This window comes from Rosa rugosa, chromosome 5, assembly GCF_958449725.1.
Source record: "Rosa rugosa chromosome 5, drRosRugo1.1, whole genome shotgun sequence".
NCBI lineage: Eukaryota > Viridiplantae > Streptophyta > Magnoliopsida > Rosales > Rosaceae > Rosa > Rosa rugosa.
Window position 1 is genome coordinate 41892784 of NC_084824.1, and position 142099 is coordinate 42034882.

Consider the following 142099-nt stretch of genomic DNA (forward strand, 5'->3'; position numbering starts at 1 on the left):
TATGTTATGTGAATTATGGAGGGACGGATTTCCGTTACAATAACTATTTGATACAGATTTCTGTGTGAAATGAGTAATACACACGGATTTCCGTGTGAAAATGTTGACACAGTATTCCGTGTGAAAAAGGAGACTACACACAGAAATCCGTGTGAATAAACAAGAGTAACTGATGTCTGTGTAAAAACTAAAACTTTTTCACACGGATATCTGTGTGAAAATAACGATTAGCTACAAAATTCCGTGTGAAAATGTATAGGTGTATATAAGGTTGACCATTTATTTGATATCGAAATAACGGCGGATTGAGTTAATTTTTTTTTACACAATACCTATTAATACACTATAAATAGATGGGTAATGTCAAATTTATTGATTTTCAATTTTGATTTTTTGGATCGCACAAAAATTCTTATATGTCTACTAATGTGGTATAACTAGTTTATTAGTTGTAATGAAAAGTATACATTCCATGAGCAACAATGTTGAGGAAATTGAATTTATCAAAATCGACCGTTGGATGTTGTCATGATTAGAATAAATAGTTATGGACAAAATTTCAGCTATTTTTGTTATCGTTTAGGTCTCGATCTACTAGATCAACCATGAACCCTAAATACCACATAAAACTAATATGCTCATAACCGCTCATTCGCAACTTATTTTTTTCGATCTGTCAGCTCTCATACTCTCATGAATATGAGGTATACCAAATAATGTAAAAATTTTGCATTATTTATCTCCTCGTGGTTTAACTCCCCTTAGGGAAGTATAGATGTATATAAGGTTAACCACTTTATTTGATATTGAAATAATGGCTTTAATTTGAGTTAATTTTTTTACACCATACCTATTAATACGCTATAAATAGATGGGTAGTGTCAAATTTATCAATTTTCAATTTTAATTTTTTGGATTGCACAAAATTCTTATATGTCTACTAATGTGGTATAACTAGTTTATTAGTTATAAAGAAAAGTATACCTTCCATAAGCAACAATGCGTAGGAAAACACCTTTATCAAAATCGACCGTAGGATGTTATCATGATAAGAATAAATGGTTATTTTCAAAATTTCAGCTATTTTTGTCGTCGTTTGGGTTTCGATCTAGTAGCTCAACCCTAAACCTTAAATACTACATAAAACTAATATGCTCATAACCGCTCACTCGTAACTTATTTTTTTGATCTGTAAACTCTCATGCTCTCATGGGTAGAAGCTATATCAACTAATGTAAAAATGTCTGAAATTTTATCTCCTCAAGGGTCGGCTCCCCTTAGGGAAGTAGAAGCGTTTAAAGGGTTGACCGGTTTATTTCATGTCAAAATAACGGCGGATCGGGTTAATTTTTTCACACAATACCTATTAATACGCTATAAATAGACAGGTAATGCCAAATTTATTGATTTCCAATTTCGAGTGTTTAGATCGAACAAAATCCTTATGTGCCTACCAATGTTGTTTAACTAGTTTATTAGTTATAATGAAAAGTATACATTCCATAAGCAACAATGTGTAGGAAATAGACTTTATCAAAATCGACCGTAGGATGTTATCATGATAAGAATAAATGGTTGTGTTCAAAATTTCAGCTATTTTCGTCGTCGTTTGGGTTTCGATCTAGTAGGTCAACCCTAAACATTAAATACTACATAAAACTAATATGCTCATAACCGCTCACTCGTAACTTATTTTTTTGATCTGTAAACTCTCATGCTCTCATGGGTAGAAGCTATATCAACTAATGTAAAAATTTCTGAAATTTTATCTCCTCAAGGGTCGGCTCCCCTTAGGGAAGTAGAAGCGTTTAAAGGGTTGACCGGTTTTTGGTACAGACATCTGTGTGTAATGAGTAACACATGAATATCTGTGTGAAATGTTAACACGGAAATCCGTGTGAAAAACTCTATTAGCTACAGAGTTCCGTTACAATAAGTTTTTAGTACAGAATTCTGTGTGAAATGAGCAACACACGAATATCTGTGTAAAATGCAGACACAGATATCTGTGTGAAAAGAAAAATTAGCTACTAAATTCCGTGTGAAAAAAATAGAATAGAGACAGAATTCCGTGTAAACAATAATAAACATGACAGTTATATATTACCGAGATAAATACACACGGATATCAGTGGTAAATATATGTATCTCACACGGATTTTCGTGGTAAATTTTTTCCCGCTCACTTTTTTGGAACAAATTCAATTTCCCTCCCTTAGTAGTACTACACACGGATTTCGGTGGATTACTGAGGTACATACACACGGATATCAGTAGCAAATTAAAGGTAAATGTATTTCACACGGATTTCCGTGGAAATTCCCCTTATAACCAGCAAATTGATCCAAATCTGAAGCATATCCATCCATGTCCAAATCTGAAGCGTATCGATGTCCTTCTCCCCCAAATCGATTCAGCCTTATCAGAGGTCTGGAAGCGGTCGTAGGCAACAACAATTTGATATCTCCCCCAATTTTTACATTCTCAGACTTAGACTCAGGAATAGTGGAGGCCACTTGAAAAAGAAAATGGAGTTTGATGCGCCTGACTGTAATAAGTCAACTCTTACTTCCTGCACTGGTTTCCTGAAATGAGAGAGCTGCGAAAGATGATGCTTCTCGAATCTGTTCTTCTTCTGCTTCCGCTTCTTCTATGCCTCCACTTCCGTCTCGCCGTCTCCGAAATCTTCTTCGAAGAGCGATTTGAAGGTAAGCGAGTTTCGCAAGTCAAAATAGTAAACGCCTTTCTCCGTCTACAATCTTGTGCCATTTCAGATCGCTCTTGATAGTTATAGATTGCTTAGATTTGGTTCTTGCTTTGCTTAGTTTAGTTGTTAAAGTAGTGATTTAGAGTTTGTGATTGTTCTTTAACTGTGTTGCTTCGTGTGATCGTTCGGATTTAACAAGCTCTGTGATACACCTTCGTTTGATTTCCGGAAAATGGAATGTTAGTAAACATCATATGTTGTATGCATGTATGAACCTACAATATGCGCTTGTATAGTAAGAAATTGTTAACTTTGAGTAGGTAACTAAGTTAAGCGAGAAACTTAATTTTATGTGTGTAAGTATGGATTATCTTTTTTGCGGAGTTTGTGATGAGTTGTAATTGGTAATTGTTTGTTGTGGAAAAAGATGGGTGGAAGAGCCGGTGGGTGTTGTCGGACTGGAAAAGGGCCGAAGGAAAAGCAGGAACGTTTAAGTACACTGCAGGGAAATGGTCTGGAGATCCTGATGATAAAGGTATGCTAAGGACATGCGTGCTTGTCAGCTTTTTTTTTTCAAATATGTATAACTGATTTTTTGCTTTTGATGATTGACGATACTGTGTAAATGATTATTTATGTGTTTATGTATGATTTGTTGATTGATTTCGTTACTCAATTAAACTTGATTTGTTGTTTGAGTTGATCTATTGATTAGTATGACTTGCAATACTGTCTAATGTCCCAAGGATCATCTTTGTATAATTGATTTGTTGTTGAACTTACATTGGCGATTGTCAATACCATCTTAGTGATTATCTATATGATATGTTGATATGTTGATATATTGATCGATTTAAAGTTGTTACTCTAAGTTTTAGTACTTATCTCATCAGTTGATTTGGTTTAATCTGTTGATCTGATGTGCATGTTATTGACATGAGAACGGTTGCAAAAACTAAGGCATGAGGAAAGCATCCAATGAGATCTGACAGCTTACTCTGGCTCTGAGTCCTTGAGTTGAACCTTGGGTCTTATTTGGCTATTGTTACATTCTCAGACTCAGACACAGGAAAAGTTTCAAAGGTTAGATGATCTACTAGATCTGTCATTCTTTTGAAGAAGAGTTGCTGCATGTGATGGAGAAGGTCAAACAATATAGAGCAAAACGTATGTAACTTTTATTGCTTGTTAATGATCATATAAGGTACTCAAAACAACATTGAAGAGCAGAAGGATGAAGACCTGGAGCTACCATTGTTCGACTTGTCAACAATAGAGACTGCTACCAATAAATTTTCAATTAATAATAAACTTGGAGAAGGTGGTTTTGAATCTGTGTACGAGGTAATATGTACTCTGCTAACAGAAGAATCATACAAGTTAAGCATCTATGTTGAGAAAACAACAACTAATCTTAATGCAAATGTGAATAATCTTCAGGGTACACTACTAGATGGAAAAGAAATTGCAGTGAAGCGGCTCTCAAGAAGTTCTGGACAAGGAATGAAAGAGTTCAAAAATGAAGTGATACTGATTGCAAAACTTCAGCACCGCAATCTTGTAAAGCTTCTTCACAAGGTATGTTTTGTTTCTTTCTGGTTTCCATTTACATAATTTTGACAGGTATATTATTTTTGTCACTTGTAGTTACTCGTTATATAGATTGGAATAACTTTTTAACTTCAAATACGGTTCCAAGAAAATGATCTCAAAGTTTATATACATGATGTTTTAATGGTAGTTGACTTTAAACTTTTATTTGGTTCCCAAGTTCACACGTTAATTGTCTTCGATGCAGTTTCATTTGCTCTTACTCTCTTAATGTTGTGAACTATTCTTGGACAAGGGGGAAAATCTTAGTGATATTGCACCTTCAACAACAATGTATTTTGGAAGGCAGCCTTGTTTTTTGTAATCCAAGAATTTACTTTGGTTTGAAATGTATTTTGCTTGGAATGTAAAGAACATCTTGCTATGAATGTAAAGTTTTAATATTTTTGATTGAGTTGTGGATTTGTTCACTTTATTGTAAATATCTGAAGTATATTTATTATAGAGAAATAAAAGTATTATTATGTCACTTTTAGCAGAATTAGCATAATTATTTTTTTTTAACATGATGATACTTTTACACACAGAAATCAGTGAGAGTTAGGGTATAGGAATCTCACACGGATATCCGTGTCAATAAGGTTATAGGTTTTGATACAGAAATCAGTGTGAGTTGTATCCCGCACAGTAATCCGTGTGAAATAGAGTTTATACATTTGATACAGAAATCCGTGTGAAATAGAGTTGTTCACACGGATTCCGATCCATTCCGGTAATTTATATTTATGGAATTATAGCGGGGCCCACATAAGTATTTCACACGGACAACATAATCCGTGTGAGATGAGCATTACCCCCCCTCCAAACCGCACGGTAACACCAATCTGTGCGTGTACTGTGTGTAAAAGCTATCACACACTGAAATCCGTGTGTGAAAGTCTTATTACCCACAGATTAAAATCCGTGGGTAATTGTTGTTTTGCTAGTAGTGTAATGAACTAATGACCAATATGAAGAAATGTATATATTTTTTGTTTTATTTTATTCAACCATTGGTCATTATTGAGTCAAACTTGTAACTTCTCAAAATAAAAATATTTATGTTACTAGACCAAATAATCGTGGACTGTCGAAACAAAAAGTGATTTGATTAAAAAAATAGTTGGGTGAGAAAATACCTCTATTATCAGTTGAAGAAATTGCTATCTTCTCAAAAAGCTCCCAGCTTTCGTTCTCGTTTAATGGCGTGAGTGGGTGCAGGATCCCATCAATGTCAGCGGCACGCTTAGCGACCGTCTCTTTGCGTGTGGTGAGTAAGATTCGGGTCTTTGTTTCCTCATATGGAAATGCCACTTTCAAAGTTTCAATGAGTCCCATGCCTCAATACTCCAAATGTCATCAACGACCACCAAACATCTCCTTTCTTGTTGCACGAGATGAAGCCCTTCTAACTATTTCATCGTCGCTCATTTTTTCAATTACATTTCTGCTCTGTGAACTGAGTCTAGCCAAAATCGCTTCCCAAACATTTCTTACTTCACATCGTTGAGATATGCACACAGCACACCCAAGCAAATGCATCAAAATGACGCCTGACTTTTTCATGATGATAAATCTGTTTTGCCCAAGTGGTCTCGCCCAAACCACCCATCCCCCAAATGGAAACAACTTGCAGAAAATTTTCACCTTCCACCAAATGCACAGCTAGATCCTTTGTGGTATTTTCTAGCCTAACAACACCACGCTGATTAATTGCAGAAAACGTTCGCCACAGTTGTTGTTGTTGCCTCTCATACAAAGACGTAACACCTTCACTCTCCATTGTTATTAACTAGAGAAACTCAAACTCAACTGACTGACCCGTTTGGGATTGCTTCACTTTTAAAAAAATCAGTTTTTATTCAAAATTTTAAATTTTATTGTGTTTGGTAAATAAATAAAAAGCAGCTTTAATTGAAAATTTTAGGTTAGTGGCAGCAGATTTTAGAAGCAGCCCAGATGTTACTTTTAAAAGCTGTTGTGGATCAAAACATGCTCTGCAGTTATTTTATGTATTGACAACACTTTTAAAAATATTATTCACCAAACACGAAACTGTTTTAATTCACAGCTGATTATTCTCACAACACAACAGTAGCAGTTTGTTTTTAAAGTCACAGCAATTTCAAACTAGGGCCCAGTTTGGTATTGCTTTTGGAACATACTTTTGGTCCAAAAGTGCTTCTGGAGGAAGTGAGGTTTTTTGGTAAACTTCAAAATTGTTGCTTTTGGGCGGAGCACTACTGTGGGCAGCAGGAAATCAGAAAGCTACTTTCACTAGCTTTTGAAATTGGCTTTTGCGGAAGTCGGCTGAAAACAAAGAACTATTAATGAAATTAAGTGAACTACTTATTTTGTCCTCGTCCTTTTCTAAAATTTACACTGAACCCAGTGTCTTTTCTTTATCTGTGTGAGGCAATGCGATGGTTTTTTCCTCCTCCTCTCTTTGCCGCCAAATACTTGAGCATCATTCATACTCATCGGAAGAAATCTAGAGAGGCCCTCTACTTTCCTCCTTCTTTTTCTGCTGTCACTGAAAATCTGAGGAGCATCATTCTTCTCATCAGAAACTCGAGAGAGGACTTCTATTTCTGATTGTCTTCTCCTCAATCCTTCCCTCTCTACGGTCATTGAACTCGATAGAGCAGCGCCGTCTCCAGATTCTAAAAGGTAAAATCTCTTACCAACTCTTTTACATAATTATTTGGTCTGATTTTAGATTTGATTTTTTATCAAACATCAAATCTGTTTGGTTTGGGATTGTTGTTCTGTTTTTTTTTTTTGGATTAAATACTTGTTACTCCTCGTACTTTTCCCTGAAAAACAGTTTGGTCCCTCGCCTTTTAAATTAAACTGAATAGTCCTTATTCTATCAAATTCTCATATAACAAGTCCAAAATGATCCGAAATGACTATTATGCCCCTCATTTCCTATTTTTATTTTTATTTTAATTTTTTTCTCTATTTTTTTAATTTTTCTCCCTTTTTTTTTATATTTTCTCTCTCCCTCCTTCTCTCTCTCCCCTGACCTCTCTCTCCCTCGACCTCTCTTCTTCTTCTCTTCCTCTGCAACCACCGGAGAACACCAGCGCCGCCCTCACTCTCCAGCTCTCCAAAACACGGTGCTCCAACACAGAGCAGAGTAAAGAAATTGTACACTGGAATCATCGAAAGATTAAACTTTAAACACAGTGGCATTCCAACAAGAAAGACCAGCTGGGTTAGTCTGATCACAGTAAAAAAAAAAAAAAAAAAAACCAACCTTGCACAAATCAGTAAATTGAGCTTTAACAGGGTCCAAATCTCCAGTTCCCGAATTCGAATGGTTGGATGCAGAGACCTCCGGCTTCGTATCTTCCATGTTCAGCACAGCAAGTGGACTCATCTCAACCAAAAAACCAAAAACTCAATCTCAAATCCTTAATTTCTACAATTCGCCCCAAAAAGAAGCGAAATTTTCGAAGCCCAGAAACAAATCACTCAATTTCTTCACCGAAATTCAAGTTCAAAAAAAAAAAAAAAAAATCAATTTCCGTGGGAATGAAACCTAAACACCCACCCACCCACCCACGAAAAAGCACAAAATGCGTGATAGCGAAAACCAGAGCCAACAATTGAAGCTTTCAAAAAACGAAGAGAAATTTTTTTAAAAAAAGCTTACGAATTTTCGTCGGCACAGATCTGCGTGATATTTCAGTGTGAGAAGGGGGGGGAGTAGATCCGGCGAGGCCCAATAACGAAAACGACGGCGTTTTGGGGGGATCGGAATAGAAACAGAGGGAAGCAGAGAGCTCTTTTTTCAGTCTTTGGGAAACCCTATCTTCGGCGGCGGAGTCACTAGACCCGCACAGCAGCAATCCCAAGGCTCCGACTTTAATTTGGATTCCATGTTTTCGGGTTCGGGTGCCAATACGTCGTCGTTTGACGACGGCTTTGATGTGTTTGGGAGCTCCGGTTTTGGAGAGCTGGAGAGTGAGGGCGGTGATGGAGCGGAGGGGATCGGAGAGCTCAGATCGGGTGTGGACGGAGGATCGGACGGTGGAGAGGGCGTGGTCGGCGTGCTGGAGGGAGGAGAGCTGGGAGAGGAGGTCGGAGTGGCGGGAGAGGACCTCGGAGCGGAGCTGGGACTCGAGGAGGCGGATGGCGTTCTGGAGCTTCTCGGCGGTGGAGGCGGGGGAGCCCGAGGAGAGGGCGGCGCTGGTGTTCTCCGGTGGTTGCAGAGGAAGAGAAGAAGAAGAGAGGTCGAGGGAGAGAGAGGTCAGGGGAGAGAGAGAAAATATAAAAAAAAAGGGGAGAAAAATTAAAATAATAATAAAAATAGGAAATGAGGGGCATAATAGTCATTTCGGATCATTTTGGACTTGTTATATGAGAATTTGATAGAATAAGGACTATTCAGTTTAATTTAAAAGGCGAGGGACCAAACTGTTTTTCAGGGAAAAGTACGAGGAGTAACAAGTATTTAATCCTTTTTTTTTTTCAATACCAATTCTGATTCTCAAAAGGATTGGGTGGGGAATTTCTGATAGATTTTTAATGGGGCTGTGACCACTTACTCCACTAAGAGTTTTTTAACCCCATTTACCCAATCTAACAGCTATTGACAGTTTCGCCCTTATTTTAATTCATAAATTACACTCCCCCTCTCTCTCTCTCTCTCGCTCTCTCATCCCCTCCTCACCCAGACCACCGTCAACGATATCTCTCTCTCTCTCTCTCATCCGCCTCCTCACCCAGACCACCGTCGTCGATCTGCCTCCTTTGCGGCTTCTCGACCATCACCGCTGGCTACTCCATCATCGAGCCCAGGCAACCATTCATGTCCCCATCAGAAGCAGCACCAGACACCGTGCCAATCACTAAGTCAAATCATCGAGCCCAGGCAACCATTCCTGTCCCCATCAGAAGCAGCACCGGACCACCGTGTCAATCACTAAGTCAAACCACAAATCTGGAGATCAACGTCGACCTCAAACACGAAAGCCCGACCTTGACCCGATTCCAAATCCGATTAGACAGCCCGAGACGCCGAGACCACCTTGAAAGGGAGCCAACCCAAGGTCCTCAATCCCAGGTTTGCGATTTTGCTGTTGGTGTTTGATTCCGAGGATGAACTTGTGCTTCTTCTTGGCGCGCTCGTCGTCGTCGTCCGGCGAAGGAGGAGGAGGGGCCGGCTTCACACTCTTGGGTGCCCATAGCACTTTTTTTTTTTTTTTTATACACTGTGAACCCCGAGAATGAGGAAGGAATTGCAATGTAACTGTGAGGTTTGTTTGATGGTCTACTGGGGGCAGTAGACACATTATTGGCCCCCAGTAGACTTTGATATGAGGGACATGGATCACTATAGTGTGGTGTTTTGATAAGTTACATGTTGTTTTCTGTGTATTAAAGTCAAATTATCTGTGAATCATACAAAATGGTGCATTATTGGCCCCCAGTAGACTTTGAAATGAGGGACAGGGATCACTATAGTGTGGTGTATTGATAAGTTACCTGTTGTTTTCTGTGTATTAAAGACAAATTATCTGTGAATCATACAAAATGGTGCATTTTTGGTGGTCTATTGGGAGGCAGTAGAGACATTGGACTTTGTATTGGGGGGCAATAATATGATTATTGAGAGCCAATAATATGATTATAAATTGATCAATTGTTCCTGTAGTGTATTCATTTTGGTTTTGAGAGTTCATACAATTCACTGGACGGCAATAATATGATTTTTGGGAGGTAATAATATGATTACTGGGGGGCAATAATAGCCGGATTCCGGATTCCAGTCATCGGTCGCCGGATTTCGGTTCCCGGAATCCGGTCATTGGTCGCCGGAATCCGGTCACCGTTCGCCGGAGTCTGGTCACCGGTCGCCGGAGACCGCGCCGGCCACTGGTCACCGGAGCACAACAAGGTGGAAGGTAACTTCTCTCTCTAAGTGAGAAAGAAGGAGAGGGCAAAAAAGTCTCAAAAAAAAAGAAAAAAGAATTAATTGGGTAAAGGGGAAATAATCCCTTAGAGTGTTTTGGGTAAATGGGGTTAAAAAACAGTTGGTGGAGCAAGTGGGCAATTTTTAGCCTAAAATCGGGTAAATGATCATTTTCCCATTTTTAATTATGTAGTTGTGGGCTTGTGGCTTCAATGTTTATATCAGTTTCTTGAGCTTAAAAAAAAAAAATAATCCCTTTCTTGCATTAAGTTGCGGCCTGCGGGAAAGCTATTAAGTTTCTGGGTCCAGCTTCAAAGTTTTAGATAGGAATCAAGTTTCATTCTAGTAGCTTAGCTGGTTTAGTTTTTCTCTTGCTTTCACACTTAATTACCAGTATGCTCTCGAAATGCACCTGGAAGTGTTCTTCTACTTGTTCTTGGCATAATTACTATGCAATTGATTGTAGCTATTGAATACATAGTATTGAGGTTGTTGCTGCATTATGAAATCTATTTCCTTCCTATCAAGCTTTAGCATAGAATTTTACAAGAGTTTATTAGAAACGATCCTCTCATCGTGCTCTACGTCTTGCATTGATTGGTTTTCAAATTTGGTTAAAGTTTGGAAGAATTGGTATTTGGAGTGGTTTCAGCCACCGCCGAAACACCTTTTCACAGTGGCTCCTTTCTTCGCTGTCATAAGATACTTTGACCATCGTCATGAATTTTGACTCACCATCTTGATTAGGAAAAATTGGTAATTGGCTTCTATACATCTTGATCATATCAGGCAGATTAAGAATGACAAGAAATTGTTAATCAAATGGGAAGAAACCGGTTCAATGGAAATACAGTATTGGAATTCGAAACTTGGCAGTAACATCTATAGCTATAGTAAAGAAAGTTGATGCTTTCCAAGGTAATGAGGTCGATGTTATCCATAGAGAGCGAGGAAAGTATTACCGTAATGAAGATTTTTTACTAATAACAGTCGTTATTTGGGGAATTACATCACTGCCCTTCTCCTTGAAAACTTGTGGATAGGAACGACCCACGCATTTGGGCCTCACTTCGGTGTAGCATACGCCGGCGTACTCCAAATGCACCCTAGTTAAGAGCATCAGCAGTGGGGACTCATTTTTTGGACTCAAATTTGGGTCCAAATAAGCTGGAATAGTGATTTGAGTCCATCTGAATAGTGTACAAAAAGACTTACTTTTATTGGGTGCTACAGTGGTGCAGGACTTATTTTTGGACCTATATTTTGGACTCATATTTTTAGACTCAAATTTGGGTCCAAAACACAAATCCTTCCACTGTGGAACACATTCATATTTGAGTCTTCTATTTTATGTTTGTTTTAATATATGTGTGTGTATATATATATACATATCTTAAATTAAGATAAAAAAATGTCACACAAATTAGTATAAATAAAAGTTAATCATCAAACATTAAACATAAAATTCATTAAAATTCAAAATAAAAAAATTTCATGACAAAGCCGTTGAAAAACAGCAATTTTATCAATTTTGACAAAAATTTTACGTTTCTAAAAAAAAAAAAAGTATTAAAACAAATTTTTAATCAATTAATTTCTGACCGTCAGATTGAATTAATAATTCAATCATGACCATCAGTTTCAAAACCAAAGAGCCGTTGGTTTTTTAAACAAGCGGGACCCACTCCATTTCTGATTTATTCCCACTTTGCACGCCCACTTGCATGCATCAGCACCCACGTGGTGGGTCCCACCAAATTTGGGTCCAAATTTTTTTGGGTCCTTCCTTGGATCAAATTAGCTCCACAATTTGGGTCTCCGATGGATTTGGGTCTAAATTATTCCGACCCATTGCAGCATGATTTCTTTGGTTTTGGACTCAAATTTTGGTTTTGGACCCAAATTTGGGTCCCCACTGCTGATGCTCTTAACTGATGTTTAGTAATTAGTATATAGTAAATACGAGACTTGCTATTACAATTGTGTTATCCTTCTTCGCTTTCCAAATGATGACCGAATTTCTTATATCATCAGCAAAGTCTTCTGTTACATTTGACAATATAAAGCTTCATAAAATATATATTACAATATTGGTTATAAGTAATGCTAGGAATACCATAAGTATATACAATGTAGTCATGTACTGCAGTGTGATTTGAAATTGGCACAGCAAATATATTGCATTCTATTGGTTTTCCATACAATCCAGTAAAAATATATAATGTAATATACTTACCGGTTCATGATTCTGTTCAGATTGCTTTTATTTCTTTGAAATGATGCTCATCTCCCACTTGGGTTGTTAATCTCAGAGAAGATTGTCGCAGATATACATTTGACGGAATCGTTGGTGGCACAACTGTGGTCACTACTGCTTGTTTCAGTTTCAACATTCCTATCAGTGCATTTGGTATTCCCTTCTGCACTCTGCTGAAGCAGCAATGCAAGCTCAAGCTCCTTTACAACATCATTCATGGATGGTCGTTCGGTCCCATCATCATGCATGCAACTGATAGCTACCTCAGTGAACTTATTCAGGCAGTCAGCTGAAATCTTACCTCTCAAACTTGGATCAATGATTTGATCAAGGTCCCCATTCTGATGACAGATCTTGGCCCACTCAGCCAGGCTCACTTGCTTCAGCTCTTCTGTCTGAATCACTGCTGGCCTTGCACACAATACCTCAAACAACACTACACCAAGTGAGTACACGTCTGACTTCTCAGTCAGACGTTGTCGGCGGTAGTATTCCGGGTCCAGATACCCAAAACTGCCTTTCACCATTGTGCTGATGTGGGTTTCGGACATGTTAGTCGTGCCCTTAGACAGCCCAAAATCTGAAACTTTGGCCACCCATTTGTCATCCAATAATATGTTTGTGCTCTTCACATCTCGGTTAATGATGGTGCCCTTTGCACCATTATGAAGGTATTGCAACCCTCGAGCGGTGCCTACGCAAATCTGAAGTCGCTTCTCCCAGGGAAGAGGCGGGTTGTCGGTGTGGTAGAGATGGTCACGGAGGGTTCCGTGTGCCATGTAATCATACACTAAGATCATCTCGCCCTTATCAACACAATATCCAATTAATGAAACCAAATGGCGATGACGGAGTTGGGAGAGCATCTCAATTTCGGTCTTAAACTCGTGGGCACCCTGCGATGACCCTGGTTTCAGTCGTTTTATGGCAACTGGAGTGGCTCCACCATCAGTGCATCCTTTGTATACGTTGCCAAATCCTCCAGCTCCAATAATGAATGTATCATTGAAGTTTTTGGTGGCGGCTGTGATCTCTTCCAGCGGAAAGTAACGACACAAATTAGTAGGCATAAATTGCCCCGGGTTCATTGTTTGCCTAGAGCCAGACCCAGAGTCCTTTAATTTCCATCGTCGCCTCGAAACCAAGAATATGAGAACAGAGAGCGTAATGAAGACGGCAACTACACCGGCAACGATAGCAACCATGGGACTCGACTTCTTATTTTCAGTATCATCTAGTTTTTGTGACGTGGGCTGCAGTTGTGGTGGATTGGGGTTGGGTCCGGCGAAATTCCCACTCGAGTCACTGAGCTTGAAGATTTCCAGCCCGTTCAACATGGCATTGCTGTCAGCATACCCAATCGGGAGCGGTGAAAGCGCGAGAAATAAGTCAACTTTTTTCTGGCTTCCGACCGGAGGCATGAACATGCCCACAACGTAGTCTTTGTAAACTGGAATCCCATCTCCTCCACTCCAACGGATGACATCTGCGGTTTGATTGGCCAAGTAGATTTGAAACCATCGCTCTCTGTTTCGAATCCCACAGAAATGGAGTCTCACCAGGTAATAAAAGTTGGGATCTAAGGGAAATACCCATGTGAGGTTATTGCCGGTGGTTACGTCCCAACCCATTGACCGACCTGTTGTGTAAACTGGTTTTGGAGCAGAGTATTCTGGAACTTCGACGAAGTTGAGCTCGATTGTATCGTTTTGTAGCACGCTGAGTTTTTTACTTACATTATCCAAATAAATATCGTCGGCAGTTTCCCAAGTCAGGTACATGCCAGTGTCTGCGTTCGGCCAGATGGGGCCTCCGCCGACGTTGAGTCGGTACACCATCTCCAGAGCTGTTTTGTTTCCGATCGCAAATGAGCCTGCATTGGCGTCCACCATGTTAGCTGAAGAAGTATTGTAAAGACCGGTGGGCATGGACACGATTTCGATTCCGTTGATGAAAGCGTACGCATCTCTGCTTGGTGTGAAGGTGATCTCGAGTCTCCGTCCTGTCTCGATGTTTACACAGAATTCTCTGACCAGCGGGGACTCGCCGAAAGCGTCGGCGGTGAAGGAGGCGTTGAAGTCTTTGAGAAGAGTGAAGCCGCCGGCGGTGACGGCGAAGAGGGAGTTGGGGCGTTGGAAGTGCGGGGTGTATGTATCCGGATTGAAATGCAAGCAGATGAATTTTTGGCCTGGAGAGAGGGGAATTGTGTAAGTGAAGTTGGAGCGAGAGAGCCGAGCTTTGGAGTAAGGGACTCGGCTACCGGTGTGCGACCGCGGTGCATTTATGGATTCGGATGCGTTACCAATTGGGGTGAATTTTGAGTCGATATCTCCACTCCACTTTCTGTTGTCATTGGAGGTTAGTTGGCCGGAATTGCCACAGGCAAGGGTGATATTTTCGACCGGGATGTATGGTGGCGACTGACCGGTGACGAAGAGAGTGAGGATGTGGAGGAACAAGTAGAGGTAGAGAGGACTGATGATTGGTTTCATTGTAGGTAGACAAAGATGAGAGGGTAATTTTCTGATTCAAATTTTGGACTTTGGACAGTTGATGGTTGAAGGAGGATATGTAAGCTACCCATGTGGGAGGATAATTAACCTCACATGAGTATTTCTGATTCAAATTTTGGATTTTGGACTTTGGACAGTTGATGGTTGAAGGAGGATAATTAAGCTACCCATGTGGGAGAGCATCTCAATTTCGGTCTTAAACTCGTGAGCATCTCAATAAGTCAACTTGCATTAATAAAGATAATGCAGCTTGCATCGAACAGATGAAGCTAGGGCATATCAAGGGTGATAATACAAAACACATATCACCAAAGTTTTTCTACAATCAGCAACAACAGGCCCTCCTCAAGATTCAAGTGAATCAAGTAAGGTCTGAGGAGAATGTGGCAGATTTGTTCACCAAATCATTGCCTAAGGCCATATTTGAGAAACATGTGAAAAGCATAGGAATGTGAAGACTTTCCAAGCTCCCTTGATTAATGTAAGGGTCAGGGGGAGGTGTAGACATTAGGGGGAGTCTAACACACACACATGTCATCCTCAAATTAATGTAAAAGGTGCGTTGTGCTCTTTTCCTTCGACCAAGGTGTATTTTTTGTCCCACAGGGTTTTTATTGTTACTTGGCAAGGTTTTTAGTGAGGCAACAACTCATGCACCATTTCATCTTTGACTTGGCACAAGGGGGAGTATTAAAGGAAAAACACATTATGTGCCTTCGTCAAAGTGATTGACGGAGAGGGAATCAAGTAATTAGCAATCACCATCAATCAGCATGGATCAAGGACCAATCAGTAGTTAATGTCATCATTGTAATTGATATTTCCGTTGTAATTCTCTCCCTATATAAAGGGACTATGAAATGAAATGAGGAGACCAATTCCAATCTCAATTACACACTCCTAATGAGAAACCCTAAGGCGAACGCTGCCGCTCTCTAAAAACCCTAAATCATTCTGCTACGATTTCGACCTCGGCCGATCATGTCAACCATTGACGACGTCACCGTCAGCTTTGCTACGTCTCTAGCCATTGCCGGCAGCGACGTGGTAGACCTTTCTCACATGGCAGGAGCTGGGGTGAGAAGAGGATCCCAGGCATATCTGTTAGCGCGTCCCCTGACGGCAAGACCATTCGGTGGTGCTGACCTGCAGCGATATTTCCGACGCGTCTGGGTGTTGGAGAAAGGTTTTAAGATCCAGGACCGACCTCAGAATCGTTTTGTGATCTCCTTCGATCTCAGGAAGGATAAGAACAAGGTGCTCAAGGGTGGCCCGTGGTATTTCAATAAGGCACCGGTGCTTTTGCAGGACTATGACGGATTGTCATCGATCCAGGCCGTCAAGATGGAAACCCTATTCTTCTGGGTGAAGATCACGAACATCCCACCGGCTTTGGAGGTTAAGGAAACGATTATCAATGTAGCGTCCATTGCAGGTCGTTTTCTGGAACTAGATCAGAAACTGTTTGATACTTCGGGCAAAATTCGAGTGCATGTCGCCCATGAGATCACCAAACCATTCATTCTGAAGAAGACCCTCAAGTTGGCACCGGGTGTGGTTGAAGAAATAGCCTTCTTCTTTGAGAACTTAATTGGAAGGTGTCGCAACTGCAATCTGATCTTCCATGCCAATGGGCGTTGCTTGGTGGCTACTTCACCAAAAACTGATCCCTCCACTGCTGCTCCTCCACGCTTGGATCTGGTGAGCCCTTTTACTGGCTTCAAGGAACATTTTTTTACTCATGGGATGTTTAAGTTTCAGGGATCCCAACTGCATATGCCTCCGGTTGCCAGAAACCTATTTGGTAACATGGACAACCCTAGAGGGCGTCGGCCTATTGTCATCAAGCATGCACAACTGCGACAGAATATGACACAAGAGGATGAGGATGCCAATCAGACATTGGCACTGGTACCAGTGGACAGTGAGCGTACTGAGAAGAGGAGCAGACCTGCCTCCCCATTCACATCTCCAAAAAAGCTAAAGTTCTTCTTTGAAGAGCTACAAAGAAACAGGGAACATGAGGCAGCACCCAAGAAAGTCAAGGTCCCTGAGTTTTCGTCCAAGATTATGGCCAAATCTCTGGGACTCATTGAGACTCCGGGAGGCAAGTTGGTTCCAAAAGAGGGGATGCTGCCTCTTGCAATAATATCCTGTGAAGCCGCCCAAATGGAGAACAACAGTAACAAGAAGAAAAGGGGTCGACCCCTTGGAGCAAAAAACAAAAAACCATCTAATAAAAAGGTCCCTGCGGAGGAAGTCTTGAGTTTCTTGTACTCGAAGAAATCTCCTAGCCCGAAGGGCAAGGAGAAAGTTTAGTTTTGTTATGAGCTATGCCTATTACTATGTCCTAATTAGCGTAGTTAATAGGCTTACTTTAATAAGTGAGCACCGAATGTCAAATGAATGGTCTAGCACTATGTACCATGTGTTACCTCCACAACCTCTTGCCTATCTTTGAATGGTAGCGGAGGGGTATGTAATGGCCTTTCTGGCTTGCGTAATACAATCATTGATGGATTGATTCAAAAAAAAATTCCAATCTCAATTTTACTTTTACACAATTTTGTTTTCATCCACCTTTTCGCATGATCCAGATTATGCCTTAAATTTCAATTTGACAAAAAAAAAAATTATTATGATCCGGATTATGATTTAAAGGTAAATATTGTCTTTAACTTTATAATTGAACCCTAATTAAACACACACTCTTGTGTGACCGAATTCTATCTTTGTAAACATATTGAATTCAGTTTATTCAAAAAACATATTGAATTCATTATCTTATCATAATTTGATTTTTCTTGAAAAACTATAAATAAAACAGAAATAATTAAAAATGTTGTATGAGTCATTAAAAATTTACAAAAGTAAAGTTTTTATTCTTTGTAGTGTTTATTGGCGAACCCCGAAATTCAAGATAGGGAATGTGGTTTATTGAGAAGAAATGTTCTTTATTTTGAAGCTGTTAGAAAAAAGAAAATTGGTATGTTTACTTTTTTTATATAATTTTTTTAATTGAGGGTATGTTTACTTCTTTATCGAAAAAAGGAAAGGAAATAATTACACGGACCGCGTGTTGGTTAGATCCGTAGATATGTGGAATCTTAGCCAAAACATTTTGACTGTCAATGGAAAAGTGTTAGGCTGTAAAAAAAAAATTATTGTAAATAACTTTGGTAGTAAAACTGTGACTTTTGAGTCGCTGGGTAAAGAAAATTATCAAGTTAATGTTTTTCACAGATGCAGGTCGTGCAACCCACTTGCAAAACTCTAGTGGGACCCTCGTTTCTTCCTAAAGTTTTAAAAATTCTTTGCAGGTTTCCGGTTTGCTTGAGTAAGTGGCTAGGATTATGCCACAAGTACTGCACAAAAACTGATGGTTAGAAATAGTGCTGACGTGCCGGAGCAACCCATACTCGGAGCATTGCAGAATTTTCGATGCGGGAGTCCTTAATGTGTACGATAATGGGCAATTTCATTATGTTGGAAATGTAAATGGATGCCCACTAGTGTGCTCAATTGTTTCCAGTATTACTACTGCAATAATTAATATCGTGCTACTCATTTGAATAATGAGAACTTTTCATTGTCACTAGAATAGTCTTTGAATTTCTAAGCACTCGAAGATCATGTATGCTATTAGAAGGATTCAAGGGGTGCAAAATGAATAATGACATACCCCAAACAAAAGAAATGGAATAACTGCATGCCTTGTAATAAATTCATAAACTCGTTAGGTTACATAACTTACATTCAATGATAAGGCTTTGACTTGAAATGAAGTGAGTTATGTCTGATTTTTAGCTTTTGAATATAATTCATACACTAGACTGCATTAAAATCGAGTGAACTAATAGCTATGAGCTTGACTATTTTAGCACTCTAAGTCACCAGAGAAAGTTGATGAAGAAAATGCAAAGAAAGCGTCACTATATTTTTGGTATTTCTTGTTTTGATGATCATCATATATACAACTGAGATCCAGTTTACATAGTACAGGAGAGTGTAAATCTACTGAACACAAGAATTTTCACTACCTATATAAGCTAGATCTCAATTGTATGATCATCATCAGAATCAGGTTTACCAAAATACAGTTATGCAGCTACACTTTCTCTACATTTTCTTTGTTTTTCTTCATCAACTTTCGTGGTATTAGACTATCAAAGCCGTCATGGAATTTTGAGCATGTCTAGGACGGAGTTAGAGGCTTGACCCCCCCTAATTCCTAAGCTAGAAACCCTCAATTTCGTATTCGAGGAGTTATAAGCATGGTGATTTACACCCATTGCGTGATTGCGCGGACGAATCGCTTAGTAATCTAATTCCTCGATCTCTAGGCCTCTTGATGTGAGTTAATGACCCTTGAAATGGCTCTAATTCATGTCAAGTGAGTTCCTACAACCATTAAAGGGAATTTCATTCCTTGAGCCTTGAACCGCCTTGGATACGACTACCACCAAAGTATGAAATTTGCATCTACATTAGATTAGCTTCTGATACATGAGATTTGGATGAAGGAGCCTCCCTAGCGCCCGACATTCTCATTCATATTGTTTACACTTTTATTAACTTCTTTGCATTTATATTTACCGCTTTACATTTCATTACTTTTTGTTAAGTTCAAATCAACTCTCAATCATTAAAATCATCGACTCCTTTTTGTATAGTCACCTTGAGGGTAGAAGTTAGTGGCTTTGAATAGATTTGGTGCACGTGAGCTAAGCCGAGCATTGCCAAGGCTTGGTGCCTTGATTGTTTATAGTTTTTATTTTGTTCTATATTTTTATTGCATGCATTCGAGTTGTCCTAGAGCCAATTACCTCAGTTAGGTCTAACACCTAATCCCTGAGGTACGTTAAACTAATGTCCAAATACTTTTCTTACTTGACACGATTTGTACGCTTGAGAGAGTTTATGATTCAAGTCAATAGCACCGTTGCCGAGGACATGAACTTTGACATGCGTTGTGACATGTTAAATTCTGACTTTGAAAACTCTATTTATAGCAAAGCAGGTGTTTTTATTCACTGAATGATTTTGATAGAATGTAAGGTTATGTGTATCTTTTGAAATTCAGAAGTGTTCGTCTCTAGGCATTATCTGTGACATACACAGGGATGCACTGTGACATGTTAAATTCTGAAATTTGAAAACACTATTTATATCAGAACAAGTAATTTTATTCTTTCATCATACATTTGAGGCTAGACTAAAATAAGGCCTTGCAAATATGGGAACAACAAATCCATCAAAAGTTAAGAATAGATATTTATAATTGGGAAAAAATCATGAATAGTACCCGAAGTAAGACCCACTACGAATTTCAGTACACAAATTTCCAAAACATAAACTTTGGTACATCAAATATTAAGCCCGACCCAATATACGTACACGACGTCAATGACTCCGTCAGACGTCGTGCCATTACGCACATAATGAAGGGCAAAATTGGTTTTTCGTTTGTCAACATATTTCCTCTCTCTTCTGTTCCGAACCACTTTGAGGAGAGCAGAGCCGTGAGAATGGTGAAGGGCAAAACAGAGAGGAGAGAGAGAGAGAGAGAGTACCTGAGCTGACGAACAGTGAAGACGAGGCGGGGAGGACCTGATTGGCGTTGGGAGAAGCAAACGAAGGATCAGTGCGATCAGATGTGTCGGCGGAGCAGGAGACGAACAGTGAGGACGAGGCGACGTCGGAGTCGGTGGAGGATCTGGACGGCGAGGGCTCGATGACGAGGTGCTGCTGCTACTGCGGCGTGACTTCGATCACCGAGAAGGCCCAAAAGGGGGATCAAAACTCGTCATCGTCTCTCTCTCTCTGTTGGTTTTCGATTCGTGTTCGCTTTTTCGGTGCGAATTTCAATTTCCGCTACCCGTTTTTGGGATTCAATTGAGTTGGGATTATTAGGTCTGAATTGAATTGGTGCTCTAATTGTTTTGGTGATGCTTAGTTTGGCATGTTTAATGCTTTATCTTTGTTAAATTATTGATTTTTTTTTATGAAATTATGATTCTTCGAGCTGGTTTTCAGTTCATATGACTTTTTTTTTTTTTTTTTTCTTCAGAATATTGGTTTTTTCTTACTAGAAAGTTTGGATTAAGTTTCAGTTATGGTAGTTTATAGATGATAGGTTGGATTCTAGTAGGTAGAAATTAACCATGAAATGGAGTAGGAATTGGTTCTGTTAGTATGAAGGGTCTTTGAATTCATACTGTTTTGCATAACTATTTGACTCTTACAATCCTTGGGTTACTTGCAGTCCTATAGATGTCTGAATCACAAGGGGAGAGTCCAACAGGCGGAGGCCACGGCCATGGCCATGGCGGGTCGGGTCGGGAGAGTCCGAAAGCGAGAGAAGGAGGGGAGAGAGGGAATGAAAGAGCATCAGTTGGAGTTTGGTGGTGGAGTTAGAGTGAAGGAAGCTTCTGGAGAGGAGGAGTTGTAGCCGAGTAGCGGTCCGCTGCCAATGGTAGCATCGGATCCCGGAACCTGCTTCAGATTTCCAATTGAGGGAGAGAGAGAGAGAGAGAGAGCTGGGTGCCCAGAACAAAAGAAGAGAGATAGATGGGTGCTCATAGTAAAAAAAATGTGAAGAGACCGTTTTACCCCTTAAAATACGACAGCTGTCACTAAACTAACGGCGTCATTGACGTCGTGTACGTATATTGGGTCGGGCTTAATATTTGATGTACCAAAGTTTATGTTTTGGAAATTTGTATACTGAAATTCGTAGTGGGCCTTACTTTGGGTACTATTCATGAATTTTTCCCTTTATAATTTGGTTTAGGATTAAAGTGATGAACTTTATAATTTATAAATCTGCTTTAAGACCATGAACTTCAAGATAATCCCTAAATACAAAATACATTCTAAGTCTCTAAATTTCGAGTCAACATTCTAGATCTTCATCACCAAGGTTCTAGAGTTCCAGCTGTGCCAGTGTTGAGACACAAAAAGAATATATAAAACAAAAATTAATTTACCCCAACAAGTTATGTGGGTGAATACAAAAAGAGAAGATATATAAGGAGCACGTGGCTTCTAGGAGAAAAGAGTTTGGATTGCAAATAAAATTTGTGCAATTTAACTATTGTTTGGTTTCTTCATAAAGCCAGTGATAGTTTGCTTTGGTTATGAGAAGACTAAAGGCAAACGAGTATGTAGGAGTGTATGACTATGTGTTCAAAATCCAAACAAAATAGATAATTGAAGGAGAGTATGATGCCATCGAGTTCGTCTGCAAAAACAGTCCTAGACTCTATATAATAGAGAAATTAAATGGGAGATAAAGACAAGCCAGTGTGGTCTTTACAGAGAGGATGATTCCTACTCAAATTAAAATTGGTGCTATCCATTCCATCTCGATAACCAAAGCATGTTGCGAAAGGGTCCTCTGCACTCTGCAGAAAAGGGGGAGGACAACAACGAGAGGAGGCAGCAAGAAGAAGCAAGAGGAATAGTTCGTTCTTTACAAGGTTCAAATGGCGACTTCACTTTCTCTTCGCGCTGCTCTCATACTCAAGGCCTTGCTGCCTTTTTTAATCCCTCGTGGATGGTTACTATGGTTCTCTGGTTACTCGGTCACTTAAGGCCTCGTTTCCTTTTTAATCCCTCGTGGATTATTACTATGGTTCTTTGGTTACTTTGGTTACTCTTTGTTTTTTTTTTTTTTTTTGAGGAAAGGAAATTTCATTGAACTAGCGATGGAAATCGCTTAAGAGGGCATCTCAATAGGGAGCATACAAAGGCCAAGAAAGACTTAACCCTAGAGCTAAAATAGAACAAATTAGAAGGTGTACTACACCAATAACTTGTCCATGTACAATAGAACACTGCTCTGAAACACTTATAGGAAACCTAGCAAAAACTGAAGGTAAATCTTCAGCCTTCTCAAGATAATTACCAACAATATAACTATTGTCACGACCTTGAGATTTGTAGATCAAACCATCAGAATCTGCAATCTGGGCATGCAAGAAATCGGCCAACCAAGCAAATCTAAACTCGTCCCAGCCTAAAACGCACTGCTCGCCAAGGCACGCAATTGTGGTACTCACAGCGTGAATATACTGAGACTCTTTATAGAATGTAAAAAAGAACAGTCTACCGGAAAGTAAAACCAGCATCCCCAGCATAAAGAAAACAAGAGAATATTTGAACATCATCGCATCTCCTGGGTCCCAAATCCACCCCCTGGAGAGGTTAAGCCCATCGAATGGATTCTGATCTGGGCCCAACAGCAGCCCAAAGCCTTAGCCAGATTTGATCTGGACACCCAACTTCTGTTTGGCACCCAATCACGCCATCTCCGCGCAGCCATCAGCACTAACCGCGTTTGCATCTCCGACGTAGCCCCACTTAATGGCGCCGCGGTCAACCACCACTCTAGCAGACCACCAAACCCCATCACGACACAGAGCAGATCCTTCGTCGTCAGCCTCACGTGTGCACAACCTCACACCACTACCATCACCATCAATGACAGAGCTGCAAGGAAGCAGCGAAGCCACCATCTAGGACCCGGATCCTAGAGCCATATTAGATCCCTTGAGCTAACAACCCTACCCAAATAGCGATCAACGCTCGCTTGATTTCGGTGAAAGAAAATAAATCCATCTGATCGTCTGTTGAAATGATGGTATAAGCGCAGGGTGCTACCCTTTATCGCGGTCACGGTGGGCTTCGTTGGAATCAAGCGCCTGAGCGCTCGGTGTTGAGGAAGCCTCGAGTGCTTCCATGGCTGAGATATGCCGCTAGCGGCGTTAGGCAAGCGAGAGAAGGGTTCTCGCTCATAGGGTTTTTTGGCTTTTGTTGCACTCGAGGTTTCAAAAGCATATTGCAACTCCTTTGGTTTGCAAGCAAATTTTGAAAGGGTTACTCTGGTTACTCTTGTTAATACACTGATCCCACAAATGGAAGTTACCAAAACAAACACGAACCTTATACACAATTCCACAACAAAAGGTGTCACGCCCCTGATTTTTAACACAAATAAAAATCGATATATAATCTCATAATTATACATGCATGATGGTTCAGCCATCAATACAAAATACCTGGAAAACCTTTTCTTTTTAACCCAAGTACATATTGATGCCCTGAACCCATTAATCAATACGGACTCGCTCCGCAGAGTCATATATTACAGAAGTTTACAAATTAAATTGCCGCAACAAAATAATAAGTAAACGCTCCTCAGAGCTTAAGATGGTCTTTTTACTCAAGAATTGATTTGGCGAATATGTAATGTGTGTAGATGACATGGCATGATACCTAGGATTGAGGTCACAAATCTTAGGCCTCATTGAGGCCCTATATAAGTTGTTCCATTTCTTTTGTTTGGGGTATGCCATTACTTCATTTCGCACCCCATGAATAATCATTCCAACAACATACATGATCTTCGAGTGTTTAGAAATTCGAAGACTATTCTAGTGACAATGAAAAGTTCTGACAAAGCATATGGTTATTCAAACAAGTAGCACAATATTAATTATTGCAGTAGTAATACTGGAAACAATTGAACACACTGGTGGGCATCAATTTTGAAAGTACTAGAATGGCCTAGAGGGGGGGTGAATAGGCAATTAACAATTATTTGTAATCAATTTTCCTGGACGTTGTTGAGGGATTGGAAAAGCCTATCTATCCCAAACCACAGTATAAAGCATTTACCATATGCAAGCATAAGAATAAATAACAGAAAAGTAAAGAACACAGGAAAAATGTTTACGCAGTAAAACCCTCAAAAATGAGGTAAACAACTGCGGGCCTCAGGCCAAGTGCTTAAGCACACACTATAAAATAGTAAACAAAATACAAGGTACACTTACAACCTCTCGGATAACTCTGGACTCGGTTATCTCTAGCTAAACTCTTTTAGCCAGTTGAACTACCTCTCAGTAATTTGTCTACAGCTTCTAAATGTGCTCCACTTGTCTTGACAACATCGGTCTTGAAAACTCAAACATAGTTGATTTTCTCAACTGAACTCATCGGTATTGAATACAAGAGAATGTTAAGAATAGAATACACTCATGACTCACTTATTCTCTTGAACATTGAACTCAGACACTACACCTCAAAACCGATGCAACTTATGGAACCAAAGCATTCTTTTTATACACCCAGACTGCTTAGAAGAACTTTGTTAAACGCTCAATGTGCAAGTCCACGTGAAGGGACACCAGCCTGTAAAAGAAAAAAAAGAAAAAGAAGGCATATGAGCGCATCATGTAGACACAAAGAATGCACAGTACTATGACTTAATTAAAACAGAGTGCACAGCACTATGACTTAATTAAATCAACCACATGGATGCTTACAGAAAGGTGCATAGCACTTATCACAATATCTCAAATCCTGACCCTATGACATGTAAAGAAGGAAAACACATGGATGCACGAGAAGAGTGCATAGCACTTATCAGAACTTTTCAAGCATGCAGAAATTGATGCAGACCACTAACAAGTGTTTCAAAAGTTGACGACCTCAGGATTGAAGACAGCTAACAATCCTGATAATTAATTCTGCACAATGTGATGACTGAAACTCACCCAACAAACGTATGAGTCAGTGCGTCATTGTCATGTGTTACTGATCCAAATGCTTAGATCAAATCACTCACACACTTTTAGCTAGAACACTCAAGTTTTGTATAAGGGGAATGCCAACATACAATTCTTATACTAACAAATTTACATTACCAACGTAATGAAATTGCCCATTATTGTTCATATTAAGGACTCCCGCATGTGCAAACACATGCATTTAGTATGTACTTAATCCTCACAGGTCACGTATATACATTATTATATTCAAGACACAACGCAAACGAAAAAGAGAAAGAAACACACAGGCACACAACACTCTGGTTCCCCGGTGATTGTGTCAATGACTAGTTTCGGTGGCACCGTGGCAGCACTTGTACCTGATGATAGGGGTGGTTTTCATGGAACGGCCGCAGACTGGGCAGTCCAAGTTCTTGGGGGGATTCCCGGAAATGCTAAATTCGCAGCAGTAGTTGTGATCACTAGTTTGAGTTATGGTCTTATGGTCTTCTTGGAAATAATTTCCGAATGTGGATGTTTTACGTGATGTCTTCGACTCATCTTGCTTCCACTGTGACATAATTTTTAGGACATCACAAATTGTGGCAGGATGACCACTGGTTATAAGATCATACCCTTGGCTAACTATAACCCATTCCCCATGATTTTTGTCGGACAGTAGCTGGCAGAGTTCCTTTTTCACGGTCTTGTACTCCACTTGACCTAAGTAATCAGTCAACAAGCTCCCTATCCCCGACCAAAGTGCTTTTGCTTCGTTTCCCTCCACTCTATGTAACTCAATCGACATACCGAAATCTTTGATGGTATCCTTTGCTTCCTCCACTTTCTTTTTCAACTCGTTAATCCACGACTCATCCATGTCTCCGTATAAGAAAATGCACTTAGTGTCATCTTTGCTCTGTTGGACCAAGACATTAATACAAGCAAAACCTCCATTAGAAATCAATTATTGATGTATATAATTTGTTAAGTACACGTGGAGATATTTGTGGATGACTTTACTTACCCACTCTTCTAGCTTTTTATTCTTCATATTCCCAAATATAGACTCGATGACTGAAACGTTCAGGTCAAGGATATCAAAGAATTTGTTTTTATGTCTCCGGATCAAGTCGAGTGCATTGTGGAATTGCCTCTGCCCTCGTGGGTCCATCACCATGGACATTGCAATACCCGTGTAGGACCATTCCTGCTCGAGGTACTTGATGACTATTGAAGAAAGAAACCGCACCTTGTACCATGGCATCTTCGATCCCCATTTCTCAAACTTCTCATTCTGGTTTTTCGTCCAGTCTTCCACAATGGGGATCCACACCATCCTCCATTTTCTATTATTTTTTTGAATTTCATCATAAACTTGTATCAGATCGGAAATGTCATCGTCCGTAATGTTCTCCAAGCTCGAAATGTAAAACAACACAGAGTTTTCCTTTACCAATTCGGCAAATGTTTCAGACTTAACCTGTTGATCAATTATGTAAAATCTTTTAATTAGCAAGGTCTCAAATGAAAAATTGCTTAATTAATATGTTAACCATGTTTCAGAAGTAGCGGAGCGTAGTGGACGCATATTGAGGAAAGTTCTAACGAGGACTACCTTAAAGTTGAAATTTAAAAACCCTTCTATTTTGAGCACGTAATTTGATAATGAGAACCGTTTATGTTCTAGTTAGTTAGCAGGTAGCTACTACAAACCAATCAAACTAAAGGTATTACGAGAGCATGCAAGTTGAAATTACCTCCTCGTTGCTACCCACACTAATGACAGGTAGCTTCCCGTTATCCGTGAAAAGAATCAGGGTGTTAATAACCTCCGTAATCTTAAGAGTGCGTTGGGCGTCCACCATTTTCCTGTGCAGCCTCTTGCAGCTCTTTGCCAGATCTGGTATAAAATAAAGAAGAAGGAAAATAAATAAATAAATAAATCTGTTCCAGCAAACAATATTGTCTTATAAAAGTTAATTTATACACGATTCCAACCAAGTATAACACCTATTTCTTTTACGCATGTTCCATGCAGTTTGTTAAGTTTCTCCCGTATGCGCTCGATTTTTGGAACAACATCGGGTAGATCGTGTGGCATCTCCCTGCAGTATTTAACTATGAAGTTTAATATAATAACAAAAATTTGGTCTCAGATTAAGTACTATATCTACGATATACAGCATAAAATTAACAACTTACTCATCACTAGTGAGATCGGTGACCTTAGCCGCGCAAGCTACAATTGCTGTGATTGTCCAAAAGACACAGATCGGGATACATTCTACTGCAGCGTACAACGTTGGTGCATCCTCTGTACGATTGTGAATATAAAGAGCCTCAACCTTACAGATCAAACGAGTCACTTCCAAAGTATCCTTGATGAGACGATTCAGCTCAAGTACTTCCCCCTCGCGTTTCTTCAAGGGCGCTTTAACGTCGGGTACTCGCTTCAGTGTAGTCACTGAATCGGTAAGTTGGTTACATTGACCATAGAGCTGGGCGAGGTGCCAGAAGTCTCCATATTCCAAAGCGAAAGCCGCTAGGGCCAGCACTGCCTTAGCCTCCCATGGATAGGGTTTTAGCTTGTCAAATATCACTGCCCTCCTTATTTGGATGGAAATTTCTTCACCAGAACGAGCCCTATCCTTACATGATGAGATCTGAAATGAATTTCACCATATCAATTAAATACATCCGTTAAAAGTACAGCATTCAACACTACTATTTAAGCCTACAATTTGTAAACGTACACCAGTGAGGCCATTTTCACGAAAATGAAATTCACTAGCTGAAAGGAAAAGAGATTGTTACACATGCAACTTTATATTGATATGCATGTAATGACAGACCTCGCAGCAAATGGACTTAAGAATGCACAATGGCGAGATGAAGCTGTCGTTGATGCTGGGGACCTTCTCATATGGGGCATTGGCATCCTGCAAACAAGTCAGAAGCTTGATTGATCAGCAACAATCTTGACTAGTGAGTGAGTACTGAAGTTCTAACTTCAAACTACAAATACATATATAAGATCCCAGAACAAGAGCACTGAGTAGCATGTATATATACCTTCAGAATATCACTGACCAACGAATCACGGGTTGCATGATCAATGATGGTCTCAGTGATCGTTAAAAGGACATCAACAGCAAAGTCAGTGTTGTCCTCCGGAGAATGCTTTTCATTGATGAGTTTCTCGATTTCTTCGTTGGTCAACGAATCAGTAAACTGGATACGCTCACTACTAATAGTATCAGTAAGCCCAGTACTGTTTGTACCCGTTAAGAACCCACTTCCGTCTTTTCGGGACCTGCTCGCCATTATATGACAATGGCTCACAAACTCGTAGTAGTACTATTGGATGCGGTGAAGGCCGATCGAATAGAGTTTTTGGTAATGGCTTACAAGCTCAGAGTTGGTGTGAGTTCAATGCCTTGCCACCATGCCCTATTTATAACATCTCTTCACCTTCAAGCTTAAACGGTAACGTGCATGCAAAGAGCTAGTGGTCCCATGCAGTACAGTGAAGTGAAGACTGAAGACTCAAGCTAAGAGTCTCCCATTTCACACCGGAAATTGATTGTTGCTCATACACGTGTCCAATAAAGACAAATCTTTTTCTTTTTTTTTGATGAGGAAAGACAAATCTTTATGTCCCACAATGTTCTGAATCCAACATTGTACACATTGACTTTCTTCACCTGTTTGGCATTGACATATAACCGTGCTGATCTCTCGTCATGGATGCTTGCAACCCAGAACATTGATTCAGATGATATCGATAGATGGTGTCGTGGTGCATATATGGGAGGCATACTTTTGTCTGAGTGGTTTATTATTGATCAATTATATGTCATGTTCATTAGTCAATAATTGATTAAGAAATGTTAAATTGTCTTTTATAATTTATAATTGAGTTAAGAGTACAAAAACAAATCAATTTTTTTTGATGTTGTATTTATATTCGAGAGTGATTAAGCATAATTTACTTGGTTAAAAACTGACTATGTACATGAACATTATTATTGGGACATGTTTTAGGAATTTTCTCCTCTAATCTTTAAATTCGATCCTAACTCAATGGTGTGGAGATAATATTTCTTTTCTTCCTCTCTTCATTGCTTGTATAATTTTTTTTTCTTATTTAATAAAATTTCAATGGAGGTTTAGCCAGGTGCCTTCGGCTACTTCTCTATTTAATTGTTCAAAAAAAAAAATGGTGTAGAGATAATTAGATGATAATATTAAGATCATTGGACAAGCTTGATTCAAAGAATTTAGAAACACATTTGATTATAAGTTGGATTTCTATTCGTCCTTGATTATCCTTCCCTTTTCTCATCCTAGACGAGGCAGTATAATTGTTTTCATCAATTGTGTGGAACGATTATGTTCTGTTTGGTATGCGATAGTAATTAGTCATTTGTTTTGTCAGTATGTATTAATTTCTGGATAGATCTGAGAATAGAGAAATTATTATACTTTTGAGTCCAAACAAACTAAAGATGTCATCCCTTATCTAATTGCTGATATCACATGGCTGACATCACTTGGGTTGATAGTGGTTGAAAACTTGAAATTAATTTTTCAGTACCGGCTCTCAACAAGTGCAATGAGAGCGACAGCACAGGCCCCATTTGTTTTCTTCTATTAGGCTTTCACGGAAGGGAAATCAATTCCCTTATCTTTCCTATGGGGGTGGGAAATCAAAATTCCTGTCAGTTTTCTTTTCCTGTGTTTGGTAAAGTAGGGAAAGTATTCAGGAAATACCATTTGTTTTCTTTTCCTGTGTTTGGTAAAGTAGGGAAAGTATTCAGGAAATACCATTTGATTTCCTTTCCTGTGTTTCTCAACAAGTGCAATGAGAGCGACAGCACAGGGCCCCATTTGTTTTCTTCTATTAGGCTTTCACGGAAGGGAAATCAATTCCCTTATCTTTCCTATGGGGGTGGGAAATCAAAATTCCTGTCAGTTTTCTTTTCCTGTGTTTGGTAAAGTAGGGAAAGTATTCAGGAAATACCATTTGATTTCCTTTCCTGTGTTTGGTTGGTGAAGGAAATGAAAGTAAAAATATGTCTAAGTTTCAATAATACCCTTGTATTTTGAAATAAAAACAACATCATAAAAATTTAAAAGCACATCAATTTTTATGCATAATCAATCAATTTTTTATGGGTAAATTTGGCAATTGTATATTTGAGCAGGGTTATTATTGTCCAAAATTGCAGTCATAAATGCTGGGAAAGAAGAGGGGAAAATCAATCCCATGGGTCTTGAGTGGAATGACCTTCCCCCCTATTTTCCCCTCTGTCAGGAAAGTGCTTCCAGATTTTGTGGTTACCAAACAAAGGAAAGGAAAGACTTTCCTTTCCTAATGCCTCAAATCCATGAACCAAACATGGCCTAAAGGCTTTAGGTTTGTATAACTAAATATTACAGACTAAAAGTAATATGAAAATAGGGCCCCAGAGGACAAATTCTTAGCCCTCAATCACAGGATTCAATATCTCCTGAAAATATCACTCACAAAGCAGGAAGTGCAAGAAACTTTGGATAAATGCTTTAGTTTGGAGGTAGTTGAATCAAATGATAGGAGCATTTTAATGTGGTATTTTAATAGTTAATTCCTCACATTTTGCTTAGTTAATTCCTTAACGAATCGATTTTTAATTCAATTTTTATTTTTAGGTACATTGGAGTAGATGATGATGAAATAAGTGTTAGGTCCATAAAATGATGGAGAAAAATGGAAATGCACTAAAAAGGTCAACTTTACACATTTTCCTACTCCGGCTAGGAGAAACCAAGCCAAGCAAGGAAGAAGGAGCGACCATCTGACCAAATGAACTTCAAATGAGCTGAAACCTTCCAGATCCATTCTAGACATCCTAAGAAACATTTCTTATGAAGAGTGCAAGAGCCAAAAAGAAGTGGAAGGCCTTCAAACAGTCAGCCCAAGTTTCTGCAGAAGCAAAACTGGAAAACTGGACCTGTAAGGAGTCCAGCAGAAATTCCGGCCCAAACACATGGAGATAAATTCTGAAAACTTTACAGAATGATCTACACTCATGATGGATCATTTCATATGAAGAAGTCACGGGCAAAATCTGAAGTCTTGGTGGAGAATTAATTGAAGGAAAAATGAGTAGAAAGTGACTCAAACCTAACAAATTCCATTAGTGTTTAAATATTCAAACCTAACAAATTCCATTAGTGTTTAAATATTCAAACCTAATAAATTCCATTAATGTTTAAATGCTCAAACCTAACATATCATCATTTGTTTAAATCCAAATAGTTTTGCTTGGTAGCCTATAAATAGAGGCTACAACAAAGAAGAAAGGACATTCCTTCATCCATTCCATCTTCTTTGTCTCTCCATTTCCTTTCCATTTTCCTTTCCATCCTCTAGTTTCAAGTTTAGTCATCTCCACGAGTTCAAGCAAGGCCAAAGAAGAAGAAGAGAAGCCGTGAGCACTTCCATCCATAGCCATCCTTGAAGCTTGCTTTCGAGTTTCAAGAATCCACAACGTGAATCATCCATCTCATCTTCATCCACGGTGTAATCCTATTCTCCTTTGTAACCTTTGCTTTGAATTTCGTTGGTTATGAACTAGTTGACATATATGTTTGAACAAAGTATTATTTCTGGAATTTTTATGATTAATTGAGAATTTTCAGATTCATATATTGTGATTCGAGAGTTGCTTATGTGGGTTTGTTTAATTAAATTTGCGTTATAGATAACTTTTGTATTTTAATCTTATGTGGTTGCAAACACTTAGGGTTTCGATATGAATGGTGCTAGGTTTAAGAACATGAAATCGACTTTTCGTTTTGTGTAAACTTGAATCAAAGTAGTAAAGGTTTTGTACAAAGATCGAATTTAATTAAAGAGAATTGCAATTAGGTGGACTTTTCCATACTAAGTTGTACACTTGAGTTGATAGCCTTTCTCTATGTGTAATGCGTTAAACATGACATGATTGACTAGCTTTCTAGGGTTTGATTGCATGTTTGATAGGATTAATCTAGGTGCTTTCGCTTAGGTTAATTAGCATTGAAAAGTAAAAAATGGGAATTCATTTGCTTTCGAATGTTTCACATGATCAACTCCTTTCTCATGACTTAGATGAACAATATTAGGGTTTGAATCAATTTTAATCATAAGTTTCGGTTTTGATCTTTGTTCCTTCATTCCATTCGTATTTTTATGTTTTTGCATTTTAATTGTTTTTGTTAACTTAGTTTCATTTTCGAAAAAACCAAAAACAAAATCCCCCCTTTTCGTGTAAAATGTTTATATTTTGTGAATACATTTGTGAATATTATACTTTGTTTTAATTTTAATTGTTTAATTGTTTGACAATGACAGGTGTACCCTCAATCCCCGGAATAGAACGATCCCTATTTGCTTATACTACTAACGATCTTTTCAGGGTTAAATTATGCGCTTGCTTTGAGCGTATCAATTTTTGGCGCCGTTGCCGGGGAATTGAAAAATCACTTGTTTTTGTTTATAATTGTTGTATATAAACTGTTTGATACTTAGTTTAAATTAACTAGGTTGTTTTTTTTTTATTGTTGAATACGAGTTTAATTGTGAGTTGTAAATTAAAGAAGGAATAGGTGAAGTCGTGTTTATTAATATTGGCCTAAACCCCTTATTGGTACCTAGTTCAGGTCCCTTATGGTTGAGGGCGGCCTTTATTAACATTCATTGAACTGTCTAACACACTTAGGACCTTTTACATCCTAGTAAGAATATCCTATGTGAGATGGTGTCTAGGAAGGGGACAACGTTCATGACGGGTTTTTGAATCCAGAAGTGCTTATAAATGGGCTTAGCTCATGCCAAAATGGATTTTTCCTCTCGTGTTCACCCTCCCCTACCTGGCCATTTCAGTAAGGTTGCCCAACGGATGTAGGAGGGACTTTGTGTCTAGACGACTATACTTGGGCCGCACGTCCACTTGATTTACCGCTTGGAATTAGATTTGATATCAATAATGTTTATAACAAAAGAAATACTTGTGCATACTCTTTACGTGTAAATTATTTTGTTGTTTCACACTTTATACTTGTAAAAATACTTTTTACGTTTTATACTCACTTGTGTACTTAACTTGTGTCTTATGTACAAAATACTTGTTAATTATACTTGTAGTTTGTAATTCATAGTTACTTGTTTATTATTATTTTTTTTTTTTTGTATTTCTTTGTTAATATTAAGTTACTAACTTTATTTAATGTAGGTACCGTCTGGCTGCAAGACGTAAAATACAAGCGCTGCTTGGGAGGCAACCCAATTCAGAATATAATCAGATTTGCTTTCTCTTCCCCTTTTACTCCTCCATTTTCTTTTTGTTTTAGTAGTTATTTTCGTAAATTTCATCCCTATATGCTTACTTATTTCATTGCATGCTTTTAATTGATTACATTGAGGATAATGCAATATTTAAGTGTGGGGGAAGGGATTTATATTTTTGTCTTTCATTTTGAATCCTATAAATATTTTTGTCTTTCATTTTGAGTCCTATATTTTAAAAAATAATAATAATAATAATAAAAAATAAAAAATAAAAAAAATAAAAAATAAAAAATAAAAAAATAATAAAATAAAATGCATTCATTCAGTCTTATTAAATTCAGCTTTTTACAAAAAAAAAAAATAAATAAATAAAAAAAAAAAAATAATAATAATAATAATAATAATAATAATACTCTATACTAAGCCATGTCTGCATCTCTGTAGGAGTTGAGGCTGAGCTCAAGGGAAATGTGAGAGCCACCGCCATAACCGCTACCTCTCTCGGAAGTAGTCTTCATGATGCCCAAGATGTCCTCACCATGCATGGGGAACAATGGAAGGGTTTCAATCTCCTGGTGATCTCCTCCTCGTTGTTGCAGGGATGTTTGTCCTCCTGTTGTGCCAAAAGAGTTGTACTGGTATTAGTGTTGAAGTGTGAGGAAGAATATGAAACAAAATTTAAATCAAGAAATCCTTCATTACCAGTAGAATCAGTGGAACCAAAGTTGAGATTAATGGATCTACCATCATCAGTAGAACTAGTGGACCCAAAATTGATGTCAATGGATCCACCAGCTGGCCCAAAATTGATGTCGATGGATCCACCAGCACCAGTAGAACCAGCTGGCCCAAAATTGAGATCAATGGATCCACCAGTACCAGGAGAACTAGTTCCCATGGGCACTTGAGCAGCCTGATTACACCTCTTCATCTGCTTCTCTCGAGCCCTGACATTCTGGAACCAAAAATAAATGTTCTTGCCCTCAACATGTCCATACTGGTTCAGCTGGAGACAGATCTCGTGAATATGCTCTGTAGTTGGGCGCTTAACTCCCTTGTCGTAGTAAAGATCCTTGAGGATCCTTATTTGATCTGGAGTAGGAACCCACCTGGCACGGCTTCGCCAGAAATCTGTGTTGGCACTACTCCCGGCTGCTTGGTTGTTTCCTCCATCCTCGATTTGTTGCTGGGTTTGTAGCTCCATCAGTTGCAGAGTTCGTGGTTCCATGGTGATGGGTTGAGGGGATGTGAAGATCGAAGAGTAAAGTTGTCAAGTGTTTGAAGGAGTTGTTGTTAAAGGGATTAAGGATGATGATGGTGTGTTGGAGATCTGAAAGTTCAGAGGAAAGATGGGATTGAATCAACTAGATGGGAGAGAAGATCAGAAGAGAAGGATTGAATCGAAGAAGAAATATTTTGAGTTTTGAAAGAAGAGGAAAGCTGAAGAGTTGGGAGAGAGGGGCTGGAACTCAGGAGAGATTTTCGTTCCTTTGGAGTGAACAGTTGCGCCCTCAGAATGCACCTATTTATAGAGCGAGGTGAGCAGATCTCCACCGTTGGATGGACGATTCCTGTGATTCATTCTACGCGTTGGATTAAAGTCGCCCTGAAACCCGGAAAAGTTGTTGGCGCGTGGAGAGCGTGTAAGGGGACCGAGGGAATCTCGAGGCGCTGTGGCAGACAGCTGTAGCCGAAAGCAGATTTGACTGCCGTAAATCACGGAAGGGATAAGCCGTGACACAAGTGGGCCGTACTTGGGCCTGTCTCGGATCAAGGCATCACTATAGCTGTGGGTGGAGGCCTGATGGGCCGAGTTTCAGAAATAGTTTTGGACATGATGGGCCGAGTTTCTGAAACAGTTTTGGATGAGTTGGGCCGGATTTCTGTAACAGTTTTGGATACGTTGGGCTGGGTTTCTGCAACAGTCTTGGATGTTTTGTGCCGAATTGTTGAAACAGTTGAAACAGTTGGTTTAAATAAAAGGATTGGTATGGATAATAACGTGAGCAGCCGTGCTCGAGTGGTTGAGTGTAAAGTTCGTGTACAAGAGGTCTGAGGTTCGAACCTCGCCTCTCGTTTATTTTTATTATGTTCGTTTATGACATAATAAGTATAAAATTTGTACACATTATATTAAGCACAGCTTGTGCTCCAGTGGTTGGGGACAAAGGTTTCGTGCAGCAGGTTAAGGTTTCGAACCTTGCCTCCCCCGTTTTTTTTTTTATTTTTATTTATGTCACTCCATCAGAACCCTCCTCCGAAGGCTGAAACCAGCAAGAAGGCTGCCACTCGCCCGCATACCGCTCCTCCAAAGGAGTAAATGGAGGTACAAGTCTAGGCTGAAAGACTTTAAACATTAAGCGCTGCATGGGAGGCAACCCATTTCAACCGTAGCTGTGGAGGAGCCATCAACGCAGATTTGCTCTCTTAAACTCTATCTCCTCTATTACTATTTTCTGATTGTATCTTTGTTATTTGCGTTTTTAGTTTTTGTTTTTAGGTTTTCTTGAGTTAATCATTCCATTCACATGATAATTGTTCATTGCATGCTCTAACTTGTTTAACATTGAGGACAATGTATGATTTAAGTGTGGGGGGAAGGATTAATGCTTGTAGTTAGTTTTTGTCATAAAAAGAAAACAAAATAAAAAAATCAGAAAATTAAAAAAATTAGATTCAAAAAAAAAAAAAAAAAAAAAATCGTTAACTTTGTTTTAGGTTTTATATTCATGTTTTGGTTTTAATTTGTTTATCTTTGTTCTTTAGTTTGTTTGTTTTGTTTGTTTGTTGTTAGAGTCAAAATGAATTTTGGGTAAATATCTTCTTCATCGTAGGCGCATCCAATGGGATGTGATGTCTAAAGGTCTAGTTTGGATATGAGAAGTGCTGACAAAGGGTCTCGTCCCCTGTCAATCAAGTGAGCTGAGCTCCGCCAAAATCGTTCCTCTCTTCACCTGGTCATGTTCCAAAGGAGTTACCGAAAGGAGAAGAGAAATATCCCTAAGTCCAAAACGTTTTTTTTTTTTTTTTTTTTTTTTTTTTTTTCTTGTATGTTGCGTCACTTTATGTGTTGTTCTTGTTTTTGTTTTGTTTTGAGTCTTAGGATGCCTTTCAACTGTCTGGGATGATTCTATATCTCTGAAATCATGACTAAAAGAGGATCACAACATTGAGATGATTTTAAACATGGTATTCTTTGGTTAATTGAGATATATGAAAAATGTGTGCCTTGTAGTGGATATGGATTGCATGACCTTGGTACAGAATATGAGCATGTTAAGATGAGTTGTGATTCATAAAGCCCATGTGAGATAATTGAACCATGTCCCTTTTTCTTGGAGTGAAATGAAAAATATATTCTTAATTTCTTGGCGATGTTTTGATGATCTCATTATTCTTTCATCTTGATTGACTGCTTGCCATAGATTAAGTTTAATGGACTAGAGAATGCTAGAATTCGCTCTTGTGCTTGTTGAGACGTGATATCAATACATGGCCCTGATTCTGGAAGGGATAGAGGTTCTCTAGGAATTACCACCATTGCCAAATAAACTTGTGTCCCCATTTGTGCCGGTCGTGGGACCCCCCTAGATAAGCCCCTTTGAGCCTACATTAAGCCTTTTCGTTCATCACCCTTAAAATCCTTAACCATGAAGCTTAGTATAGTTACAACCCTACCCTTTGTTCTAAGGACTTAGTGGAGCTATCTTTTGAGACATACTACATGGGTTTGGTACTAAGGATGAAGATTGAGAAGAGGTGAAAGTTCAAGTGTGGGGATAGACTTGTCCATAAAGAAAAAGATATGTTGAAGCCGTGAAAAAATGAAAAGAAAAGAGAAAAATTGTGTACGGCTAAAAAGAAAAAGAAAGAAAAAAAAATATATATATGTTTATGGACTTTCATCCCCCATACTTAGTGATTTTGGAGTTTGCTTTGAATTGAAGGCCCACTACAGAAAAATTTGACCTTTGTCCATTTCACTAGAGTTCAAGGGAAGTTTATATTGAAGATTGGGCCCAACATGAAGACATTTGACCCTCTTATATTACCTCTATGGGGAAGTGACGTTTTTGCAATGCCTTGGTGAAATATTTCGAGATCTCTACATTCATATGAGCTCTACTAGGTTTTTAGGACACTTTGATAATCCTTACCTTTCATTTCTTTAAACCTTGAGCCTTAGCCCCATTACAACCTTTGAGAGGACCTTCTTGATCCTTAAGATGGGACAACCTTTGATGTGGAGATGAGTTACAAGAGTTGAACCTATGGCAGTCCATTCGTGCAAGTAGTTGGTATCCTTCATGAGATCTTAAAAGAAAAATATATGTGCTTTCGTTTATATATATGTGATACACTTTGTTTATCTTTCACATATACTTGAGTGAATAAGCTTTTAAGCATTGCCATGATCTGAGAGAAGAAAGAGTGGATATACCTTGTGAGGATATGAATCATACTTGTCTGAAGCATGCTGAGCTAAACCCCATCACCATTGTTACAACCAAGTCCTACTTGTGTATGTGTGGATTATATGTTTTAATTAACTCTCGAATGCTTAACATTGATTCTTGGTTGAGTGCTAATCTTGGTGTTGTGAAAGAATGAGATTTCTGAGACAATATGTTAAAGGGCAATAGAGGTCTTTGTGATGTCAACATCTTGGTCTTTGTCTTTGAATTTACTCTTTTATGTGTGACGTTTTTTTTTCTTTGTGTTTTGCTTTGTGTTTTACGTTTTTGGTTTCTTTGAGTCTTTGTGTTTTTGTTTCCATACTTAGTCATTTTTTTCGTTGGTTTCTTTGTTTTGTGTCATAGTCTTTTTGGTTTGTTAGTTTTTGATTTTGCTAAGGGACTAGCAAAAGCTAAGTGTGGGGGAATTTGATAGGAGCATTTTAATGTGGTATTTTAATAGTTAATTCCTCACATTTTGCTTAGTTAATTCCTTAACGAATCGATTTTTAATTCAATTTTTATTTTTAGGTACATTGGAGTAGATGATGATGAAATAAGTGTTAGGTCCATAAAATGATGGAGAAAAATGGAAATGCACTAAAAAGGTCAACTTTACACATTTTCCTACTCCGGCTAGGAGAAACCAAGCCAAGCAAGGAAGAAGGAGCGACCATCTGACCAAATGAACTTCAAATGAGCTGAAACCTTCCAGATCCATTCTAGACATCCTAAGAAACATTTCTTATGAAGAGTGCAAGAGCCAAAAAGAAGTGGAAGGCCTTCAAACAGTCAGCCCAAGTTTCTGCAGAAGCAAAACTGGAAAACTGGACCTGTAAGGAGTCCAGCAGAAATTCCGGCCCAAACACATGGAGATAAATTCTGAAAACTTTACAGAATGATCTACACTCATGATGGATCATTTCATATGAAGAAGTCACGGGCAAAATCTGAAGTCTTGGTGGAGAATTAATTGAAGGAAAAATGAGTAGAAAGTGACTCAAACCTAACAAATTCCATTAGTGTTTAAATATTCAAACCTAACAAATTCCATTAGTGTTTAAATATTCAAACCTAATAAATTCCATTAATGTTTAAATGCTCAAACCTAACATATCATCATTTGTTTAAATCCAAATAGTTTTGCTTGGTAGCCTATAAATAGAGGCTACAACAAAGAAGAAAGGACATTCCTTCATCCATTCCATCTTCTTTGTCTCTCCATTTCCTTTCCATTTTCCTTTCCATCCTCTAGTTTCAAGTTTAGTCATCTCCACGAGTTCAAGCAAGGCCAAAGAAGAAGAAGAGAAGCCGTGAGCACTTCCATCCATAGCCATCCTTGAAGCTTGCTTTCGAGTTTCAAGAATCCACAACGTGAATCATCCATCTCATCTTCATCCACGGTGTAATCCTATTCTCCTTTGTAACCTTTGCTTTGAATTTCGTTGGTTATGAACTAGTTGACATATATGTTTGAACAAAGTATTATTTCTGGAATTTTTATGATTAATTGAGAATTTTCAGATTCATATATTGTGATTCGAGAGTTGCTTATGTGGGTTTGTTTAATTAAATTTGCGTTATAGATAACTTTTGTATTTTAATCTTATGTGGTTGCAAACACTTAGGGTTTCGATATGAATGGTGCTAGGTTTAAGAACATGAAATCGACTTTTCGTTTTGTGTAAACTTGAATCAAAGTAGTAAAGGTTTTGTACAAAGATCGAATTTAATTAAAGAGAATTGCAATTAGGTGGACTTTTCCATACTAAGTTGTACACTTGAGTTGATAGCCTTTCTCTATGTGTAATGCGTTAAACATGACATGATTGACTAGCTTTCTAGGGTTTGATTGCATGTTTGATAGGATTAATCTAGGTGCTTTCGCTTAGGTTAATTAGCATTGAAAAGTAAAAAATGGGAATTCATTTGCTTTCGAATGTTTCACATGATCAACTCCTTTCTCATGACTTAGATGAACAATATTAGGGTTTGAATCAATTTTAATCATAAGTTTCGGTTTTGATCTTTGTTCCTTCATTCCATTCGTATTTTTATGTTTTTGCATTTTAATTGTTTTTGTTAACTTAGTTTCATTTTCGAAAAAACCAAAAACAAAATCCCCCCTTTTCGTGTAAAATGTTTATATTTTGTGAATACATTTGTGAATATTATACTTTGTTTTAATTTTAATTGTTTAATTGTTTGACAATGACAGGTGTACCCTCAATCCCCGGAATAGAACGATCCCTATTTGCTTATACTACTAACGATCTTTTCAGGGTTAAATTATGCGCTTGCTTTGAGCGTATCATCAAATAAAAGAACGTTGTTCGGTGAACTGGAGTCTGGAGATGCGACAAATTCCAAAGTTACTTAGGCAAAATGAGGGAACTGCAGCTCATGGTGACTCTGAATTTTCTGTTGGCATAGTGGTATTACTTAGAAGAAAATATAATTTTGGGGATCGATTGGTGGAGCTATATATAGACCTAATATTAGATACAGAAGAAAAGTACTCTTGAATCTGGGAAATTGGGGTTGTATTGGATGATTGGACTATCACTCTTTATATGCAATTAAGAGGAATTTAAACACAACAAAGAGATAGCTCTGAAAGTGAATAACGTTTGGAGGATGTTCTTTTGTTCAACTGGATTATACCATGGAGAGAGACAACATTGAGGAAGAGGGAAGAATTCCTCTGAGGATTGTCTTTCTTTATTTTTCTTTAATTAATTAGTTTTAGTTTTAAGGGTTATTATTACAAATGGTATCTGAACTTTACCTCTATTTTATCGATGGTACCTGAACTTCAATTTTCGTCACAACTAGTACCTGAAGTTTTTGATTTTATCTAAAATAGTACCTAAGGCTACATTCAGTCAGTACTCCGGCAAAAATTAGCACGTGAGATGCATGTGACTCAGGTATGGAGTAATGGAGGTTAAAATTATCATTTCAACTCATTTTTGGTGGCATTTTGGACAATTCCTGCTCCCATCCCTCACTCTCCACACCCGAATTTGAGGGAAAATAAAATAAAATGAGTCGATCACTCCCCTAAAGATCCACTTCGAGATCTCTTCTTAAAACCCAAAATTCATATTCAGGTAAAGGCTAAAAAGAGGGTATTGTCCGGTGTTGTTCTAAAAAAATTCAATTCTCAAGTAGTGGTGGTGATGGTGCTGGGTTGTGCTCCCATAGGAGTTGGTAAGAGATTCAATTACCAGATAGCTGGAAGAGAAAAAAACCAAAACTTCTTCTTTTTCTTCTACAATTTTTGTTGTTGATTAATCTTTAGTGCTGAGATTCTTCTTCTCTTTGTAGTTTCTTGTTCATCAATTATGCAAGCATATGCCTTCTCTTTTTCTATTTTACATTCGAAGACTCAACTCCCATATCATCATACATGTTTATTTTTTCTGGGTTTATTTGTTGGGTGACTCCAGAAGCTTAAACACCTAGGAATATTACGTTAAATTGATTCAAACTAGAATTTGGATCAGACTGTTGAAGAATAAAAAAAGAAAAAGAAAAAGAAAAAAAGAAAAAGAAGCTTGTGAGAATCCATGGCTGATCTAAAGAAGAGGAAAGAATTCATCTCCAGATTAAGAGGGCCCAAATTTTTTTAAAAGCCTTATATTTATATAATAACATATTAAAACTAAAAGTAATATGAAATTCACTCCCCCCCCCCCCCCCCCCCCAATTCTTATGATCTTATCCTCTCCTCTTTTTCTGCGAGTCTCTCTCCAGATTGTTGGGTGACTTCAAATATTACGTTAAATTGATTCAAACTAGAATTTGGATCAGACTGTTGAAGAATAAAAAGAGAAAAAGAAAAAGAAGCTTGTGAGAATCCATGGCTGATCTAAAGATGGGTCATTTAAAGGAGATTATTTTTTAGCTGAGGATAATAGGATGAGGAAGAAAGACAAACGAAGAAAAGAACTGGGAGGAGAAAAAAAAACAAGGTCATGTGACCTCTCTCCCCTAAAAAACAAGGTCATGTGACCTCTCTCCTCTATTTTTTCTGCGTTCACATTCTTATCCTCTCCTCTTTTTCTGCGTTCACTCTATGTCTCTCTCCAAATTGTTGGGTGACTCCAGAAGCTTAAACACCTAGGAATATTACGTTAAATTGATTCAAACTAGAATTTGGATAAGACTGTTGAAGAATAAAAAAAAAGAAAAAGAAAAAGAAGCGTGAGAATCCATGGCTGATCTAAAGATGGGTCATTTAAAGGAGATTATTTTTTAGCTGAGGATAATAGGATGAGGAAGAAAGACGAACGAAGAAAAGAATTGGGAGGAGAAAAAATAAAAGTTACTTTAAAAAAAAAAAATTTATGAACAAGATCATGTGAGGGTAACACGGTTATTTCACCATAAAAGTTATAAACTCGTGCTCACTCACCAATTTCTTAGGAGTTTTGATAGGATGTGGTCTTAGGTACCATTTTAGATGAAATCGAAAAGTTTAGGTACTGATTGTGACGAAAATTGAAACTAAAAGTAATATGAAATAGGGGCCCAGACCTCTTTCCTCTATTTTTTTTGCGTTCAGACCTCTTTCCTCTATTTTTTTTGAGTTCACATTTTTTCTGCATTCACATTGAAGAAGAGGAAAGAATTTCTCTGAGGATTGTCTTTCTTTATTTTTCTTTAATTAATTAGTTTTAGTTTAATTATATTAATTCAGAGAGAGAGAAAAAAATAGAAAATGAAAAATTCAAATTTAATATCATCCATTGATAGTCTTTTAATCTAATGGTTGGTCATTGAAGTATAATTTTAATTATAATTTGCAAGGACTATAATTTCGTTTTTTTGAGTTAGCGAAATTATCTTGATATACCACGATAATTTCGTGAGAAATTTTAGATATATCGCGACATTTGAGGAAATATCGCGAAAATCACGAAATCTCGTCATCCTCATCTCGTGGGCCGACAGCCCAAGTTGACCAAATTTGCCAAATTGGATTCAAATTATGGAAAACGGGAAAACACCAACTTGGAGGAGATTCGAATCTTGGTCTCAAGGAGATGACAAACAAATACACGTCTCAACCAATCCTGCTGGAAGAGGATTTGGTTGTTAACTCAATATATTTTATATATAGATCTCCATAATCTCATCAAAAAAAGCTTTTTTAGATGATTCTATTTTTCAATTGTTTGTTTTATTTGAATTAATCATATTTATTATTTTAAATACTTTGAATCTAAAAAAACTACCAATGTTATGTATGAAAATTAGTAAAGTATCAAGATTATAAATATCATTAAATTAAATTTCAATAAATGTTTATGACTCAATATATACTATCCTAATTTGTTACGTAATAATATTTGCTATATATATTTTTTGGAAATAGAGTATATAATTGATCAAATAAACACAACCTTACGTTTTTCTCCAGGTTTTCATAGTTTTTGTCGATTTTTTATCGATATCAATATTTCCTCGAAATTTCCATTTTCTGAAGGGTCGATATTTCCTCAACCGTCGAAATTTTAGTCCTTGATAATTTGTGATGCTACGGATCCGTCCCATATTTATATAATAACATATTAAAACTAAAAGTAATATGAAATAGGGCCCCAGACCTCTCTCCTCTATTTTTTCTGCGTTCACCCCCCCCCCCCCCCATTCTTATCCTCTCCTCTTTATGTGCGTTCCACTCTCTGTCTCTCTCCAGATTGAGAGGGTCCAAATTTTTTTAAAAGGCCTTATATTTATATAATAGCATATTAAAACTAAAAGTAATATGAAATAGGGCCCCAGACCTCTCTCCTCTATTTTTTCTGCGTTCACTGTCCCCCCCCCCCCCCCTCAAAATTCTCATCGACCTCTTTTTCTTTTTCTTTTGAGAAAAGGGCGGTGCGGCAGCCCTCAAGCCTTGATAGCCTTAATTAAAGAAACTGTCGAATACAAGGGGGGGGACATTGAGCCTAAACCCCTGATTACAATAAGTAGAAAATCCTGAAATACTATCCTGAGTCTCTACTAAATGCTTGTACTCAACAAAGCACCAACTAGCAAAGAGCGCTCTACTGGCGACTCTATTTGCTTTAACTGCATTAACGCAGCGGTGATACAACGGAAAGATAACTTGATCTGCAACCCGACTGCAGCAAAGCATAATTACCATACGCATAGCTTTCCCATCATAATGCCACTGGACACTACATCCGGTGACACTTAGTTTCCCTCTGCTACTAAGAGGCAGCGACCATTTGCAAATGCAAGGAACTCGTCGCCTACCTAGAGCAAAACAGGCACACAAGGTGCAATGACTGGCACACAGGCCACTGCCTCCAACCAGAACACGGTTGGAGCTTATTACCGACAAAGCAATAACAGAAAACAAATAACTAAGCCAACAAAAAGCAAAGCACAACCAGCAAGGGTCGAAGACCAAAGGCCCGGCCCAATCACCATTCTTCCCAGTAAGGACCTCAAGCGCCACAAGCAGCCATCGCCGCCACCATACTCTCGTTCCTCCGCTCCGCCGCAACGCATCACCACACCACCGCCTTGCCCCACCACACCACCGCCTAGCATCGCTACACCACAGATCGAGCACATCTGACAACAGGGACCAGATCCCAGGGCGGAACAGATCCCTTTCGGGATCGACTCTGTCCAGAGCTTGAAGTCGCCGCCATCGCCCAGATCTCTGGTGCTTTGAGGATTCCAGAGTTTGCCGCCGGCCAACCGCCCCGTACCGCCGCTCCTCACCTGCACTCGCCCACAACCCGCGAAGGACAGAACGAGATCGCTCTGTCCCACCCGGGAGACAGCCACCATCCACTTGCCCTGGGCCACGTCTCAGCCAGAAACCCTCGCCGGAGTGCACAGAACCATCACCGGCCCGTCCGACGACAACGCCCCAAGGACGCGCCGCCGGACGGAGCATCACTCTCGCACAACGACACCAGGCGCGTGAGGCGCGTTCTCCTCAGCTTTTTTGCGTGAGGCCTTTTTTCCATCGACCTCTTTTTCTGCTTGCGCTAAAAAATTAAAAATCTCAAGAGTTAGAGTGGCCCCAGTTCTCTCCCACAGTGCCACTTCAAGTCTTCATTCTTCAATTAGAAATTTATAAGCTCATCAGTAATCCCACTTCAACACTTTGCTGGAAGAATGTGTTATTTTGAGGGTTTTATCACTTTATGTGAGATATTTTTGTAATTTTTTCTTTTGCTGTAGACTTTTCATTTGTCTTTATTTGGCCTCTTTTGCAGCTCATCTTAGTGAGGTATCATTGATCACACATTGTTGGTTATTTGATTTGATTTGATTTGATTAAATTAGATATTGTCAGTTAGTTCAAGTATAAATTTCAGTTATGAATTTGATGAGATTTTGATGATTTTGTCTTCCTAATATTTTTATATAAGACTACAACGTAGGGAGCCGCATTTAAGCTTTCGCACAGGGCCTCCGAAAAGTTTGAGACGGCTCTGCTTGCCATTATAAATTTATAAGACGATAGCTCACAAACTCGTAGTAGTACTGTTGGGTGAATTGCTTACAAACTAAGAGTTGGTTAATTATAACCTATAACCTCTCTTTACCTTCAAGCTTGAACACTAATTAACGTGCATGCAAAGAGACAGAACATGAATAATTGTGGCTCGTACACGTATCCAAAGACAAACTTGAAACAATTGATTCTTTCCCGAAAATTCTATCATGCTCCGAGGATGGAGTGCTCGGCACATCAGTACAATCCTGGCCGCACAAATCTATGCTTCAATACTAGCCGCTCATTAAGGTATACCGGCCTGTCGGGTGACCTGTTGTTAAAGTTAGAAGCCTTGGTCCCACAGTTGGCTTTTCAAGGTCCCTTTATTTCTTTCTGTTCATTTCTTCTTCAGTTCTTCCCTTGTGCTTCTCTTTCTTTGCCTCTCAAATATAAAAATATCTACTTTGCCAAAAAAAAAAAAAAATATATATATATATATATATATATAAATATCTAATACAAATTGCAGTTTTATGTTTAATCAATTAAAAAAAAAATATATATATATATATATATATATATAAATATCTAATACAAATTGCAGTTTTATGTTTAATCAATTTGAGAATTCTTTGCTAGTTTGATCATGAAATAGAGTTCCATCGAATCCAAGGCAAGATAGAAATAGGAAATTAAATCCTTCATTTTGTCTTCAACTCTATTAACTGTATCTGGGTATTGGGTTTGATGGAAGCTTGAGCGGCCCTGTGAATTGGTTCTTCTAGTGAAGCTGACAGCAGCCTTTGGATCTAGGGGGAAGAGAAATGAAACAAAATAAAAAAGTAAATGAATCCCGACCACAAACTTAAAATGGACGCCCAGGATTGTAACACATGAGGCACTAATTTATGAGGAGAGAGGATCCTTGTCCCTGGCAAAAGGGTGGGGAAAAAAGTAATGGTTTGTAACATGTGTTAATTAAATTACGCTCGTTTAACCTAGAATATCGGGGTCGAAATATAGACGAAAGTGGATCAATTTTGAACCGGAAGTTTGAAATAATGTAATTCTCACATCCAACAGTTGGTGTCCCGAGTTTTATTTATATTGATGGTATTGCCCTCTGAACGATGGAGATAATAAAAATAGGGTTATAAAGGCTTATTCGATTGACCTACGAGATTGAGACCCAAGCGATGACGAAAACAACTAAAAATTTGACCATAACTATTTCTTCTTATCATGATAACATCTAATGGTCGATTTTGATAAAACCTGTTTCCTCCACCTTGTTGCTTATAGAAGGTATAATTTTTTTATACAACTAATAAATAAGTTAGACCACATTAATAAGTATATAAGAATTTTGTGTGATCCAAAAAATAAAAACTGGAAATCGATAAATTTGACATTATCCATCTATTTATAGCATATTAATAGGTATTATGTAAAAAAATTAACCCGATTTGCCGTCATTTCGACATCAAACAAAGCGGTCAACCATTTATACGCTTATAGTTCCCTAAGGGGAGCTGAATCACGAAAAGATAAACTTCCCAAAAATTTTATATTGGTTGATATAGCTTATATCCACGATAGTCTGAGAGCTGACAGATCGAAAAAAGAAGTTGCAAATGAGCGGTTATGAACATATTAATTTTATATGGTGTTTAGGGTTTAGGGTTGACCTAGTAGATTGAGACCCAAATGACAACAAAAATAGCTGAAATTTTGACCATAACCATTTTTTCTTGTCATGATAACATCCAACGGTCGATTTTGAAAATTTTTATTTCCTCCACCGTGTTGGTTAAAGAAGATATACTTTTTCATATACTATCAAATAAGTTGGACCATATTAATAGGCATATAAAGATTTTGTGTGATCCAAAAAATTGAAATTGAAAATCGATAGATTTGACATTACCCATCTATTTATAGCGTATTAATAGGTACTATGTAAAAAAATTAACCCAATCTACCGTCATTTCGACATCAAACAAAGCGGTCAACCCTTTATACACTTATACTTCCCTAAGGGGAGCTAAACCACGAGAAAATAAACTTCCCGAAATTTTTACATTAGTTGATATAGCTCATACCCACAAGAGTGTGAGAGCTGACAAATCGGAAAAAAAAAAATTACGAGTGAGCGGTTATGAGCACATTAGTTTTATTTGGTAATTAGGATTTAGGGTTGACATAGTAGATTGTTCACTATTTGTATAAAAAAATATCTCTTCCGTAAGGAACAAGGTGGAGGAAATAGATTTTATCAAAATAAACTGTTGGATATTATCATGATAAGAAGAAATGATTATGGTCAAAATTTTAGCTGTTTAGGGTTGTCTTTTGAGTCTCAATCTACTATGTCAACCCTAAAATTTTGACATAGTAGGTATATAAGGATTTTTGTGTGATCCAAAAATTGAAATTGAAAATCGATAAATTCAGCATTACCCATCTATTTATAGCATATTAATAAGTATTATGTAAAAAAATTAACCCAATTTGCCATTATTTCGACATCAAACAAAGTGGTCAACAATTTATACGTTTATATTTCCCTACAGGGAGCTAAATCACGAAAAGATAAACTTCCCAAAAATTTTATATTGGTTGATATAGCTTATATCCATGATAGTGTGAGAGCTGACAGATTGAAAAAAGAAGTTGTGAATAAGCAGTTATGAACATATTAGTTTTATATGGTATTTAGGGTTTAAGGTTGACCTAGTAGATCACGACCCAAACGACAACAAAAATAACTGAAATTTTGACCATAACCATTTTTTCTTGGCATGATAATATCCAACGGTCGATTTTGATAAATTCTATTTCCACCACCTTGTTGGTTAAAGAAAATATATTTTTTCATATAACTAATAAACAAGTTAGACCATATTAGTAGGCATATAAGGATTATATGTGATCCAAAAAATTGAAATTGAAAATCGATAAATTTGACATTAACAATGTATTTATCACATACTATATAAAAATTAACCCAGTTTGTCGTCGTCTTGATAGAGGTCAAGATGGTCAACCCTATATGCCTTCAATTTGTGATTTTGATGATAAACTACTCGATGCATAGAGTCCCTGAGAATTTTTAGAGAATTTTTCAGACACCCGAACTATTTATTACAATTTGCTAAATATTTAGGAAGTTTGAAAATTATTTTAAAGAAAAAGGAAATCCATGCGGTGCAATCTAAGCCGTATGTTTGTCCACTACTTAATCAGGGCCCCAAATTAAAATAAATGAAGATTATATATCAGATCAATGCATCTTCTAATAAAAAAAAGAAGATCAGATCAATGCATCCGACGACCTGACTGGAAATCCTCCGTCCGGCCACTTCACTGTGTCGCACCGGTCAGTGGCGGATCTAGAAATTTTGACCACATAGGGCAAATTTAAAATCAAGAGAAAACCAAGAAAAATCTAATAATTGTCCACAAAAAGGTTGTGGGTTTCAAATTCTTATCTTATCTTGCTATACAATCAAGATAAACGAAATCCATAAAAAAAAATGTTGTTAATTAGTTTAGTTACAGTGTTGCTATTTAACAAAACCAGTTAACAAATAACAATTAACTACAAACAAATAAACATTACAGAAAAGACGAATATTGAAAATAAAAGATAGATGATGATGTATTATTGTGATTAATTGTATAAATATAAATTTATAGGTCATAGTAGATTGAAATGAATGGAGTGAGAAGGAAAATTGGAGGAGGAGCCAACGAGGTAGGGACGAAGCGGACTTTAACCGAAAGAATCTCAATTAAAACGGCGTCGTTTGTGGGCAGTCATTCAACGAAGAATAAATGCCGAGCTAATGTCTTAGTAGTTTGCCCCTTGTCTATCAAACAAATAATGAATTTGCCCCTTCTTCAACCTCTGTCGAGTAACAACAGCTACCCAACAACCATAATTCATGGCTGACCGGAAAAGTTGAGATTGGGCATCTGCATAACCTCGCCACCCCCTGGCACCGGTGCCGTTCGATTCATCTCATTGTCGCCGACCTTCCTCTGGTACTGGTTTGTCCTGAGGAGGAGAATTGAAGGCCGAAAGCTTCGGCATCTCCGGTGGTTTCTTCAGCTAGGAATGCATGAGGCAAGTAACTTCTTCTACTCATCACGTTGGTATACTGGTTTTTCGAATTCGGTTTAGTTTTGGTCTTTTGGTATTTCTGGGTTCTGGTCTCTGCTAGTTGTTCTAATTCTTCCTTCTTCGGTTTCTGATCCCTAACCCGCGAGTTTGGAGGGTAAAAATGAACAAAGTGATGGACCCACCCTAAAAAGTACCAAAGAAAAAATTAAACAACAAGAAGGGGCAGATGGTCATTTTCATCTGTTCAGTTTAAAGAAAAAATCTTAAACCCTAAATCCTCCGTTGTTTCCTTAAACCCCAGGCAGAAGAGAAAAGTCTTTAAACCCCAATAACTTGAAGAAACCCAACACTTAGAGCTCCTAATTCGAACTTGGGTAGCTCAAAACCTCTTCGCTTTGAAGATTCCGAACATGGGGAAGCAATCAGGTAAATTTTTTGAAGGAAATCAGCGCTTTTGGATTGATTTCTTATAGACATTGTAAAAGGGTTTATAGTATTGATGAAGGTCCACTTTGGTTTTTCTGGTCTAGTCAATCATGGTGTAGCTGCTTTGCTCTGTTTTTAATGAATTGCTTGATTTATTAGTAAAAAGTTTGCTGCTTTTGCCTAATGCCTACTCATTTGCATTGCCATTTGATTTTGATTTAGGGTTCAACCCAATTGAGGGTTTTAGTTGTTCTTTAAGCTCCTCATGATTTAGTAGTGCTATAATTCAGCCTGTTTTATCATGCAAGGTTCCATCTTTCACCATCTTCATTCTAATTTTGCTGTTCTGTAATTTTTTTTTGGTAGGATGGAGGAAACGCAAAATGCCCAACAAGTTCCAGAAAGCTGGGAAAAGTCGTCGGGTTGAAGAAGAAAAGGTTGCGGCAGCTAGCCCCTCATCTACTTCATCAGGCATGTTATATTTACAGTTTGAAAAATAGATGTAATTGTTTGTTAGTAACTGGGGGGTGGACTTGGTTCCGTAAATCTAGTAATTGAGGTGTTCGTTTTGTCCTCTGAGTTTGTTTAAATCTAGTCTCGATTACTACAATAAGAAAGTTTTGATATTTGGTAATGCTTCTTCTGTTGAAATTGGGGATAGTTAGAAAAATGGCCATGGTCTTTGTATTGAAATTCAACATCTGTGTAATTTTTCTTGTGCAGGGGAACTGCTAGAGGAAGAATCCAATGGTGTGGCTTCCGAAGAAGAAATAGTTTATAAGGAGCCATCAATGTATGACAAATTGTTGATGGCGCTAGGGTCATCTAGTAAAGCTGTTGCGGCTGCCTATAAGCAGAGGTAATCTAAATGTTCTGGATTTGTCCAGGCTCTTAGCTTGGACCTCTTGAGTATAGCTAACTGATAGAAAGTTGTTTGGGTTGTTTGGGCTATTGGGCAGTCTTAGTTTCTAGTTGTGCTCCATGGGCTAGGATATGAATTGTAGTTTATAAAAGTTTGCTCAAGGAGTGAGGCGGTCCTTTATCAGTTGTACTTTGGGTTTCTCATGTTTGATGCTGCTAATTCCTTCTTCATATGTTGCTGAGTTTACAAGGTAAAATGGACAAAGGACAAAAAAGCTATGTTGTCCTCTGGAATTCCTTTTGTGTTTTTGGATGCTTGTTTGGTGAAGTATTTCATCATTCTTGGTATCTTATAGAACTTGGGATCTAAGAAGAATATAAATTTCAGTCAATTTGGATTCAGTAGTGGGAAGTTATAGATAATTAACCTCATTTATTAGTGTTATTTTATAGAATAGTTGATTTAAGGAATTTATAACTAATAGTTACTGTGTGCTTCTTTTGCATATAGAAAAAGACAAGAAGAAGGTAAAAGTGACTCGGACTCAGAAGAGGAGGAGGATGATGAGGACGACGACGGAACTGAATCTTCTAGTGACTTGGAAGAAGTAGATGATGGTGAAGAAGGTAGAACTTATCTGATTTTCATAAAAATGCTACTGAACTTTTTGTTTACAAAATTCATTCAGTTCATTGTTTCATAAATTTCCTTATGGTATCTTTGTGTGCATAGATTTAAGGAATTTATAACTAATATGTCTGATTTTATAAAAGAAATGACTTATACTGTAAACAATACTAAGTTAAACATGGTTAATTTTGAGTTTTAATATTTAACACTGAAGTGGAACAACTTTAAACTATTCATATTTAGACTGGAGTTGTGGGACTTGAGCTTTGCTCCTGTTGTGGCTAGTGCCATAACTGAACTAATTTTAGTGCATAACTTCTTTGTGTTTTCTTGCCCTCGTGATGGGCCTCTTTGGATTCCAAATCGTTTTCTTAGACCTTGAATACTTATTATTTCCTAGTGTATTTTCTTTTAGTTATAATTTTTGGTCTCCAGAAGTCCATAAGTTGTTAATATATATATATATATATATATATATATATATATATATATGTATATGTTTGGTTCTTATTGGTGGTCTACTCTAATATATCTTTATGTAATTTAGTCTGGTCATCGTAATTGGGATTACTTCCTAACCTCTTTGTTTTAGTGGTCACCCCTATATGTGTGGGAGTACAGAATTATTAAGACTTAACAATGCTTTTCCCTATTAGATCTCCATTTCTTGGATTAAATAGGTTCACGGACTGACTCATGGTGAGCCAGGGTTTGGTGAACTTAGTTTCCTTATAAGAATCAAACTACTGTGACAAGGAAAGTAACAAGAGTAATTGCAGTTCTATGTTTGAGAAAAGAAAGAAACTACTGATTGGTGATGCGTTAAAGCTGCTGGTTGACCCCTCATAGAAGAGCAATTGAAGCACGATTCATATCCACCATTAAACTACACCTTTTTTTTTTTTTTTCTTTTTCCCGAAAGAAACAGCTTTTATTCAAGCTCAAGAAAACTTGTTTATATCTTTTGGGTTTTGAGGCTGAAGAAAGCCAATCTTTCATTATCATTTTACTCTCCATAATTGAGTTTATTTTACTTTATTGTCAGGTAACTTCATACTTCATCTATATGAGTGCAAGTCTCTTAGATCATCTTCCTAGCAACACTTAATAGTCCTTTTGTCCAGTTATTATTTTATTTTTCATGTGCTAAACTGCAGTTAATTCTTCTACTGTATTTGCATAGGAGGTGACGATAAAACACTTAATAGTCCTTTTGTCCAGTTATTATTTTATTTTTCATGTGCTAAACTGCAGTTAATTCTTCTACTGTATTTGCATAGGAGGTGACGATAAATTTCCAATGAAAGGAAAACTGAAAGATCCTGCAAGTGAAGATGCAAAAACTGAGGATGATCAGGACACCTCTGACATGGATGACCGCGAGACCTCTGACTCGGATGACCAGGGGATGTCCGACTCAGATGCAGAACAAGACCTGGGAATCCATTCTCAATCTGCTATTGATGCATCAATATGCTTGAGGTGCAGTTACATGAAATGTCTTGTTCATTTAGCTTTTTCATTTTTGCCATGCATTGATATATTGCTTTGTGAAGCTTGATCTAAATTGCTAGTATCTTAAAACTTAAACAGAGGGAAAGGGCCAACAATCTTGAGTATTCTACGAATATAAAATAATTAAATTATGCTGGTATAGTAGTAATGTTAGGTTAGTATGCCCTAACTGACAATGTAGGGTGAGGGAGAATCTCTTTAGATGGTGTGGTTGAATGATCGGAGATGAAGCTTGAGATATGATAACATACTAACCCAGGAACCGTTTTTTTCTTTTTTCTCGGGTGAAAACCCATGACCTGTTTAGAAGAGCATGACATTAGATAGGATTGAATGGCCAAGAAACCCCTCTAGTTGGAAGTATGGCGGCCTCACGTTCATTTATGTAGACGGGTTTATTTGGATCAATATGTTCATAGTTGCTCAGGAACAGGTCTTTGGTTACTTGTTGTATCATTAGACCTTTGAATGAACATATAATGGGTTAAAATATATAAATATTTTTATTTCCTCAGAAATTCTGTCTAAGAAAGAAGAAATCTTGGAGCTCGTAATACTTCTCAATTTGACCAAGGTCATGTTTCTTCGGGGCATATGGAAACAGGAACATTTAGTTTTGGAATATTTAAAGTATAAGATATTGACTGCAAAGACCGCCAGCAAGTTTTCCTTTGTCGTCAACATAATGGAGGAAGACAATAGAGTTGTTTGTGAATGCATGAGAAAAAGGTGTTCTGTCAGCTGATTGGATGAAATCATATATTGACTGGCTAGAATCCATACCTAGAGGATCTAAACCAAGCCACCTGAAAAAAATAAGCAAAGTTGCACTCACTTCAACAAGGTAAGGAAAAGAGGAAAAAGAAAAGAGATGCCCTAGTAAGTACAAGGCCAATAAAAAAGAAACACACTAAAACTTTGCAAAGTGCTTAGACATTGACGTCCACAGGGAAGCATGGATTTTATTTTCTGACCCACAAATAAATGAACTCTTCTTCCATAACCAAGTCTTATTGACTGAATTTTCTTTCTTTGGTGCTATAAGGTTATGGACTTCTATGCCTATAGACTGAACTTTTGTTTCTTATGCTATTCATGTCGGTATTTATTTATTTTTTAAACAAAACATCCCAGATTGTATGCATTTCATGCCCCTGTTATATATTTCATTTTGCAGTTCCTTTGGTGTACAGTTGGAGCACAAGTTAACAGAAGCAGAGGTTGAAACTATGGCAAAAAAGAAATGGAGATATAAATGGGATGTGCCTGCTGCTGGAATGTCAAAGGGCAAATGGGCAGGAACGGGAGAGTGTTGCATAAAAGTATGTCTCTACTGTAAACACTAGATTTTTTAATGTCCTTTGTAGGGCTTGGGATACAAAATGGAGGTATCCCTCGCCCATACAGACCCCAGCTTTTCTAGAGGATGCCAACTTTGTAGCTGGCACCTATTACAGATATTGGGCAAGGAATCCACACCAAGTACGTACTGGGAAGAGAAAGAAAGAAAAAAAAAACAGTAGAAAACAGACATTGATCAATCCCATCACTCCTAATTAAATGACATTAGCATACGATTGGCAACTTTGATCTTTTTGTTAAATCAATTTTGACTCAGGTACCCAATACAAATGAGTGAGTGATCATTCATTGAGCCAAATGTATTCTCAAAATCTGATGACGAAATAGATCATAGATGGAAACATTGGATTTCTGTAAGAAAGGTTCAGATTTTTTTTTAATTTGTGAGAGGAATCAATATTCCCCTCTCATAAAAAAATCTCCTGATTTTCTTATTGGGTCTTAAATCCCTGCTCTCTTGCAGTTTTCTACATCATTCTTAGGTGATGGATGCCTTTTCCATCACATCCTTTACTTCATTTGCTGAATCATATTTATTAATTTATTTTCAGGATGTTAATCCCGATTCTAGTTATGATCTGAAGCAAAAGTTGTATAAGCACTGGTTGGATGTATATAACACATCTGGACGCAAGGATTTTCATTCATCCAGACAAAGATTGTTCTTCTCCCTCTGTGAGTAATCAATTTCCGTAAATGCCTAGTCACTTTGGCAGTTCTATAATCCCAGTTCTAAAGGACATATGTTCACCAAGTTAACTTAGTTTGGATCTGTTTTGTGGTTATGGGCCTCTACCTTCCTTAGTCAATAGTTATCGGGATATACTGCATTGCAACAAGAAACCCTTTTATCACAGAGGATCAGAAGAAGACTCAAGTGTCATGGATGCATATATTATGCATTGCGTACGTGCTTGTCCCTATTCCTTGAAAGAAATCAACTTCTTCAGTTAAAGTTTTTATATTTTTCTCCTCTTAGAATAGATTGATGAATGTAATACCATGCAGCTGAACCATGTCTTCAGAACTAGAGATCTTGTAATGAAGAATGATGCAAAAGTGGCCAAGCATCAGGAAAATGCTAAGAATGTAATTCTTACTGATGATAGTCTCCGTGATCATGGCTTTACTCGTCCTAAGGTAAACACATGCTTTCTTGAGTTTCTTCTCATGTGCTTGTTGTAAACTGGACGTCTCTTTTTTATTTCTCTGTTGTTGTTGTTTTTTTTTTTTTAATTGGGTCTCCAGACTTGGATGTAGTATGAGTTTCATAATTTCCGATGTCTCTGGATATGGTTCATATGTTTGGGCACATGCCACTTCTTATTGCAGAATACGTCATAATAACTAATTATAGTATAATGAGTATTTTTTATTTTTATTTTTTGGTTGAGGATAAGTAATCAGTGTGATAATATTTGGTTCAGTGGATCATATTGTCTTGTGGATTCCCCTACTAATACATGATAGAGTAACAGATAAATTTTGCTCTGTTTCTCCTGTTATATTATTTGATATTTAATTGTAAATTCCTGTGAAAGCTTGATCTATGAATATCGTTGTGCAATGTACTGGATACTTGTTGAGAGCACCATCCGCTAAAATTTGTCCCTATTTAATACAATTATCTTGCTGAACCTGGGGTTTTGTCATATTAATTTCTAGTCCCTGGCGGACAGTCAAAAGTGGGGCATTTTTACTACTTACATATGTGACATCCTTTTACAATTTAACTAAACTGCTTGTCAAGAGCAATATTTTTGTTCTTATATAAAAAAGCATCTTTTGCTATAGCTGTCATTAATGTAGAGAGAAAGCTATATTTATATCACATTGGTTGTGGGTCAGCTCTATAATGTAATCTTTTGCACTTATTTGTGATCATATTTGGAATTTGTGCTTGGAATTATTTTTGCTTTTTGTTGTGATAATAGTCATACATATCTCTGGTATGTAGAAAGAGCATATATGTACAACTTGTGGTGTGTAGTTCACATGCCTAAGTGATGAGGATTTATTGTAATTCTGTTCCACCAGGTGTTGATCCTACTGCCAATGGCGAGCATTGCACTTCGTGTTGTTAAGAGGATAATACAACTTACCCCTTCAGCTCACAAGGTATTCCATTGCTTTTGTTTTTAATGGTTCAACATTATCTTAAAAGTAGTCTCTTGACAGTGGCATGCGTAATTTAATTTACTTGGATCATTTGCTGTTATTATTTGCTTGCTTTGAACCAAACAAAGGGATTTACAGTGCTGCAAGAGAGGCCGTAAATTATGTGCTAGTTATGGTAAATTTTTGGCTACAATGGCTTTGATGCCCATATGGTGTTCTTACCACAAATGACTGTAAACCCCACAAGCATGCAATCACTAGTAAATTATGTGGATCTGGTATCCTGTAGAGTTAGAGGAATAATTGTCAGGCCCACTAGATTAAGAATGAGTCTCAACTTTCTGCTTCACTTTTGTCATTACATAAAATATCTAAATTCTTATGCTTGTGAGTTTGACATCCTTGCATTCCCTGAAAAAGTATCTTCTTTTCTGTCAGAGTTAACTGAAGGAAATAATTGATGAGAGAAATAAAGTTGATAGATTATTTTCTTATAATATAATTTGTTGGTGTTTACAGGTTAATGTGGACCACATGGACCGATTTTCTAAAGAGTTTGGAAGTGAAGAGGTTCTTGACAATGAAGACGAAAGAGATATACCACCAGGTGACCAGAACTCTGGAAATGTAAAACCTCACAAGTCATCGAAACCTAGTGACTTCCAAGTACTTTTTGGTGGTAATAGCAAGGATGATTTCATGGTTGGCATCAAGTTCACGAAGTAAATTACTAACTTATAATCATGTCGACCTATTTCCATTAGATAAACTGTTGCAGTTGTTGTTGCTTTAACTGGAATCCAATATCGATATGAGACCTTTCCTGAGTTATTGGTGCGACAGTAGCAGCTAGGAAGGCATAATTGGAGTTGAATGATTTTGATGGCCTTGCTCTAGGAGTAGGCAAGATATATGTATTTGCCTGGTACTTCAATGTTATGCTATATCATAGAAGGACTACTCCTTGATACTTAGAAACCTCTTCGGGTGTCTGTTTAGACTGCTTATGGACTACAGCCTTTTTTGCATTCTGTTAGAATAGAAGGCAGCGGTGTTATGTGCTTTCTAGTCCTCTTGCTGCTGTTGTTTCATGGGCTTTATTTCTTATGTCCCCCTTTGTCAATCTCTCATCCACTTTCTTCTTTATAAACTTTATAAATTCTTGTTTCTTGTTTCTTTTTTTTTTTTGTTTTTTTTCAAAAGGCTATTTAAATGACCAAATTGTTCATGTAATCCTACAACTCCAAATGGAAAGTTGAGATTTCGGATTTTTGGGCCCCGTGTCTTTTATGATTCCAGGTGTCTTTTAGTGGAAAATCAGTTTTTGATTTTAAAGGGTCCAAGAGTTTTGAGTTTTCTTCACATGAGGGAGAGCATGTATATATCATTATTTTTTAACGAACCATGTTGAAATTAGGGATCAAGTTTTTTTTCTTTTGGATAATAAAGGATTGTTGGATTATTTTCTTCGGTTATAAGTTAGTTCTTATTAATCCACTCATAGACTTTATGCAGTCCATCACAATAGCCGTATATATCTTATCAATACTCCTGGCCTTGTTTTGAAACCCAAGTTCTGATTCCAGCAACTGTTCCCTTCATTTGGCATATAAAGAGATCTTTAATCTCCAAATTTCTTTCATCATCCCATCATTCTGAGTTCGGATTTCCCCAAACCCAAGCGTGGCATAGGCAAACGTAGGCTGTTAGCCAACTGGGCCATACCTGATGGAGCTTCTATATTTAATTGGCGATTTAGTGAACTTCTTTTCTTTTTTCTTTTGGTCGGAGATGATTTAGTGAACTTGGACAGCTCATCAGTTGGTACCCATGAAATAAGATTATCTTCCTGTAAATGACTCCCTTTGGCCATTGGGTAGTTTGATCATGCTTCCCAACCTCAAGCTTTTGTCTCCCTTTTTCCCTTTACAGTCTTATGCTATGTTTCAGTTGGCCTTCTTGACTACAGAGACTACATATATTAGGCTTATTTGTCATTCTTGCTTTTGTAGGAGGAGCATAAAGTTGTACAGTGATTTTTATTCCTCAGATATGATAGTTGCTTCTGCTGTTGGTTTGTTGAAAGTAAGTATTAGCTTCCTTCTTCTTTAGAAGTTCCTAATCAGTTTGCTTACAATTGTATTTCGCCAAATCAATTTTTTTTCTTTTTTGTTCCTATCTAGTATATAATATAATTGTGTAAATAAGTAATTGCTATATGTAATGTAAAGGCATTCCCTGCCAAGTGCCAGAGAAAAAATGCACTTACAGAAGCCAATTTAGAAAATTAGAGTCTATTATCCATAGGAGACATTATTATTGTCCAACTCTTTTTTATATAACTTAATGAGTGGCCATTTGATTTTTTCTAGAAAATTGATGAGGCTAAAATAAATAAGGAAAAGGATGTCGACTATCTTTCTTCTATAGAGGTAACTTCTCGTTGTAACCTGCCAGTATCGGGTAGTATGCATTTCTTATGCTTTATCAGTTTTTTTTTTTCTCAATGGTCTCTGGTTCTATTCCAGTTAATGGAGGTATATTTCTTTGATCTGGCAGGTTCTGATCATTGATCATGCAGATGTTATAACAATGCAGGTAAATACTGTATAGTCTGATTAATTATCTACTCATTGGGGAATGCAGATTATATAACAATGCTAAGACTATGCTTAAGGAATTTAGATCGTAAGTCTATGCAATCTACAGCAATAAAAATTTAGCAGTTACAGTCCTATGATTAGGCTATTAGCAAAACTAGGATTAGATAGTGAATGTAAACATCTAGATGAATGTACAGCTATAGTTGACTATGGAGAATTATGGTGGTTTAACATACTTAAATTCTATATTACTTGTCAAATTTTATATTTTCTCTTTTCTGTTGATAAATGTCCAGAACTGGGACTTTTTGAAGTCAGTTGTTGAGCAGTTAAACCATCAACCATCTAAGCAGCATGGAACTGATATCATGCGTATAAGGCCATGGTATGTTTTCTTGTCAATCTTTTCCAACTGATACAAATATTGTTTTCTGGTATGTGGTAGGCATAGAAATTTTTCTTCCTAGTTGTCTCCTCCCTTGAAGTTCTTTATATACAGCACACACTTTTGTGAATATTCAGATAGTGCAATACTTTACAAAAATATTGTTTCCAGGATTGGAAAGTTAGTTGGGAAAGTACTGAATCTACCGACTTATATGACATGTCAATATATTGGCTTATTAACAATGTTCTTATGATCAGGTACCTGGATGGACATGCATCTTTTTATAGGCAAACTATACTTTTGAGTTATTATTCAAACCCAGGTAATGTTCCTGCTTTTAAAAGAAAAAATCTCATTTACCATTTTGTTGTTGGTTTCTAGTTTTGATTTTCATACTTCAAGATAGAGGAACATATATAGGAGAAGTGAGGTGGAAAGAAAGAAAATAGAACTGAATAGGGGAGATGAATAAAAACTTCAGAAAGAAAACGATTTAAAATGCTATATTTTCTGTTTTTTGTTCTTTAAATTTCATTTATGTACCCTGTCATATGCCTTTCCTCTCTCCTTCCATTCATCCCTTCTCCATCCCTCTTGCTGTACATTTTCCCTCTACTTTATCTAAAAATGAAAGACTAGAAACCTAACATGAAATGGTTATCAACCCTGCTGTAGTTGATAGGTAATTTATGCTACTTTTCTATCTTGTACTTTTCTGTGGAGTCTTGTATACTTCTGATAAGATTTGAACTTGTATAAAAAGTTAATATCAACAATGTATGCATTAAAGGTAAAGGTCGCCATTTACCAAAGAAAAGTTAAAAGGTAGCCAAATACCCAGTAATGAAAGAATTGTAGTTGATCAAAACTGCTGTTCAGTTCCAATCTCAAGAAAGGGGCAGCTTAATTATTCAAACTGAATCCCGTGTGACTTCTTAGCATGAAGTCTTTATCATCCTTTAATCTTGATGCTTTTTTATTGCAGATATAAACAATTTGTTTAACAAGCACTGCACAAATTACCGTGGGAAGGTGTGTTTAGAAATAAGCATTGAGAACACAAATTTTTGATTGAAAGTTTCTTCATATTTGTACTATTAAGTGTCTTCTATATCACTTTCGTGTCCAACAATGTTTTCCCGCAATTCATTTCATTGCTTCTTCTGTAAGTTTTTATTATTATTATTTTTAATTTTTTTAATTTTATCTTTCAATTCAGATTGTTAACTTTTCCCCATCTCTTCATAATAAAAAGTTGTTCTAGAACAGAATCACAGACCTTGTAAGCATTTTCAATAATAGAAACTTAGATGCTTGTCATAATATGGATCATTTGAAGTTAAAGTATGTTCAATACTTAAAACACAAAAGGTTAGATCCTTCATAGAAAAGAACGTATCAAAAGCAGCGACTGTTTGTCTCTTGAAAACTTGTCCAGACGTCATGGTTGTTGTATGTGAGAAGGTCAGTTTTTCAAATTGCTAATATGGAATGGTTTAATTCCTGCTTATGCTACTATCACAAAAGAATTGTCTATTGTGTTTTTGACCACGGATACCATGTGACTTTTTATGTCAACAGATCATAGTTTTGCATCCTTATGCATCAACTGGTAATCTCTCTGTGTGTATATGTTTATGTGTAAATCTTTCTCATATGGAGAATATAAAGCCATGCATAATAATCTATAAGGTGTTGGGCTTCTTAATCCATTGCCAGTTGGTTTAGGGTTGCATGCTCATACTTCTACATGGTATCGTGATATTGCAAGTTAAAAACACTTTCTGTTATGTACAGGTGAAGTTGGTGCATGAATATAAAGGAGTTCTTCCTAAAGTGGTACTTCAAGTACGCCAGGTATGCCTCAAGACATTCGCTGGTCCCTTGTTTGCTGATGGTTTTGTGACATTTGTTTTAATGCTTCTATTAATTCATATTGTCTTGCCAAATATCAAGTATGAAACTTTGTTTTGGTCAACATATTTCGGTCAAGATTGATCTTGCTTGGATACTAAAGCAATGTAAATGGATGATGGATGCATATGATCCCTTGCGCATCCTCCCAAAGGTCTTGTCCGTCAATGACTTTTATGTGTCCATTTCTTATGTGTAGTGTTTCGAATTCTCTTACTTTTCATGTTGCGACTCATAATTGGAACTTTCTAGATTCCAGTTTACATGTTACACACTTTCTAATGACTATGTTTTCACTCAACAAATGAAAACTAGATAACCTGTTCATGAACTGTCTTACAAGTATAATTATGATATTTGTGTTTTGAATTTTGATGCTATTATCAGTTTTGCTAATATAGTGAGGGATGTAATTATGTTGCATCAACTATACTTTCTGATTGAACGTCCTGCGTTTGAATAACTAAAATAGTACAGAGTGAGTCAGATCTGTCTTTTATATTGTAATTTCAACATCATTACTTAACTAAATTGAAGGTACTTCGCTATACTTCTTTTTTTCCTTTCCTTTTTCAACCTGTTCTTTCTTTCCTTTTTCAACCTGTTAAAACTAGCTTCAATCTTTCGATTTATGAGTGGTTCGGTGTGATTTAAAATGAATACATTGAGTTAAAGGTTTGTCATTCTCATTGATTAAATTAAGTTGTTTTTTTTTTATAAAAAAAATATATATTCTTAAATGGATATTTTGTTGGGAACCTGTTGGGGACTTAGGAGTGAGGCTCACACAAAGTTGACTTTCCATAAACACAGTTAGACATGGGGAAGGCGGAATTTGATCCCAAAGTGCCTGACATGATGCCAAAGGACATTATGTGTTATGCTAGATAGCTCTTTCTGAGGTTTCATTGAATCTCAAAACAGCGTGCAGAAAGTGCTATATATTTTTCTATCCTTTGGTGTATTTTGAATGCTTATCACATTAGGTTAAGTGTATACCTAGAAAAAGAAATGTATATCAGAATATTCAGTTGCTTTTTGAACTGTAAGGTATTAGGATTTTATTCTTTTTATTCTGTTTCAGTTGTACTCTTTGTGGATCTAGACTTCATCAGATAATGCATTCTATTACTCTTCAACTTTTGCAGATTTTTCAGCGGTTTGAGGGAGATGAAATAGTGAATATTGATGATGCTCGTTTTGAACATTTTGCTACTAAGGTATTCTGGGAAAAGTTTCTCAATGGCATGAGACTTTGTGAATTATAGTTCGTTTTTATTAATTTTAATTTTGAAGTATAACTTATCAAAAAAGAATTTTAAATTAATTGCTAATCTTGATAATATGTTCAAACTCTGGTTAGACTAGAAGTAATGTTTTGGATAATCATAAAATTATGTGAAATCAAGTAACTTATTAAAATTCACCTTGATACTTTCAAGTTCTTCGGCTAATGTGAAATTTGTTGAAAGAAGGTAAAACAGAACAGAAGTATACTAGGGAAACATCTGAAGAAATTTAGAGCCCAAAGAGATCAATTAATTGCATTTTTCAGTAAAGGACGTAGTCTAAAAATCTTGGACTTCAAGTATTGTGGGATTATTAAAAGAAAAGTACCTTTTATTAAGAGCTAAGCTTTTGTAAGCATTCACTTTGTGTTTTGCATACAAGTTGATTCTTTCCGGTTCTTGCCTCATATTGAAATATATGATGATCTATTTCAGGTCTTCCCCAAGATCAAAAACTCTGTTGAGGTAATTATTCTATTCCCTGGATTAACTGTTGTTATTTTTGTGTTTCATTCTTTCGCTTTTCTTGGTAAGTAATATCTACTTTTTAACTCAGGGCGGGATTATGATATTTATCAGCTCTTACTTTGAATATGTTCGAGTTCGTAATTTTTTGAAGTCACAGAATGCATCCTTCTGTCTGCTTCATGAGTGAGAATCTGTTCTCTTTACTGTTAATCATTTCTGCTAGTTGATCATTTTATGTTTCCTCTGAAATGTTAAATTTTATAGCGATCAGTTTCTTGTGTTTGCAAATATACTAATGCAACAAGGATTGCTTTTCTCTTTAGATATGCGGAGCAAAAAGATATTTCCCGTGCACGGGTTTGGTTCTTTGAAGGAAAGCGGAAGATCATGCTCTACACAGAGAGAGCACATTTTTACCACAGATATAAGGTACTTCAGAGTACTTTGTTTTTCTTGTCAAAATGCTGATGTATATATGTATCCTAATAAGAGTGATGGGAAACTATAATCAATTTTTTTTCTTTTGGTGGTGGTGGGTAGATCCGCGGAATTCAGAATTTAATCGTCTATTCATTGCCAGAGAGAAAGGAATTTTACCCTGAGGTCAGCACGATAATTTTTGCGCCTTCTGTTTAAGCAGCTCAATTTAATTCCCGCCAAATCAAAGAAAACATGAGTAAACAAATTTCTGTTGATCTGTGATTTTTCATATTTCGGTTAAGTTTTGAACAAATATTCTTGTTATTAAATTGCAGGTTGTTAATATGGTTGATGGATCCCATGACATGGCATGCACGGTGCTCTTTTCTCCTTTTGATCTCCTCCGGGTAATACTTGTTAACCTCTTTTTCAAGTGCACGATACTTCTGTGATTGGGTGGTTGAACTTCTTAGGAGATGTGAATATTTAAGAACTTAATGATTAATCCATTAAATTAAAATCTAGTGTAGTTCTCTTCAATTAGATGAAGAAGTCTCCAACATTAGAATAGGGCTAATTTGATTGAGATCTGCAGCTGGTACTCGAATGAAATATGTATCAGAGCATTGGTTATTGTTCTTCTTCATGCAACTGATGTGGATATTCTATTTTTCTATTTTTCTCTTGCTAACTTCCCTTCCCTGATATGGTGAGTACTAAGTATGATTTTGATTTTGCTGCCTTTTAGCTTGAGAGAATTGTGGGAACTGCTCCAGCAAAGAGAATGGTGTCATCGAAAATGAATTTATTTTCTTTCGCTTGAAGACCCGGTGAAGTTGCAAAACCTTTCAAAATGCAGAATGAAACCCATCTTAAACCCCAACAGCAACTGTTTTGCCAACAAACAACTGAAACCTGCTTTGCCTGCCAAGATTCCTGCATAAGATTAATTGAGAAAGGAGGGAGGTCTTGATATACAGATATGAGGTTTATTATGGATGTTCAAAGAAAATATCCATTTGTACTTCAGATTTAAATTCTTTACTCAGCTATTTAAGTGGCCATGGTTTAGTTGTACACTTGTACAAGGTTCCATATTTGACCTTTCGGAATTTTATTTTTGGTTTAATTGTCCAGCCCAAATTAACTACAGCATTTTTTTTCTGACCCAAAAGTAGCAGTATATAAATTCCCTGAAGATAATAGACATACATCTGAAACTGGTAACATGAAAGTAAAAAACAGTATACTAATTAGCATACTAAATTGGTAGCTTCATATATATTCTGCTCTGCTCCATCATCCGACTCCATCTTCATTTCACGCTGCCGCAGTTGGTGGAGATGCTGATCTTCATATTCTGCAGTTGGTGGTGTAAGGAATGTTGACATTGCAGTTGGAAGGGAGCCTAGTTGCGTTGGTTCGGTTGATCCCTTGGAATTTAGCAGCAGCTGCTTTCAAGCACTTGCAAGCATTCTGGTGGTCAACGGTGGTCCTCACCGGAGTTGACTATGTTTCTCACGTTGGTGTAGCACCCAACACCGGGGGCCCTGCCTTTGGTGAGGTAGCCCAGGCACGGTGCCATCCCGCCCTGGATCTGGTTGCATGTCATGGCCGCTCTGGTGACCACCATGCACATCACGAGCACACAAGCCAGCTTAGCTAGGGTTCCGGCCAAAAGTAGCGATTGGTGGTGTATTTGAGATAGTAGAGTGAGTGTCAACTTTTGCCAAAAGAAAAAAAAAATCAGGTTTAGTGAACTAATTTGTAGACTTAATGCAATTATTTTTGTGAACAAGTTATTAGGCAAGTCTATTAAGTTACTCTTTTAGTGCATTGTTAATACGCCTTTTGCACTTAGATTGAGCACTTTAGCCTCTAGCACATCTTCGTCATCATCTTTAGGACGAAATGGATCATTTTGAGGATCAAGACTTCGGACAATCATTGGAGTGTTAACAAGCTTAACTTTATCTTCATTAAAGCGCCTAAGCATTTTTTGTGTGTAAGCCGATTGATGAATCAAAATTTCATCGGCACGGTGCTCAAGTTCTAAACTGAGACGAAACCATTTTTCTCAAGATTTTTCATCTTGAATTCGGATTTTAGGTGCTTTGTGGTTTCCTTTAACTCTTCTAGAATTCCAATTAGGTTCATGTCATCAACATATACCGCATCAATAGCACACCCGAAACTTGTCTTCTTAATGAAAATGCATGGGGATGATTCATTATTGACGTATCCCTTCCTAACTATAAATATAGGCACAAAACCTCACAAAGTTTTGCAAGTTAATCAAATCCTCAACATGCTTCTCCAACTACAATGAACCTACCTAACATAGGTTATGTGCACACATATAATCAAAGTCCTATATTATGCTCAATCTATTCACAATCATAACAAGTTAAATTCATGTCTCGTCATTGGGGTTAGAAAAAGACATTAATCACTAAAATCTAACTACAAAAAGGCGAAAAAGCTAATAACAAAAAGAATTTTTTTTTTCTCTTTCAATTCTTTTCTTTTTTAAATAGTGCACCCGAGCCCTCACCCCCACACTTAAAAAATAAAACCAACATTGTCCTCAATGTTGTTAAGTGAGCTCGAAAGCTAAAATCCGTGTTGGATTTTGGTATGAGAGTGAGGTCCGGGCATAGGCCCAATAAAAACATAGGCATAAACATACTGGTCTAAATGCGGAGAAAAGATGTGGAAACCCCCTTTATGCGACCCTCCATTGCTCACGACCTTCAAAGAAGACTAATATGAGACACTAACCTCAAGGCACAAGGCCTTGACTTCCTTTACGTATGCTCCATAATAGCTCAAGGTGCTAATGAAAATATCAACTCCATTAGAACATAAAAATGTCCTAGAGCAATGCGTCACACAAAACACTCACTTCAAAGAATAAGGACAAGGGTCCGCCAACAAACTCATGACTTTCATTCCATCAATTCACAACCCAAAATCGTCATCCATAACCTCCATACAAGAATTGTAGCTCAAAATATCTCCTCATTCTCCGAATTCCAACCACCTCCCAACCTCCCAAAAAGATGGCTAGACAACCTTATTGATGCAAAATGAACGAGAAAGAACTACAACTACCACAGCGGCTACCAACTAAGAAAGTAAACATCACAAGTAATGCTAGGATTGCCTCCCTAGCTAGCGCTTTGTTTAAGGACTTCATTGCCGGTCCATAGAACTTTGCTTCTTCAAGGTGGCTCTTTCTTTCCAACACCACCCACACAAGTCTTTGTTGAACAAGAACCTCCACAAGATGATGCAAGAAATTTGATGTTCACCAGAGTGTTCCACTCAAGATACCCTTTCTTCTTCTTCTTTTCCAACCCACAAATCTCCCTTATTGTCTTGATTTGAGCCTATTGCTCCATACTCAATTAGGGATATTCAGTTTCATTTAGGTCATTTAGGTCAACCAATTACTGGTGGCCTTGGTGCCACGTGTCAACACCACAAAACACCACCCAAACAAAACCATATATCGTCATCTATCCAATGACTAAGGCTGATGATGACATCATCAACATCCACATGGATGATGTCAGCATCAGCTGCCTTCTCCTCCAAGTGCCACTTGTCACCGAACAACCAATTAGAGGTCGCCACGTTAGTATTTCTATTTTCTTCCAAACAAACTTCAAAAATTGCTTAAAAAAAGCTCGAGAATTCGAAAACTGCTGCGAACTCACGGCAACCTCTACTTTCCACTTACAACCTCGAAAATAAAAATAGAGCAACTTTAAAATTCGGGATCTCACAATTGCGTTGAAAGCATTATCAAGACAAATACTAATACGACCTAGAAGGAGTATATTATTTAGTAGTACAGTAATGAGAGATATTGTTTTCAAAAACGAAAGGCTTATAACCTCAACACACTCCTTTTCTTTTTCTGTCAAAAAACACTATCCTTTGTACTCACATTCTCTAACTTAAAAATGGTATTTATAAATTTTTAGCTAAACTTCTCAAATCTCAGTACGTAGCTATCAAAATAAAATTAGTAGTAGGTCTAATTTTGAGCTCTCCAACCTTTTTAGGAGCACAAACATGAATTCAGGCTATAGGAGGAGCACAAGCTTTTGAACCCCAAAAACAAAATTTCCCTCACTCTATTTGCTAGTTTTAGTAAGCTTAGTTGGATATTTAAAGTATGAGTTTGGCATGCTAAACAAATTTTTTTTTTTTTCTAACAAGCTATTTTTTTAAATGAGAAACAAACTAGAACGAGTTAATTGTAAAAGTCTCTGGAACAGCCCAATCCTAAGCAGTCAAACAACAGGGTTTTAGTAGGTTAATGAGAAACATATCCTCCATGTTCTATCTTCCGAAGTAATGCCCAATGTTGGATAGAAGATGGATGTAAGTTTATTTTTTTAACCTGAAGCCATAAAAAAAAAAATGGTTTAGAACGAAACAGCGTCGGCAAAATCCTCTAACTTACTGGAAACTCTTAGCAAAAGTATTTAGTATTAGTAGGATTTTTGTTGAAAATGATGTCGTGAACTCCTAAATAGTTACTAAGTACAGCTTTATGCTTAAGCTTAAGTAAGTTGACCAATTGTAACTTACTAATTATACTTAACTACAGTCTACGAAAGTAAATGGAAGATGAAGCTTTGTTTATTAGGAACGACTTGGATAGAAAAGAAAAGAAAACCACACAAACACTATTTTATTGTTCATCTCCAACCTTCCAACTTCTACCTCCATGGATGACCTGAAAACACTGGTCATCCATTTGTGTAATGGAACCCTACCGAGGCAGAAGGCTTAAGCCTTGAAACTCTTCAATCCAAATCAAATATGCCTTAAGATTTCTCAATTCCTCTCCTAAAATCTTGTCATGATCTTAGAGCATTGTTGAGACCCTCCACGAGCTTCTTGTCGGAGGCGGGGATTTTATCTTGCTTGAGACTAATAGAGCTCAAGCCAGTACTACTGAGCTTATTTAAAGCTCAAACTCACCATCCCGTAGCCGCCACCTACAACAGTTTCTGGCAGCAACAATTTCAGTGCTTGTGGAGAGATTATTGGCATTCCATGGCAGCTAGGAGAGTTGGTGCTTCAAAATGTTGAGTTGGCGTTGAGACTTTTGTGTTGCTTCCATGAGACTGTTTATGCTTCCATGAGACTGTTTATGGAAAGTTGTTGACCCAATACGGTATACCACTGTTTTTGTATACCGTATTGCAGCTCTAGGTTGCTAGATACTAATTGAGGTCACTAACTTGGAAATCGTTCTAGAACATTTCAAGTCTGTGACAATCGAGAATTGATAATCGAAAAAATTATAAAAAACTTGATTCAAAATCTGCGAAAGCCGTAATGAGGGCAAAGTAAACAAACACTCGAATTTGCCTCTTTGCTTCCTCAGGCGTGTGGCCATTGAAGAGTCCAATGTGCTTTTCTTTGTAGATGTCAAGGGAAGCAGACAGCTGATTGAGGGCTTGTATGAATGTTTGCTTCATATCTCGTTTCAAAGTGAAGTGGACAATGGGACCAAAAAATGGGCATTTACTTGGTTCTAGAAATTCAATAGTTCCATGAGTAGCGATGCAATATATGAAGCCATGGGAAAACTTTCTCCAAATTCCAAGTCGTTTCTCATTACTGGTTTCCTTCACTAATAATAAACTGTGGAATGACTGGGATCAGTAAGTCATTTTGGGATCGAAAGAAGAGAGAAGTTGAATATCTTTACGCCACCCGAGAGTTATTTCCAAATTCCGCCTCAACATCCGATGTATATCGACCAACGTACTCTATCATCGGGCGAAGATGAATAAATTAGTTTATTTCAAGGACTAGCTTAAGGTCAATGTTAGGCTAAATAATTAATGTTATTGTTGTAGTAGTAGTATTATACTTTTGATATGTTATTTATCTAATTTTTTAATTTAATATAAAGTGGTATAACTACAAATGTCACATTATAAAATTCAAATTTTTATTCATTGAGAGAAAAAAAAATAAACTAACAAACGAGAGAAACAAACATTTACAAGAATATTAAGGACTCAAAGACACTAACTCTCTCACTAGGCAATGATATGCCAACTATTACAAACATTAACATAAAGTTAAAAAAGCAAGATATCATAACTAAGTTCCTTAATTGCGAAATCCTGTGTTGACCAAAGATGTTTGACAAGGTCTAATTTCATATCATTGTTCGCGTTGCGAGAACGTATCATCCTATAACGAGACATGCACTCAGTCCGATTATTGGATCTAGCAGCAAATTTGGATCATCATATATTTTTGCCCTTGCCCTCTTTGACCTATTTGGGTCAGTTTCTTCATCGTCGGACTCTCCATCGTAATACTCATCTCGTTCATCCTTGACAATCATGTTATGCAATATTATGCATGTCAACATGACTAAATTAAGTTTCTCCAAGCTCCAACCTCTAGCCGAATTTCTAATTATTGCAAATCGTGCCTGGAGCACCCCGAACGCTCTCTCAACGTCTTTAATGTACGACCATTGTTTGGTGGTAAAATACTCCTTTGCATCATTTTGAGACCTCTTGATTTCTTGGAAAAGTGTTGCCCACTTTGGGTATATGCCATCAGCGAGGTAGTAACCGATGTGGTAAGGTTTATCATTGATCTGATAGTCCAAATGGTGAATCATTTGCTGTCAGAGCATCGAACAAAGACGAAAGATTGAGTACAGTGATGTTGTTATGAGCCCCTGGAATTCAAAAAACAAGCATGTCAAATCCATGTGTCAAACGAGGTCGCTGCTTCCAGTACAATTGTTAGCTTTTTTTATCTGCTGTTGAAACTTCCCTGCCAACCCATTGGATAATTTTTCCATGTCTAATACATATAGTCAAGAGATCCTATAATTCCAAGAAAGCTTCGCCTCTCAGTTTTTTGTAAAACTCTATCGAGATCTAATGGAATTAGTGCCCATAGCTAGGTGCTCTTGTAGATGGAAACAATGGTATGACAAAATTTACCTTAATTCTCGATAGCTGTGGACTCAGGCATTCTAAAAGTCTCAACTAAGTAATCTGCTGGGCACCTGTATGCTAGCATTCGAAACGCACAAATAAGTCTTTGATGTGATGAGAAGCTGGCTCAACTAGCCCTATCATATCGCTGCTTGAAGTATGGGTTGGGTATTTGGACATTATGTAGTATTCAGAGGAATACGTGGCGTCTCATGCGTAATCGACATCTGAATTCTTCATCCATGAATACAAAATTTTGGACGAAATAGTCTGCTAACAATCTTTCATTCACTAGCTCTAGTTGTCGTTGTTGGAGAATATTTTTTTAAACCCACCAGCTTGCTCCGACCATCACCATTTGAGTAGTTGCTTGCCTCCGCGCATCATTGTCTTCATCCTCTTCGATCATTTATCGTATGCGCTTCTCCAGTTGGTGGTATCCATTAAAAACTTGATACCAAAATAATAATTTGAACAAAGAGATTGAAGAGAAAGTAGTTGAGATGGGGAAAATTGCATCCCAAATTACCCAATTTATTGAAATTTGAAGCAAGGGAAAATTGGCTTAGTTGATATGCATCACAAAAAACTTTAGTCGATATGCAAGAAACGTATATCGCTAACAAGGAATGAGATGTTCAAAAGCCACTCTCAATGCTGGACCACTCTACTGTTACTAATGGTGGCAAACGGTCTGTTAGCAAGATTAAAGGTATCATCATTCCTTTATATGATACAAATGATGAATTCATTTGGGATCCGGCCCTAGTGAAAAATTTTCCATTAAATCGGCTACTTGGCTTCACAGCCAGAATTTGGAACCTTTCAATGATGCATATATTATGATCAAGGTCTAGAAACTTAATTAACATTCCCCCAGAAGTAAAAGTTTTTGCTTGGCTTTTGATTAGAAAGCGATTGAAAACTAGGGAGATAATCAACAGATTCAATCCCACTATAGACCATTCTTGTGCTTTTTGTCATATTGTTATTGGAAATTATAATCATACTATGGACCATTCTTGTTCTTTTGCTAAGGAGGTATGGAGCTGCATTGGCTCTACTCTCAAGCCAAATGGAAATTATGATATAGTCGCTTGGTTCAAAGAAAACTTCATTGATTAACCTTGTGACCAAGAAGCAATGAGCAAAGCTATGCTTATATGTTGGCAAATCTGGGAAGCAAGAAATAATATTGTTTTTCACCAGATCATTCCTCATCCTACCCAAGTTCTTGTGGCAGCTACTGCTATTGATTTCAATTTCTGGAAGGAAAATCCTATAGCTACGAAGAGCTCTTCTAAACACACTTGGTGCATTTAATGGGATCCACCAAGCTCTCAAATGGTCAAGCTTAACTTCGATGGTTTTGTTATTCGTAACAACAAAAGCTACTACTGGTTTTATCATAAGAGATTCTAATGGTGCTTCCTTAGCGGCGGGCTCAAAAAATTAGGGACTACTAATGTCTTGCTTGCTGAAAGTTTTGCTATTTGCGATGGTCTTTGTCAAACAATACATGCAAAAAGAGCATCAAGAACACTGTGACTCCAAAACTCTTATCAAGTGCATCATTGGTCAGTATTCCATTCCATGGAGGCTCAAGTGAGTCATTGGTGACATAAGGAAGCTTGCAACATGCTTTGAAGACATCAAGTTCAATCACATTTAAAAAAATAAAAATAAAAAATCGAATAGTAGTTAAAGAGAGACAATGGGGGCAGATGTGTCTTTCTCAAACAGTTAGAGCTAGGGTTTTTGACCCAAACTCTCTACATAAAAAGGCAAACACAGCAAGGGGTCGAGCCGTGTCGTCTCCCAAGTTCTCCATATTTCCAAGACTGAAACGAGGTTAGCGTCTGGGTTTTTGATTCGCCATGGGAGTTTTCACCTTCATCGTCAAGAGCTCAGGAGGAGAATGGAGCGGGAAGCAATACGAGGGCGACCTTGAGGCCTGTGCTCCTTCTTCCTACGCACTCCAGAGGATGCTCGTCCAGGCCGCTCTCTCTTCTGACAGCTCCGGTGGCGTCCAGAGCTCCTACTCTCCCGTCACTCCTTCCTCTGCAGTCTTCCAGGTCTTCCATCTATTCCAACTTTTATTTTATCTCCTGCCTTTGATTTCTTCGATCTATTTTGTCACAATGTTAGATTGGATTCTTGGATTTGCTTTTTTTTTTTTTTTTTGCTTATTCTCTATCGATCTGGTTCAAAATAGAAAAAAAGATTCATGATTTAATGCATTATTCATGTTGAAATAAGCTTTGATTTGGTTTGAGTTGTAAATTTGGTTCAGTACCCAAATTGTTTTGGAGGCATTCGCCAATTATTGAAGAATGTCTATTTGACATGGATATATGCATGTTTGATTTACTCAAATTGTTGGTACCTGCAACCATGGTGATTAGATGTATTCGCATGTGTTCTGTTGTAGTTAAATGCCATTGTATTATATGTTTCTGGTGGGTAGTGCCTACCTGTTGGCTAAACATTGAAACTGATTAGTTAGAAGACAATCGATAGGTTATGCTGGTGCTTTTTATGCTTTTTTGATCAGGTGGTGTAGTGTGGAATTTTTTAACTTTTAACGTTCTTTGGTACAGGTGATTATTGGTGGTGGTGGAGGTGGTGGTGCCTTCATTGGTGGAGGTGCCGCAGCAGCTCCAGCAGGCGGTGCAGCAGCTGCAGCTGCAGAGGCCCCCGCGGCTGAGAAGAAGGAGGAAGAGAAGGAGGAGAGTGATGATGACATGGGATTCTCCCTCTTTGATTAAGTCTAGTCATATAATATGTCCTTTAGTTTTTCTAGTCTCCTCCCTGTTCAATTTGCATCTATTGTTGGATCATTGTGAATTGCTTGGATGAGAGTATGAGACATGACGAGTTTTGTTTGAGATCTTTTGTTAGACAATTGGATGCGCACTATTTTAAATGACAGTATTGAAAGTGTTGTTGCCTTGTTTCCGAATTTCTCAACCTTTCATGTTTTATTTGTAGCATCAACTATGATTCCTTAGTTCTGTTTATCTTGTGCCGAACAGAGCATGTCTTTACTCCTGCTGTTAAAGATTCTGTGTTACTTGCCTTAGAATCCAAATTGTGTATTTGACAAGGATCACAGATTCACAGGCCCTTCCTTCCATGGAGAGGAAGTGTATATGGCCATGAGTTGGATGCTTGTCAATTAAATGTTATAGCCAGTTTCCACCTTGTCCTTCTATTTGGTGGAACCAAGTAAAAGACACTTCCCTCTTTTTATAACCTTGTGGGATGTGTGGTTCTTCATTTGACTGATATATACAAAATAACTTAAGACCTTATTGCTTATATACTAGGTCTTTTCTTATGTGGAAAAGAAACTATCATCGAATTGCAGTAAGCTCTGTAAAAGCCTCAAAGATTGTGGTTATCTGTGTGTTCTATGAAATTTGAGACTTTCTTTTGTATCTGAATTGACAAGTGATGAATGAAACAGTAGTGATATGATTGAAAACAGATTGTGTTATTTAGTTGCTGAATTTGATTATTGCTATCTAATTTACATAAATGTAATAGTATGGGTTCGAATTTGTGTCCACTTAATGGTTTTGATTTCGTCATTGCTGCCATTTTGAGCACAACGTGCTTCGTGGGTCAAAATTGAAAGAACTGTAAATGTTCTTAAAAACCCTGCATCAATCAATAATCCTGGTCTGGGTAGGAAGCTTAATTACCATTCAACATTTGCTTTCTTTAGCGGAAAGCCTAACTTCCAGACGAGGTCTGTTATAAAGAGTTGATCCCACCATATGGTGCTCTTACATTTGTCAGAGTATAAAGAAAATCCAAATGCAAACATAAACGCATACTTGATTGCCACTATGGTCTACTGTCTGGAACTGATGTAAATTTCTTGTTCGGGAGATAGGTTGTCCTTATCGGTATGTATAATGCTCATTGGAAAATATCATGGACCGCGGTTTGCTGAAGTATTTAGTTTTTGGACTAATTAAACTCCCAGACTGTTTTAGTCAGTCAACTCGTCTTGGCCTCTGGATTGTAGATACTCATGTCAATGTTAATGTCAAGGAAACGCAAGGAATGAAGTTGCCTTCTATGCCTAAGAAATGTAGAGTTGATATATTGAGAAGGGACTTTAAGGAAGCTGTGACAGAACCTATCTGAAAAATTCAGTCTCCTGGAATCTAAATAGTCTTGGTACAACATGAAAAAGGGAACTCGTGCATGCTTTGATCAGATTTTAAGCCATGTCTTCTTTTGAGCCTTTTTGTTTTTGTCCTTGTTTATGGGAAACTGCTCAACAATGAGGGCTAGAATAAACTGACTTATACTGCTAATGCTACTTGCCCATTCGAAACTACTTGATCATCTTTTTTTGTGCGTTGATAAGTTTAGTTTGATCTTTTTTGTACATGACTTTTTGTCTTTCTTTTTTTGGGATAGTTTGATCTTAATTAATCTTCAAAAAAAGTCATGTACTTACTACAACAGAGCTTGAAGAAGACTCACTTCTGATTCATATGAAGCATTGCCCTGGAATACAAGAAACCACGATTCCTAACTCTATAAAATGAACCTTTCATTCTTGATTGCGGATTTAGATAATATTCTTCAGAAAAGCAGTAATTTATGCACATTGATTGTTCTCATGCCTGGGAGAGGCGCAATAAGTTCATACTTGATAATCATTAATGTTGAGCTGGATTAAACCTGGTGGAGTAATCAGAGATTGCAATGGTCAGTGGCATTATGGTTTTATGCTTAATGTTGGTCATGGTGATGTCCTTGCAGGCAGAAGCATGGGATTTAGTTACTGTCCTTCGCATTCCTATTGAACTTCACTTCAGTATGCCTGAAGTCGAATCGGATTCAACCATCCTCATCAGCAACTTTCTAAATAGTGCTGAGACAGAGTTACATCCTCTTGGTATGTTGCTCACATATTGCAGAAAATTCATGGCCGGAATCCTTCTCTAGCTGTTTAGTCGGTCACATTTACCGTGAGAGGATTATGGTTGCAGATGAGTCATGAGTTGGCGAAGAGAAGCATTGAGCAGGACTGGGGGTAATGTAAGCTTCCTTATATGCCAAGCTTCATTGTTCAGAGTTCAGACTGTCCTTGCTGATCTTGATGGCCTTGTAAGTCCTACACCTGTTGCCACAGCTATTTCTTAGTTTGTTTTGTTTTTGTTTTCCTTTCTAGGCCTCTCACTATCATTGTACCCAAAAAATAATACTAGCATAGGAAGAGAGTAGGCTCAAAATTTCAATTTTTGATTAAATTTTGGTACTTTCAGGTGTGGATGAAATATTGATCAATATTATTACTCTAAAGTTCATTTTAGAGATATTTTGTATATCACTCAAATATCAATAAGATCATATTACAAAAATTTCAAATAAGATACCAAGAAACTGCAATAAAGTTGCTCACTAGCAAAGAAGCAATTTGAATCAACCGGATCCAATTCTAGAAAGAAGTCAGGACCTCTATGGCTCAATGATTTTGTAATCGGCCAAAGTGATGCCACATTTAGCCTTTAAAATGTAATATCCACAAGCATTAATGAAATTTCTCTTTCGATAAAAAAATAAAATAAAATAAAAAATCCTAAGATATTCAATTAACTACTTTTTAACATTTTGGTGGACCTTGTGATATGTGTGTTTGGGCCTGGTCTTAATTGCAGCCCAATAAAATCTACTAGGGTTTAAGCTCTTTCCTCCCCACTATCCCCTTCTTTTGTGTTTGCCAAGGAAGATGTCTCGGCCGGAGCTTCAAAACCCGCCGGAGATATTCTACAATGACGACGAAGCACGCAAGTACACTCGCAACTCCCGCATCATGGAGATTCAGTCCGAGCTCTCCGAGCGGGCCCTCGAGCTTCTCGCTCTGCCGGAAGATGACGCCCCCAGGTTGCTTCTCGACATCGGTGCGTTTCCTAAACCCTAAAAATCTCACCTTTCACACTTTAGTGAATAATCAAAAGGAAAAGCTGAGTGCTTTGAGGGTTTCTCTGTAGGTTGTGGCTCTGGGCTTAGCGGAGAGACCTTGTCCGAAAGTGGGCATCAGTGGATTGGTTTGGATATTTCCCAATCAATGCTTGGTGGGTTTTTTTTTTTTTTTTTGGTTCTTGTTGAGTTTTATGATTGTTGATTATAGTTGGGCATTTCAATTTTTATTATTGTTGTTCAACAATTGTAGATGTTGCACTGGAAAATGAGGTTAAGGGTGACCTGTTGCTTGCGGATATGGGCCAGGTATCCTACTTTAAGCTTCATGAGACTTAAGCGTTTTGCAACATTATGTTATTTTGATCAAGAGCCGTTGCCTGATGTCTTCTCTGCTGTTTAGATTAATCCTGCAAATTAGTAAAGAAAAGAGATGAATATGGTTCGATCCGAAATCAATTTTTAGTGTAATACTATGTTTGGATTTTGTTTCAGGGGTTAGGACTTCGTTCCGGAGTTATTGATGGAGCCATAAGTATCTCAGCTGTTCAGGTTACTTTTACTCTCAGTTGCCAGTTTTGATGATGATAAAGAGTGAATATTCTAGCTAGGTTCTTTTATCAGACACGCTCTATGTTAGCATGTGTCCCTCGCCTGGAATTTAGAGCTCTTGCTTTATTATTATATTGATTATTGATAACTTGGAATCGGAGCCAAATTTTAAATTTAAATGTTTTGCAATGCAGTGGTTGTGCAATGCTGACAAATCCTCACATAATCCACGATTAAGATTGAAGTATGTTGCGGTTACTTTTGGTTTATTATGTTTCATCATTAATTGATATCCTTGAAATGTAATTTATCACTTTCTGGGTTCCTCTTGTTCTTTTACCAGATTAAGCATAGGCTGAAATTTTGATTTCTTTTTGGCGTGGATTTGAATGGTTTTGGCTTAAAATCTTTGCAGGGCTTTCTTTGGGTCATTGTACAGATGCTTAGCTAGGGGAGCAAAAGCTGCATTTCAAATGTATCCAGAAAATCTAGACCAGCGGGAATTGATTGTGAGTTCTGCAATGCGTGCTGGATTTTCTGGTGGTATTGTCGTTGATTATCCCAACAGGTATGCAACGAATCAATGAGAGCTTGTCTGAAAAGGGGATCCTACAAAGTGGATATAAAATTGCTCTCATTACTTGGTTCTTTGATCATGCATGATCCCATTAATGAACAACAAAAGCCTTGTAACTGCTCCTCGTATTTGATTATGAACCTTTTCTGCATCAGCTCTCACCTAGATCCTTCTATTACTCAAAATGATCTAAACAGTGCAATTACATATGAGCATGAACTTCAGACTTTTATGCAGCATGGAAACTATACATCATTGACTAGCTCTCTCTTTTTTCTTTTTCTTTTTTGGCATGTTCCTGAACTAGCTCTTATGGCATGCTGTAATTGCAATTAGTAAGGTTTTTCTGTAAGGACAGGTCCCTAGTTCTCATGATAGGACATGGAATGACTCTCTCAAGAAATTTTGATGAAGTAGAAATTCTCAAAATAAGTGGAAATATGAAAAGTTATAATGGTTGGTGTTCAACCAATAATAAAGATTTAAACCAGTGATTGCTGAATTCTCATTATCACTGTTGCCTTCCATATTGCTAGAGTCCCAGCATGTAGATTTTTGGTTTAATTTTAATTCATTGTGTTACCTTTCACTAATCCTGTTTTGTTGCAACACTTACTAGCAATTAGTGAAAGGTAAATGGCATTTGTTGCTGAAAATTCTGCATTTTTTTAGAAAGTATTAACTGAACATAAATTCTATGAAAATTGTCAATTGTTGAAATGTCATGGAAACTGAAACATCTGAAATTCATTCTAGAACCATTTCCTGCCCAATCTATTTCGTACACCATTAACCTATCAATATTTTGTAACAGTTCCAAGAAAAGAAAAGAATACCTAGTCCTCACGTGTGGTCCACCATCTGTCAATACATCGGTTCCTGAGGGTAAAAGTGAAGATGGAGATAGTTCCTTTGATGACGATAGTAGTGGAGATGAAGAAAATCAGACAGTAAGTTTCCGCTATCTGGAGTGAATGTATTAATACCCTATCATTTCCTGGTTTAGCCCAAATTGTTCAACGAGGCTCATATAAATTTAAAGGCAAAACCACAATAATTTATTTCTTAATGAATTCTTAATGTGATATTATGTTATGTGTCGAGCAGGTTTCCATTTCAGACAGGCACAGGCCCAGGAAAAAGCAGAGAATAACAAAGAAAGGTAAGGGGAGAGATTGGATACTGAAGAAGAAGGAACAGATGAGAAGAAAAGGAAATGTTGTTCCTCCAGACACAAAGTACACTGCTCGGAAACGAAAGGCTCGCTTTTGATGTTGCACCAGGCCTAAATGTATCAGTTGGAAGTTTACAGGTTTTGTGGCCTTGTCACTAGTGGTTTCTAATACACAGTTTAAAGTTTATATAAGCACCCTGTTGAGGGATCTTCTGTAAGCAATCCTGTTGTAATTTGGTTGTTTCATTGGTAACCTTAATTAGTTGGAGAAAACATTAGAAAAGTGCCTTGTTCTGTTCCGAGGTATTAATGAGATCCTGGGATGCTTACTAATCAGCATCTCAAAATCTGTGCATGTTCGGACTTTGGACTCTAGCAAATAGCAATACATTACTTTTTTAATCTATAATGGCAATAAAATGTGCTAGAGGTCATTGCCTTATTCCAGTAAAGAGGATTTGACAAGAATGAGACATATTTCTGAAAAGGATAGGACTTATCCCGACCAAGGTGATCTATTCTCTTAAGCTATTTTCTGTCGTTTGCTTGCAAGGGGTGCACTCTAAAACAGATTTGACACTAGCAATGTGGCTACTTGTGATGACGATTATGACTGATTTTGTGGGTGACATTGTCTATGACTCAGGTTCAATAACGCCCCCATCTGCACTTACTGCTTGCTTTTCCTTTAGATTCTGTGCATAGTAAGCCTCCATGAGAAATAACTGGAGATTATGTAGCACTTTTCTGGGGTGATAAAGCATGAAGCCTTGTGATTTGTTATGACATCAACATTACCACACAAATGCTATAACATGGAAGGATTTTTTCAATTACTCCAATTAGTTGCATTGCAAACAAATCATCCTAAGTACTACTTTACAATAACCATATATTTACATATGAAGCACACGACAACTTGAAAATACTGAAGCAGCCTGGCCAAGCAGCAGCGATCATAAATAGGATGCCTCCGTAATCAATGTCATGATCTTCAATTGCTGGGGGATACTCATTCCACCCAGTATCCTAAGAAACCACAGATTCACTGAACGGAAATTCTTGGGATACTTCTCAGCTTCAGGATCCTGATTGATTTTCTGTAGGCACGAAACAAACTTTATGATCATAAGACTGTTGGCCATCAAATGTGTCATATAAAGTATGAACTTGTATAAGACTAGGAGACTCTAAAGTGATTTCCCAGTTCTTTATGGTTTTCATTAATCTATTTCTTCCATATGATCAAGAGTTAAATGAAATAGTTGCATAATGCAATACAAAACAAGAAACCTGTCAAAGTTGAGAAATCCTAAATTATTAAGCTATAAATATAACTCTACTGGCAAGACGAACAAATTATCTTGGACCCAGAAGGTATGTAATCTAGAGTACCGAATACTTTCCCGGTCAATGAAGTAGGCTTCCAACTTAAAGAAAAGAAAATAAAAAACCAGATGCAGCTGAGGCCACTTCATATATTTTTCAGTCAAGTCCATTGCCACTTCATACTTAATAGTTGATGCCGTATTTATCACACCATGAGTGATTTAAAATTTAAGAATACACACCTTCTCCAAATAGCTGCTCAAATCGAGCAACAATGTGTTTCCCATAAGTGTATTTCTTCAACGCATGAGTATGAGCCCTTATGCGATTAATCAATATCGTTCGTTGACTGTCTGTACAGATTTCAAGAGCCTTCTGCACCACATAATTAGCAAATTGGTCCTTCATCATTATCTACAACAGAAATCAAACATGGTTGTTAGGCAGTAGAATGGGAGCTTCAAAAGCATCACAAAATATGGAACAAATGTCAACAACTATGTAAATAACAGCACTTAACAAGTTTACGTTGGTCCAGTAAATGTAAAAATCTTGATATCCAGGACTGGAGGATCAATCAAGAATTCTTACCAATAAGTTATCATTTCCATCATTAGGGCCAACAATCTCCCTTATCAACAGTTCTCGTTCTGCAGCGTCACCATACTCCAAACATTTCTCAACAACATTGGATGCAAATTTATGCTGGCTCAGCTGTACAATATGACCCGACAACTTGCTAATAATTCGGCTTCTTTCATGAGGTTTCCCCCTCTCCAATACATGCTGCCAACCATTAAAATATATATTAGAATCAGCATCCAACAGTTGACAAAATTCAATCACAAAAAATAGACATATATAATATACATATATAACAGATACACTGTTGGAGGCACAAAGCACATCCCACTAACTTAATTGCGACGAAGTGATACATAGGGACAACGAATATCTCACGTTTTTAATAGAAGTGTCTACAGCCCTCTTTAGACAGATATGTATGCCTCTATGTACGCATACATTATATAAACCCTATTCCCACACAAATATGTATGCATCTATGGATGTATGCATATAAGCATGTGTCCGAATATATGTATTACGAGTCTGCTAAAGAACTTCTGGAGTAGATTCACACAGCTATACAGGTCTATGTTGCAAAACAGTGACTACTATATCTCTGGAGTGACCATGCCTTTTCAATAGATTTATTAAATTCTAACTATATGAAGCCAGTATCCCCACGCATTCATGCATCTTGTCACACAACTTCGACCAATAATTTATGTAGCATAGGGCATCATCTGATTCCAGCTCACCAATATACTTGACTCAACAAGATGGATTTAAACCTAACAACACCAAACCAACCAATCATACCATTCCCACATAGATATGTATGCATCTATGTATACATAAAAATAAGCATATCTTTGAGTATATCTATGAGTGTGTCACAGAATTTCAGGAGTAGACTCACACTGAGCTATAAATAGTCTCCCTGTGACAAAACACTGACCACATAATCTTTAGAGTAGGCATGCCGTTTCAAAATATTAATGCAATCAAAGTAATTCTCACTATTTGAAGCCAGTTTCCCCACTACATTCATTCCTCTGCCTCGCAATTTCTCAATACGATTATTTGTGTGTAACAAAGGGTATTACTTCCAGCATACTAATATCCTTCCTCAATCAATTGGATTTGAACCTAACCAATCATCTCATTTACTGCCTGAGTCAAACGCCTAAGAGCTCTCCTCTCTTTTTTCATTTTTTAGAAGAAAGAAACTTTATTAGAACAAACTTAGAAGGACATATGAGAAAATTACGTGTGGACAAGTAGTCTACACATGAGAAAATTGCGTGCAATAGCTTTATGGCTATCTTCTTCCTATATTGAAATCAAAACTCCACATGAAACATGCCATATAGTAGGAAACTACCACTGTAGACTGAATTTCCATTATGCAGACTTTATTACATTTTCCAACAGAAAGAGAGACTCTAGAGTCATAGAATAGGAATCACAATAACCCAATACCAACCTGGGAGACATAATTGCCATACTGGTCCTGAGCAAGAGCACACACAGAGTCCAAAATCTCATCAACTATAAACTGGCATTGCAACTCATTTGTACAATGCTCCAGAACTCTCTACAATGAAACAAAAACAGGAAACAAGCTCAACTTATTTCACGGTAATCGGAGGAAGAGAAGTAGTCCAACCCATCGAGTTTAGCATACCTGTATAACTCGGCAACCATAGGGATGCATTGAAAGTGCTGCAACTTGACCATGGAAAGCAGATATTATAAACCCAATCTTTTCTGTTGGGATGCTCTCAATACACTTTTGTATGACATGGTTTCCATTTTGGTCACGAACACATCTCATAACATGTCCATCCAACTCATGTACAAGCCTTGCTTTCTGTTCAAGCTCAATCACATCAAGTGCCTGCCCCACAAAGAATTTAGAGTTTTATTATTGGACCCAAAAAGTGTTCTATTCTGAGAAGACAATTATGTTATGCACATAGCTTCAAATTCCAATTACACAACCCAAATACTGTTGGCAGCTTGTCAATGTGTGCAAATATGCTATTAATTCTAGCCTAAACTATTCATAGTTGGCTCATTAAACTATATTGAGAAAAACACCCATGAGAAAGGATACCTAAGGAACTACAGTTAATCAACTATCCCTTTCCAAAAGATGATCACAAAAGAAAGAAACAAAGAGATACGCAAATACTGTTGGCAGCTTATCAATGCATACAAATATGCTTCTAATTCTAGCCTGAACAGTTCATAGTTGGCTCTTTTAACTTACGAGTTCGAGCAAATTACCCAAGAAAGAGGATACTCAAGCAAGTGTAGTAACTCACCTATTGCTTTTCAAAAAAAACATGGTCACAAAAGAAATGAACATAGAGATAGCAATTCATTCCTGACGTAAAAATAAAGAAGCAACTTGCAACTCATGCATGGGTTAATTCTTAAGAGAGAAGTTCTAATATTTTCAAAAATAAACAATAGAAGTACTATCCAAGTATCCATATGTCACTAAGAACCAAAGAGTGGATGATGAAAGTTTATGAATGTAAAAAACAACCAAAAAAAAAAAGTTCAAAAAATTTAAGCAATTACAAGTTTACAGTTTGGACACAAACGTCACTGGGACACTTGATATCAAAGGCCTCTTCAGCACCTTCAAATCCCTTATGAATGATGTAAACCAGAACAATGAGAAAATTTAGCAAACTTATAAACAGGTAGGAATCAGGCAATTCAACTCATGAAACCTTTTAAAACTGTTGAGTACTTGTGTATTACAAATGCAAATCATCAGAAAATGTATGTGCAACTTGAAGTTAATTACCCAGACATAAGTAAAATAGTAGCAGCACTTATCACATTTAAATACCTTTTGGATTACACGACAGCCATACATCTGCAGACTTAGAGGCAAAATTTGGCCTGAAAGTTGATTGGCAAGATCCTTCCTTTGCTGAGGGCTTCCATATTCAAAAAACTGAGACAGAGGAAAAAGAAATCAAAATATCATGTCAATAATCTATGCCTTTAAGAATATAGAGAAGAAAAAAAATAATCCAGAAACATACCTTTTGAATCACATAGTTACCAAAAACATCAGTCATTAATTGACAAGCATGTGGGAGAACTTCTCTGAATACAGAAGCCTTCTCTTCAATACTACAGTTTTCCAACTTCTGCTGGATAAATCGACTCCCATGTTGATCAGCACTGGAGTTGAAAAATTCACGATGACTTAACTTGTCCTGAGAAAATTAATAAATAAATCAAAATTGAGCAGAAAATAGAACTTACCTAAATTCAACAATATGTCCTGTGATATCAGATAGCTCAAATCTGCGGCCTTTGCCAGATTTCAACTCCTCGAGAAAATTATAAATTTTGGGGTCATGAAGACTCTCAAAGCCTCGGTGCCCTGGCCATCCATGATATAAGCCAGTATTTCTTCCTGAACTTATGGATGATGTTGGCAGAACAGGACTATTTAGGGGTGAGGTAGGATACTGCATCAAAACACCAACATTTGGTGCACTTCCATAATAGCTGGCACTTACTGGTCCTCTTTGTGAGTTCAAATTCCCCGGCCCTCCATTCCTCGGATGTTGGATTTTGTGGTCATCCAAACTAGCGGCATGATTGGACACTTTGTTTAAGTCAAGACCACCTCTAGATGCCAATGGAGCATACTGGCCAGAAACACCATATGACTCCACAAACGGCTGTTGATAGTATTGCATATACATAGGATCGGAATAAGAAGTTTGCAGAGGAAACCCAGGCTGCCCATATGACTTGCTTATATGTTGCACATCAGCCCCAGGTGAAATGCTTCCCGCAGATGTTCGAGTATTAAAGCTTGAACCCACAGTTCCCTCAACAACAACAGGAACAGCCCCTGGAGGATGATATCCACCAACATATGGAGAAAAACCAGGGGGGTTTAAAGCATATCCACCTACATATTGTGGAGAAACAAAGCTCTGTGCCTGAAAATTTGAATAATACGGATGTGTTGCACTCGTGTAGGCTGCTGAGTTTGCATAAAGTGGATGTGCGAACCCTGATGTCTGGAGTACCGGCTGTGCATCTGCTGCAAATTTGGAGGTATTAGGGTGATAGTGATCCATGCCAATATATGTGCAGTGAGCTCCTTGAGGAGTTATCTGAGATGTGGCATTGATTTGCTGTTGCTGTATCTGGTATTGCAGGAAATTATTCTGGTAGCTGGGCGGCCACTGTACTTGATTCTTTTGATTTTCTGGCATGTTTGATACATTAAGAGACTTCATTCCAGATTCAACAAGGGAAACACCTGCATCATTAACACCTGTGCTCCTGGTATAAACATGAGACGACGAAATTGCAACAGGACTGGATGAGGCTTCATCATTTAGTGAAAGTACTGTATCAGCTGCACGTTCTTCATCTACATTGGGCCTAGGGAGATCATGCAAGGAATTGGAAACAGCACTCTGATTAAACTCCTCAGGTACCCCATTGCTTGAGGTATGTGAATGATTATCTACAGGTGAAGTAGACCCACAAGAATCTTCCTGGAAATAAATATGATTTTCATTTACAACCATGGCATTTTAATGAAAGGAAGCTAAAAGCTACCAGCAGTTATATTTTCTACAATCCACTGTATGGTAAAGGAGTAATTTCATTTATCAATAAAAGCTATTTTATAAGAAAAAATGGTAGGGCTATGAACTTAACAATCCAACAAGAAAAAAGATCATGAATAGAAATCAGAAATTTGTGCACAGTAGTGAATAAAATGTCAAAATACTGATTTTAAACCTGTTTTTATTCACCCACATTTTTCTGTTGTCCTATCAATTGAGCTGCTTCCTCTCCAGAACTTGTCTGATCTACCCAATCATTAGAAGTCTGTTGAGGTGTCTGATCATCCTCTGACTCTTCCTCGTGTGTAGGCAGTAGTCCTGGAGACATATGCAATGAACCATTACCACTGTCATCAACGGGTCCCAAGTTTGGACTGAAACTACCGATATGGCGTGCCAGACGTCGATTCTCCCATGAGATAAGGGGAGAAGGAAGTCTTGGATTCAGATTGACATTGGCACAGTAATAAGCCAGATAAGCTGGATCTGAAAGCAGTTGCTCCTCAGACTCGCACCTTTCAATAACACTAGTTAAACTAGCCAAGCTTCCAGTCATGCCAGAGTCCTGCTGGGATATCAGATTATTAATGGCCAAAAATGAGCCCTCCATACTTGGGGGTGCACTTCCACTTCGATTGGGGGCAACATCCTTTCTGCTGCTATGAAACCTATGGTCTCTCAGAAGCAATTTCAACTCCTCTGCTGTCATATTAGCAGATGATGATGCAAGTTTTGCCGGCTTCTTATGGGAACCCCAGTTTCCACCAGTTTCTGACATTCTAATTGGACTCTCAGTCGCCATGCTACTGGAAGATTACTATGCCCCCGCTTTTCTATGATAATAGGAGGATCTCACATGCTCCCCTAGCAACACCACGAGATAATGGATATATTAATTAATATGTGGGAGAACATGGTAAGAAGAAGAAAAAAAAATTACTAGAGTGAAGTATTTAGCAAATTGAAAAAACACTAGAAATGTGACAAGGAGACATAATCATGGAACAAGCTATGGTTTGAGATTAAAGTCTGCTAAATATGCTCCCTTGGTTAGTTTTTTCATGCCAAGAAGTAACTTTCCTAAAGTCATAAACATTGCTTTATTCCAAAAAGTACCTTTTTTTTTTTTACTAAACTATTCATAATTGCTGGAATATGAAATCCAAAATGTCGAAGAATATATATGGTTCTAGAAAAGCAGAGATATTGAAACTAATTTGTAACCATAACCACTGCTTCTTTATTGCTACCTTTGCTAAAATGTACAAAAGAACTAGGATGCACTCGAAAATTACTTATCCATGGCTACCCAACAGCTTGAATAAAGAAAGTGAAACACACTTACTATTTAACAGAATGCAATTGCAGAACTTCCAACACAAATTGAGTTGTATCAATATACACCAGCAGATTACATAAAACTTAACCCTATGCTGAGAACAACATAGGCAGAGGAAAAGCATCCACCTTTGAACCCTCAAACACTTCAACACAACAGAACTAATAAGAGTTCATAGTTTTGACTTTTCAATAAGAACCCAGAACAACATATCATCGAATTCAACACTCTTTTCTCCCCAATTTCCTAACCCAACCAAATCAAATGCAAGCAGAGAGGCTCAACAGAAACCAGAGATAACCAGAGAGGACCCACCTCAAGGCCAGCCACCCCAAGCTTAAAACTTTTCAACTTTTCAACATTTCAAAAACCAAAAACCATGAAAAACACAATCTTTTTGAGAACCCAAAACCATTCAAAATTAAAACACACAGAAATGAAAGGAGAAGAGAAAACCCATTAGCAGCCAAGCACTCACATACACACAAAAAAAGGATCAAAGAAGGAACACTCAAGTACTTGAAGCCATAGTTGCATTAGAGAGAGACAGAAAGTTTGAGTCTTGAATAGGCTCACCCAAAATTGAAGCAGATTCCCTCACACCAGCAGCAGCAGCAGCTGATGCTAAAGATTCACTGTACCAAACAAACCCTAGATTCTCTTTAGAGAGAGAGAGAAGAGAGAGAGAGAGAGAGAGATGGGTCTACCAAAAATGATGTCTTTGGCTCAATTCAGCGGGTATTTACTATTTAAAGCTCTTTTGTTTCTTTAAACCGAAGAAAAGAGCCAACTCCCGATAAGGTTGTGTTTCACTTCAAATATCAAAAGAAATGGATTTTTTTGTTCGCTTTTCATTTTGAAACGTGATGGGTTTTATTTTATGCTCTTTTCTAATTCTAGTCATAGACTTTAAATCTAGTTGTTATATGCGTCATTATCCACGTATGGCTTAAATAAACCTCATTCCGTGCTCGGGTTGTATGGGCCCAGCCACGTGAGCAGCACGTGTCAGTTTAGTAAGAGAAAATGTAAGTAAGTCCTGTTTCCCGGTAGCCTAGTGGTGATTTAAGAAATGATCATTTACCCGATTTTAGGCTAAAAATTGCCCACTTGCTCCACCAACTGTTTTTTAACCCCATTTACCCAAAACACTCTAAGGGATTATTTCCCATTTACCCAATTAATTCTTTTTTTTTTTTTTTTGAGACTTTTTTGCCCTCTCCTTCTTTCTCACTTAGAGAGAGAAGTCATCCTCCACCTTGCTGTGCTCCGGTGACCAGTGGCCGGCGCGGTCTCCGGCGACCGGTGACCGGATTCCGGCGACCGTTGACCGGATTCCGGGAACCGGTAACCGAAATCCGGCGACCGATGACCGAAATCCGGAATCCGGCTATTATTGCCCCCCAGTAATCATATTACTGCCCCCCAGTAATCATATTATTGCCCCCCAATACTCATATTATTGCCTCCCAATAATCATATTGTTGCCCTCCAGTGAATTGTATAAACTCCCAAAACCAAAATGAATACACTACAGGCACAATTGATCATATTATTGCCCCCCAGTAATCATATTATTGCCCCCCAGTAACTATATTACTGCCCCCCAATACTCATATTATTGCCTCTCAAAAATCATATTATTGCCCTCAAGTGAACCAAAATGAATACATTAAAGACACAATTGATCAATTTATATGTTCAATTGTACACGTTCACTTTTTTTTTCCTTTCCCATTCTCGGAGCTCATAGTATACAAAAAAAAAAAGTGATATGGGCACCCAGAAATTGCTCTGGGCACCCACCGAGTGTGAGGCCGGTGCAGGGATTGGTCGGATCGTCATCGTCTTCGTCGAGATGGGAAGAGTTGGCGAAACAAGGTTGATGGGACCGGACCACCGACCTCAACCTCAACCACCGTACGTCTTCGTCACCGTGGGTTCCCCAGTTAAGACCCGGCCAAGATCCGGATCGAGAAATAGAGACTAGATGGCCCAGAATCCGCCGGATCGATTGAGTTGTTGGCCCGAATCCGAAGGTGGAGCGCCTGAGCAGCCATGGCAGAGAGAGAGAGAGTCTGGGGGAGAGAGAGTATGGTTCGGGTGACGGCGGCGCTCGGAGGTTGAGGTCGAATCCGGATGCAGTGCTCCTATCTTCTCTGATGGCGGTGGAGACTTGATGGAGGTGGTGGCCCGAAGCTGCCGGAGCAACCATGGCACAGAGAGATAGAGAGAGGGAGAGAGAGCGAAGCCGGATGTGGGGCGCGGCAGAGAGAGAGAGAGAGTGTGTGAGAGAGAGTCTGAGAGGATAGAGTTTAATAGGGGGCAAAACTATCACTATAGGTTAGATTGGGTAAATGAGGTCAAAAAACTCTTGGTGGAGTAAGTGGGCAATTTTTGGGCTAAAATTGGGTAAGTGGTCACGACCCCTTAAATTTACCTTTTTCTCATCATCTCTCTCTATCTGTTTCCTTGTTGGGTATGACTACTTCTGAAAACCATCATCCTCCCATGCAATTTTTTGGTTGGTCTCTTTCCTTTGTCTCCAGACTCTTTTAGCATGGAGATTATTTCTGCCAATCAAATTCCACTACTGATCGAGATTAATATGGAAAACCATGATATTGATTTGTATTTTAAAAGTTTCAATTTAGAGGTGAGCTTTCCTCGATTTGTCAAGATTAAATGTTGTTGTTTGGATTACAATGTTTACTATGAGGATTTCTTGGGACGAAAATTACCCGGATCTTTGATGAGACTACTCGGCAACCTGTTCTCTCTTTTCTCTCTCCTCACCGCAATGAATCTCGGCGTCGATGACTCAGAGATCGAAGGCTTTCGTCGGACTTGGAATAATAGCGAGGGTTCGGAACCAGTGGGCTTAGAGAGGGCTTCCGGGTGGAGTGGTTTATGGCGGTGATAACAGCGGCTCTCGTATCGTCGGCGATGCATCTCCGGCCACCCAAATCCAAGGGGGGGGGACAGAAGATGATATATAGCAAACCAGAAACGAGGATGATGGTTTGAGTCTTTTAGATGTTTCAGAAGAGAAGAATAGGAGATGAAGGAAACAGAAAGAGAGACGGTAGAGATGAATAGAAAAGGACCGGCCGCGAGTGTAAATCAGTCGTATATCAAGTGAGGGGGAGTGGACGGCTGAGGTTACTCTATGAGGTAGTGTAATATAGTACGAGGAGAAAGTCTTCAGGTGGCAGAAGGACGCAGCAAATTTTGGTTGGGATACAACATTACAACTTGATAATTTTTTTTTGGCAATCTGCAATTTAATGAGTTTAACTCTAAACAAAATTTATAATAAACTACACATTACTTACATTATGCTATTCGAGAGGGACTTTTTGGATAAATGAAGTTTTGGTCATGTAAACTCTTCTTTTACTTAATATGTTATTAAGAAAAATGAATTTGTGAGTAAGTGATATAATTAGTCTCGTTTGCCACTATTTCAACCTTGATTAAGGTGATCAACTCTACATACGCAAAAATACATAGATAGTCTCAAACTTTCAATTATATGGATTGCACAAAATCCTTATATGCCTACTAATGTGGTCTAATTTGTTTATTAGATATATAGAAAAAAATATACATTCCATAAGCAATAAGGTGGAGGAAATAGATTTTATCAAAATCGACCGTCTAATATTATCAGGATAAGAATAAATGTTTATGGTCAAAATTTTAGCTATTTTCGTCGTCGTTTGGGTCTTCATCTACTAGGTCAACCCTAAACTCTAAATACCACATAAAACTAATATGCTCATAACCGCTCATTCGCAACTTCTTTTTTCAATCTGTCAGCTCTCACACTCTCGTGGGTATGAGCTATATCAACTAATATAAAAATTTTGGGAAGTTTATCTCCTCGTGGTTCAGCTCCCCTTAGGGAAGTATAAGTGTACAAAGGGTTGACCACTTTGTTTGATGTCAAAATGACGGCGGATCAAGTTAATTTTTTTTACAAAGTACCTACTAATACGCTATAAATAGATGGGTAATGTCAAATTCGATTTTTTTGATCGCACAAAATACTTATATACCTACTAATATGGTCCAACTTGTTTATTAGTTGTATAAAAAAAATATACCTTCCATAAGCAACAAGTTGTAAGAAATAGAATTTATCAAAATCGACCGTTAGATGTAATCATGATAAGAAGAAATGGTGGTGGTCAAAATTTCAGCTATTTTCGTCGTCGTTTGGATCTCGATCTATTAGGTCAACCATAAACCATATATACCGCATAAAACTAATATGCACATAACCGCTCATTCCCAACTTATTTTATCAATCTGTCAGCTCTCACACTATTGTGGGTATGAGCTATATCAACTAATATAAAATTTTTGAGAAGTTTATCTCCTCGTGGTTCAGCTCCCCTTAGGGAAATATACGTGTATAAAGGCTTGACCGCTTTGTTTGATGTCGAAATGACGGCGGATCAGGTTAATTTTTTTACACTGTACCCATGAATACGCTATAAATAGATGGGTAATGTCAAATTGTGTTTTTGACGTACACATGTATCCATCGAGTGAAAATTTAGCCATGATTCGTGGTCGTCATGACATTGGTCAATGACAGTCAACCTACATTTAAGGCAATTACAAATACATCATTTTCACTAAAATTCCGACGGGACACACGGACCTGGAGTATGATTAACTTTAGGCGAAATTCTTTAGTTGTGTTATTTTATTTATTAATTCAAAAGTCCTTTTGTGTATTGGATGAGCAACTCCAAACATGTCTAGTGGTCGAGTTCTATCCCCACATGTCAAACAATAGAGTGAATAGACCTGATAAATTATAATGCCTTATTTCCAGTGAGAAAAAACATAAATTCTAAGAAAATGGTTGATGTGAGGAGAGTTTAAAGCTGTGAACCTCAAAATTTGTTCAAAAAAAAAAAAGCATTTAATTCAAGATTGTACATACATAAATAAAAGTTAACAACTCATCAACATTTAATTTCCTTTAAAGAAAATATAAACGTGTTCAAAACTAATTAAAATCTAACGAAAATGCATTTTTACGTCCTCAAGTGTTTTATGGTTTTAGAGTTGGGGGTTTTCATTTGGTTGGCCCAAAATCCAGGATAGTATCATGGCAATATAGTTTTGTTGTTCTGTTTTCTTTGTTGCATAAAAATATAAAATAAAAAAATTAAAATATTGTATAAAAAAAACTGTAATATTGTATAAAATGAGGAGTAGAAATGAGGTTTGAGAAGTAAAATTTACCGAACTCTGGGGGTTGGGGAGTTACCATATATTCTCCCATTCATTGATGTTAGAATGTTAGAAACTGTTACTTTAATAGTTTAATCCCATCTTGTTGGACCCGGCCTTCTTTCTTTAACCCTTCTACTTTATAGACTTTTTACACTGTTACTCTTTTTTCACCTCTGTGAATCTAATGTGGGACCCATGATTCCTCCTTCAACTTTAAAAACTCTAGCAGGTTACCCGGTTGACACAAATCTGCGGCTACGATTGCTGCAATAAGCTGGACGGCTAGAAATCCTGCTGATGTGGGCGAGCACTCCATGCTTGGAGCATGGAAGAATTTTCGCATTCTTTTTGTTTATTAAAAGTATGATATGTACTAAATTTTATAATTGTCTCATCCAAAAAATCTTTGAAAGTTTTGCAAGTGTTGGGTGCTGGCACCCAATCTCAGGTTTTTACACTAAACTGAGAGTAGTGTTTAACACTAAGATTTTGGGCTTTTCATTTCTTCCTTGATTTTTGAAACCAAACGTGGGGGAGTTGCTTGGAAGATCGGTATTTCAATTTTTGACTGGATTAGGTTCGGCTCCTATATTATGTGTCGTACTGGTTCAGAGATGATGTTTGAGTTGTGTTCTTACATGGTGCTCTAATTAGGTGGAGTAGTAATAATGGCGAGCTGTTAGGTTGTGTTTTCAAACTCATTGTTTTGTAATTTTGGAACCGACAAGCTTCCCTAGCACTGTCAGTTGTGTCTTGTTTTGGGACCCAATCGACGTGTGGTATTTTACATGTGGTACTTGTGATCCTTGTATTCGGTGCTTTCGATTCTGTTTTGGGGCATTATGGTTTCAATGCAGGTAGATCTCTCATATTTAGGAGAGAATGATAGGGGAGTTTATATTTACCTCTATGTTTCAGTGTTGGTGTATGGGTTGCGACTGTGTATGGTTGTCAAAAGGGATGGACTTTATGGCGACCCGAATGGGTAAACCATAGCGCCGTAATATTAAGGCAATAGGAGCTCGATACGTCGTAGATGTAGCGTAGACCTACCAACTTAATACTATAAGGCCTTTTGAAATACGATTTTTAGAAAGTAAGAAAACAATTAAAACTTTTCAGAAAGGACTTTCGATCAACAACCCAATATTCAAATTATCAAGTCTGGAAATACTTCAAAATAAAGTAGGCAAGTGCACTGTGACGCCTTAGGGCTTACATCATAACCGAAATAAAAGGAGTTCAACAACAACAATAAAACATAGAGTGAGGCGCGCTCCTAGGTAGGCAGACCTCGCAGAATTCAACTGAGTTCAACATTGAAAGGATAGCGAGTAAATTGATAGAGTACCAAAGGGGAGGACTTCAAGCAACATGGATAGCAACACACGAACTCGGCCAATGACCCACTTCTAGTCCAGATCGTCCGGAGTGACCTCGTTGTAACCTGAAATGTAGGGGTGAGCATTTCGTCATCGCTAGCCCAATAGGGGCCGACCCAACCTTAGTTAGGTTTGAAAGCTAATAAATAACACATAGCTACTAGAATATAGATTGCGCATTTGTAAAATCGAATAAAACAAATGCAAACAAAAACAATTATCGTTGTCTTTTTCAGAAAATCATATGCAGCATGTTTCATACCACTTGGAGCTCCGAGATACTTACCTGCCGGCTAATCTAAAACAATCGGTGACCGACCGATTCGTCATTCTTCGAGAACCGGCCAACTACTTTGTAATCCTTGTGACTACGAATAGCGAAAGTGTCCATTTCTTGGCCTTGAGTGTCCTATGACTAGTTCACCGTTTGTACTTACCTTTCCTCGACGCACATAGGAGCACAGCCCCCTCCGGAGGTTCACGGTTATCGACACCGTGGGATGACTAGGAATCAACGCGTCTAGGTGCCATTCACTTTCAGGTCACAAGTACAAACATACAGTGGGGTATCTCAATATGCAAGTCTAGCCTCGATTTTCGCTACCAACAATTATCAGTTATGAAAACACAGTTTTCACGAGGTATCGACTAATGAATAACCAAAAACGTACTTATAGGCAACATACTATTATACTAGAGCATTCCATGTATATAGAAAAGCCTCTAACAAGGAAGTGACAGCTCACCCTACCTAGAAATGTCGGCGTATTCCACAGTGCTTTCTGCTTGAGCTTCCTTAAAGATCGTGTTTCCTGAACCATTACTTAGTTTGTAAGTAATTATCCAGGTAAACATCGTGACTAACTCTAAGTAATCGCCCATACTAAATCATTTTTATTTTAATGAGGTTATTTATTATTTCTTTCAACTTTTACCAATTTGGGAAACTAACTTCTTTCTTAAAAAAAGAAAACATCCTTATTGATCCATTAAACTATCGTCAATCCGAGCGACCAAAGTCGAGTCGATCCTCGCGTTTTACGAGGTCGGTCAACCTTGGTCAACCCTCGGAGTTGACTTTTAACATTTGACTTCAACTTCTGACTTTTGATCAAGTATCCATTTATTTACCATTATTTCTTATTTATTTTAAAAATAAATAAGTAAATAATTATAAATAAAGTTTTACTTCTACTTTTACTCTTTTGCTCCTCCTTTTTCACCTTTTTACTTTTACTGTGATTTTTACCTTTACTTTCACCCTTTTCACTTTTACTACTTTACCACGGTAAAACCCCTTTAATTCAACTTTTACTCATTTCTTTATTTTTTTCTTCCAAAATAAAGACTATTTTTTTTCTTCTTCCCTTTCTTTTTCTTTTGGTCAAAATTACACAACAAAAAAACCACCAAAATATTCAACATAAATTCTCAACACTTTGAAAACTAAACAAATAAAACCGACTACTTAAATCCTCCTCAAAGATCCCACCTTTCACAATTTTCCACCAACAATCAACAAAATTTAAAATCAACAAAACAACTCCAAAAATTCAAGGGTTTGTCCAAAACCCAATCCTTACCCTTTCTTCTCCAAAAACTCACAGCCTCTCCTCCTCCTTAGCCATCTTCATCTACAAATCCGTCCAAAAATTAACACCATAACCAAAAACTCGAAATAAGGTTGCATGAGATAGATCCTTACCACAAATCCTTGCCAAACTCGTAACCTAGCCTCAAGGTTTAAGGGAAAATCGGGTTCATGCACCAAAATCACAAATGGAAATCAAAAACTCGAATTTGATAAGAAATAAGTATAGATCGGATGAATAGAGGTTAGATTAGGAGGGAGATTACCTTGATTTGGACTTAGAATGCAGAAATCACAAAAACCCCCAAATTGATTTCGAGTTCTAGGGTTTTTGGATGATTGGATGGCTAAATCTCACGATTTTGGTTTGAGAACTAGATAGAGGAAATAAATAGGAGAAAATCTGGAAATTTTGGTGTTGATTGGGGTACCGGCGCCGGCGATGATGCGGTGGGGGTGCGGCGGCGGCCGGCAACGCAAAGAGAGAGAGAGAGAGAGAGAGAGAGGGAAGGTTGAAGAGAGAGAGTGTGTGTGAATTGAGGAAATGAAGTTTTGAGACTAGAGTTTGATCATGTGAAGCCTTAAATACTTTCCCTTTGATTAGTGTAAAAAGTCCAACTTGCCCTTCCCTTTGGGCCAAGTGAGCTTGGCTGCTCCCATTTTCTTTTTCTCTTAATTTTCTCTCAAGCCCACTTCGAAAATACCACTCCAAACATCCTTATTTCTTCGACACTTCACCGAATCTTTTCGGGAAAATTTTCCGGGCTTTTCCTAAGCCTCGGTTCTTCAAGCAAAGTTTCCTTGACCCAAATTGGATTTTCTCTAAATTCTTAATCCTTTAAAATAGCCTCATAGTCTTTCCTAAGCACGAATACTTTTGTACCTTACGAATACGTAGTCCTATACGTTGTACGACAAAATAAAGAAAAACAAGAAAAGTACATGTGTCTACGGACTTGGTGTTGGGTTTGTGTTACAAGCCAATAATGTGGGACTTTCCCTCTCTCCATTGTTGGCTTGCACTTGTATTGAGCAACACAACTCCAACATCTCTATCTTGACGAGATATAAACTTCTTTCACCAACCATCATTCCCTTTTATGGAATATACAGTAACAGTCTTAAAATACGAGATATAAGTCTTGGTTTGTTCAAACTCAATGACTTACCAAGAATGCTAATGAAGAAGCTTTGTGGCACCATCTTCCTTAATGTTCCTTATAAATCACAAACCTAAAACATTTGATAATTAAATGTTTTTCAATCGAGTTTGTTGCATGTATATTTGTAAACAACAAGCATTGGGATATACCAAAAATAGAACCGATAGTTCATAAAACTTAAAAACCTTCATCATTTAAACTTACAAACTATAACTTTCTTGTTGGAGAAAATTTGTTCGAATTCTTTTGATCTTTTTTACTTTAAACAACTCTCAAAATTTGTTCAAATTCTTTTGATTTTTTTTACGTTAAACAACTCTCTCGAAAAAATCATAAGGCTGTTGCGGCACTACATCTATAGCTCTCGTCCGACCTCTTCGCCATGATGCAGGTATGGTCGGACAAGTTCTCGAAGCCCTTTGGGATGTTGAGTCATTGATAGTCTAAAGTGGGTGCAAGTGGAGCACGTCGAGACGAAGTAGCAGGGGTGAGTGGATGTTTCTAAAGGTCTGGATCCGATCCAATCTTTCTCAGACCGAAGGAGTTGGTAGAGAAGAGGGGTGGTGGCTTGGTGATTAAAGGGATTGTTCGGTTTCTCTTCCAATAAGTTGCGACAATGGGGCTGATCGAAGTTGGTGGAAGATTAGATCTGCGCTACCTGTAAATAGAGGTTAGGGTAAATGGAGCACGAGTTTGGGTGGGTTTGGGATGTTGCAGGCAATAGGAGGTGAGGACACTGGTGTTGATGGAGTGGCGGCGATGGGGTCGCCGAAAAGTAGATGATGTGTGTGTTGCAACTTATTGTAGTACCACAAGGATGGTTGTATTCTATTTTTTGGTCGGGTTGTGGTTCCAATGTGGCGAGTTTAAAGTCAAACCTTCCTTAGCATTGAAGATGGGTGGGTGGAGAATTGGCTCAGAGTGGTGACTGCTGGGTAGATCAAAGGACTATTCGGTTGGGCTATGAAACTGGCGGGTTGGTGCTGGTGCGGCGGTCCTATTAGTGTGTTGGATTGGTTTAACGATTCCTCGATATTGAAACTTTGATCTTTGCTTCGACGTCAACGTGTTTAGGTCCTTAGTGTTTCTTTATTTGGTGTTTTTAGTAGTTGTTAGTGTTTAGGTCTATTTTCATATTTCAAATAAGTTAATGCTCTTTCAAGTCAAGGTTATAGTCTTGGATTCCAACATGTATCTAGATTTTTGGGTATCATTGTTTATTTTGGGTTATCATTTGGCCCCGGAGCCCAAAAGCCCATAGGTGCCCACTTGATCCAATGGTCAAAAACTCGAGCCGACCCGAATAAGCTCGACCTATTGGGCATAAGACATAGGGCATGATTAGGATGGAAGGTTCAAAGCCTAGGCCCGACCCGTTATATACCCCTTAAAGCTCGCCCGCCTGGCTCAGCCTTATAAGCCCTGCCCGAAAGGCCATTTACTGTTAGTATAAAAAAAATTTTATGTAGCTATTAGTTGAACATGTGAACCAATTATTACATTACACCTTATTTTCCTTTGATTTTATATTCAATCTTGTTCAATCATTAACCACAAAAGAGATATCTCATAGCTTTTTGTACTTTTTTGAATAAAAATAACACATATATAAATATAATGGCCTGGCCCTGCCCACCCAAATAGCCTGACCAGGCCTGGCCCAAAAAAGCTCGTAAGGCCTCGGGCCTATGGGCGGGTCTGAGCTTTGATTTTGAAGAAAAATCTCAGCTTGCCTGGCCCTAACATATGAAAGAATATGTTGTGGCTCTGCCCCGGTCTGCCCAATGATGACCCCTATTTTATAGGATCCAGTTTCCTGCCGGTTTAAGGCAATGCATTTTAGTATTAGCATGTGTTGATGTGATCAGGAGATCCTGAGAAGGCCCACCCGATAACTTACTTTTGTGGCCACATGTCCAAGCTATTGCTATTTTGTGGTCAATTTGTCTAGGTCAGTTGCTTAATCTTGCTCCATCGTTGGATTTAATGACTTATCAGTATCTCCTCTTTCGAGTGAGGATGCTCAGAATTTGTTTTGATGGTGTGTCGCCGTGATAGTAATCCCTCAATTGGTGCTGTAATTGAGGTCAGTATGTATTGCAGTTTAATTGAATGAATTTGTTTAATAAAAAAACTATAACTTTCTTACCCCATTTAAAACCAAATAAAAAATGACAAAATTTCTTCCCTACCTTAGGAACTGAAGAAGAAAAGAGATATTAACTCATTTGTGTATGTACATATGACAAATAGAAACATGTATAATCAAAAGTTCTCAAAAGACTAAAATTGCACATTTAATCAAGACAAATTTTATTATTTCCAGAGAAAACCTCATAAAATTCTCCCTCTAAAGGAACTATGGGGCTTGAGCCTTTGAAACCCTTTCTTTCACAAAATGTGTACACCCTCTGTTCGGTGACGCGTCCTACGGATACAATTGTCAAACAAGTTTGTCAATTCTGAAGGTTGTAAGATTTGTCGACATCTTGACTAGATCTCCACGATTATTAATAAAGGGTACATCGATTTCGGTTGCTTGGATTGACAAAAGGGTCTGGTGTCGAAGGTGGATGATGGTGGATTGGTGTCAAATCTAATCAATGAGGTAATCACTAGTGGTAAACGGCCTAATCTGGGGATAGAGCGGTGGAATCATAATTTATCTTGGATAGTAGAGGTGAAGATTGAATCAGATAGGATTGAACTTTTGGTATTGAGATTAGGTGTGACTGTTGGTGGCGGGGACTTCCCAAATCTATATACTAGGTCTAGGTGGAGCCGAGTTGGTGGATGGTGATCCGCGTGGATGATGCAACTGAAGGAGGTTGAAGACATAAGCGGACAATCGATATTGGTATTGCAGCAATGGTTGTGAGTTGGTGATGACTCGAATGATGAGATAAGTGTGGGCATGGCTTGCTTATGTTCAATTTCTATTTCACCTATAATTAAAAAAATGCCCATTGGTGAGGGAGGAGGTGTGATAGTTAAACATGCACTGACTTGCAAGTGCAAGTCGCGATCCGTTTAAAGCAATTATGTGACTCTTTTTTATCGTTAAATCAACAAGTTTTGTTCACGATCGAGGTGGTTGTTCAGTGGAGTGAAAAATGGGGTTTGGAAACTGCAACTCTTTAGCAAGGTGTTCAGACCTGGTGACGAGATAGTTGAGTTGGTAGATGGTAGTTGTCGGGCTATGGAGGTCTGCATTCAATTTATAGTTCCTTTTTTGCTTGCAGAATTTTGATTGTTTTTAGGCTATGGATATGTATTCAGATCTCACATAAGCCCATACTTTTTTTTATCAAGGTTGTTGTCATAGATTTCGATACGTGTCTAGAGTCGGTAGCTGTCCATTGCCAATGAGATCCAGTTTCCCGTTGGTTTAAGACTGTACGTTTGGTATCAACATGTATTGATGTAATTTAGAGATTCTAAGATGGCTCACCTAATAGTTCACTATTGTGGCCACTTATATCAACTATTGCTACTTGTGGTCATTTTGGCTCGGTAAGTTGCTTAATTTTAGCCTAATCGTTAGATCGTTTGACATGTTAGTCTCTTCTCTTTCAAGTGAGAATAATTACTTTTAGTTTATTGATGCTAACTGATGTTGTTATAATCCCTAATGGAGTAATGGGTGTTGTGATGATTGTTGTTAGCTCATATTAGTTTATTGAATGAATTTTACTTTGATTATAAAAAAAAAAGGTTCAATAGACCACAGCATCGATTCAAAAAAACAATAGACTACCTTTCAAAAAATGAACAGTATTGACAATGTCATTGTGTGTATATTCTTATTTCAATTTTATGATCAAACAAAATGATATCTACTTTAGGTCTAACTATATAGGTTTTATCAAAACTCAAATTTTTTTTAACAATTGTTCTACAAAGAGAAAAAATGTCACAATTATAATAGATGAGAAGAATGATCACACTACTAGAAATTTCCCCATTAGCACCCCTTTTTTAGCCACAAAAAATCATCAGTGCCAAAATTGAATAGTATTACACTGATATATAAGATTGGTGGGTTATTTTTTCCTCTCATTGATCATCAGTGCCTAATATACATAGTACATGGAGCAATTAATTGTTTAATCCCAATGTCACTGTTAACGGTGTGAAAAAGGAATAGTATTCTTACTGTGAAGCACTGTTGATTTGATTCAAAACTGACAGAATGAAAAAGTAGGACTGTACCTACTTTTTCGACACTATTGCATAGCCACCGATTCTAATTATGCATGTAATATAATATAGCTTGTATATGAACGTTTCTAAAAGGGTCTTCTAGAAGCTTTGACATGAGTTCTAATGAATTTGGCAATATACATGTACCTGGCAAAGTGGGAAGCAATCAATTAATCACTTACAATATTTCTTAAAAAAAATTACAATTGCATTGCTGCTAAAAAAATAACTTCATAAAATTAACTAAGAACACGAATAACTGTTGTCCTATCTTATACAGAAGAGCAGAACTTCAGCTTGACCTCTTGTTGAATTTGAAACAAAGGATGTCTTATACTTGGAGATGATGGCTCGGAAGTTGCAATTTGCACCCACTGAGATCTAAGTATAACCAGCTTTATTCACAATGACGATAAGATGACGAGATTATGAAAATGTAAACCTTTCGGATAGTATATTCAGGAACACAAATTCATTTAACTTGAAGTAATGAAAGTGTAAATGAATTGTAAGAGAGGCTTGTACCTCATTCATCTTCAGAAACATGGTTCTTCCAAGTTCCAGCTTCATTTTTAAGAAAAGAAAACCAAGTCAAACAGGGATCAGTTAGCATAATAGGGTACCATTCTGAACATGAGAGATTCTGAATAAAAATTGTTGTCAATTTGCATAGGCCTGACATGTAGAACATGAAACAATATTGTTAGGCTAACCGTTTCTGAACTAAAGGCACATGGATCACAACAAAAATGAATAACAAAAACAGAAGAAAAGGAAAAAATAGATAATGGTCAGATGCAATTATCCACATCATTTATTGGCATCAACCAAAGCCCAACCATATCCATAATCAAACCTTCTCCTTATCCACCTTGATCTGATGTTTAACCAGCAAAAAGTTACCTTAATTACTGCCCTTTATTTAAAAAATTATATTGGTGTACTATTGACTGATTTAGTTGGTGCAAACATTAACTTTACCTATTCTTTACATGAGGACTAGAACTTCCAAATATATAGATGAAGGCATTGCTCTTACATCCATCAATCTCACCTCCCTCTCTGCTTGCTTTTATTCTTCCTTCTCCAGCCATGTCAATCCCTCCACTTGTGAAACGAAAGCTGGTCTTCTCTGATCAGGAGGAAGACATTGATCACAACCTTTTCCCCACCCTTGAATACTCTGTTTCATCTTTCAGCTCCACTCCTCTTGTACTTAAGCTTATGGATCCCAAACCAATGCCTGCATTATTGCTACCTAAAGCAAGTCAGCTAAGTCCTAGATCCCCCATTAACCCTCTATATGACCATATCGGTTATGAAGTGTCTCCATTGCCACAGCTCCATCGTCGAAGTACTGCCACATTGAATGGAGGTCAAGAAAGTGTTGTTAAGCATAGAGTGTATAGGACCCCTAACAAGAATGATGCTCTAGCTGGTAATGATTGTTTTTCCAGCTTGCCAAAAAGAGATGGTGTAAGCAAAGAACCCATGACCCCAACATCTCCATTTGGTGATTCAGTCATTTCCACCGAAAGAAAAGCACCCAAAATACTTTTCCCAGATCTAACTACAGGTGAGGGCTATCCAGATGTTCCTGACACACAAAGTCCAGACTCTGTAGGTAATTGGAGGTCTTGAAGGTGCATATCTGTTGGTGATGTAGAATCTCATTTTCAAGTTTTATGTCGTATTTTCTATTCCTGTTATATATGGTTGTATTCCTATTATCTATGTTTGTGTGCATGTTGGCGTATGTTATCAGTTATATACTTCTAACTTGGGTATTGCTACAAGAAATTATGGAGCTTTAACCTGGAAATATCTTCCTAAGTGTACCTTATGTAATCCTATTAACTCGGAATAACCCACACATAATTAGATTTTGATAAAATAATCCATCCTGAGATGTTTTTCTACTGTGTCTAGCATATACTGTCAATACCTGAGAGTATAGGTTGAATGTCATTCAAGAAAACAAATCTGGCTAGCAAAGGGGTCATCTCCACTGCATCAATAACCTCATGGTCACTTGTAAATAGCTTGCTCAATCCAAGTTTGAATATCAGCATAATAACACTGAACATTATGGTAATCAGGATGCTGGTCCTATTCACTAGAAACACTGAAATTTGGCAACCTTTGGACACAAATAACAAGTTAGATGTAGAATGTTAGAATTAATGGTGTAGAGTAGAAAATTTGGAATCTCACATCAAGAAAATGAAGATTCATCTTTCGGTTATAAGGAATGGACCACACATACTTATGTTGAGGCTTTTTGGTATTAAACTTCATACATGTTTCTCCCAAAGTGGCTAAAATGGTGATAATATTGGCATTATATATATAGGGTTTAAGGTTTAAGGACTTGTTCGTCGCTTTCGCATTATATATGTATGTGGGACTTGTTCATCGTTTTCGCACAATAAGTGATTTTAGAACCCAGACAACATTTAAAATTTGTGTCTCACATGGTTGTGTTGTAATTTGGAGAAGCTTATATTTGAATTAGAATTACAGGATTTGAAATTTGGATTTTTAATAAGTACATCTGTAGGTAAACAGATACGAAATAGCTTTAGTGATCAACTAGGGATAAGGTCAGAACAAACGAAACAGATGTCCATTCTTGGTTCAAATTCTCTTGAAAAAGGATTGCTTGCCATAATCATTAAGCTTTAAAATGTGAAAGATGTCTTATAGCATATTGTTGGTGTGAGTCAACGAGTATATTATTTATTGTAATTAGGATTATATTACTTACTTATATTGTGTATCTGTAAACTAGTATATATTACTTTACTTTAAAAGAGATGAATAAGATATTTTGGAATATTCATCCTACATTGGTATTAAAGTTGAAGGTGTTTTTGGGATGTCAATCAAGTGAACATTGAAAAAGCTAATGCGATATAGTAAGATTGTAAATATTACTGTTAAACAATAGTATTGCTGATGAAAATTGTTGACTCAAATGTTGTAGTGGTAATTCGGTAATTTTAAGGAATCCTTTGTCGGACCTACATTTTGTAATCACATATCAGCATTTCGGCCGTTCAATTCACAGAACTCTATGAATAGATCACTTATGCAAATTTTCAGCCAAATTGATGACCGTTAATATATCAAACTAGATTGAATCAATGGATGAACCAAATGTATCCAACATGAATTGTTCATGTTTATCTTTGTAAATCACACTTACGATGCCTTAACAATTATCAATTTGACTGAAAATTTAAAGAATTGATCTATTCATAGGGGTCTAAAAACTGAAAGGTGAAAATGCCGATAAGTGATCGAAAATGGATCCGACAAGCTATCTCCTAAAGTGACCAAAGCCACGTCATGTTGTATAAAACTCATGTATCACACTGTTGTATTAAACTTGTAGCACAAAAATGAATTTTCGCTCACTTTTGCAGCAAATTACCCTCAAGACTCAGGCTCGTCATGTCATATTGTATTAAAGTTGTATCACACATGTATCAAATCTATATCAGCAAAACATATTTCCACTTTGTGCCAAATCACCTTTCAGGCTCGGGTCCGCCACGTCATGCTGCTATATCAAACATGTATAACAAAAAAACTGTATCAAACCCTCTTTCAGAAATCAATAACTCCGATTATAAAGGCTAAAAGAGTAAAAATGCATCAAGGAAATAAGAAAAGGGGCTTTAAGAAACAAGAAAGATGTGAGGGTTTTAAAACACAAGGCCACTCCTAAGCTTTTTGGTGCCCAGGGCGAAATTTTTTTTTCGTGCCCAAGCAACAAGACTTTTAATATCCAAAATTTTCATTCAATATCAAAATTGAAGAACACCCAATACCTTTTTTGATCTATGACTCGGCCTATATCGATGGAAAAATTTATCAAATCACGATAGAAAAACAAAAACATAGAGAAGAGAAAGATTAGGGGATGATAAATGATGAGACTAAATTGAATCTTGAACAACCATTGATTTCAAGGTTTGGATAGAAAATTTGCTTTGATTTCAAGGTTTGGAGAGAGTAAGAGACGCTGGAATAATGGTTTTGCAGTTCGAAGAAGATGAAGAAAATACGTAGATAATTGCATTTGAAAATCTGCAAATAAATTTTTTATTTTATTTCTTACATTTTCTACTCTGCTGATATTTATACATATTAAATATATATATTAAAAACCTTATCTTAAAAAATTTGTGCCTCTCTCTTTGTCAGGCTCTGGACTGCCGCCAAGGTTACCCTTAGGTAAGGTCGGGTCTGTTAAAACATAAAGGGGTTTTAAAACAAATATTGTGGCGTATTTGATTTCCAAATTCTAAGGTTCATCCTAAATTCAAAACCATCCGAAATATAGAAGTGCAATTCCTCGTTCACCTTGACCAAAAGAAAGCAATGTCCAAAAAATTTACCGGAGAATGACAATACTTTTGTCAGCAACTACATCGATTTCCATGACGGGAACTTGTTTTACGAGGTGAATGACACCAAAAATGTCAAACTGTTTGAGATCCCTCTCAATGATATTTAGCGATTGTCAAGGTCATCACTGGTTCTTTGAAATCTTAAGTTGTTTGATTAATGATTACAATTGATCTAAAAGATTTTTTTTTTTTTTTTTTGCATAGATGTGGTTGACGGCGCCATTACGCGTTGGCAAGAGGAAAAACCGATCGGTTTCCTCTTGCTAACGAATCTTGAATTACGTGATCATCCAGCAATTCTCCATAGAGAAGAGAAAGATTAGGGGATGATAAATGATGAGAATGAATTGAATCTTGAACAAACATACCTCTTTTCTCTTTTTATTACAAAGTTTTTACTATTAATTTTTTTTAGTGAAAAGCAGAATGTTATTTACTAATATAATTTTTTCTAATCAGCGTGGAGTTTGATGAACTCTCTTTCCACCCATTCGTTCAGAATAGCGAGGGTCGCCTCGTATTTCCAAGTAGAGAAAGCTGTATCAAACGTGCATCACAAATACACATTTTCACTCAATTTTGCACCCTATATATCACCTCGGGGTCGGGACCCGCCACATATGCTTAATGATTAAGATGACTTGCGGGTTGGTTTAACTATTTACATAAGACAATTTGAGAATTTGTAAGTCTATTATTTTTTGCTTAATGAGGAGGAGACAATTTGAGAGTTTGTACTTCCATTATTTTTTGCTTAATGAGGAGGAACGGGCTGACTTCACTAAAGATGCAATGGATAATCTTCCATTGACATTCTCAGAAGAAAATTTAAGTTTTCATCCCATCATCCATAGATAGGTTCTCTTGCCTTTTTTTTTCTTTCAAATTTATTGAGAAAATAATTACAAGTGACAATATCCTCGGAAGAAAACTTAAGATAGGTTCTCTTGCCTTTTTTTTTTTTTTTCCTTTCAAATTTATTGAGAAAATAATTACAAAGTGACAATACACAAGAACTTACACAAAGTGGTTTTTTTTTTTTTTAAACTCCACCCCTCTCTACACATGATGAGGCTTGAACACTTGACCTCTCAAATGGAAAGTCAGTTTCTTACCAACACACGCACCCCCGTTTCTCGAGAGGAGGCGCCTCCCTTGGTATCTTTTGACCTTGGGCTTTGGGGTAGATTTCTCGTTCTTCTTCTTGTCTTTCTCGTCCTTGTCAGCAGCTTCATCTTTCTCTTTCTTCTTCTTTTTTGCTTCAGCCTTCTTCTTCTTTTTCTTTTCATCCCTCTTCTTCTTTTTCTTTTCAGCCGCCTTCTTCTTCCTGTTGGGAGCTCCCAGACCCACAAGTTCCGCTGCTGCTGCCTTGTCGTCAAGCATCTTCTAATGCTTGACCATCTTTCCTCTCCTCAGTTTTCCTTCCTTGGCCTTGGCTTTGGAGCTAGTAACATCGACACCGTCCCATGCCATCACTCACTCTCCCAAATCTCACTGTTTCACACAGATCCCAAAACCCTACCCACCTGAATAGGGATGACAAAAATCCCCAGCGGGGCGGAGCTCCGTTGGATACCCGCCCTAATAGGGGGAGAATTTGGGGACAAATGGGGAATGGAATCCCCGCTATCTAAGATAGGGGATGGGGCGGGGAAGGTATTGTGATTCCCTTCCCCAAACTGCCCCAATAATATATACATATATTTAATGTAATGCCCCAAACTGAACCTCACCAGCTTGAGCACGTCACAGTGCCGCGAGTTTCTAAAACATAAACCGAATGCTCGATTTACATTCTAGAGAACTGCAAGACATTTTTGTTTGATAAAAATTTTCGTAAACGCATAGCGGAGATTTGAAATACTTTTGAGGTGAAAACTTCTTGAAATTACAAATTCACTTTGTTCATCTAGGACTTGTCATTTTCAAATAGTCGAGGAATAATAGACTTAACAACACAATGAACATTCAACAACAACTTTCGGAATAACAAGTGTCAAGATCATCTTATCTCACGCCTATAAATAGCCCATCCCCAAATGAATTTGGACGGCCCAGATCAAGCGGTGGAGATTTTCGACGATCCAGATTGCATCGCAATAATTTCTGTTCATTTAAAATGAATTTCCGTAATTCCCAAACTTTGAAAATTCATAATAAATAGTTCGGGTGTCCAGAAAATTCCCCGAAAACACTCATGGACTCGTGACATCGCGTACTTTAATATCAGATCCTTAAATTGAAGATGTAACCTTGTGAAAAATTTCAAAAAATAATCCCAGGCATCTTGCTTATTACCGAGATTATAAATTCCATCCCAAATAATTTCACTCTATTACCTCAGATATTTCCGGTGCTCACATTTAATTTATATATATATATATATATATATATATTTATTTTTATAATATAAATCAAAAATATATATTTTTACTACTTTATTGGCTACACTTTTACTTTAATGGTGTTTTGACTTTTTTTTTTTCTTGGTTACAAAAAGTTTAGGTGAGAGCTTGATTACGCTACACCACCATTGCCAGGGCAAGCCTGCAACCTCAACCCTGAAGGACTTACGTATGAGTGTCGCACAGCCCACAAGTATGGATTTTCGCAGAGGACTTATAGATCGCGAACCAACGAGGCCTGTTGGCAGCGGGGATCGAACTCGGGTGGGGGTTCCAGCACTAGTCCGCCCTTACCAACTGAGCCAAACCTCATTGGCGGTGTTTTGACTTTTGCACTCACTGAATTATAATTTATGAATTTAATCATGTTTTAATTTTATTTGTTGTAAATTTTGATTTAAAAAAGACAATTTGAGAAAAAAAAAAATATTTTATCTATTAAATTCTTATTGGGGATTTGGGACGGGTTTGGAGGCTTAGTTCCCAGTGGGGATGGGGACGGGGAATCCCCAATATATTTTGGGAAAAATTCACCAACGGTGTCTGGACACTTAGGGGACTTTCAGAATGATACCTGAACTTACAAAGTTATCAATGTGATACCTGGACTCATTTTTTCGTATCAACATCGTACCTATGACCAATTTCCGTAACGGCTCCGTGACGGAAATTGGCCGTAGGTACGATGTTGATACGAAAAAATGAGTCCAGGTATCACATTGATAACTTTGTAAGTTCAGGTATCATTCTGAAAGTCCCTAAGTGTCCAGACACTGTTGGTGAATTTTTTCCAATTTTGCACGTGCGATGCACGTGAGTCACTTAATGAAGACAAAAGGACCGATTTACCCTCAAATTCTTTCTTTTTTTTCTTTTCTTTTTTTCTTTATTCTTCTTTCTTTCTTTCTTTCTTTCTTCTTCTTCTTTTCTAGTTTCTTCTTCCCCTGATTTGAATCATCAAGATTCAAATCATCTTGCTCATCCGATTCCCACCGCCGATCGCCGATCAAACACCGCCGTTGCGTCTCAATCCACCTTCATGCACCACAAATGTTTCTGGTTCCCCCAACTTCAAATCCTATAGCAAATTGAAATTGTGCATTGAGGCTTCACCGCTCACTCCGAGTTCATCCCCGCCGCCGCCGCCAATGACTTGACCACCACCACTCTCGTTCTCTCCTCCGACCCCCTTTTATACACGTTTGATCAGAAACTCAGACCCCGCCAGCCCTCCACTCTCAAATCACAACTCCAATCCCACCCCTCCATCCTCTCCTTCGTTCCCGACATGCAACACCACCTCCACACCATCCTCACCTGCAACTTCATCGGTTTAGCTGACAACTTCGGCCTCTAGCCCAACTTCGATCAGAGGCAATTTTAGGCAGATAAAGATTAACAACTTCGGCCTCCACACCATCCTCACTTGCAAAAAATTCGAGCTGTTCTTATTCTCCAGCTTCGCCACTCCGCTGCTACCCACCATTGTGCCTCGCCGATTAGTAGACAAAGAACTCGGAGCCTCCACCATCGAGAAATTGAGGCTCACGTTCTGCGTGTCCTGCGCGGCGGATATCGGCATCGTCGGAGAAAATGTTGTATGAACATAAATTTAGTTTGGGTTCCACGGTGGCAGCTAGTCGAGCTCGTTGATTGCGGCCTTGGCTTTCTTGATTAGCCAATCGACGACCTTGCTAGGCTGGTCGTATCCAAGCCGGTCCTGCATGTCGTAGAATTGAATGGCGGTGTGGGCGACGAGCCTGATGCTGCGGTCCCTGGGGCCTTTGGTGGTGCAAACCTTGCTGTGGCGGTCCTTCCGGCCGGTGGTCCTTAGAATGTGGCCTTGAGCCTCCACGATTTCGCTAGCGGTGAAGGAAGAAGCAGTCCTTATCCCCAAACCCAATCGAGAAGCAGCGGAGGACGACGTTGTTGTGCGGTGGTGGAGGTTGTTGTGGTCAAGTCATTGGCGACGGCGGCGGGGATGAACTCGGAGTGAGCGGTGAAGCCTCAATGCACAATTTCAATTTGCTATAGGATTTGAAGTTGGGGGAACCAAAAACATCTGTGGTGCATGAAGGTGGATTGAGACGCAGCGGCGGTGTTTGATCGGCGATCGGCGGTGGGAATCGGACGAGCAAGATGATTTGAATCTTGATGATTCAAATCAGGGGAAGAAGAAACCAGAAAAGAAGAAGAAGAAAGAAAGAAAGAAAGAAAGAAGAATAAAGAAAAAAAGAAAAGAAAAGAAAGAAAGAATTTGAGGGTAAATCGGTCCTTTTGTCTTCATTAAGTGACTCACGTGCATCGCACGTGCAAAATTGGGAAAAATTCACCAACGGTGTCTGGACACTTAGGGACTTTCAGAATGATACCTGAACTTACAAAGTTATCAATGTGATACCTGGACTCATTTTTTCGTATCAATGTGATACCTACGGCCAATTTCCGTCACGGAGCCGTTACGGAAATTGGTCATAGGTACGACGTTGATACGAAAAAATGAGTCCAGGTATCACATTGATAACTTTGTAAGTTCAGGTATCATTCTGAAAGTCCCCTAAGTGTCCAGACACCGTTGGTGAATTTTTCCCATATATTTTTATTGGGGATTGGGGCGGGGATGGGGGTGGAGAATGACCCCGGAGATGGGGATGATATTGTGATCCCCATCCCCAACCCAGCCCATTGCCATTCCTACACCTGAACAAAGAGTTTTTAAGAAGCATTTGATTAAAAGAAAAAATTTATTCTTGAAAAAAGAAAAAATTTGACAACTTATTTTCTTAATTCCACAATTTATCAAAATATGCATCTATTGTCTTTTGCTTTTTCTGTCCCCCTAAATCGAGCTCAATCTCATCCTTCATCTTTTAGAATGCATACAACATAGTTGGTATATGTTTTTCACATTGTAGCAAAAAGTGTTTTAAGGTCACTGTTGCTTGAAATACCTCTTTTGGAGAAACAACTGGTATAACACAACTGTCACCAGGATCATGATCATCAACATTAGGTGTATCAATTATCTCCTCATCACTAGCTTTTCCATTAGTGCATCATTTTCACTTGATAATTCAAAAGAAGAAGTTCCACGTCCATCGGCCTTTAGACTAGAAATGATTTTAGATAATTCTTGGATTCCTTCTTCTTTACCACCTTGTATTTGAGAAGCCATGCCTTTAATTGAGCGGATCTTGCAATACCAAAAATAATTTACTATGATTGTTGTCTTGATCGACATCAATAGTCCAAGACACATTAATTAATAAAGTTGATAGCATTCAAAATGTTTTTTTTTTTTTTTTTTTGGAATTTGTTGCTCCTGTCTCATAGCCTTCCAAAATGCTAGCATAAAACTTACGTCAATAATAAGCTTTAAATGCTCGATTAATTAATAATCTCGCTAAGTTAATAAATTTTCTTTGATCCAAATTTTATTAATTTATCAAAATTTTATTTTATAATATATAATAGAACTTTCCACGTTCTTGACGACTTATTGTTTAGTTAAAGAATAAATCCTAACACATAAAACACTAATTTGAATCTGCTCTTCTCTCACGTCGAGCTCTGCATCTCCAAAACAGAATGGAGATTTTGGCATGGAATTGTCGCGGATTGAACAACCCCGCGTCGGTTCATGCACTGCAATTGCTTATTCAACAGAGGCAACCATCAATTATCTTCTTGTCAGAGACGAAGATAGCTGACTGGGAGTATATGCGGGATTTGAGATTGCGCATTGGGTATTTGAATTGTGAGGCCGTGTTTAGTGTCGGTCCGTCTGGTGGAGTGGCTATGTTCTGGTCTGATGGCGTGGATATCAAGTTTCGCTCTAAATCCTTGAACCATATTGATGTGGAAGTAAAAGAATCCGATGGTTCTGGGATTGTTTGGCGCCTTACGGGTTTGTATGGACACCCGGCGACGGTAGACCGTCATCGCACTTGGGCGTTGCTCCATTCGCTTAGTGCAGAATGCTCTCTTCCCTGGGTGGTGGTGGGTGATATGAATGAACTGTTGCACGCCTATGAGAAGGAGGGTGGTGTAGTGTGCAGGGAAAGCCAAATGCAGCCATTTAGAGATATTCTATCTTTCTGCGACCTTTTTGATCTGGGCTTCCAGGGTTCTCCTTTTACTTGGAGAGGGCCGGGGATGCGCAACCGCCTTGATAGGGCTGTAGCCACGGCGACCTGGACTGATGTGTTCACTGCAGCTAGGGTTGTTCATTTGGCCCCCATTCATGGTGATCATACTCCTATTCTTTTGGGAGTCTACCGTTGTAGCATTACTGTTCAGGAACATCGTCGACACAGGTTTCGGTTCGAAAGTTTTTGGACATTGCATGATGAATGTCAGGATGTCGTGAGACAGGGATGGGACACCAATGTACTTGGTTTCCCATGAACCAAGTAACGAAAAAGATTGTGCAGACCAGATTTTCTTTAAGTCAATGGCAAAGGAATTTTTTTGGGGCACGACGTAGGGAGATTGGACTTATACGTGACCGGCTGCAGGTTTTGTTTAATCTGCCTATGTCTTCTGAAAATCAAGAGGAGTGTGTTGTGCTTAATTCCAAGCTCGATGGTTTATTGGCGGATGAGAATGCTTATTGGAAGCAACGATCCAAAGTGACTTGGTTATCTGAGGGGGACAGGACCACGAAATTTTTCCATAGGAAAGCATCTAATCGGAGGGCTAAAAACCGGCTTCTTGGTTTGTTTGACCACAATGGAGTTTGGCAGGACTCAATGAACGGGATGGAGGCTGTTGTGCTGCAGTACTTTTCTAATATGTTTAAGGCAAATGATTTAAACATTAATCATATGCAAGCAGTGGTAGCAACTGTGCAACCAAGGGTGACTCCTGAGATGAATGCAGATTTGTGTGCTCCTTATTCCGGGGACGAGATACGAGCTGCTTTGTTTCAGATGTACCCAACTAAGGCTCCTGGGCCTGATGAGATGCCTCCTTTATTTTTTCAGAAATATTGGGATGTTGTGGGAGGAGATGTGATGTCGGCAGTCCAAAATTTCCTTCAGACAGGGTAATTCTCTGGTGAGATCAATTTTACACATATTTGTTTAATACCCAAGGTGAAAGATCCAGTTTCAGTTGCTGATTTGCGTCCTATTGCTCTATGCAATGTTGTCTATAAAATTTGCTCCAAAGTTATTGCTAACAGGCTCAAGAAAATATTGCCCAAAATTATATCTCCATTTCAGAGTGCCTTCATTCCTGGGAGATTAATTACGGATAATACTCTTGTGGCAAACGAGGTGTCACACTTTATTCATAACTGTTACTCAAGTTCAGAGGGTGTTTTCTCGCTGAAGCTTGATATGAGTAAAGCCTATGATCGTATGGAATGAAGTTTTTTGGAGGCCGTGCTTCTTAGGATGGGGTTTGATGAGTCCTGGATTGGTCTGATAATGCAATGTGTTACTACAGTGAGATATGCATTCCTGATTAATGGGCAACCAAGAGGTTATCTGACACCTACTAGGGGGCTCAGGCAAGGGGATCCCCTTTCTCCCTATTTATTTCTATTGTGTGCAGAAGTTTTTTCTGCTTTATTGGATCGTAAAGTGGTGAATGGTGACCTGCAAGGGATTAAGATTTGTGAGGGTGCCCCTGCTATTCATCATCTTTTATTTGCAGATGACAGTCTTCTTTTTGGAAAGGCTACTTTGAGCGAGTGTCAACATATTCAATCTGTTCTGCATGATTATGAATTGGCTTCAGGTCAACAAGTTAATTTCACCAAGAGTAGCATTGTTTTCAGTAAAAGGGTTCCTGAAGCTGATAAGCTTGCTTTGTCAGATTTTCTGGGGGTAACTGTTGAAGCTAAGCACGAGAAGTATTTAGGGCTTCCCACTTATTTGGGAAGAAATCGGACTGAATCTTTTTCATACATAAAAGAGCGTTTGAGTAAGAAGTTGGCTGGGTGGCAAGGGAAGTTGCTTAGTGGAGCAGGAAAGGATTTACTAATTAGGGTGGTGGCTCAGGCCTTACCATCCTACGCTATGAGTTGCTTCTTGCTCCCTAAGGAGTTTTGCGATGATCTACATCAAATGTGTGCCCGTTTTTGGTGGGGGAGTAAACCCAATGAACGGAAAATTCATTGGATGTCATAGGATCGCCTCTGCCGACCTAAAGAAGAAGGAGGAATGGGTTTTCGGGACCTACATGCACACAATTTAGCCTTACTTGCTAAGCAGGGGTGGAGATTATTGCGTCAGCCTGATTCACTTGTAAGTCGCCTTTTCAAAGCTAGATACTTTCCTCAGTCTACTTTCTTGACTGCCCCTGCACCATGTCATGCTTCTGCTTGCTGGAGGGGTATATTTGCCGCTAGATCAGTTTTGCTTGGAGGGATTAGATGGCAGGTTGGTGATGGTACATCTATCAGAATTTGGGATGATCCTTGGATTCCACGACCTGTTTTTTTCCTCCCTGTAACGTATGGTGATTCTCCACTTGTGATGGTGAGTGATTTAATTGTTGATGGCTGTTGGAATAAGGAGTTAATTCACGCTAGCTTTGATGCTGAGGAGGCTAGCCTAATTTGTTCAATTTCTCTTAGTTCTAATGTTGTCCCTGATAGATATATATGACACTTTGATAAGAAGGGCAGATTTTCTACTAAAAGTGCTTATAAGGTGGCTTTTGGCTCTCTACATCAAGCTACTTCGGGTAGCTCTCCTTCTGATATTATTCCCAGTTTTTGGAAGCATCTATGGGATGCCAAAATTCCAGGTAAAGTCAAGATACATATTTGGAGAACTTGTGCTTCTATTCTTCCCACTGCATCACAGCTTAGAAGCCGCAAGGTTCCTGTGGGTGAAGGTTGTTTATTTTGTGACGCAGAAGAGGAGACGGTTTCTCATGTAAGTAGAGAGTGCAATTTTGTTCGTGAGGTGATTTCTCTAGCTCCACATTTGTCACCTGTCCTGGCTACCCCTTCAAGTTCATTGCTTGAATGGTTAGTACTTTGTCATTCTTTGGTTTCAGAGAGTTCATTTTCATTGTTGTTCATGTTGCTATGGGGGGTGTGGAAGGAACGTAATCAACGGTTATGGTCTGGTAAATTCCTTCACACGCATCAAGTTTACTTTCAAGTTGTTACTTCTTACCACTCCTTTAAGGCTGCATTTAGGGGTACCAGGCCTACGGTTGGGCGTCCTTGGAGCCCTCCTTCGGCTGGCTGGCTGAAAGTAAATATTGATGGTGCTTTTGATCAGGCAACACATACAGGAGGACTGGGTGTGGTGATTCGAGATGATACTGGTACTGTGGTAGTTGGAGCCTGTGAGCCATGTGCTGATGTTTGGTCTCCATTGGTGGTTGAGGCATTAGCTAGTAGGTTGGCTTGCAGTGTGGTGACGGATAATCATCTAGCTCCGGTAATTTTTGAGTCTGATTGCCTTCAACTAGTTCAAGCTATTCGAGCTGAGGGTGATGATACTTCTGACTTGGGAAGGATTGTTGATGATATTTCTGCTTCTCTTCCTTATCTAGCAGGTTCTTTCTTTTCTCATATCTATAGGGAATCGAATATGTTAGCTCATAAGTTAGCTAAACATGCCTTAGTTTCAGGGCTGCAAGTCTCAATAAAATTTGTCGTCCTTCTCTTCAAAAAAAAAAAAAAAAACTATAACTTGGAATAAATATGGAAAAGTAAACGTGATAATTATTAAGTGAAAAATACTCTAAGGTGAAGCAATTAATGAACAAAATTGTAATGTCACACTCAATCTATGGGATTCATTAACGAGGCATATGTAGTTATATTATACTATGTATGATTGAGTAGACAATTTGATGGCATTTTTCATTAATGCTTATGGTGTAGCTGCAAAAGTGTTACAATGGAAGCGGAACCAATATGCTTTTAACGTTTGAGTGCATATTTGATCGAAAAAAAAATAAAAGAAAATTGATACCAAAAAACAAAGCAACACAACTACAATTAGAAACTCTTAAAGTTAGGTCCCTTATTTGATCAAAGAAGGTCCTTATAATAAAGAGTTGAAGTTGGTTCCATGGCTTGATAACGAAGGATAGAACATGTGAAAGGATTGGAAAAAGTGATTCATGAATATTAGCATATGTAAATTTGATCCTTTCCAATTTAAAATATATATAAATTTTTTAAGAAGAATAGTCGAACATGATCAATAAATATGTTATCCTCTAATCCCTTATCATTTTTATAAACATCTACAAGAGGTTGAAGCTCTCCTAGGCACTGGCGGATTCATATAAAGGCCAGCTTAAGCGCTTACCTAGACTGGATTTTTGAGTTTTCACAGGTTTGGTATAGGCAAGGTATGCGAAAATGGCAAAAATAGGGCAAAATCAGGTGAATTGGGGAAGAAAATGGCAGAAATAGGGCAAAGCAGGGCAAACTCTTCACAATTGCCTCCAAAATCTTCACAATTGCCTCCAAAATCTATAGCTTCCCTCTAATTTTCCTCCCTTCCCCTTTTCCTTCAACCTGCCATTGTCTTGCCTTACCTGAAAAATTTTTCTGGATCCGCCACTGCTCCTAGGTAGATCAACTTGTCTATTTCACATACGGTAGTATAGTCATGTGGTGTTATTTTTTAATCTTTGCACCATAATACTTTCACGATATACTTTTTCCTTATTAATATATTGTCATATATGTGAAATCGGAAATAGAAAAACAAGCATTTTCAGAATGCAAAATTCTTTTTTCAGGGCTGAAGTAAAGTCTACTCCACTTGGTATTGACCAAAGAAAGAAAGAAAAACCTAGGTTGGATAATTGTAGACGGACCCATGACCCATGTTCGACCCGGATCCGCCCAACCTCAGACTGGGTGAACCCATTTCAGTACCAACTACCAAGCCAATTTCCAAAACCCTCAAGAAACCTTTCCTCCACGTCTCTCTCTGCAACATCCACTTCGCTTCTGGCTTCTCAAAGTCAAAACCCTAATCTGTTTCTACATGGAAGACTATACTCTCGTGGTGAGGAAGCCCTGCTTTGGCCTCCCTACTGCTTGCCCTTCATGCTTGCCCCTCTACTTCTACCTCAAATTCGCTAACCTCCCCTTTCAATTGGACTATAATCTCACCTACCCTGATTCTGGTACCAACCCTAATTCCATCTCTCTCAAATTTTACTTCTTTTATTGGGAAAAGGACTGTTCTTTAAGTTTTGTGCATTGTGTTTTTTCTTGAATGCCAAGTTCTTGATTTTTCTCACCGCTACTAATCTAGGGTTTTTCATTCAACTTACTTAAATATGTGATGCCAACTCTGCATATATATATGTATCATGGTTTCTTGATGTTATACATTGCGGTATTTTTCGGGTTTGATTCAGTATAGCTAGGTTTCTGTATTCAGGAATATGCAATTTCATTGGCACTGGAAACTATACTGTGTTTGTGAATTTATGGAATAATGAGTCTTTGTTCAGTTAATGCCAATGGAATCTTCAAATGTTAGTTTGCGGATGGGTGTGAGTGTGAGAGAGCAAGAGAATCAGTGTATTGATTGCGGTCTTTTGTGTTAGATAAAATTCCGTATGTTGAATCTGGTGAGTACGTGGCCTATAATAATGAGAAGGGTGGCGTGATTGAGAGACTGAAAGAAGATGGCATTGTTGATCTGGACACTGAATTCCAATCAGTCCCGGAATGGATATCTATGAAGGCCATGGTTAGCTCCTGGCTTGCTGATGCAATCAAGTATGAGCTCTGGGTGGGAACTGATGGTACTTCTGCCCAAACTATATATTGTTCTGATCTTCCTTGGCCAATAGGAAAAGTTTTGTTCTTGAAGCAAGTGTACAATGTCAAGCGGCAACTTGGGATTACTAAGGACAATGCTGAAGAAATAGAAGAACAGGTCCATTGTTTCCACTGATCTTAGTACTTTCTCTGTCTTTGTCTTTTCTACCTCGCCCCTGGTCTTCACTCTCTACCTCTCTCTCTCTCTCTCTCTCTCTCTATGTTTTCTATTTTATGAAAATCATATAATGTTGTTGGTCTGAAAATTAAAAAATTAATGGACAGATATACAAGAGAGCCAGCATTGCGTTTGAAGCTCTGTCTAGTAGATTGGGGGATCAAATGTTTTTATTTGAAAACAGGTGATTTGCTCAATATCTTGTATACTTAGATTGTTGTTCCCTTTTAGAATGAAGCCCGCGGACAACTCTTCATTTCATTTTGTATCAACGTACTTTAAAAGTGAAGTGGTGACTAATACTAACCTGCTGATTGTATTTCTACCTGCAATTTTCTTTTTTGAGTAGGCCGTCAAGTTTGGATGCTGTCTTTTTGAGCCAGGCACTTATCACTCTTCAAGCATTACCGGTAAGTCAAATTTTATGTTAGCACCATTCATGTTTAATTGGATCAGTTACTTTCTCTGAATCCATGGAAATTGAGTTGCCAGCTAGAATTTTAGATTTCATTGTAGCATCAGTAAGGTGCATAACTGAGAGAGTATTGATTGCTTGATTTCTGTATCAAGAAAAGAGTTTGCGAGAAAATTTACTGAATGGGAGATTTATTTGAGTCATGCCTGGTAGAACTGCAAAAAACGGTGACTATATTATAAATTATGATCTGTACAGTTGTCTATATGATTTTATCAATAATTTTAAGCTTTTAACTGTTGTGCAACTTTATTCCATGGTCTGAACTATAAGCTTTATAATGATATTTTTAAATAAATCCCTAGTGATTGATTTGTATGAAAAATCAAATATCAATACAAGATGAAAATGACACTCGATGTCCTTTACTTGAAACAAAATTTGACACCATAACTGACAGTTTTGTGAATTGAGTATATCTTCTGTACCAAAATAGAGAGGTAAAACAAATAAGAATGATACTGCTACTGACTTAAACTCAGATGTCATTGCTATGTGCACAAAATTTGACCCAATCTGTGATTAAATTTAAGTCGACGAAGTCTTGGAAGCAATTTTTTGGAGGCAGATGACTCTCCTGACAATTCATTTATAGCTTTATTCATCTATCAACTGAGATAATGCATGCTGTCCCGCTTTTTCCTTAGGATTTAATAGCTGCTAGGTTTTCAAGACCTGCTTTGATCTTTCCCATACCATGTTTTAACGTGAGACTTATTTATGCAATGTTATTGTGGTGACAATTCCTGATTCTGTACTCATGGTTTTTCATGTTATCATGAATTAATGAGGAATCTTGGATTATAAAAAATGATTTCAAACCTCTTATAAATATATTTTGAATTTTTCCAAAGGAACTTGGTCCTGTGTGGTAAACTAAGTTGTATCTTTTGTTTTTGTTTTTTGTCCTATTTTTATGTTGCCCTTTTCAATTTACTTTTGGATTATTTTAACACTGCTTGCTATTTTATGCTTTTAGGAAACATCAATTCTCCGGAGCAAGCTCTTAGAACATGAGAACCTCGTTGGGTATGCCAGTAGGGTTAATATGGAGTTTGTTGATGCGAGTACTTCATCTTCAGTCCCAAACTCCCATGCAAATCCTTCATCATCAGCTCCGAGAAGAGGTCCTTCAAACTGGCGTAAGACACTTTCATATACTTAATGTTCAAGTCTTGTATATCTTTAAGTTATCTCGGATTAAATAATTTGATTTTATTGATCACCTTTGACACAGCAGGTCATTGCCCTCTATTTTTGTTTATATAGTGGGATTTGAGAGTAGAGTTGGTCTGACCACAAGCAGTTCACCATCTTATTTTTCTTTAAAAACGTAGGATGTTACTTTTGAGTGCATAAAAGCTATTAATATGAGCAGGACGCCTTAGGCCTTTCTTGAACTGAAAGCTGTAGTTTGTATTTTTGTAGTTTTTATCATGTGAGATACCTGCTTTCCTGCACATTAATGAAAGACATAATAGGGACACAAAATCTTTCTAAAAGATACATAGCTAATGACAGGCAAGTCATCGATTATTAGAACTTAGCATGCGTTTTCTGAATTTGAACCCTTAAATATTGATGGGATTAAAATTATATAATTATTGGAATGCTAGATTATCTTAGATCAGGGCCACCTTGGTCGTAACTTATTTTGCATTTTCTGTTATGCTTATTTTATTGATCAGGTTCTAAGCCCAAGACCAAACCCAAAAGGGAAAAAACAAAGGAGGAGAAAGATTTTAAGAGAAGGGCCAAATATTTTTTGGTAGCACAGCTGGTTTCGGTTGTACTTTTTGTCACTCTCATGGGTCAAGTTGATGGGGTTGAGGTTGAGCTTGATGATGATGATGAAGGCTTTGATTACAATGAATAGAAAGAGTTAATCATTTTGTCTGATTTGTAATCTCTACACCAGCATTTTTGCCCCAGTAGCATGAGTTGTGATGAGGATGAGTTTTCCTGTAATCCTGTTCTTTCATTTTTGTAGTATGACAAGGTTAGAAATTTTGGAAAATAAACACCAGTACGTTCTATGATTTATTGGAACATCAAGTTAGAAACCTAGAATCGAGGGTTGGAAGATATACTTTTCACTCGTCATATTATAACATTTTAACTTTTGAAGCAGTGCTTATACTCGTGTAAATTTTATTCAATGTGAATTGGATAAAGGTTAAACCATGATGAATTTCATGATTTCATCCCTCTGGCTATTAGGCTTTGCTTTGCTGAAAAAGATCATTGAATAGGGTTGAACCATGATGCAATTCTATTTCATATTGTTTAATTTTTGAACCTACTGTGAAGTTTATTCAATTTGAAGTACAAAGTGTAAATGATGTAATTCATACATATGGCTATTCTGTGTGAGCACTTGCTTGGTATGGTCTTTCAGATCTCTTAGCAAGGATGCATCGTGGTAAACTGGAATTCTGGAGCTCCTCGTGTTTGAGCTCATCTTAGGGTTTTGATGCTTGGTTTTCTTTTTATGTGCTAAAATGAATTGCATATAGGGATTTGGAGTTCATTGGTGGCTATCGATTATAGATTCGAGTATTTAACCCTTCGTTATGTAAGATTACATTCTTAACAACCAGCGTATTCTGTTTCTACCTGCTTGGGAAATAAACATAAGGATTAGGGTGGCAACAACTCTACTCTAATAATTTATAAATAGCTTAACTCGTAATTACATTTGACACCCACTCCTAAACTACCCCATAAAAATCTAGAGTCACATTCAAGCTCTAGTCTTGGCATCGTCCCATTGATTCACAAGATCAGCATACCCCTCAGCAGAAGCAATAGAAAACTCTGTCAGTGAGCTCATAGTAACTGACATTCCAGCACAAAGTACCCTTATGGCAACTTCAGCCATTTTATCTGCAGTCATTACTTGTTCAACTTGACCAACTTCCACCAGTTCCATATTCCCACTGAATTCCTCAGTTGACTCGAACCTCTTTGAACCTATCCGAGCTCTACGTAAATCCTCTTTAACCTGCTGTGCATAGAGAGATCCCATACCAGCTGCGAAAAAATCTAGTCCATCTAGCACTGGGGTCTCACGTATGGCATCTAGAAACCTTGACCATTGGATGCATATTCCAAATATTGGAGGAGCACCGTTAGAGCGACGAGGAGAGAATGGCAACTTTGATGTATCTGGATCAGCCCTCATGCAACGGAGAAGCCATCCTGTTAATGCGCGTACGTAGGATCGCTGAGAAGTGATCCATGACTCAAAATAGGCTCTCCAATTCCTCAGTTCGGTCTCAAGATTGGCTGCAGAACGTGCTAGCCGGTTTGGATCAGTGACTGAACTGGAAGAAGAAAGCCTTTTAGCTTCCAGTTTTGAAGGTGTGCCTGCTAGTAAAAGCTTGGCTTCATCGAGGCTTCGTTTCTGTGTCTGATGACACTCTGCCATTACTTTCCACATCCTTGCCAACCTGAAGGTAAGTACATTTAGTACAGAGTGATTAGATTTGCGTTGCACATTGTGTGTTATATGTGTTGTTAATGAGTGCTAAAGCCAAGTGATATTGTGTTAATGTGTTGTACCCTTGCACCAATTCTGAAAGTTGAGGCTGCAGTTCTTCATCCCTTAAGGATTCAATTCTCTTTGAAATAGCTTCAACTGAGTGTATCGAAACCTTCATCTGCGTATGCAGATCTCTAATGGATACCCTTGTTTTTTCTAGAGCAGATTGGTCATCGCCTTTTACATCTTGGTTCCGGAGTTGCTTTAATTTCTTGTCATATGTCATCCGAACCTTTTCTCCAGACTGCGAAGTAGGTGACACACTGATCAAGCTCTTATAATTTTTGGTTCAAGCATAAGCACAGTGATGATATTATCATCATCAACTATGGCTAATTGCATACTCCTTACTTAAAAAGTAAATCAGTTTCTGTTAGAAGTATACCTTGACTTCCTCATAGAGTTTCTTCTCCCAAGCATACAATCTGTCCAATGTTGATTGGTGACTACCTGAAAACATGCAGGGCTCCTCTGAGAAGTCACTGCTGCTTTCATAACCTTCATCTTTGGAGCAGGAAGAAGTCACTAAAAATCTGGATGAGGCTGAGCGAGACGAGGATGCTGAGCGAAATAAAGCTACTGGGTTCAGCATTTTCATGGCTGCTACAGCAAATTAGTTCTATTAATAACCTCAAACTTTGACATAAAGGAAATATGTCAGTTTGATGAAACATGAAATCCAGCGAAATAAAGGAAATATGAGATCCAAAATGAAGAGTTGGTTTGATGAAACATTGACATTCCTTAACCACATATTGCCATACTGAAATCCAAATTAGTTCTAGTGAATATGACATAACAGATCAGTTTGCTTTATATCCCTGTATTATCTGGAATAAACGAAAGCTAAACTGGATGTTTCGGTCTTCTACAGCCACAGTCAAATTCAAGTCATGTCCACTTAGGTTATCTCCATAACTATTGAGTACAGACTTCCACATTTAAGATAGTAAGATGAAAAAAAATGCTCAAATGTAAAGGGAATTAATTTACAGTAGATGTCATAGCCAAGTAAGCAAACCTGAGAGTTCATTGGAGGTTGATGAGTACTGCTCTCTGTTGGCCTCTAACAACGCCGAGACCTGATTGGCTGCATTGCAAACGATCACAAACTGATCTTCTAAATCCTTGATAACTTCTGCCATACTCGTTGGCCTTCGGTTTACATAAACAGTAAATCCTGGTGTTTCTTCCTTGGCCTCTCGATCAACAACTGCCGTTCCTTGATTACTAGTTTCAACTTGTCTTGCAGTCTGAGCTCGCACCTCTATAGTAACATGATCATGGGAGGGTATTTCTGCTTCATGCTCAGTTTCGTTTCCGCTGACCGTCTCCTCATCCTCATCCTCCTCATCATCAACGTCTTCAACAATAACTTCTTCTCTGTTGTAGTTTAGATCCATTTTATCCCTTTCTTGTCTTACATTTGCCTCATCATAGCAATCCTCTTGCTCAGTTTCAATTTCTTCCAAGTCAGGGATCCCTTCTTCTTCTCTGACCTGCCTTAGTCCTCTATTCTCATCATCCATGACTGTCTGATCAATACTAGATGGAGTGGGATAACCATAGTAATCTAATGATGAAAATGGGTTCCAGAAAAAATCCCATTGAGAGTTTTGAGGTGAAGGTGGAGGGATATTGGGCCTGTTGTTAGGGGAATAGGAGAAGAATGAAGAAGAATTCATTGGAGAAGATTGCATTGCAAAGAAACCATCCATTCCAAACTGGTGTACTGGAGAGTAAGTTTCTACTCTGACCGTCTCTGGTGATTGAGGGGGTCTCTCTTCCACTGACACTGCCGGATTTCCTCCTGATCTTAGGCAATGTACCTTCACAGATGAATGGGGTTCGGATTGGGTTTGTGCAGGTGAGAAGGATTTTGATGAAATCCTCCTGATCTTAGGTGTACTGTCACAGATAAAACCAGGACTTCCACTGACTGTCTCCGATGATTGAGGTGGTCTCTCTTCCACTGACACTGCCGGATTTCCTCCTGATCTTAGGTAATGTACCTTCACAGATGAATGGGGTTCGGATTGGGTTTGTGCAGGTGAGAAGGATTTTGATGAAATCCTCCTGATCTTAGGTGTACTGTCACAGATAAAACCAGGACTTCCACTGACTGTCTCCGATGATTGAGGTGGTCTCTCTTCCACTGACACTGCCGGATTTCCTCCTGATCTTAGGTAATGTATCTTCACAGATGAATGGGGTTCGGATTGGGTTTGTGCAGGTGAGAAGGATTTTGATGAAATCCTCCTGATCTTAGGTGTACTGTCACAGATAAAACCAGGACTTGTTTTCTTTATTGGAGTGAATGGTGGGGTTATGAAGGACTCTAATGAGAACACATGAGGCTCATCCACTTCAATATAGTCACGAAGAGCAGCCGAAACTCTTTTCAGGGACTGGATATAGGCCAAGTGTCCAGATGCAAATCGTGCTCTTTGTTCGAGAGCCTGTTTAATAAATCTCTTTCGATCTTTACAAAGTTGAACTGCTTCTTCATCATCTAGCTTAGATGTAGAACATCCCATCTCTAGCTTTCTCTTAACTTGTCCTCTCGGCCTATGAATTTTTCAGACTCGGATCAAAACCAAAATCACAAGGGTAGTCTTCTGTATTTCTTGCCAGATACATAAGGATATTCTGAGCCTGATTAGCAGAGGAGTTCAACAGCCTCACTCCAACATGAACAATGTTTGCATGTGCAAACAAAAGAAACAAAGAAGAGGAAAGAATCTGCAGAGAAATCAAAATTTCAGTACCAACATACACATAATTAAAATATCCTATAGGACTAAAAACACTTGGAAAAGATCTGGGTACTTTTCTTTATATTTAAGTCACAAAGAAGGTTTAAGAACATCACAAACTTGAACAATTAGGAGAACTTAGAATCTTTCAAGCCTTTTCTATCAGTCCAAACACCTAAAACATAACTATTAAATCCTGATTATGCAATAAGCCAATAACTGCCTACTAAAGTACTAGCGCAAGAGCCTCCTATACACACAACTTTTTGCTAGGAAACTACTAGTACAAGAAACTCACAGAAAAAGGAGAGATCAATCTTTCATAACTGTTGTTTCAATAGATAATGAAATTCTTCGAGTTTTTTCCAACTTGAAAGAAAACGATTTAGCCTTGTGGAACAACATATACGGTTAGGGTTTCAAAACTAACAAATTCAATATGAAATAGTGATTCAAAGCAGGTAATAAAGGAAAATGAAAAGGGAGGATTCAAAGAAAAATTGAAAAAGCAATGTAAACATAGGTAGTCAAGTTGAAGTTTGATCTCCTCAGTTGCAACTTTTCAAGGTTACAACAGAAGGGTTTTGAAAAAGAAGATAAAGGTGTAAAGCAGAGGAACAAAAAGAGACTAGAGAGATCAAATTACCAATAGCCCATAGTGAAATCTGAAACAGAGAAGAATAGAAGATGGAAGACAAACAAATCAATTTAGTGAAATAAGTATATGTTGAATACTTCCATGAAATCTTATGGTTCATATGAAATTAACACAAGAAGCTGGGAGGTATATATTATGAAAAATTAAAATTCAACACATGAAGCCTTTATCATGCAATTATGAAAAATAGAGATTTCAAACTAAAAATCAAAACAGCCAATAGAAAGGAAAAGGCTTTAAAATTGAAACTAACAGAAACATGAGAAGCCAATCACTCTTTTTTTCAGCTTGTAGTGAATATGAACACAGAACATCTCAAAACAAAAAACCCATTTCACATGTAAAACAGTATCTATTTCTGAAACTACTGAACTAAAACAGGGGTGAGTAGAAAGAAAGAGCTTCCATATTCAAGAAACTCAGATTAAAAAAAGAAAAAGAAAAAAGAACCCAGCTTTGGTAAGACTGTTCTACCAAATGAACTACACAACACAGAAACAAAACACTCCAAATGAATCAGTAAAATGGATAACATAGAAGAAACATACCTGGGTATTGCAGAGAAGAAGAAGAAGCTTTGATCACAGAGAGAGAGAGAGAGAGAGAGAGAGAGAGAGAGACGTTGAGAAAAAGTAACGGTCAAAACCCAAGAGGGAGGAGGAGGAGGAGGAGAAAACATAAAAAAACAACAAAAAAAAATAAAGTTTTCGAGGACTCAAAAAAAGAAAAAGGGGGAACAGACCTATGTGCTCTCAGAATATGACAGGATTTAAGTGACGACTTTGCCCTCGGTTTTGCACTAATATGTGTAAATGCCACTGTGGCTTTATTATCCGTTTGAGGTTCTGACAGACTTGGCCTCACAGGCTCACAGTTGCATTAAATGATTGGGGTGATGTTGAAAACTCCCCAGGAATTTAATTTTTTGACATGCGGTTAAAATGTCGTTGAAATTTGAAATCAAGTTGTTGTATATGAAGGAAAAATCCAAAAACAGGGGAAATGGGAAGTTTGTAATTCTGTAGGTGCCATTATTGTGCTAATGTGTGTGTTGTTGGTGACTTTGTACTTTTGTTTTCGGTGCTCGTGATGTGTTTGTTCTTTGTGCACATGATTAAGCTATTAGTGTTGCTTTAGAACATATTAGAACCTATGATTATGTGTAAAATTAAAGGAAAATGATTAGTTTATGAAAATGAAAATGGGCTTTTCATAAATCATCATCATCTCTTATTAAAGTTTTGATAGATATACTTTAAGAAGCTTTTAACAGTGGTTGTTGTATTCTGTCATGATTATAGATATGTCACTGTCTTTGTCATTAAAATCCACAATAACCTATTCGTTTTTGCTATGACTAAATTTTTTGGCATGTTTAACGTTATATCATTTGAAGGTTATACTTTACAAGAATGTCTTCAAATGTTTGTTCATTGTTATTGTGACCGTATTATCTATTGACGCAAATGACCTGTTTATGTTCACATATTTACTAGTTCTCATTTGATCGTGTCGTGCAGAATGCTGACATTGTAGCATATCATTTGATTGAGTTGATCATATTTTGAGCTTGGCTCCCCTTATCTTCTTCATTTGATTTTCGTTCAGATCGTCATAGTAGAGTTTAGCCGTAATATTTCCTCTGATTGTTTTGTTCTCATAGAATAGTTTAATAATAATGTGATCGAATTTGCACTCCATAAAGATTGTAGAAATCTTATACACGAAATGGGATGAGATACTCTCATATACACTTTCCATGGTGTCCTTACTCAATCGGTTGTGGTCCAAAAAAAGAAAAAAGCAAATTTAGCATGGACACTTGGCGGCTTAATCCCAAACGGTGGTGTACTTGCATTTCAGAAAGGTAAGGAGAATTTGGTAATTATGAGTGGAGAAACTAGGGACGAAAATAATATAATATGAATTTTGTAAAGCAAAAGATAATCGGCTATAAAGAAAAAAAAGGGAAACTGGTCCCACCAAGGCCTCCGCGGGATGCCCTTGGTAACGTCCTTTTACGTAAACGCCCTTTTCTTAAGGCGATAATATCAGAAACGCAATTGTGTATAGTTCAAAATTCAAAAATTAATTAACGTTTCTAGAAAGAAAAGAGGCGTTACATTTTGTTCTGCCGATTTGAAATCAAACCGACCAAGTCTGGGTTTTGTGGAGAGAGAAAGAGAAAGAGAAAGAGAAAGAGAAAGAGAGAGAGAAGGGAGACAGAGAGAGACCCATTTCAGAGATGAATTTAGGTTGGCATGGCTTCACGCCTTCACTTCACCGCAAGGTAAATTTTCTCAATTCTCTTTTTGTGGATTGCAGAGTCCATATTGACTTTAATTATTATTGCCGATCTGTGCATGCAGATACAAATTGCCATATATTTATTAAACTATATATATGGCGATATCTTGGATCCCCTGATTGAGAAAACTACTAATTTTTATGATGAGGAGATCCAAAACAGTCATGCAGAGAAGATGGAGAGATTACAGTCCTATAAACTACGTACCCCAAAATATGGCGTCTGCGCGCAGCTCCTTCGATGAAGAGGAAGCTAAGAACTTTCAGGTTGTTACTTCTATCACTTACTGGTACTGGTACCTGACTCTCGCTCTTGTCCATCTTTATGTGACAAATTAACCATTTCACTTAGGTGCCCCTTTCTTCAACTTCTTGACAAGTTCACGCTCATGGATAGCCTGAAATTTAGTGACAAGTTTGTCTCTAGGAGCCCAATTCTCTTTGATTATAGGAGCATCTGATAAAGTCTTTTGCCATTGGGATAACAATGGGAACTCATCTTCTGCTATCAGCTTCATGCTAGCTACCTCTTCAAACACGTTCTCATGTTGTGCAAGCCATCTGAGAGCGATATCTGCAAATCCAATTTGCTTTCCCGCAAAGAATTTCTTTCCCTTTAGCTCTTCTTGCAAGTACTTCAAGTTCTCCCTTGCTTTCACAATAGCTTCCTCTTGCTCTTTCCCTTCACTGCATAATGCGTCCACAATAGGTGGAAAAATCTTCATGCACAACCACAGACATATTTACATAGTGAACTGAATTGAATTCTTTACCAAACTTTATTGTGTATATCGATCTTGAAACTCCATATGAAACTAGTGTTCAAGAAGTTAGTAGCTGATTATACGATGAAATAGTAGTGGTACGTTGAGCTAGATTACCTGGTCATCACCAAATTTGGCCCAAAATCGTGCAGCGGCTTTATCGTGAAGATCTTCAGGCAGCAAAGGATTTTGTTTCCATGTTTCCTCAATGTATTCAAGGATCACCAAAGATTCAGCAATTGAGTTTCCATTGTGCACAAGCACTGGAACCTTCTTATGAATGAGGTTGTATTGAAGAAGTAAAGGGCTTTTGTTTGAGAGATCTTCAAATATGGTATCATATGGGACATCTTTGAGCTTCAGTGCCCAAACTATCCTCAAAGCAAAAGAGCTTGACCATGTCTTAAAGAGCTTGACTTCCGCCATTTTTGTTGGTTTGAGATGTGATGGCTTAGGCCTTATATGCAGAACTACAATTGCCGCAATTATTGTAGCCTTCTCTGTTGGGATATCTGACTTTGGCCCTGAGGCATATTTTTCTTGCTCAGGAAAGAAGTGATCTGAGTACAAGACCATCAACTGTCTCATATATTTATGTAAACAAGAAGCAGTTGTAGCTTTTCAATTTACGTAGTTTATTAGTGTGTACTAATTATAATTTTAGAGGAAGGCAAATAAACCACAATGATTTGGTATATGGGAAAAAGATAGGGTGAAAGTGTGATGAGAAAAGGGAAAAAAATGCAAACAGTACCTGACCTTTGACCCATTAGTAACTTTAGTACCTGACCTTTGGCCCATTAGTAACTTTAGTACCTGAAAAAAAAAAAAAATCACTTTGGTACCTCAAGTTCGAACCATGACCCAACATTAGTACCTGGACCATTAACTCCGTTACGGAGACTGCCAGCTGTTATATTTTAAAGGGTATTTTCGTCTCTTTGTATCTTAATTAATTATTTTTTTCTTTAAGCATTTTTTCCTCTCTCTCTCTCTCTCTCTCTCTCTCTCTCTCTCTCTCTCTCTCTCTCTCTCTCTCTTCTTCCCTCTCTCCAGATCAACCTACAGATTCGAGGACTATAATCCTTCCTTCAAGCTTCTAGGACTATAATCCAGCTATTGCTTGGCCTTCTCACACGAATAGACCCACTGATGCCTTAGAACATAAACAGTCGGTGGACTGATTAGAGGAAGCTTCGATTCCATCAAAATCAACCCAAAAATACTCAAACCACAGGGCCGGCCCTGAGGGTTGCCGCCTGAGGCGGCCGTCTCAGGCCACCGATTCCGGGGGGCCTCGAAGGATTCAGTTCTGTATATATGGCATATATCGTATATATATCGTTTTTGCTTTCACATATGCATATTACAATGTAACTCAAGCAGAAGCACAGTTTGTCAGCACATTAGCCAACTAGTGTTCGACTCCCAGCGGCCTCTTTTACTTCTTTTTTCCTTTTTAATCAGTTAAATCAATTTTACTTCTATATTATATATATGGGAGGCCACATTGTAATTCTTCGCCTCAGGCCTTTGGAATCTCAAGACCGGCCCTGTCAAACCAAGATGCAATATTTGCATAAAAAAGCTTCAAACATTCATACACAACAATCGAATCCAGAAAGCATGAATAAGAAAAAAAAAAAAAAAGATATGAGGACGCAACTGCTTAGTCTTCCCTCCAATTAATCACGAAAGCCTCCACCTCCTAACATCTCCATACTATCGTCTTCTTCATCATCGTCCCTGCTGTCGTTTTCGCCGTCCAATTTCTACGAATCGGGCCGGTTTCGCCGAAAAAGCTCGATACCCAGGTCAGAAAATGCGGCGAAAAGCAACCCAAAACCCAAAGGTACTCACCTCTAAATTGGGGAGGAGGATGGTTGCTGGTGTTTCAGAGCAACTGGGTTCTGGTGAAATTGGTGAGTTAGGGGAAGAGGAAGAAGTTCATGAAATTGATGTGGAGATCAAAATGACGAGGCAGAGCATCGTTTGAAATTGATTTTGAGGGAACGGCAGGGAATTAGGGTTGGGGAAAGGTTGGGGCTTTGGATGTAAAGATTTGGGCTTTGGAGGTTGAAGAAGAGAGCGAAGATTGTGGAGTTTTGGATTGGGAAAAAACTCTCTCATCTGATCCACTGTCTCTCTCTCTCTCTCTCATCTGATCGGGATTTTCCATTTCTATTTGGAAGATCGGGATTTTCCGTGTGATGATTATAGGCTAGAGTCTCTTGTTCCAAAAATCTGGAAATTCTTCTTCACATTGACACTAGCTCTGTTTTATTTGGCTGAACGAGGACGAAGAGAAAGAAGAAGAGATTGAGTGAACGGGGACGAATCTGCAAGTTGATCTGGAGAGAGGGAATTAAGAAGAAGATAAGAAAGAAGAGAGAGAGAGAGAGGAAAAAATGCTTAAAGAAAAAAAAAATTAATTAAGATACAAAGAGACAAAAATACCCTTTAAAATATGACAGCTGGCAGTCTCCGTAACGGAGTTAAGCGGAGTTAACGATCCAGGTACTAATGTTGGGTCGTGGTTCGAACTTGAGGTACCAAAGTGATATATATAATTTTTTTTTTTCAGGTACTAAAGTTACTAATGGGCCAAAAGTCAGGTACTGTTTGCATTTTTTTCCCATGAGAAAATGAAAGGAGTATGGTATGAAATAATGTTTGGATTATCACGTAAGGTATGACGTAACTGGAAAGACTTTGTTTTTGTTCTCCATGGAAATTTGGAGATGTGAAGGCGGCTGTGTAGAGGTAAACATTGTTCCTATAATTTGCTGTTGATATTGTTTTTTGCAATCATAAAGTGTACTCTTTATTAATAGCTAGTGCAATTACCCTCAAGCCTTCATTAATGAAACTGTTGAATACAATGGGGGAGATATATATATATAAAGCCTAAACCCTGAATTACTATTAGTAACAAGAGAACATTTGGAATAATAATATGAGCCTCCACTAATCTTATGTATTCAAACATGCACCGACTAGCAAGGGTTGACATACCAGACATCTGGCAACTTCATTTGCTTTACAACGATGACATACCAGAAAGATAAAGCTCATACAAAGTCATAAAACAATTAAACCCGCTTTCCCACTATGTTGTCGACCAGAACTAACTCCGGCGACACTTCATTTCATCCTGCAATTAAGAGGTTGCGTCCGTTTGATAATGACTCGCTTTTTCTTTAGAACAGATAATGCACTTTGAATGAACACACATATAGTCAGCCTGACTCTCCCTACAATAACTTTGAAGGGACTTATCGGGATTAATTTTTTGACATGCAGTTAAAATGTTGTTGAGATTTGGAATCAAGCTGTTGTTGTACATGATGGGAAAATCCAAAAACAGGGGAAATGGGAAATTTGTAATATCGTATGTGCCAATGTGCCATCTATTCATTATTGTGCGTATAGTTGGTGACTTTGTACTTTTGTTTTGGTGCTAGTGATGAGTTCGTACTTTGTACACATGATTAAGCTTTAGTGTTACTTTACAACATATCAAAACCTATAATCATGTATAAAATTAAGGTAAAATCATTAGAGAATGAAAATGGAGGTGATATTGGCATTTCATCAATCATCCTCATCGATCTCTTATTAATTAACAAGCTTAACAGTGATTGCTTTATTTTGTCAAGATTATAAATATGTCACTTTCTTTGTCATTAAAGTCCACACTTACCTATATTTTTTTTTCTATGACTAAAGTTTTTAAAATGTCCAACATTCTACCGTTTGAAGGTTATACTTTACGAGTACGCCTTCAAGCGTTCGTTCATTGTTATTGTGACTATATTAGTTATTGATGCAAATGACCTATTTATGTTCACATATTTACTAGTTCTCATTCCATCGAGTCTTGCAGAATGCCAACATTGTAGTTTGACTGAGTTGGTCATATTTTGAACTTGGCTCCCCTTATCTTCTTCATCTGCTTTTCGTTTAGATCAACATGATAAGTTTTTTTTTAAATATTTTCTCTAATTGTTTTGTTCTCATAGAAAAAATAATAATAATGTAGACATGCATAAACTTTAGACAAAGAAAGAACAATACAAAAGATGAGCTCATTGTGATTTTCTGAGCTCGAAAAATAAAACCCTAAATACCGAAAGCTCTCAATACTTCATCATTCAAAGCATAAATTAGGAAACCTAATTATGTATCTCTTGAAGAAGAGTACAATACACAAAATAAGAAGGTGAAATTGAGATACTTATGAAAAATTGAAAAGTAATAGTATCATTGTTGAAGGAATATCGATTTAGTGTGCCTTATCAAACTAGGAGTAGCAATAGGAGAAAAGGTTCTAGATTTCCCAATCCTACACGGATTGGTATTCCTTGTAACATTAGAACTAGTAATTTGTAATCTCTATATATAGGGCTCCTATTCTCAATAATATGATTACAATTCTCTCATCAATTCTCTCTCGAATCTCTTTTACTAAAACACGTTATCAGCACGAGCCCTAACCACAAAACAGAAAACCAAAAACCAAAACCCGAAAATCTTCTTTCACCACTGCAGCCCCTAGCCCGAGCTAGCCGAGTCCTTCGCTGCAGCCTGCCTTCGCGCGCCCAGCGCTATGCGCCCCTACGCTCCTTCGCTGTAGCCTGCACGCCCGTGCGCTTGCAGCGCCGTATCGCTGCCCCTGCAGCCTCACAGCAGCCCCTGCTGCCTTGCGCACTGCCCCTGCAGTCTTGCCGCAAGTCTACTGCCCCTGCAGCTCCGCTTCAGCCATCTGCCACGACCAGGATTGCAAACCGTTTGCAATCCTAACTTAGGATTGAACTGCTACTGCAATCCTAACTCCGGATTGAAGCAGTTTTCGGCCTGCATCCCTGCAACCATCGGTAGTAACTCAAACCTACTACCGCCATCACCACCGAACAATTAAGCCACGACCAGGATTGTAAATAACCTGCAATCCTAGATTAGGATTGAAGAAGCATCTGCAATCCCAACTAAGTATCAAGCTTCCGAAAGTTCAAAAATTCAAGAATCAAGTGTTCAAGCTCCAAACAAACAAGTAAGTATTTATAATTAAAGTTCCCGTTTTTCGTACTTTAATACTCCTTCTTTTCTTCGGGGACTTGAAAACCTCCCTTCTTCTACATCCCACCTTTCTTATAACGTGGGTTCGATCATTGAAAAGCGGAATCGTGGGGATTCATGCAATTAACGAACTAAAGCGTTCGTAAGACTTCGGACTAAGAGCGTCTGTAAGCATCGATTTAACGAACTAAGAGCGTTCGTAAGCTACGGACTAAGAGCGTTCGTGAGCATCTATTTTGACCATTCAAACATCATTGTTTCGGTCTAATCCAAATTTCTTGGAAATCTATTTCTTGGTAGCATTAAGGCTCGGAAATCTTAATACTAGTTTTCGTGGAAGCATTGACTCCGAAACTAATCCGTTCTTGTTTCTCCTTTTTGGATATCAAACTTGAACGAGCTCGATTTTACTCCATTAGATTCTACGGGCACGGGATATTTATTTGCCTACAATCCAAGAGCCATGTTCTAAAGGAACCGCTCAAGACTCACAAACTGAGATAGAAAATTCCAGGGCATTTACCTTGATGAAGCGCCACATGAAGATGGCCCTCCAGTTTGAGTACATGAATGAGGATAACGCTAACAACCTTTGGGTTGCGCCTAGTGAACGTTTTAGTAACATTCACAACTTTCCGAACATGGAAGCACGATGGAATAATATCTGCTTCACTAAAACTTTGAAAGAGTTATGAAATATTGTTCGGAGGCTCTCTGCATCATATTATTTATGCATGATTGTGGAAAACACAAAAGAACAAATTGATTGAGAAAACCCTAACATGACCATAGGAGTCATGACGTTGAGGGTATAGGGTTGGACACCATGGCGCCACTTTTTGGCCATGATTGCACTATTCCAACGCCATTGGTCCTAGGGACCATATGTATTGTGTCAATACATCTCAATCAAGAGAGCATCCTCTTCATGGTATTTTATGGAGTACCTGATCAATGGTAATCAAGATATCGAGCTATAAAAGACTTTAAATCTGGCGATGAAGATAGAATGCCGCAGATTTTTATTCAGAATAGTCTTTTAATTTCCAAGAATTATGTAATGGCAATTATGCCTTAATCAATAAAATGACTTATTGGATTATCTCTTTTCCTCTAGGCGTACTCAATTAAGTATGATGTCTAGGAAAGTAATTGAGATTAGTGGTACTTAAGAGAGTTTTGCTCCACTGACATCTCTCTCTACTTCCCTGGTCATATTTAATTGGAATTACTGAACGAATTGAGTGACTACAATTTGTCTAATGTTTGATTTTACTTTGGATTAGATTATGGTCACGAAACTTTGATGTAATCATTGGATATTATTAATAAAGTATAGATTTATTTTGTCTCATGTCATGGACATATTTTTCGAACTTTATTACTTAAAAGATATAAGAGCCAATGGTTTTCATGCGGAAACGCATTGTGAGAATGGACAGGAGTTCCTTTGCATCACCTCTAATGACCACTATTCGAGTCATTGAATCCAACCATGTCATGAGAGATGATTTATGGGATTCCGACACATATAGGCTTTGGCACGACCGTTTGGGACACCCAGGTCGTGACATGATGATCCGTATATTAAAGACTTCACACGGACATCCCTTTTTCAGAACGAAAGGAAGTAAAACTCGAAATTTGGATCAAGGAGGAGCACCTGCGCCTCACGGCGCCTTCCCCCTTCAAGTCCGACCACCACAGGCCGGCGCCGCCATCCCCCTGCGGCCCAAGGGTGGCTTTGACGCCACCTCTGCTCCCCTGACTCCAATTTCTACTTCTAAAGTCAATTGTGACTTCGTGGCTCAACCAAAATCCTCATTGGTTATTTCTAAAGCCCATTATTCGTTCTGCAAAGCCTGCTCTTTAGCAAAATTAGGATCGAGACCATCCTATGCAAAGGACACTAAAGAAAATATACCATTCTTGCAAAGAATCCAAGGTGATATTTGTGGACCTGTTCAACCACCATGCGGACCATTTAGATATTTTATGGTGTTGGTTGATGCATCGACACGCTGGTCATATGTCATGCTATTGTCCACAAGGAATGCTGCATTTGCTAAACTCCTAGCACAAATAATTAAGTTCAGGGCTCACCACCCTGATCATCCTATTAAGTCTATAAGATTAGACAATGCTGGGGAGTTTACATAAATTTTTTTTGATGATTATTGCATGTCCATTGGGATAGACGTTGAACATCCAGTTCCTCATGTTCACACCCAAAATGGTCTCGCAGAAGCCGCCATTAAACGACTACAAATGGTCGCTAGGGCATTGGTAATGCGCACCAATCTCCCTATTTCTGCTTGGGGCTATGCAATATTGCATGCAGCTGTGCTTATTCGTCTGAGGCCCACTGCCACTCAACCCTTTTCTGCATCCCAGATGGTGACTGGGTATGAGCCTAATGTCTCACACTTACGCATATTTGGGTGTGCAGTTTATGTGCCTATTGCGCCGCCACAGTGCACAAAAATGGGTCCTCAACGACGATTAGGCATTTATGTTGGATATGATTCTCCAACAATTATCCGCTACATAGAACCCTTGACAGGCGATCTATTTACTGCTAGATTTGCGGATTGTCACTTCGATGAGACAGTCTTCCCGTCGTTAGGGGGAGATACGAACATCAATGTTCAACAGGAACGACAGGAATTGTCGTGGTCTGTCCCCACTCTGTCTCATCTTGATCCCCGAACCGCACAGTCCGAAATTGAAGTGCGGAGAATTCTCGATCTTCAGAACGTAGCAGAATCGATGCCTGATGCGTCTTCTGATATCGCTAAAGTGACGAGATCACACATACCTGCTGCAAACGTGCCTGCAAGGATTGATGTCCATAAAATTAGAGGACATGACGCCATCTCAAGGATATCTGAGCATGGCGCCAACGTCCCCACTCACAGTGATGGTGACGTTGTGGCTAGGGCCATGGCTCCTGCCAAGAAGCGCGAGAGGCCCATAGGTTCGATGGATTCTCGCCCAAGAAAGAAAGCGAGTTTGGCACAAAATAATCCATTAATCATCGATGTAAATAATTCATCTCATGAGAATATTCCGGATTATGGTTATGTCCAAGAGACATCATTGGGGGACGCTCCAATGTCAGAACCAACTCCAGAGAATAGAGAGATCTCCATAAATTACACTAGTGTACATGAGATGATGGATAGAAATTCTATGGCAATTGATGATGCGTTTGCATATCATGTTGCAAAAGGAATCATAGAATATGATGATATCGAACCTCGCTCTATTGAAGAATGTCAACGAAGAGCAGATTGGCCTAAATGGAAAGATGCGATCCAGGCTGAATTGGATTCACTAACAAAGAGACAGGTATTTGGGCCTATAACGCAGACACCCCCAGATGTAAAACCTGTTGGCCATAAATGGTCTTTGTTAGAAAGCGTAATGAGAAAAATGAGGTGGTTAGATATAAAGCCCGCCTCGTGGTGCAAGGTTTCTCACAACGCCCTGGAATCGACTACGAGGAGACATATTCTCCCGTAATGGACGTTATAACGTTCCGTTACCTTGTCAGTTTGGTAGTTTTTGAAAAACTTGACATGCAGCTTATGGATGTGGTTACAGCATATCTCTATGGGGATCTAGATTCAGAGATATATATGAAGGTTCCAGATGGACTTCAATTACCCAAATCAAGCGGTGCTAAACCACGGAGTGCGTTTTCAATAAGATTAAAACGCTCACTATATGGATTAAAACAATCCGGACGGATGTGGTATAACCGTCTAAGTGATTACTTGATTGGGAAGGGATATATTAACAATGAAATATGCCCATGCGTGTTCATTAAGAGAACAAGTTCCGGATTTACAATCGTAGCAGTCTATGTCGATGACATGAACCTAATTGGAACTCTAGATGAGTTGAAGGAAACTGCTAAATACTTGAAATCCGAATTTGAGATGAAAGATCTTGGGAAAACACGGTTTTGTCTCGGTTTAGAACTCGAGCACCGTAGTGATGGAATTTTGGTCCATCAGTCTGCATATACTCAGAAAATTCTAAGGCGCTTTCATGAAGATAAAGCAAAGCCTGTGAGTACTCCCATGATTGGTCGTAGTCTTGAGCCAGGAAAAGATCCGTTTCGTCCAAAGGATGAGGACGAAGAACCATTAGAGGCCGAAGTGCCCTATTTAAGTGCAATAGGCGCATTATTGTACTTAGCTCAATGCACAAGACCAGACATCTCATTCGCAGTGAACTTGTTAGCTCGACATAGCTCTGCGCCAACAGGCCGCCATTGGATTGGTGTAAAGAAAATCTTTCGATACCTAAGAGGTATGATTGATATGGGCCTATTTTATCCCTACAGAAAGAAGAGGAATGACGGAAGAATGGGATCGGACCCCATTAGGTATGGAGCCGCCGTCCATAACATGACCGTTGGCCATGTTGTCACCGCCAGCGCCGCCGCCGCCGCCGCCCATGGTGGCCGGCCTCACCCTATTCCCCTCCATCAAAACGACAACAATGTTTTGATGGGTTTTGCTGATGCAGGGTACCTCTCTGACCCTCACAAAGGTCTCTCCCAAACGGGCTATGTCTTTACCATGGGAAGCACTGCGATATCTTGGAGGTCTACGAAACAGACCCTTATTGCTACTTCCTCGAATCATGCAGAGATTATTGCTCTACATGAAGCCGTTCGTGAATGTATATGGCTAAGGTCTGTAATTAGACATATTCAAGGAAGTTGTGGTTTGCAGTCTACCACAGATGAACCTACGTGCATTTATGAGGATAATGCAGCTTGTATTGAACAAATGAAGTTAGGTTTCATCAAGGGCGACAACACCAAGCATATATCGCCCAAGTTCTTTTATAATCAGCAACAACAATCACTTCTAAAGATTGAAGTGAATCAAATCCGATCAGAGGATAATGTAGCGGACTTATTCACTAAGTCGTTACCTAAATCGACTTTCGAGAAACATGTGAAGAGCATCGGATTGAGAAAGTTATCCGAACTCCCACGATTGTAGCAATCAGGGGGAGATATCGACATCAGGGGGAGTTATGATGTCTACATGTTCGATCTCGAAGAGTGAAGGACGTGTTGTGCTCTTTTTGTCCTTCGACCAGGATTATTTTTGTCCCACAGGGTTTTTGTTACCTGGCAAGGTTTTTAACGAGGCAACGGATGAAGAGTCACCACCAAGTTTGAGCGGCACAAGGGGGAGTGTTGAAGGAATATCGATTTAGTGTGCCTTATCAAACTAGGAGTAGCAATAGGAGAGAAGGTTCTAGATTTCTCAATCCTACACGGATTGGTATTCCTTGTAACATTAGAACTAATACTTTGTAATCCCTATATATAGGGCTCCTATTCTCAATAATATGATTACAATTCTCTCATCAATTCTCTCTCGAATCTCTTTTACTAAAACAATCATAACATTATTGAATTTACATCCAGTAGGAACATTGGAACTACGGAAGTACATCTCTTCATTCTCTACTATATATACTAGAAGTGATCTCTTCATAACTTCATTCAATCGGTTGTGGTCCAAATAAGAAAGCAAATTTAGCATTGACACTTGGCGGCTTACTCCAAACGGTGCTGTACTTACATTTCCAAAAGATGAGGAGAATTTGGTAATTATGAGAGGAGAAATTGGGGAGGAAAATAATATAATATGAATTTTGTAAAAGCAAAAGAAAGTCGGCTGTAAAAGAGGAAGCCTCCGCGGGATGCCCTTGGTAACGTAACGCCCTTTTCTTAAAGGTGATAATATCAGAGATGCAATTGTGTATCATCTTATATCATTTCAAAATTCAAATATTCGTTTCTAAAATAATCTTTTGGTGAAAAACTTGGTTCATCTCCGTCGATTAACATTTCCTTAAGTAGGAATAGACGCTAGAAGTGGGGAACTGGGTTGCACGAAAGGTGTTCGATGAAATTTCCGAAAGAAATTTTATTCTTTGGAACTCAATAATTTCAGGGTATTCCTAGAATGAGCAAACAAAAAACTTTGGTGGGTCTTAGGGGCATTTGAGTTTGAGAATGTGGGTGGAGAAAAATAAATCACACAAATGCTTGAAACATTTGGTGAGAGAAAACTTGATTAACTTAACGCAATCAAGGATTATTCTCTTAGGGGAACTTGATTGTTCATGAGAATGATTTTTATAGAAGTTACATGTAAGCATGCCTTGTTCATTTTTCCTTGCTGCAAGTCTTTACCATTGCATATGTGAACGCAATTTGAGGATATGATCGATGGAGGTCAGAATCCCATGATACTAGTAGCTATAATGGGTTTTAGAATCCTAGTTTGCCTCATGAACTGTTAAACTACATAGCTCTCTAAGCTCAAACCTGCACATGGTTTTAGAGTGATTCCCTAGTGTGCAATTTCAGAGGCATTTTACATGAAATGACTTGCTGCAGATTGGTTTGAACTTTGGACTCTGAGAACAAATGCACCTCATTTGACCTAGGTCCTGGCTTGATGAAACTGTTATGAGGTTAAAGCATTTTAAGTTTGATGATGCAACATATGGTATTTGCATCTATGTAACAGTTCTCTGATTACTACTGTTCCACAACATTTTCCATAACAGCCTTTACAATGTTTCCTTTGAGGCAACTGGTAAAGGACTATGGTCATTTGTAGTCTAATATGGCGCTGCATTTAGTAAATATTTTTCTTAGTTATCTTCTAGTACTATATATATCTGGAAGAGGTATAGATCGAGTGTCGTTCTCTAGAACTGTATGTGGTAGAGGATGTGCTAAGCACCAAGCCTCTTGAGAAACACTTGATGCTTATTCATTCCTGTCTGATATTCCTCTTGTAAGAGTTATTCATGTGCTTCAAGTACATTTTACACAGACTTCTACAAAAAAGATTGGTATGGTTTTCCTAAAGATGTTTAAGACTAGTGCTAATGGAGTATTGACCTTGTTTTCATTCATTGTGCTTTACATTACAGATCCTGTGGAGGTTTTTTAATGAAGCTTTTGTTTGTTGGGTCATTCCAAGAGGGTGTTATGAATTGCTAACTATGCAATAAGGTATAGGTAGAGGCAAGAAAGTTAAACCCTTGGGGTTGTAGAATGTTGGCGGTGTTCTGGGTTCTATAGATAGAGTCAAATAGAAGAATTTTGAAGAGGATTCAGGGATGGGGGAGGAAGCCTGGAAGCGCTTCGAGATTGAGGTAGTTGTTGATCTGCTTCTTTAGTGTTGGTCAATGTAGCATTCAGACATTGATTTAGTAATTAACACTAGGTGATTGCATTAGTTTAGCAAAACTCAGTAAATCAACAAGGTTGATTTGTTCATTGCGTAGTTGATAAGTCAATTTATATCACCCACAGAAAAGAATAATGGATCGATGTGATGGGTTGGTTTTTGGGGTTCACTTGTGGGGTTTAAACCCTTTAAACGGCTGTTGAGTGTTGAAAGAAAGTGGCTTTTTTTGGGATAACTTTAAAACTGGTTTGCTTTGCAGGGGATATTAGGGATAGAGACTGGAGATTTTATGGCCAAATTTCTATTTCTTTGGTATTCAGTATTGTAGCTCCATATCACAATGATGTATGTACATTGCTTCCAAACTCAAAAAAGTTCTTCTTCCCTTTTGTCCCCTTGTATTATATGTTAATTAATTTTGCTCCATGAGAGCTAGGAATGAAGCTGGTTCAAGGCAAAGTTAATATCTTTTGGTTTTTGCTTCATGAGAGGAATGAAGCTGGTTCAAGGCAAATGTTAATATCATTTGGTTTTATAATTGAACCATGTGTTCTGAATTTTGATCAGTATTTCTTTTAATTTCCTCTTTGAGAGATAAGGATAAAGACCAATAATCCAATGAGTTTCTCTTGTTAATGGAAGTCTGAGTGGAGTACGTTTCTTCCACTTGAGAAATGTAAAGATTCCTCCAAATTGAGCTAAAATTTTCTCATAATTGCTAGGATAACAAGGATAAAGGGCTAAACTTTCCCAAGATTTTCATATGCTTGCAATGAATAGGTAAACCATATTGGCTGTTTTCACATTGATCCATGTGGTAAAATTTAGTGGTTAGTCTGCTCCTCTTCTCCAATGTACTTGTAGCTGAAACATTATTCTGGAGTACAAATTGCAAGAGGTAGTATGGTATTCCTAGTGATTACAGGAAGAGAACTCAGAAAGAATGAAAAGGTACCATCATATGTGATTATACGATAATTAGTCTAACTAGGACCATGAAGAAGAAGATTGATGAGGAGGAGGAATTGAATCTAACACATTTATATAATGATTAGTCTAAAACTACTGCTGTTTGCTTTGCATCACTAGTCTAATTTAACAGAGTAGTTGATAAGTTCCCTTGGTCCACAACGTGGGAGTAAGTTGATAAGTTGAAATGTTAAACGATGTACACTGAACCTTTGATTACTATTTCTTTGAGAGATAAGGATAAAGATTAATTAATCCAAGAGGTGCAGTTTGAAGAACAATCAAATGAGCTTGCCTTAGTTTATGGAAAGTTGATGAGAATACGTTTCTTTTCAAGTTGAGAAATGTAAAGATTCCTCCAAATTCAGCTACATTTCCCTGATAATTGTGATCATACGAAGGAAAAATGGCCAAGTTTTGTCCTGCATAAAATCAATAATGAGAAGTGGACGAAGGAGTTTAGCTGGTCACCTCTGATATAAAATGGCATTGCCATTGAACCCTTGGTTGTCACTTGTGAAATCTTCATTTGTTCAAAACCTTCTCTCCCGCTCCATGTGCCTTGCTTCAATTTCAATAAATTCCAGGATGGTTACCAATTTCCCAGCTTTCCTTGTGCTACTTTTCGTGATCGGTGTTGCTCAAGGACTGCAGGTTGGCTTTTACAGCCAGTCCTGCCCGGCAGCTGAGTCCATCGTAACCGCGGTGGTCAGAGAGGCAGTCCGGACCAATCCTCGGACCGCGCAGATTCTCCTCCGATTGCATTTTCATGACTGCTTTGTGGATGTGAGTAATTTCAGTTTGTTAATTCTTTACTCGCATATAGTTTCTAACTTTTGTTCTTCACTATGCACGGTACAGGGCTGCGACGGTTCTATTCTACTGGATTCCGGCAACAATCCCGAGAAGATAGCATTCG

The 142099-nt window shown here is 38.0% G+C and overlaps 11 protein-coding genes, 1 long non-coding RNA gene and 1 pseudogene across 18 annotated transcripts; 7 read left to right on the forward strand and 6 right to left on the reverse strand.

Moving 5' to 3' along the window:
* The first annotated feature begins 2387 nt into the window (after positions 1-2387).
* Positions 2388-4774, forward strand: LOC133712774 (G-type lectin S-receptor-like serine/threonine-protein kinase RKS1). 3 transcript variants are annotated; one of them, XR_009847602.1, is made up of 6 exons: positions 2388-2708; positions 3135-3242; positions 3649-3790; positions 3912-4051; positions 4148-4285; positions 4506-4774. XR_009847602.1 is itself a non-coding variant. In XM_062138884.1 (5 exons), the coding sequence occupies exons 1-5, from the start codon at positions 2591-2593 to the stop codon at positions 4527-4529; spliced, it is 528 nt and encodes a 175-aa protein (XP_061994868.1). In that variant the 5' UTR covers positions 2388-2590; the 3' UTR covers positions 4530-4772. The 3 variants fall into 3 exon arrangements, 1 of the variants encoding a protein (XP_061994868.1); XR_009847603.1 differs by having other exon boundaries at positions 3765-3790; XM_062138884.1 differs by lacking the exon at positions 3649-3790 and having other exon boundaries at positions 4506-4772.
* A 7470-nt stretch (positions 4775-12244) lies between these two features.
* Positions 12245-15839, reverse strand: LOC133713134 (receptor-like protein kinase FERONIA). Its single transcript, XM_062139253.1, has one exon. It carries the CDS (start codon positions 14967-14969, stop codon positions 12504-12506), a length of 2466 nt encoding a protein of 821 aa, XP_061995237.1. The 5' UTR covers positions 14970-15839; the 3' UTR covers positions 12245-12503.
* A 9857-nt stretch (positions 15840-25696) lies between these two features.
* Positions 25697-28873, reverse strand: LOC133711678 (protein SIEVE ELEMENT OCCLUSION B-like). Its single transcript, XM_062137780.1, has 7 exons — positions 28622-28873; positions 28402-28488; positions 27752-28212; positions 27560-27654; positions 27307-27449; positions 26574-27029; positions 25697-26465 (listed from the first exon to the last, which is right to left on the reverse strand). The coding sequence occupies exons 1-7, from the start codon at positions 28871-28873 to the stop codon at positions 25887-25889; spliced, it is 2073 nt and encodes a 690-aa protein (XP_061993764.1). The 3' UTR covers positions 25697-25886.
* Positions 28874-49554: 20681 nt separating this feature from the next.
* LOC133709455 (protein NUCLEOLAR FACTOR 1) lies at positions 49555-65070 on the forward strand. 3 transcript variants are annotated; one of them, XM_062135200.1, is made up of 26 exons: positions 49555-49927; positions 50226-50346; positions 50713-50817; positions 51070-51205; positions 51719-51834; positions 53119-53320; positions 54531-54675; positions 55267-55390; positions 55521-55621; positions 55724-55855; positions 56753-56833; positions 57353-57555; positions 58846-58918; positions 59206-59265; positions 59393-59431; positions 59733-59821; positions 60082-60146; positions 60810-60856; positions 61622-61681; positions 62887-62958; positions 63463-63492; positions 63584-63678; positions 63819-63924; positions 64036-64098; positions 64251-64322; positions 64664-65070. In XM_062135200.1, exons 2-26 carry the CDS (start codon positions 50331-50333, stop codon positions 64736-64738), a joined length of 2307 nt encoding a protein of 768 aa, XP_061991184.1. In that variant the 5' UTR covers positions 49555-49927; positions 50226-50330; the 3' UTR covers positions 64739-65070. The 3 variants fall into 3 exon arrangements, with proteins under 3 accessions (XP_061991184.1, XP_061991185.1, XP_061991186.1); XM_062135201.1 differs by lacking the exon at positions 50226-50346 and having other exon boundaries at positions 49556-49923; XM_062135202.1 differs by lacking the exons at positions 49555-49927; positions 50226-50346 and having other exon boundaries at positions 50729-50783.
* A 7628-nt stretch (positions 65071-72698) lies between these two features.
* Positions 72699-73875, forward strand: LOC133709421 (large ribosomal subunit protein P3). The gene is made up of 2 exons (XM_062135154.1): positions 72699-72988; positions 73514-73875. Exons 1-2 carry the CDS (start codon positions 72791-72793, stop codon positions 73679-73681), a joined length of 366 nt encoding a protein of 121 aa, XP_061991138.1. The 5' UTR covers positions 72699-72790; the 3' UTR covers positions 73682-73875.
* A 2756-nt stretch (positions 73876-76631) lies between these two features.
* On the forward strand, positions 76632-79517 carry LOC133708184 (18S rRNA (guanine-N(7))-methyltransferase RID2). The gene is made up of 8 exons (XM_062133637.1): positions 76632-76840; positions 76931-77014; positions 77113-77168; positions 77355-77411; positions 77606-77655; positions 77827-77979; positions 78803-78938; positions 79096-79517. The coding sequence occupies exons 1-8, from the start codon at positions 76669-76671 to the stop codon at positions 79258-79260; spliced, it is 873 nt and encodes a 290-aa protein (XP_061989621.1). The 5' UTR covers positions 76632-76668; the 3' UTR covers positions 79261-79517.
* A 451-nt stretch (positions 79518-79968) lies between these two features.
* Positions 79969-87792, reverse strand: LOC133708183 (pumilio homolog 6, chloroplastic-like). Its single transcript, XM_062133636.1, has 10 exons — positions 87599-87792; positions 85877-86547; positions 84350-85608; positions 84124-84265; positions 83925-84032; positions 82743-82955; positions 82542-82652; positions 81083-81277; positions 80734-80905; positions 79969-80262 (listed from the first exon to the last, which is right to left on the reverse strand). The coding sequence occupies exons 2-10, from the start codon at positions 86483-86485 to the stop codon at positions 80243-80245; spliced, it is 2829 nt and encodes a 942-aa protein (XP_061989620.1). The 5' UTR covers positions 86486-86547; positions 87599-87792; the 3' UTR covers positions 79969-80242.
* A 5661-nt stretch (positions 87793-93453) lies between these two features.
* On the reverse strand, positions 93454-95753 carry LOC133708424 (uncharacterized). The gene is made up of 5 exons (XR_009845833.1): positions 95518-95753; positions 95366-95390; positions 95244-95294; positions 94412-94472; positions 93454-93725 (listed from the first exon to the last, which is right to left on the reverse strand). It is a non-coding gene; the product is annotated as an uncharacterized LOC133708424 (long non-coding RNA).
* A 15275-nt stretch (positions 95754-111028) lies between these two features.
* Positions 111029-111847, forward strand: LOC133711679 (uncharacterized). Its single transcript, XM_062137781.1, has one exon. The coding sequence runs from the start codon at positions 111029-111031 to the stop codon at positions 111845-111847; it is 819 nt and encodes a 272-aa protein (XP_061993765.1).
* Positions 111848-116277: 4430 nt separating this feature from the next.
* LOC133709685 (mitochondrial outer membrane import complex protein METAXIN) lies at positions 116278-120063 on the forward strand. The gene is made up of 6 exons (XM_062135502.1): positions 116278-116560; positions 116990-117324; positions 117492-117568; positions 117734-117794; positions 118839-119001; positions 119548-120063. Exons 1-6 carry the CDS (start codon positions 116419-116421, stop codon positions 119733-119735), a joined length of 966 nt encoding a protein of 321 aa, XP_061991486.1. The 5' UTR covers positions 116278-116418; the 3' UTR covers positions 119736-120063.
* A 315-nt stretch (positions 120064-120378) lies between these two features.
* Positions 120379-125509, reverse strand: LOC133712058 (protein ROLLING AND ERECT LEAF 2-like). Of its 3 annotated transcripts, none has more exons than XM_062138136.1 (5): positions 125366-125509; positions 122425-124145; positions 121789-122003; positions 121424-121647; positions 120379-121311 (listed from the first exon to the last, which is right to left on the reverse strand). In XM_062138136.1, the coding sequence occupies exons 2-5, from the start codon at positions 123938-123940 to the stop codon at positions 120603-120605; spliced, it is 2664 nt and encodes an 887-aa protein (XP_061994120.1). In that variant the 5' UTR covers positions 123941-124145; positions 125366-125509; the 3' UTR covers positions 120379-120602. The 3 variants fall into 3 exon arrangements, with proteins under 3 accessions (XP_061994120.1, XP_061994118.1, XP_061994119.1); XM_062138134.1 differs by having other exon boundaries at positions 121789-122006; XM_062138135.1 differs by lacking the exon at positions 125366-125509 and adding an exon at positions 124458-124850 and having other exon boundaries at positions 121789-122006.
* Positions 125510-127012: 1503 nt separating this feature from the next.
* LOC133712501 (probable glutathione S-transferase) lies at positions 127013-128545 on the reverse strand. The gene has a single exon (XM_062138611.1). The coding sequence runs from the start codon at positions 127847-127849 to the stop codon at positions 127469-127471; it is 381 nt and encodes a 126-aa protein (XP_061994595.1). The 5' UTR covers positions 127850-128545; the 3' UTR covers positions 127013-127468.
* A 13078-nt stretch (positions 128546-141623) lies between these two features.
* The window catches only part of LOC133708397 (peroxidase 43-like), a 1357-nt pseudogene continuing 881 nt past the window's right edge, over positions 141624-142099 (forward strand).

Excerpts from the sequence above, each read along its gene's own strand:
- LOC133712774 (XM_062138884.1), top strand. The coding sequence starts at position 2,591 with ATGAGAGAGCTGCGAAAGATGATGCTTCTCGAATCTGTTCTTCTTCTG. Across the intron at positions 3,243-3,911 it reads TGGAGATCCTGATGATAAAG|GTACTCAAAACAACATTGAA; the intron begins GTATGCTAAGGA and ends TGATCATATAAG. Across the intron at positions 4,052-4,147 it reads GTTTTGAATCTGTGTACGAG|GGTACACTACTAGATGGAAA; the intron begins GTAATATGTACT and ends AATAATCTTCAG.
- LOC133711678 (XM_062137780.1), bottom strand. The coding sequence starts at position 28,873 with ATGGCGAGCAGGTCCCGAAAAGACGGAAGTGGGTTCTTAACGGGTACA. Across the intron at positions 28,213-28,401 it reads TTAAGTCCATTTGCTGCGAG|ATCTCATCATGTAAGGATAG; the intron begins GTCTGTCATTAC and ends AATTCATTTCAG. Across the intron at positions 27,450-27,559 it reads AACATGCGTAAAAGAAATAG|ATCTGGCAAAGAGCTGCAAG; the intron begins GTGTTATACTTG and ends ATTTTATACCAG.
- LOC133709455 (XM_062135200.1), top strand. Across the intron at positions 60,147-60,809 it reads GAGTTATTATTCAAACCCAG|ATATAAACAATTTGTTTAAC; the intron begins GTAATGTTCCTG and ends TTTTTATTGCAG. Across the intron at positions 61,682-62,886 it reads TGGTACTTCAAGTACGCCAG|ATTTTTCAGCGGTTTGAGGG; the intron begins GTATGCCTCAAG and ends CAACTTTTGCAG.
- LOC133708183 (XM_062133636.1), bottom strand. The coding sequence starts at position 86,485 with ATGGCGACTGAGAGTCCAATTAGAATGTCAGAAACTGGTGGAAACTGG. Across the intron at positions 82,653-82,742 it reads ATGGTTGCCGAGTTATACAG|AGAGTTCTGGAGCATTGTAC; the intron begins GTATGCTAAACT and ends GTTTCATTGTAG. Across the intron at positions 80,263-80,733 it reads TGAGCAGCTATTTGGAGAAG|AAAATCAATCAGGATCCTGA; the intron begins GTGTGTATTCTT and ends TCGTGCCTACAG.
- LOC133708184 (XM_062133637.1), top strand. The coding sequence starts at position 76,669 with ATGTCTCGGCCGGAGCTTCAAAACCCGCCGGAGATATTCTACAATGAC. Across the intron at positions 77,169-77,354 it reads TGCTTGCGGATATGGGCCAG|GGGTTAGGACTTCGTTCCGG; the intron begins GTATCCTACTTT and ends ATTTTGTTTCAG. Across the intron at positions 77,980-78,802 it reads GTCGTTGATTATCCCAACAG|TTCCAAGAAAAGAAAAGAAT; the intron begins GTATGCAACGAA and ends ATTTTGTAACAG.
- LOC133709421 (XM_062135154.1), top strand. The coding sequence starts at position 72,791 with ATGGGAGTTTTCACCTTCATCGTCAAGAGCTCAGGAGGAGAATGGAGC. Across the intron at positions 72,989-73,513 it reads CTTCCTCTGCAGTCTTCCAG|GTGATTATTGGTGGTGGTGG; the intron begins GTCTTCCATCTA and ends TCTTTGGTACAG.
- LOC133711679 (XM_062137781.1), top strand. The coding sequence starts at position 111,029 with ATGGAGATTTTGGCATGGAATTGTCGCGGATTGAACAACCCCGCGTCG.
- LOC133713134 (XM_062139253.1), bottom strand. The coding sequence starts at position 14,969 with ATGAAACCAATCATCAGTCCTCTCTACCTCTACTTGTTCCTCCACATC.
- LOC133712501 (XM_062138611.1), bottom strand. The coding sequence starts at position 127,849 with ATGAAGATTTTTCCACCTATTGTGGACGCATTATGCAGTGAAGGGAAA.
- LOC133712058 (XM_062138134.1), bottom strand. The coding sequence starts at position 123,940 with ATGGGATGTTCTACATCTAAGCTAGATGATGAAGAAGCAGTTCAACTT. Across the intron at positions 122,007-122,424 it reads AACCTCCAATGAACTCTCAG|CAGCCATGAAAATGCTGAAC; the intron begins GTTTGCTTACTT and ends AATTTGCTGTAG. Across the intron at positions 121,312-121,423 it reads CTTTCAGAATTGGTGCAAGG|GTTGGCAAGGATGTGGAAAG; the intron begins GTACAACACATT and ends ACTTACCTTCAG.
- LOC133709685 (XM_062135502.1), top strand. The coding sequence starts at position 116,419 with ATGGAAGACTATACTCTCGTGGTGAGGAAGCCCTGCTTTGGCCTCCCT. Across the intron at positions 117,325-117,491 it reads CTGAAGAAATAGAAGAACAG|ATATACAAGAGAGCCAGCAT; the intron begins GTCCATTGTTTC and ends ATTAATGGACAG. Across the intron at positions 119,002-119,547 it reads AAGAGGTCCTTCAAACTGGC|GTTCTAAGCCCAAGACCAAA; the intron begins GTAAGACACTTT and ends TTTATTGATCAG.